Source organism: Fistularia commersonii, chromosome 3, assembly GCF_037954325.1.
Source record: "Fistularia commersonii isolate RoL2024-O1a breed Wild chromosome 3, RoL_Fcom_v1.0, whole genome shotgun sequence".
Taxonomy (NCBI): Eukaryota; Metazoa; Chordata; class Actinopteri; order Syngnathiformes; family Fistulariidae; genus Fistularia; species Fistularia commersonii.
Window position 1 is genome coordinate 13,599,563 of NC_141286.1, and position 112,480 is coordinate 13,712,042.

The 112,480-nt window shown below is 39.7% G+C and overlaps 8 protein-coding genes and 1 pseudogene across 11 annotated transcripts; 2 read left to right on the forward strand and 7 right to left on the reverse strand.

Moving 5' to 3' along the window:
* Positions 1 to 4,092: 4,092 nt before the first annotated feature.
* mtfmt (mitochondrial methionyl-tRNA formyltransferase) lies at positions 4,093 to 9,070 on the reverse strand. Of its 2 annotated transcripts, none has more exons than XM_086143702.1 (9): positions 8,701 to 9,070; positions 7,692 to 7,880; positions 6,966 to 7,088; positions 6,765 to 6,867; positions 6,203 to 6,278; positions 6,034 to 6,125; positions 5,878 to 5,956; positions 5,435 to 5,508; positions 4,093 to 4,442 (listed from the first exon to the last, which is right to left on the reverse strand). In XM_086143702.1, exons 1-9 carry the CDS (start codon positions 8,886 to 8,888, stop codon positions 4,242 to 4,244), a joined length of 1,125 nt encoding a protein of 374 aa, XP_085999828.1. In that variant the 5' UTR covers positions 8,889 to 9,070; the 3' UTR covers positions 4,093 to 4,241. The 2 variants fall into 2 exon arrangements, with proteins under 2 accessions (XP_085999828.1, XP_085999827.1); XM_086143701.1 differs by having other exon boundaries at positions 4,098 to 4,442; positions 7,692 to 7,889.
* Positions 9,071 to 10,949: 1,879 nt separating this feature from the next.
* LOC147235586 (uncharacterized) lies at positions 10,950 to 15,051 on the reverse strand. Its single transcript, XM_086143704.1, has 6 exons — positions 14,991 to 15,051; positions 14,440 to 14,481; positions 13,971 to 14,348; positions 12,956 to 13,069; positions 12,781 to 12,871; positions 10,950 to 11,909 (listed from the first exon to the last, which is right to left on the reverse strand). The coding sequence occupies exons 2-6, from the start codon at positions 14,477 to 14,479 to the stop codon at positions 11,474 to 11,476; spliced, it is 1,059 nt and encodes a 352-aa protein (XP_085999830.1). The 5' UTR covers positions 14,480 to 14,481; positions 14,991 to 15,051; the 3' UTR covers positions 10,950 to 11,473.
* A 1,061-nt stretch (positions 15,052 to 16,112) lies between these two features.
* gpt2 (glutamic pyruvate transaminase (alanine aminotransferase) 2) lies at positions 16,113 to 23,109 on the reverse strand. Its single transcript, XM_086143705.1, has 11 exons — positions 22,716 to 23,109; positions 21,979 to 22,068; positions 21,701 to 21,809; positions 21,457 to 21,590; positions 20,654 to 20,897; positions 20,115 to 20,194; positions 19,768 to 19,904; positions 19,465 to 19,639; positions 17,951 to 18,106; positions 17,332 to 17,444; positions 16,113 to 16,739 (listed from the first exon to the last, which is right to left on the reverse strand). Exons 1-11 carry the CDS (start codon positions 22,965 to 22,967, stop codon positions 16,604 to 16,606), a joined length of 1,626 nt encoding a protein of 541 aa, XP_085999831.1. The 5' UTR covers positions 22,968 to 23,109; the 3' UTR covers positions 16,113 to 16,603.
* A 3,775-nt stretch (positions 23,110 to 26,884) lies between these two features.
* hdip1 (HDAC and MIER1 interacting protein 1) lies at positions 26,885 to 32,857 on the reverse strand. The gene is made up of 4 exons (XM_086143706.1): positions 32,594 to 32,857; positions 30,565 to 30,664; positions 29,275 to 29,454; positions 26,885 to 27,278 (listed from the first exon to the last, which is right to left on the reverse strand). The coding sequence occupies exons 1-4, from the start codon at positions 32,720 to 32,722 to the stop codon at positions 27,160 to 27,162; spliced, it is 528 nt and encodes a 175-aa protein (XP_085999832.1). The 5' UTR covers positions 32,723 to 32,857; the 3' UTR covers positions 26,885 to 27,159.
* A 3,379-nt stretch (positions 32,858 to 36,236) lies between these two features.
* vps35 (VPS35 retromer complex component) lies at positions 36,237 to 59,632 on the reverse strand. The gene is made up of 17 exons (XM_086143695.1): positions 59,517 to 59,632; positions 56,570 to 56,668; positions 53,590 to 53,686; positions 51,846 to 51,969; positions 51,098 to 51,280; positions 50,502 to 50,721; positions 50,330 to 50,413; positions 48,746 to 48,855; positions 48,330 to 48,426; positions 47,824 to 47,972; positions 46,994 to 47,201; positions 43,737 to 43,892; positions 43,035 to 43,157; positions 42,782 to 42,961; positions 42,092 to 42,331; positions 41,879 to 42,022; positions 36,237 to 38,796 (listed from the first exon to the last, which is right to left on the reverse strand). The coding sequence occupies exons 1-17, from the start codon at positions 59,517 to 59,519 to the stop codon at positions 38,617 to 38,619; spliced, it is 2,397 nt and encodes a 798-aa protein (XP_085999821.1). The 5' UTR covers positions 59,520 to 59,632; the 3' UTR covers positions 36,237 to 38,616.
* Positions 44,508 to 44,628, reverse strand: LOC147235590 (U2 spliceosomal RNA; annotated as a pseudogene).
* Positions 59,633 to 61,284: 1,652 nt separating the features above from the next.
* celf1 (cugbp, Elav-like family member 1) lies at positions 61,285 to 89,959 on the forward strand. Of its 3 annotated transcripts, none has more exons than XM_086143698.1 (14): positions 61,285 to 61,471; positions 73,393 to 73,580; positions 74,968 to 75,050; positions 76,170 to 76,218; positions 78,915 to 79,049; positions 79,684 to 79,763; positions 79,849 to 80,010; positions 80,151 to 80,220; positions 80,613 to 80,732; positions 81,124 to 81,237; positions 81,808 to 81,993; positions 82,423 to 82,566; positions 84,727 to 84,899; positions 89,119 to 89,959. In XM_086143698.1, exons 2-13 carry the CDS (start codon positions 73,403 to 73,405, stop codon positions 84,852 to 84,854), a joined length of 1,449 nt encoding a protein of 482 aa, XP_085999824.1. In that variant the 5' UTR covers positions 61,285 to 61,471; positions 73,393 to 73,402; the 3' UTR covers positions 84,855 to 84,899; positions 89,119 to 89,959. The 3 variants fall into 3 exon arrangements, with proteins under 3 accessions (XP_085999824.1, XP_085999823.1, XP_085999822.1); XM_086143697.1 differs by lacking the exon at positions 61,285 to 61,471 and adding an exon at positions 66,864 to 67,199 and having other exon boundaries at positions 80,163 to 80,220; XM_086143696.1 differs by lacking the exon at positions 61,285 to 61,471 and adding an exon at positions 66,867 to 67,199.
* Positions 89,960 to 91,524: 1,565 nt separating this feature from the next.
* On the forward strand, positions 91,525 to 100,283 carry tollip (toll interacting protein). The gene is made up of 6 exons (XM_086143709.1): positions 91,525 to 91,710; positions 96,794 to 96,943; positions 97,385 to 97,567; positions 97,845 to 97,997; positions 98,564 to 98,651; positions 99,080 to 100,283. Exons 1-6 carry the CDS (start codon positions 91,678 to 91,680, stop codon positions 99,304 to 99,306), a joined length of 834 nt encoding a protein of 277 aa, XP_085999835.1. The 5' UTR covers positions 91,525 to 91,677; the 3' UTR covers positions 99,307 to 100,283.
* Positions 100,284 to 100,946: 663 nt separating this feature from the next.
* Positions 100,947 to 112,053, reverse strand: LOC147235593 (intestinal mucin-like protein). Its single transcript, XM_086143707.1, has 19 exons — positions 111,610 to 112,053; positions 111,198 to 111,448; positions 110,572 to 110,743; positions 110,092 to 110,339; positions 109,109 to 109,289; positions 107,657 to 107,873; positions 106,712 to 106,884; positions 106,548 to 106,617; positions 105,466 to 105,569; positions 105,225 to 105,256; positions 104,795 to 104,948; positions 104,459 to 104,554; positions 103,772 to 103,812; positions 102,983 to 103,234; positions 102,566 to 102,664; positions 102,220 to 102,348; positions 101,909 to 101,948; positions 101,694 to 101,814; positions 100,947 to 101,412 (listed from the first exon to the last, which is right to left on the reverse strand). The coding sequence occupies exons 1-19, from the start codon at positions 112,037 to 112,039 to the stop codon at positions 101,244 to 101,246; spliced, it is 2,979 nt and encodes a 992-aa protein (XP_085999833.1). The 5' UTR covers positions 112,040 to 112,053; the 3' UTR covers positions 100,947 to 101,243.
* Positions 112,054 to 112,480: the final 427 nt, after the last annotated feature.

The following is a 112,480-nucleotide window of genomic DNA, read 5'->3' on the forward strand; positions in this document are numbered from 1 at the left end:
TTAGGTTTAAATATTTTAACATACGTACTGTGTGTGTGTTTATAAATATATATAGATATATATGTATAGTGGGGCAAAAAAGTGTTTAGTCAGCCACCAATTGAGCAAATTCTCCCACTTACAAAGATTTGAGAGGCCTGTAATTTTCATCATAGGTACACTTCAACTATTAGAGTCAGAATGTGAAAAAAAAAAATCCAGAAAATCACATTGTCTGATTTTTAAAGAATTTATTTGTAAATTATTGTGGAAAATAAGCATTTGGTCAGCTTCAAACAAGAAAGTGTTCTGGCTCTCACAGACCTGTATTAATGGCACCTGTTTGAACTGGTTATCAGAATAAAAGGCACCTGTCCACAACCTCAAACAGTCAAACTCCAAACTCCACTATGGGCAAGACCAAAGAGCTGTCAAAAGACACCAGAAACAAAAGTGTAGACCTGCACCAGGCTGTTAAGACTGAATCTGCAAAAGGTAAGCAGCTTGGTGTGAAGAAATCAACTGGCGAAATAAATTATTAGAAAATGGAGGACATACTAGACCACTGATAATCTCCCTCGATCTGGAGCTCCACGCAAGAACTCACCCTGTGGGGTCAAAATTATTTCAAGAAAGGTGAGGCCATGGGGCCATGTATCATGAGATTTTGAGTGAAAACCTCCTTCCATCAGCAAGGGCATTGAAGATGAATCGTGGCAGGGTCTTTCAGCATGACAATGATCACAAACACACACTACAATGAAGGAGTGGCTTTGTAAGAGACATTTCAAGGTCCAAGGGTGGCCTAGCCAGTCTCCCGATCTCAACCCCATTGAAAATCTTTGGCGAGTTGAAAATCCGTGTTGCCCAGCGACAGCCCCAAAACATCACTGCTCTAGAGGAATGGGCCAAAATACCAGCAACAGTGAATGGAAACCTTGTGAAGACTTACAGAAAACATTTGACCTCTGTCATTGCCAACAAAGGGTGTATAAAAAAGTAGAGATGAACGTTTGTTCTTGACCAAATACTTATTTTCCACCATAATTTGCAAATACATCTTTTAAAAATCAGACTGTGATTTTTCTGAATTTCTTTTTTTTCCGCATTCTGTCTCATATTTGAAGTGTAGAAAATTACAGGCCTCTCTCATCTTTTTAAATGGGAGAACTTGCACAATTGGCGGCTGAGTGAATACTCTTTTGCCCCATTGTATATATATATTCAAGCTTAGATGTTGACTTTTGATCTCAGAGGGATGGCAGAATGTTTATGACTCATATCACAAGAAATATAAATACATGCATTTCACAAAGTTCCTTCTACACCATAATCACCTTTCACCTTCAGGGTATTTGCTGCTTCCTTGACCGTCAAAGTCAACATCCAGTATGAGGGCAAAAAGCAGCACACGCTGACAGAGGGGGAAATGTTCTCCGCGGTAAAATAGGAACAAAGGCTGTTATTTAAGAAAACCCCGGGTGATAATCTCACTCCACCCTCCAGCAAACTTCAGTCGAGTAAAAAGAGAACCTCCTCGACGCAAATGGTGGGTGGAGTGATGTGTTGGGTGGGGGGTAACAGCAGTGGGGAGTGTCAGGCGATTGGGTGGGATATAACACAGGACTTCTCTGGAAGGATGTGGGAGGGGAAACACTGTGACCTTCAGAGTTCGACTGTGCTAGGACGATGTAGTACCTCCCAGAAACAGGCACACAGACGTGATGCACACACACACACACACACACACACACACACACACTTTGATGTGTGTGTTCTTTTCTGCCTCAAATGAGGGTTCACAGTAACAGATAGAATGACAGATAGTTTATAAAATTTCTCCGTAAACCAGAATGATAGAAATTGATAAAAGCTAATCACCCATGATGTTTTTTTTTTGAGCAGCTTTTGGGCTTGTTTATTCCGACAATTTCAGAAACAGAACCAGAATTAGAACCAGAAAACATTCTGATCCCCAAGGGGGAAATTGCTCTTTGTTGAAGCAGCTCCTTGTCACAGAGTACAAATAAAAATATAAGCATCCATATGAAAGAGCCAAAAATAATCCTCAATAAAAAATAAAAATGCATACAGTATATACAGTATATACAACGTTTATACACGTATATTTACAGGTATATGTGTGAAATTTAAATTTACAACTTCATATTTAAGTTACATTCATATTTATTAGTATTTACATTAGGCATTTTGACATTCATTTAAGCAATCACTATACTTTAATACACTGCAAATTGCTTGAGGAATACAGAAAAGGCCCTGAATTGACGGTGAAATCTATTTTATGCAGTGAGAAAGTGAAATAGTCATATTGGGGAGGCACTTTAACAAGGTTTTCACTTACAACTGCTCTCACTTACAGCTGCCTGTCTACACCAGAAGTATTCTTCCAAATCCAATACATATTCTTTTGAATAATGCAGTTTGGAAAAAATGCCACTAATTTGATGACAAAAATCTACTTAAACTTCATGAAATGAATCCAAAACAAGGAAGAAATAACCCTTGAAGAGGGTAATTATCTTTAAAAACCAAAAGGAATATCTGAAACCAATATGCGGATACCCCGTCTGTGAGCTGCCACCTTACCGTGGTGGAGGGGTTGCATGTCCCGGGGGCTTTATGCCCCTGGAAGGGTAACCCAAGGCAAAACAGGTCCCACGTGAGGGACCAGAGAAAGTGGGGCTCAGAAGACCTCCCATGAAGAAGAAAATCATTGGACTTCTTGGGGTCCCTAGAGGGGCTGCTAGAGAGTGTTCCAACTGGGGACTCACCCGTGATGCTGGGAGACTTCAACACTCACATGGGCAATGACAGTGCAATGTGGAAGGGCGTGATTGGGAGGAATGGCCCCCCTGATCTGAACCCGAGCGGTATTTTGTTATTGGACTACTGAGTTTGTCACGGATTGTCCATAACAAACACCATATTCAGGCATAAAGGTGCCCATATGTGCACTTGTCACCAACACACCTTAGGCCACAGTTCTTTGATTGATCTTGTGGTCGAATCGTCGGACTTGCAGCCGCATGTCCTGGTCACTCAGGTGAAGAGAGGGGCGGAACTGTCGACTGATCACCGCCTGGTGGTGAGCTGGCTCCGATGGTGGGGGAGGATGTCGGTCTGACCTGGCAGAACAAAACATAATGTGAGGCTCTGCTGTGAACGTCTAGCAGAGTCCACTGTCAGAAGGAGTTTCAACTCATTCAGACATTGAGTATGAATGGGCCTTGTTCCAGGCTTCCATTGTTGAGGCAGGAGACTGGGGCTGCAGCGATAAGGCGGTCAGTGCCTGTTGGGGCGGCAACCCTCGAACCCACTGGTGGACTCCAGCGGTGAGGGATGTCGTTAAACTGAAGAAGGAGTCCTATTGGGTCTTTCTGGCCTGTGAGGTTGCAGAGGCAGCTGAGATGTACTACCAGGCTAAGCATCATGTGACTTCGGTGGTTGCCGAGGCAAAAACTCAGGCATGGGAGGAGCTTGGGGAGACCACGGAGAAGGACTTCCAGTGGGCATTGAGGAGATTCTGGTCCACCATCCAACAGCTTGGAAGGGGTTAGCAGGCCAGAAATACTTCAGAGACCATCTCAACCCTGTTGAAACACCCTCCAATGAGGAAGAAGAGTCGGGGGACTCTGGAGCAGCACACCTATTTTGGGCACGGAAGTTGCTGAAGCAGTCAAAAACCTCTTCAGTAGCAGGGCCCCAGGGATGGATGAGCTGCTATTGTCAGGGACAGTGCCGCTGGACTGGCAGACCATCTGGAGAAGAGGATCCACCGGGTCGTTGGACCTCGGTTCCAGCAAGAGCAGTGTGGTTTTCATCCTGGTCGTGAAACAGAGGACCAGCTCTATACCCTCGGCAGGGTCCTCGAGGGGGCATGGGAGTTTGCCCAACCAGTCTACATGTGTTTTGTGGACCTGGAGAAGGCATGAAGCAGGAGATGGACAGGCAGATCGGTGCGGTGTCTGCAGCGATGCAGACTCAGTACCGGTCTGTCGTGGTGAAGAGGGAGCTGAGCCAAGAGGCGATGGTCTCAATTTACCGGTCGATCTACATGATCAACATGATCAGCGGATACCAAGTACCAAAACATTACTTCTTATTTGAAAAATCATTTGTTTATGGTGCTGAGTCAGAGACATAAATTCTTTTTAATAAATTCATTAAATACAGAAAATAAAAGTCTACGATTCAAACCAGGAACATTCAGAGTGCACCATGACATCTGCCTGCTTCCCTCAGGATAAATAGTTCGTCTTCTTTCCTCTTAGCGTCAGATTCTCATGAGGCTCAGTCTCCGCTGTCCGGCAGACAAACATGGAGGCTGGGTCACGATGTGGCGTCCTCATCCGCAGCGCCTGGTGCAGGTAGCCATTATAGAAGTCAGCGGCTGTCAGACGCTTCTTCAGAACCACGGCCTTGAAGCCCACCCAGCCGTCCTGGAGTAAAGAAGATAACTGAATTCTGATTGTGCTTGGAAACCCAGGCCTTATCTTTGTTTATCTCCATCTCACTGGGTGGAACAATTGCAGAAAATGTTGTTAAACAAAGAAAAAAAAATTATGTAGTACTGACCAATATGATAAAAGTTCTTCTCCTTTCGGCTTTTCCCTTCAGGGCTCACGACAGTGAGTTAACCTTCTCCATCTGAGCCTATTCTCTGTATTTTCCCCTCTCACACAGACTACCTTCATATCCTCTCTCTCCGTGTCCATAAATCTTCTCTTTGGTGTTCCTCGAGACCTTCCTGCAGCTCCAATTCAAATATGATAAAACTATGCTTTATGAGAATGTGTCAATGTGTGTAAACGGATTGTTGGTTCTTGAAAAAAAACAGTTTCCTCGGGTCTAATAATAAAAACACTGTCAAACGCTGCCCCTTAGCGGCGAAAGGTGTAACTAAAGCGGCACAAATAAAGTCGACGTGATTTTGACTGGGTTCACTTCATACATGCAATTCATCTTTATACTTTGAGGCATTTCCTTGGTTTTTATGATTACCCTGCTTCCAAATAACTTTATAGGCTTGAAACTGAAAGAAAACTCTCTTCTTTATGGCTGCAAAAGTACTGCTGACAATTATTATGATCGGAATATTACAAAATATATCCTGAAAATTTGATTAAAAATAAACTAATAATTAGAGAGAAACATTTGTGTAAAAAATCCTCAGACTTATTATTATGAATACTTTACCATAACAATAAACATTCTGTCTTAAAGTAGGACGACTAAAGATGCCTAATCTTTGTGAGAAGTAACCTGAGAGGGTTGATATCATAAATAGGGATATTTGGCACCTGGAGTCAATTATTCTGACATAAACAAGTCAGTTAAAATCTGTTTATGCTTTGTGAAGGGGGTTTTGATACCTGTGTGTGTGAAGGAGATCTAAGTTTCAGTAGAAAAACTTTCAACTCCAGAGACTGACCTTGCAACAAACAGCTAACGTGTTTGATTCCTTCAGGAAAGTCACAGATCCTGGAACTGCTTTCTCCTGTTCGTCTGCAAACAAGTCACACAGTTTTGTTCACCTTCAAAAGCGCCAGAAAAAAATTCAGCCCCTGCTGGAGGGTTGTAAGTTGAGAAAGCTGTATAAAAAATGTCTGAAAACAATCGATTGTTTTCAGACATTTTTTATTCAAAATTGCTTGTTTTCAAAGCAATTTTAGCTTATTTTACTTTAAACTCTTGTACTTCCTGCTGAAATTTCTTGCAATTTATAATTCAATTTCTTGAAAGTGTTTCTTTCTCATTTGGGCCTCGTCACACTTCATTTGTAAAAGCATATTTTCAGCTACAAATCTGAAAATATGACACTGGAAGTCTGAAACAGAAAGAAAGAAATCAACAGAAAGAAGAGCTGATGCTGACCTGCTAAAGAGATGTGACACCGTCCTGTGAAGTCCAGCAGTTTTAGAGTCCGGCCCATCCAGCTTGTCCTCAAAGGGATCTGAAGCATAGGAGTGGCGGTGTTAAGAGACCCTGTACTGGACCTGGACTGACCTGACCTGAGATGAGTTCAGTTACCCGAGATGCAATGGCTCTGTGCAGCCTGTTGATTTGGTCGCAGGTCTGCTCCTCCCATCTAAGCCAGCTCATCCCTGTGCTGATCTTTGGGGCTACAGGGTGAGACGGAGATGAGTTGCTGCCCTGCCGAAGGGTCGGGCAGATATTGATGGGGCTCGAACCTACGTACCGAAAGTGGCGCCTGTCTGACTCTGTTCCCGCTTTTGAGCCAACTTCACCGGCAGTGTCTTCAGTGTGCTGATCAGCTGCAGAAGAAAACACACATCAGCTTGCGAAGTCACATTGCAAAAGTATCCCAATCTAACCATCATGCAGTCATTAAAACTGGCTTCAAACATAAGAGGAGGCTGTAGAGCTGATCTACTGGCACTAGGGTTTAGTCACTCAACAGAATTACCAGGAAATCCATTTCACAACTACCTAAGAATTAATTTAATAATATATGTACACTTATAAAAATATAAATAAATTTCCTGAGAATCAGTTAAAACAACTTAGGTCATTTTAAAAGTTTTATGTTGACCTAAATAATGTGAGGATTTGCACTAAATTTCCTGAAAGAAAGAAGAAGAGGAAAAATGCCTGAAAAATTGGAGAAAAATAAATGCAAAGAAATTTGCATTGGAGTTATCTTCCTGAACAAAGAGGGTTTGGGACTTGTGAAATGCAGGAGCTGTTTTGTTTTGTTTTGGTTTTTTTTTGTATTGTTTTAGATTCAGGAGGAAACTGACCAGCCGAGCTCCGCTGGTGGCGAGGGTATTGGCAAGCTGGTCAGCCGTGCAGAATTCAGGGACATGATGCAGTTCCTGGCTGAGAATGGGACCCACGTCGAACCTTGAATCACATTTTCCAGAGGTGACATGAGATGAAGGTTAAACTGTCAAAATGAAGGAAAAAAAAAAAAAAAAAAAAACCAGAGGGTTAGTTGGTACCTGTGGGGGCGGATCTGCATGATGGTGACGCCCGTAACTGTATCGCCCTGCAGGATGGTGTGGAAGATGGGCGCTGGGCCTCGCCAGCGCGGCAGGAGGCTCGGGTGGACATTCAGGATACCACTGCAAATGACCATTACCAATCAATACCAGGACTCAGCTTTTTTCGCCAAAGTAAAAGCTTTAACATTTGAAAAGTTCACACAAAAAATTGCTCTTTCCATGGACAGGCTGCAAAAATTTGCGACACACAATGAATTTGAATAAACAAATCCAAGCCAGCATTTTGCTTGCTGGCTACACCTGATTGGATGAATACTATTGATGCTTTTTGGACACTGATTCCAAATCAGAACCAAAATGGCAGCGTGTCTGTCAACTCTCTGCCATATCAGGCAAAAAAATTTGATGAAATGTATTTTGGAGGATTAACGCGGTGCGTGTTAAAAAACCAGATTGAATATTTCATGGTTCGTTTTGATGAATGTTTCTGCTTCCAAACACATACAGGATATTCCGGATAGGTTTCTGTGCCCTCTGATTTATTTATTTTTGGAAATTTCAAATGTTTTCCAGGGCACAGCGTAAAACTGACATCAACCACCTTCTCCCTCACTTATTTCAACTAAACCTAATAGTGTCACAGCGAAGAGTTAAAGTGATTGATGTAGTTTTTTGCAGTTTGTTTGTGGTCAGACAGGTGACCACAGGTAAGATGCAACTCACTATGGAAACCTGTTGATCAGCGCTTCCTTCAGCAAACATCCAAAGGAAACCACCACGCCAACATCAAACTGCCACTCCAGGTCTCCGATGGGCCAGCTGTGCACCTTAAGCTGCTGCTGCTGGGCAAATCTCTTTACTGGGACGTCGCCGCTCAGGGTCACGACCTCTAGGGACTTCACCACCCCACCACTGGAGTTCCTGCCAGTCAGAGCCAACTTTATGAGAAGACTGAGAAGAACCCAAACCTCCTGAACACAGTTACTACAACCGTAAGCACAGCAATGGCAGAAACAACAGGGAGTAAATTATAAAATAAAACAACTTTAAAGGCCCATCCTAACACAAGAAAGAAATGTAGTAAATACACAATAAGCATTTAATTATATTTTTCATTGGCAACTTTTAGCTCACAGAAATAACAAAAACCTCTTCCTCCTCACACGGTCAGAGTGACTTTGTATTGAATCATTTACAGGGAGTTATGGATCATTTTATTTTACATCAATACCTGCCCTCCCTTTCATGTGATGCTAAGTACTTGTTAAGTAAGAACAAGTTCTTACTATAAACATCAAGTACATTCTATTTTTTCCAGGTTACTTCTCATAAATGTAACACTTAAAAGTTCAAATTAGTTTATTTTCATCCCTACTGTTATCACTAGTTGTCAGAGCAGAGATAGTAAAGAATGTCAGACAGGCAGGAGGGACTTATCTTGATACAGCATCATTTTAAAGCTTTGTTTAAAAAAGAAATTGGTGTGAATAATTCTTCTTGAGTACAGAGTGGTTTCAGAATACAAGCAAGAATGTCATCAGCAGAATTCAGAAGTGATTATTGATCTTCGATCGATGACAACAGGTCCAAGTCGAGATGCAACTTCGCGACGCATAAGGAAAAAAAACAACAAACGTTGTGGGCTAATTTAGTCACGTTTGCTCCTGATTTCCGATTACGTCAAACAATTATTGTTTAATGGATTAAATGTGAACAGATTTCTCCCTCTGACCTCTCGGATGCGAGGGCCTTCAGGGATTCCACAGCAAAGTTGTCCGATCCGAAGAACATGAGCCTCCACGGGGGTCCCGGTATCGCCGGGAGTCCCTGCGGGGACGGAGGCACAGATACTGACAGCGGTCTCCTCGTACCGCCGTGGGCGCAGCACCGCCCGAGCAGCTGGAGGACGTCCCTCCTCATCCTCACATCGGGTCACCGCTGTAAGACCGACTATCCGTGCCACACGGCCTAGTCTGGCTCAGACTTACTCGGCAAAATACTCAGGCGACACATATAATAAATGTCGTGTGAGATTCACGACATCACCATACCTGCTTACACTGTGAAGGAGAGCGCCATGTTTACTATTACACTTCCGGGTTTTCTTCTTTCCGCCTCATAGTGACAAGTATCAACCAGCTTTTTCAGATCATCACTGCCACCTATCAGCCGGGAGGTGGAACAGTCCGCTTCAATAAATGAGAAAACGGCAATTTTTTGTGTGTGTGTGTGTGTGTGTGTGTGTGTGTGTGTGTGTGTGTGTGTGTGTGTGTGTGTGTGTGTGTGTGTGTGTGTGTATGTGTGTGTGTGTGTGTGTGTGTGTGTGTGTTTGTATCCTCTAGAATAGCTTACATTTTCAAGTTCTGATTTTTTTTTTTTGGCAAAATTTTAGCTTTTTTAACTATTTACTTGGTTTATTTGAAAACATGGGAAATCTGGTTCATTAGAGACAAATTTGATACATGACTGGCAGGGGTGGGCAAACTTTTTAGCTCAGGGGCTGCATTGACTTTCAAAATTTGACAGACAGGCCGGGTCACCACAAGATATGATACATATTTGTCAGACATTTGTCTGAACATTGTCTGACAAATCACCTTGGTTTGGTTTTGAAGGCTCTGATGTTTGCTTGCATTTCATGCACAAACCAGTTTTTCTCTTGTAGCTCCACGTCTAGCTCATTCATGTGTCAGTATGTCCACAGCAACGGCTAATTCACTAAGCCATTCTGTGTCATTCAGCTCAGGAAAATTCTCAAGTAGCTCCAAAAATGAAATAATCTCCTGTTTGAGCTCCCACATTCATTGACCCAATCATTCAATCATTCACATCAAGTATGAATTCTGTACCAATCTTTGGCGGGCCAGATTAAAAGATCAACTGGCCAGATGTGGCCCGCGGGCCGTAGTTTGCCCTCCCCTGATGTAAGGGAAGTCTCTCTTTCAGCTTTTCCCTTCACGGGTCACTACAACAAATCACCTTCCTTGTGGCTGACGCTGTGGCTTCTCACCCCATGAGACTAAGGCAGGGGTGGGCAATTATTTTGGCTGGCGGGCAACATTACTTATTTAATTTTTACGCATGGGCTAACTAGGTGAACAAAATGAAAATTGCAATTCAATATTTCAATTTTTTGGCATTTTATTTCAATTTTAAAATCATTAATAATAACATAAATGTACCGACCAACGTTATTTTGGAAAAAAAATTACAAAAGGAAAAATTACGTTTTATAAATTCAATATTGATTGAAAATACTTGTTGAAATATTCAAAGAAAATTGTTTGGCGGGCGGGATAAAAATGCAAAACGGGCCAGATGTGGCACGCGAGCCTTAAAATGCCCAGATCTGGACTGATGGCTGGGAGGCGTGGTTAAGCTGGGTAGATACTGGGTAGATATGGGCAATCCCACACGTTCAAGGTTATTGTTGTGTGTTGGTGTCTCTGTGTTGAAGTATTAAACTCCTCCACATCTCCGCCATCGTTTCCTCGTCGAAACACACATCCTCCATTTAGTCCTAATCTCTGTTAAATTTCCTCCATCTAGTCCCAATTACTGAATTTGTGTAAAGTTGTAGTGAAAAAACAGCAAATTGTATCATGGCTTTACACATGCTAAAAAGCATAGTAACAAAATTGTTCTGCCACAAAAACCTGGAAAACACAGAAGTATTATATTTTTAATAGTTATGTTACCCCCTTGATCTTAGGTCAAACATTTGCCTCCTGTTTGGAGACTAGCACACTGTTTATGGCCTTAAGACATCACAAGTAACATCCTGAAAGTATGGTTTGAAAAAGTTAATCATAAAATGTCATTTTGTCATAAATCAGAGGTTAAAAAAATGCCATTTAACTGATGCCAAAAACAAGTTACAATGAAATAAATGAATGGAAAGGACAAACACCGAACCAATTATATAAACACCATCTTGTTGGAGTTTTGTGATAATCAATACATTTTTATGTCAAAACCATTTGGTTTCCTCCTCCATTTTGTGGCGAGTTTATTGCTGATTTTACCATTTTTTTCACAGAGATTCATTACATTTTCAATTATATGAAAAAAAGAGGACATGGAAAATACATTATCTGTGAAATCATCATAGTTTTTGCCTCTCCTTTTTGCCGATTATTTCAAATAGATTTTTTTTTTTCTTTTGTCGAGAGTTGTTAAATTTCCCAACAAGTGAATTTTCATTTTTCTCAAAATTTAATCAAGTCATGAGGAAGATACAGGACAATACTGCTGTACAAACAACTTAATAACCTTCTTGTGAAATCATGTAATTTCTACCCATCATACAATACATGCGGTTATATTTGAAAGGATTATAATCTGATCTTAATCTGGTCAGGCAAGCCCTGATCATGAAACACTTTTTAGGACACAGATATTTGCCAGCAAGCAGACAGATCATTAGACGGAGGATGTAAACAATTTTGCCAGTGTTGAGACAACTTGGAGCAGTGATCTGTAATCTGCAATTTCTATGAACCCCATCACTCCCCTCCTTGGTGTTCCCCCACCTCTTTCATCTTCTCTTGATTCTCCCAAACTTCGCATTTCACCTCTTCCTGGACCTCTTCCTCGACCTCTACCAAATCCTCTGTCATCTGCTCTGCATCCTGCTCCAACCTAAACTGTTCCTCCAGCTCCTGCTCCCTGGACACCTGTTCCACCTCTTGCTCAGGTGCGATCACAGCTGCACCATCAGAGAAAGCGCAGGAGGTGTTTCCATCCTTCATTGTGACTAGGATGCTCCCTGGCTGCACTGGGGTTACGTCCCCATTAGTTGGGGGAGTTTTGACCTCCTGCTGCCTCTGTAGTGACGGTGAGGAGGCGTCATCCTGGAGCACTGAAATGACCTGCAGCTCCTGCTGGTTCCTGTGAGCCAGAGCTGCTGCAGCCTTGTACTTTGCGATCTGTCTCCGGTTTCTGCAGGCAGACAAATTGTCAGAACAGTAAATCAGAATCAAGAACAAAATATTTCATCAATTTTCTTCATTAAGAACTCAATACAAACACCAAAAGAACAAGATTCAATGAATTATAGATCTAATAGAATTAGAATAAATCAAAATCACAAAGTTCATGGCAGAATCACCAATGCTTGTAATTTCTTGCATTTACTGTACATGCAAGACTTGTTTGAAGATGTCCTCCTCCATTTACACAAAAGCGTTAGAGCAGGGGAGGGCAAACTAAGGCCCGCGGGCCACATCTGGCCCGTTGGTCTTTTTAATCGGTCCCACAAAAGATTGGTACAGAATTCATACTTGATGTGAATGATTGAATGATTGGGTCAATGAATGTGGGAGCTCAAACAGGAGATTATTTCATTTTTGGAGCTACTTGAGAATTTTCCTGAGCTGAATGACACAGAATGGCTTAGTGATTTAGCCTTTGCTGTGGACATAGTGACACATGAATGAGCTAGACGTGGAGCTACAAGGGAAAAACTGGTTTGTGCATGAAATGCAAGTAAATGTCAGAGCCTTCAAAACCAAACCAAGGTGATTTGTCAGACAATGTTCAGACAAATGTCTGACAAATACATATTGGATCTTGTGGTGACCCGGCCCGTCTGTCAAATTTTAATAGTCAATGCGGCCCCTGAGTCAAAAAGTTTGCCCACCCCTGTGTTAGAGTATTAATGGAATTAATTTAGCTGTTTTAATTAATTGTTTTAATTTAGATAGTATTGAGTATTGGGACAATCTGGGGCCTCAACTCAGGGTACTTCGGTGGCTCCCAGTGGTCATAGGTCGATTCTTATACAAATCTTATGTATTACTATTATTATTACCTGCTGGCCATGGCTCCCATTCCAAGCAGGAGAAAGCCTATGAGAAGGCAAACAAAGGCCAGACCGAGCAGCACGAAGGTCCACAGGGACGCTGAAAAAGGCAGACGAAACACCCACAGCTCAGTCATTGTGACATATGAGAAGGGTGAGTATGACAATGAAGATCAGAACTCACAGTCCTCAGTGCGGTAGTACCATTGCAGGAACTTCCTCTGCTCTTCTGTCATGGTGACCTCCTTGTCCATCTCTACCACTTCAAACTGCTCCAACTCAGACGCCCTCCTGAATCCTGTGGAAAAAAAGGAAAAAAAAAAGAAAATCAACAAATTATTATTCTATAATAATGCTAAATACATTGCCTGAGAAGTATCAAATGAAATACATAAAAATACTTTGGTGTGATAAAATGATTTGCCCAAAATGTATGGAATAGATTACCCAAACAATAAATGCCTGAATACTGACATGAAAATATGTCAAAAATAGGTCAGCATTTTTTACCAGCCATTATTTAGTTGTCTATGGTGATGGTGAAACCTACTAGCAGACGTGTGTACCTCTGTGGCACACCAGGGGTTAAATGGGCAAGCCTTTATACACATAAAGATCAGCTAGAGTTGAATATGTTTGGAGATGCCAGCAGTTAAATGGTATTTCAATTGATTAATTGATTGATCGATTTTTTTTTTTATTTTTTGGAAACTTTAAGTTAATACAGAGTTTCATTCATGATTTTGTTTGAAGGAGTTTTGACAAATTATTTTAGCTAACTTTGAAAGCACTTAAGGAATAAAGGACCTTTCTTGGAATCTATTGAAACCTCTGAGGCGTCTAGATGAAGTGCCTTATTGGAGGGCACTACAGTATTACTCTAAAATCAGTAAATTACTGAGGGCTCGGAATCATGTCGCCAATTTATTAATTGAACTCTAAAGAATTATAATGTTGTGTAAAAGGTAAGAAAATTATTTTTATTATTACCGGTATTTACAGATCAGAGATGGATTGGCTGTCATTAATGATATAGCTGAGGATAGTCACCTCAATTACTTTGGAGATAGTGATAATATTGTCTGATAGTGACTTTTATGGAAGGGACTTCAACTGTCTCTAATAGAGGTTATATAAACATCAGGACTCTATCTGCTTGTGAGAACATGTTTGATGCTTCCAGACTTTACAGGACTTACTGAGTGGGTCCAGGCAGATGTCTCCTCTGTCTACAGACCTCCATGTAGCCTCCCTGGCCTCCTTGGAGAGAGTCAGATGGTGTCTATCCGAGGACAGGAGCATGGAAGAGTTCCTGCTGATCAGTCGGTCCCGATCACAATCCCACCTCAGTCCTGAGGGGTCAACCCCGGGACCCTCGCAGGACTGGGTCCGGACAGGGTCTGTGTGCCAGGCAGACAGACACCTAGAGGTGGACAAGCACATCAGCATGTCTTGCTGGAACCAGACCCACTGCTGGGCCTCAGACTCCAAGTTGCACCTCCTCAGCAGAACCTCTGGCCCAGAGTCCTCCAGACATAGGCTACCATGTTTGTTGTGGATCATGAAGGCCAGTGACCCTACAGAGCCAGAAAGATAATTTCATATAAGATAAAATTCATTCAACCTGCTCTAATGCCTAGTCAACTTCCATAGAACAGTTGATTTTACCCTGCAGGAGGAGGAACACCACCACCCAGGTTTCAGACATCTCTGGAAGAAAGCAAATAGTTTTCATTTGAATGGTTTCACACATGTCTGTTTAAAAAATATCCCTTTTTTACCCATTAGCAACTAATGTTCTCCTTATTTTAATATTTAATCCATTATAATTCTTTTTTCATATGCATAGAAATACACATACGGGATTCACGGGATCTGCAGCAGCACTGAAACACTGCAATACTGTCATAAATAGGAGAGATTGAATATGTATAGACACATATTTAAAACTGTTCGCCGAGTTTGATTTTTTTTCTATTTCATTCTTTTCTAATTGTCTTGGAAGAAGATAGGTTTTATGAGTAATTAATGCATTTAATCAGTTTATTACTGGTCTAATCTCTTTTAGTTAGACATTGTAAATAATTGTCTTCAGAATGATGGATTTCACAAATTATTTACTATTAATCAGTGCTTCCTATTTGCAATTGTTTAACTTCATTGTAAAGCATTAAACTGTGTATTTTGAGGGGAAAAAAGATTAAATGAATCCTCCTCACCTGCCTGACGCTCAGTCTCTCCACATGAAGAAGAGGGATAAACCTTTGGCAGGAAAAATCAAGCTTTCCAAAGTTCAGGAGGAGGAGCCAGCCAACAACTTTATTCCTTACTCTGAATTCTATGCTTTTATCGGACAGTGTTAAAAGTAAATATGAAAATCTATTCAGTGCTCCTTATTTGCGGGAAAATATTTTGAAGTCGGTAACAGATCGGGGTGACAGCAGAGAAAATGTACATCTGCATGATTAGCAGTGGTTAATGTGTTTACAGGTTGCAATCTGTGATCATACAGTTGACAGGCTGAGAGTTTGGAGTTAAAGTTCAGGTTGTTAAATTTAAGGTCATAGACCTGGTTGCCTGGTAACTGTTTAGACAGCCTCGTTGTAACCTTGCTTTTGCTGTTTATGACTCATCGGTCAAACGCCTGTCAGCGTAACGAATGTTTTACATCCAGAGTGGGGGATGGCCCCAATTCTAATTTTTAACTATTTCAGGAATGTTATTAACTCAAAAACCTTTATTTTTTTACGATTAAAAAATGTATCATGATAGTTTGAACAAAAAGAGCCAGGATGGGTATTTCACAGAATTCTCATGACATCTTAAATCATTTTAAGACATTGGACATTGTCTTAATTCAGAAAAATGAAGGAACTCCCTTTTCAATTCAGAATAGTGATATACATGTCTCTAATTCGAGAACAAAAATCTATAAATGATTACCTTTGATTATCATTACTTATTTAGGACAAGATTTTCAGTATACACATTTGGATTAAAATGAAAACCTAATATTTCTAAAATGTACTAATTGTGAGATACAATAGGATTAAGAACATTTCAAAGTGACTTTGTCCACTGATTCATTGAGTCAGTGCGTTACACTTTGGAACGTGAGCAGAAGGGAGTCACATGTTTTGATCACAAGGAAACCAGCGTCTGAAGTTGAAATTTCATCTTTAAAACTATAGAGAATCTTTCAATGTCTCCTATCAAAAATCCCCTTTTGGGATTCCCTATCTGTCTGTTGCCACAAAACCGTGATTCTTTCGGTCACATTTCCAAGAAGTGTAAGAAAAGAAACTGAAAACTCTTTTGTGAATGAAAAACTCTGCCACTGCTTTCATTGCCAGACATGAAATTTAATAAAGCACCATTATCAAAACAACCACGCATTTGAAAAGCACTTTTAGACAGAGATATACGACTCCTCATTCACTGTGCATCTCAGATATGGAGTGTCAGGTTATTGAGAATTAACGGTGATGTGTAAGAATATGTCACAAAGTGGGGTGAAATCTAGGATTATTTGGTTTGGGGGGGTGAAAGGGACATGTGGAACAGGAGCATTGGGGTCTCAGATATGAAGCAGGAAAATGAATCCTTGGCCAGAGACGTTTTTTTTTGGCACTTTGGCGCAGTTTGGTGATGATTTGGAGAAACAATTTGGATGCTGTGCTTGGCAGGATGCTGACAGATCCTGAAGAACAGAGGGAAGAGACTATCCTGGATGTCACCTGAGAAGGCACTTTTACTCTGTAACACAAATCCTAAAATCTACTTTGGCAAAAGTGGTGCTATGGTTGGGAGAGGGGAAAGATGGCCTGAGCTGTCAATGCAGCTGCTCGGAGCTAGTCTGGCTGATCTGAGGCTCCTCTGTGGAGTACTCTTCCAGGAACCGGAGGTGGAACTCCTTCAGCTTCTCCAGTAGGACTTTCAGCTTCTCCACAGGGGGAAGGATGGTCATTCTGAAAGGCAGGCAAGAGGTTAGCAAAACCTGTCCGGTTCTGACCTGCACTAAGATCTGCAGGCACGTTGGCCCCAGCCAACACCATAGTGGTTATAAACCAGAAATACACACTGTGGTTTGAGTTTTATCTTGTGGTGTACAGGTAGTTCATGTTGCTACAGAGCAAGTAATGAAACCTACACCCTGCAGCATGATCAATAAAAAAAAGTTTTGGAAGGACCAAAATTCCAAATTTAAGGTAATTTCATAATCTACTTCGCAATAAAGGCAAGAAGTGGGAAAACTGAAAAATGGGGCAACACATCAATTAGAAGAAAAAATAAAAACAATTATCTAAACATATCAACTTTGAAAATCTTTATAATTTGGAAAAATAAAAATGGGGCAAAAGAGATACACAAAAGAAAATGTTGAAATAATTCCCTTTTCCCTCAAAATGGAAGATAATGAGTATTTTGTTACTTTGATATTTTCTAGAAATTCTGGAGGCCCTGAAGTTTATAGTGTTCCTGTGCAGTAATGTTCCAATCAAACCTGATCCAAATAGCTTTGTCAGAAGGGAGAAAAGGAAGGAGTAGTGTGTAACAAACCTGAAGTGGTAGGTTCCCTCCTTCTGGCCAAATCCACTACCTGGAACCACGCAGATGCCAGTGTTCTCCAGCAGTTTCAGACAGTAGAGCATGTCTGGAGCCATGGACAAGGACTGGAAAAGTCACATGCTTGAGTATATGGAGTCAGTGGGTTGACTGGCATCACCACCATTAACATTTCAAAGTTTCATGACAAAAGAATGAAAACAAAACAAAGACCTTGGAGGTTGGAGAAATAAATAAACTGTTGCAGTTGTGAAATTAAAGTAATTTGGAACCATTTATTTTATCTTATTTCTAATGAACTTTTTCTGGAATTTGTAAACACTTTTTTGGTAATTTCATCAAAGTTTCATGGTAGTTTGTAAAAATGTATCTCAAAAGGCTTTCAAATAAATATTCGAACATTACTGTTTATTTTCCATTCAGAAAGGTGATCGAAGTGTTTTGAGGGCATAACCTCACGACCCTGTGAGGTGGCCCTTATCCTGATGTTATCATGCAAGAGGTATTGAACGGATTCTTTTTTTTTTTTTTAATTTTCTTAAATTCAGGGAAAGCTAGTAATATCTTCCTTCTATGATACTCCATATGAAACATTTCCAAGAGCGGGACAGACCTGGGCCTCTTGAACGGCACGTGGTGGGATGAAGATCTGGGGGAAGGCATACATGGCTCCCTGCACTGGGTTGCACTGGATCCCAGGGACCGAGTTGAGAATCTGCTCAGTGATGGAAGCCTTGTGAGACAAAGCATCCAGTATGGCGTTTTTCTCCTGTGGACAGATGATGGACAGGTCAAAGAGCAGGCGAGAAACACTAGTTGTATTAGTTTAATTTGGACAAACAAGAAAAAAATACCGTCCACCTTGCAGCAAGTAAAGCCTTTAACAAATTAATTTAAAAATCAATTTTTATTTTCATTTAATATCTGATTTTCAGCTTGGGACTTGAAACGCTCTTGCATTTTCTGAATCGGATTTTACATTGTTTAAAATCCAAATCTTGATACTTGAATTTGCATTTAAATATCATCCACTGCACAGCGGGTACTTCATTTAAACATCCATTTATTCATTCATTCATTATCGATAGCTCAACTATCATTGGGCGAGAGGCAGGCTACACCCCGGATCGGTCTCAAGTCAATCCCAGGGCCACGTACAGACATACTGTACAACCATTCTTGTCAAAATCTTCTTCCTGTTTGGAACTGAAGTTTGGAATTGAAGTTTGGAACTGAAGAAACCTCTTGGATGAGAGGTGAAATGTCTTCAAAGGGAGGAAAATCAAGTCCAGTTGCTACGAGAAGAAGATTTTGACAAGTATCAACCATGACCTGGATGACTCAATCATTCTCACACACAACCATTCACCCTCATTTGTGCATGTGGGCAATTTAGAGCCTCCACTTCATTTTCTTAATGTTTCTGAACTGTGGGAGGAAACTGGAGAAAAGCCACACAGACAAGAAGAGAAGAAATAAGAAATGCCTTTATTGGCAGCTAAGGCAGCGAAGGAACAGCGCCAGAGGAGCAGTTGGGGGTTCAGTGTTGCTCAACAACATGTCAACAGGCTAGGAGGAACCGGGAATCGAACCAGGAATGTTCGGTTCAATTACCCCACCTCAAATTAACCATGCAATGTCAATGCATGGTAATCAGTCATCTCTGCGCAGTGTATATTCACCACTTATGTGAACAGACTGCTTTTAGAGAGGCACACTGTGTTAAACACTACACCACTGTATCGCCCATTTCTAAAAATTCAATCATCTTTAAAAGAATACTCAACCTCAATGACTAGGAAAATATAAAATATAATATAAAATATATATGGAACAAAAATGTACTGCTTTCATTTCAGTGAAAGCTGATCAGTGTCACGTTACTTCAGCAGTAGATGGACATCAGGGTTCTATTGAGAAGAGCACCAGCGACTACTCCCGAACATCCCATATATATCTTGACTACCTAAATTGAGATGAATTGACCGAACCCTGTGGCTTCCCTGGACTTTAAAAAAGTTATCAGACCAAAATGGATAAAATGGGGGAATTTAAGTATGTCAGATAATTTGTGGGAGGCGGGGAACGTGACAGTTGAATGATGCTTGTTGCGCTTTCAACACTCACCTTGGTGAACTGGGTGAACGAGGCCTCATGCTCTGTGGGCGGATTCACAATGACGTTCATGGCTGCCTGTCCAGAGACGGGAGGGCAGAGGCGAACCGACAGCAGCTTGATCAGCTGGGCATTGACCTCCTGATCCATGTTCAGCACCTCCATGTAGCCTCCTCGGAACCCACACCTGGAGAGGAGGAGGCCGACACTCTGAGAGTCAAAAATGAGTCACTTGCTGGTTTCAGAAAAATCAATTACCCAATGCTGGGTAAAATTCTATCTTCTAGATGACCGGGGTGGATGAGGTGTACTCACTCTCCAGTGTAACCCTTTGAGGTAGAGTGGAAGGACACCAGCTCCACGTTGTTGTAGTACTGCGGACCCATGTCATATAGAACCTTCTTGAAGGAGTGGAACTCACAGCCTGAGGAGTAGACATTGTCCTGGTACACCTGAAGACAAAAAAAAAGAAAAAAGAAAAAGAAAATAAAACACACCCTAACAGGTCAGAGAGGAGATGCACTCTGCACTTGCACCTGCTCTGAGCTCAAGTTTAGAGCTAAGAACAGTGTATTAAAAGACATGTTTTTTTCTTACGTCATCATCATTCTCTAAATGCTTCTGTGCAGTAAAAGTGTTAAAAACATTACTGTTCTGCTTACCTCATCGGCCATCACAAAGAGGTTCTCCTCGTAGGCAAACTGAAGAACCTCTTCGATGCACTTTTTACTTTGCACCTGACCTGCAGAACCCAGGACAAATGAAACGATGCTAAGGTTGGGAGGCAAGAAAAATCCAGTGACGGTGCAGTGCAGCAAAAATGACAAAAAAAATGAAAACATGGAATACTGTCCGAGGGTCTGAGGCTGAATGAGGGTCCCACTGGGATCAAGAACATGAGGAAAGTGGAGGTGATATGAACTGAGGACCATAATGAAGAGGGAGAATGAATTTAGAGTTATGTAATTCGTGCTGACTACTTTGTTAAAACTTAAAATTGAATTAATAACTTAGAATTGTATAAATAAAGAACAACAACATTGCCTACAACGAAAAAGACATCGCATTGAATCGGTAATAAATTACATTAAAATTAATGGCGAAATTACAAAACAATCTAATAAGGCAATAATCTTAGGGGACTAGAGTGGGGATGATTGGTAACATCCATTAATTCCACAAATGAGAGGGCAGCATGTACCAGTGGGGTTCCCGGGGTTGATAATGCAGAGTACACGGGGTTGGCAGTGCTGCCTGGCGGCGGTGTGCGCCCGCTGCAGCTCCTCCACATCCAGTGCCCAGCAGTTAGCCTCGTCCAGGTAGTAGTTGATCTGCACAGCCTCCAGCTCGGTGATGGCGGCTGAATACAGCGGGTACTGAGGGATGGGGATCATCACGCCCGTCCTGGATGCCCCCTGACCTGAGACCAGCAACTTCAGCATGCTCTGCAGCGAGGAGGATGTGTCATTCAGTGAGATTCACTCTTGATAATGGATAGAATAGATTGAAACTATCAATCCATCCTAAAAATTTTTTCCCCAATCTGCAGCTTTTTCTTATCTAATGTATTAATTGATCAAAAGCCCAAAGGTAAGTGTTTCTTAATGAATTCAGTCAAATAAAATCCCATAAACAATTGGATGGTCAAAAAACCCTTATCAGGATAGTTAACTAAATTCAAGTTCTGTATAAAAACAACACTTTCACCTGACAATCTATTACATTAACTCATCAAACTGGAAAAACAGGATTGTTTTTATTGTAATTCTCAAATAATTTTGAGTTGATTTTTTTAACCAGATAATCAGCAAATAAATTGAGAAACAGTGCCAACATTTTTTTGTCAGATGATTATTGTGAATTTCTAGTTTATTCAATTTCTCAACACGTTGTGCAAAGAGCATTGAGGACTACTGTATGTAAAGCTGATATTTACAACAATATCTGGTCCATATGGTCCAAACATGTCGGCTTCTCATTCTGTTACTCGAGGTTTGTGATTACCATGATGCCGTCGCTGGCCCCGGTGGTCAGGTAGATGTTGTTCCAGTCTGCCGGGATGCCCTGGTCTCTCCGGGAAATGTAGTCCGCAATATCCCGTCGAATGCACTCCACCCCCTGGCTGGGGCTGTACGAGCCTGAGGCACGGACACAACAGACACAAACCGGCGATGGGATTTACGGGTTTAAATAGCTGAAATGCACTGGCTTGTGCAGCAGCGGCGTGGGGATGCTGGACCACGCCCACCTAGACTCTGCCCCCCACAGTCCCGCAGGATCCTCCGGGCTCGCTGCTTTGCGTCATCAGGGAACGATGGACTGTCCAGCAAATCGGGAAAACAACACAGAGCCACCACCTGCATATACACACAGCAGATGAACATTTCTTGATGGAGGCACGCGTGCATTCAACGCCAGTGAAATCTGCGGAGTATCAGTTAGAAATGGGGAAACGGTGGGAATCATCAATGTTTGAATGTGTGGAAGCATCTGAGCAGTTGAACAGAGGATCAATCTGAGGTTCACCTGACGGAGGAAGGTGATGGGCTGCTGACCCATGGCGTGGGCATCCCCAATGTTGGCTTTGATGACCTCAGTGAAAGGCCGTTTAACTCCCTGAGACAAAACAAACAACCAAGTCCAAGTTTAGGATGGAGACCAGAATATCAAGGAGGGGGGTTTATTTGAATCATCTGCCAAATATGATGTTTTTTCATGATAATATTTTCCTTTTTATAGCCTTTTTCATAAATGGTTACGGCTTTACTTTTCCGACACAAAATCGTGACACTTCAATCACTTCGAGATAAAATGTATTCTTCATTGGGACATTTCAAATTTATTTGGACATTAATGATATTCACATTAAATCATAACTTTTTACCGTAATATTTTACAAGTATTCTTAATCTAATTAGAGCTTTATTGTTAAATATTCCATCTTTTTCTTGAAATGTCATCATTCAATGCTCACTTCATCGGCAGGTTGTTAAAGCGTCTTCAAATATGAAGACGAGCAGACAACAACACGTCTTTTTTTTTCTTGAAGTATGAAGTATGACGCTTGCTATTTGTCGCTCGATATAATGTATACCATCATTGTCATGACTGAAATTTGGAGTCTTAAAACATCGTGGAATTTTCTGGTATTCCCGCAACATCGACCTTCGGTAGTTTGGCATAAGCTCACGCATCTGATCCGCGGCTACCACCGGCTCCGGCGACACCGGGCATGTAGCGGAGACCGAATCCGGACCACCGACCTGCCGCAATTGCCTCTCGATGTCCCCCGCTTTGAGAACGATGGGCCCGCGAACTGCGTATTCCACCGCTTTCACCTGCGGGTTCAGGGTCTCCATGTTCAGGCTCCGCTCCCTCATCACGGCTGGGTTCCGAGGCTCCGCGGTGGCCTCCGCCGTGCCGAACCGTTTCGGACCGTGCTGAATGGATCGCAATTGCGTCCGACCGGAAGCGCGCGGCCCCAGGTGGCGGAGAGCGGAAAAGCCACGGAGCATTTTTCCTCCGAACACGCAGGAGTGTTCATCAAGCGGTAGCGTGGACGTGGAACGGGACGGACCGGGCGGCCATTAAAGCTTGCAGCTTCCGCTACCCAGACAGACAGCATCCGATCCAAATGCAGCGCGTGCCATTGTCACCTCTTTTTTTCTTCTGAAACTTTATTGTCCTCGTCACACTTACACCAGCCTCAGCTGCAGGGCCGCTGAACGGGATGACGAGGGCCGGAGGGAGGTTCTTCGTTATTTTTAACAATATTAATAAAAATAAATACAAAGGCATACCAACATAGCAGAATGATGCACCTGTTTTATTGGCATGATAATTACGTTGCACATAAAACATTTAGATCATGCTATATTTTGGGACCTGGGTCGCCTCCATCCACGATTAATGCCTTTGGTCTTCATCGAGGCCTCCTGACTGATGAATACACAGATAGGAAAATACATCAAAAATTAAAAAACATAATTAAACATTAAAAAAAAATCAGTGATTTTGTGAGTCAGTGATGCTGAATTAGCATGCTTCTTCTTTGACCCTTTTCAAAATTATTACCATTTGAGATAAGACAATTGATTTTAAAAGAAATCCAGTGAATTTCCTGGACAACAAACTGCTTTTTCATGGGTGTTTTTGCATTTATGATCTTAATGGCCTGCATTCAGCACAAACACAGAGTACCCTGAGTAGTGAAATTTAAATGCTATTTGTGATTTTTTATTTTTACCTTTTACCTTCCATGGTCTTCTTGATAGTGTGTCATATTTTCTACTATTTTATTGTGTCATATTTTCAACTATTTTTCTCCATTCTTACAAAATAAAATGATATAAAAAGTGAATGAAGGAACCTGTGTTAATACTGTTGCATTAGTGAATGTATAATGTTTTTCTTGTGTCCCCAGTCCTTCCAAAGCAGCTGTTTGGAATAATGATGAACACTGATGTCTGGCTTAGGCCGGTCACTTGCACCATGACAACAAGGACGAAACTGTGTAAACACTAGGAGGTCAGATCCTGTGATGTCATGATGACAATGACACAGGAATTTTATGTTGAACTGCATTTCTGTTGCAACTTTTACATTATCGTCAGGGGACTTTTCATAAGAATGACTTGTTTGTGGTGGATATAAAAGTTCACTCCTGGAATCAATGCAGCACTTTTCGACATCCTGACCAAGAGGTAAGATTGACATCAATGGCTTAAACATTATAGACATACTGAAATGAGATGAGATATACTTGAATGATCCCATGCTTGGGAAACTGTTTTGCAGCAGCAGCAAGACATACAAGACAAACTAAAACTAGGCATAAAGAATAAATAAACCCTGATGTTTAAAAATTTTAAGAATAATCTAAAAAAAAAAGTCTCATATTTCACAATATACAGGAATAAATAATGAGCAAAGTGACAATGTGAGGTAGCACAGTAACTGATTAGAGTGAGTTATTGTATAGGGTTATGGCATGAGGTAAGAAAGATTCCCTGTTTCTTTCCATTTGACAGCAGAGCTGTAAGTCTGCTGGAAAGCTGCTCCGTTGTCTTTCCAGTGTGAGGTAGAAGGGTTGGTCAGGGTTGTCGACAGTTTCTTAAGCATCCCCCTTTACGCCACGGTCTCCAAAGTTCTCCATCCTGCTGCCAGCTCTCCTCATGACCCTGTTTAGTCTGTGGGAGTCTCTGGCTACGATGGTGCTCCCACAACACACAGCTGCTGAGAAGATGACACTGGAGACAACAGACTGATAAAAGATCTCCAACATCATGCTGCATACATTAAATGATCTGAGCTTCCTGAGGAAGTACAATCTACTCATACCTTTCCTGTACACAGACTGTTTTGGATCTTCAGTCCAGTCTGTTGTCAATCACGACACCCAGGAATCTGTAGTTCTTAACCATCTCTACCACCTCACCCCTGATCTGTAAAGGCTGTGACAGCGTGTCCATCTTCCTCCTGAAGTCAATCGCCTTCTCCATGGTCTTGCCGACATTCAGCCTCAAGTGGTTCTGTTCAGTCCAGTTTACAATTCTACCAGCGTACCAGCCTCCTGTACTCCCCCTCCTCTCCCCCTCTTATACACCCTACAACAGCCTACAAGAAGAACAAAAATGAAGATAATGAGATTATTCTTGAACTGAAAGGACCCAAAATCAGTTGTGTGGTCTTGGGTTCAATTTTAAGTGATGAGCCAGAGACTTCCTCAGCTAATATCTAGTTTAGTCCTTATCTACTTAAACAGAGATGAAAGAATTTAACCTCTTGAATTCTATCAGATAATGTGGATCCTTTCTGGATAGTTACAAGGGTCAGTTCACAGGCTTTGGTTAAAATAAAAAGGTGCCTCTATCCTAGAGTTAGCCAATTACACCACATTCATTTTCATTGCTAGGACATGGACATTTCCATCAGCACCCTGTTCTTGCTGTATTCAGTGGTCTCTTTATGTCTAAAGAGGCAAAATCAAAACATTTTGAGAAAAGTCCAACAATGTTTCACATCGTATGTGTGGCATCAATTGCACTCGCCTCTGAAGCTCCCTTCATTGCCACAAAGAAATGAGACGAATAAAAATACTTTGCAATAATGAAGCACCATTTATTTTGTCACTCTCGAACGAGTATAATTGCAATCAGGGGGCCACATACGTGTGTGTTTTAACACACACAGAAATTCATCCATCCATAACAATTTTAGATATTCATGCTAAGGGCAGTTTTCCTTCATTAACACTTTAATTCTCAGCAAAGACCAACTTTTGGAGACGGGTTGTTGTTTTTGTTTAAAGCTGCCAGGGTCTTTTGGCAGTTAAGTTACAATCAAAAACTTGTCAATGGGAAAACACACAATCTGCTCTATAATTGTTAAGACCTAATCATTTGATATTGTTGACGAGGGAAAAATTATGCTGCTTATCCTCCCTTTTCATCTTTAATGATCCTAATGCTGATTTGGAATCTCACTGATCCTTAAAAACGGACACTGAAAAGGAATATTTCAAGCCAAGGCCTATCTCTCCATCAGGCTGGTTTAGAATGCTTGATACGTAACGTAATGGGACAAACATAATGGACAAATAGCACAAAAAACAACCGTTGAAGGACCATTCAACAAAAGTGTGTAAAAGATTTTTGCTAAAAACTACCTTCAGTTGAGCTTGTTATTTGATGTCAACTCAAAAGACCCTAACAGGCTGCATTTACATGTTTGTTGCCAACAGCTGTTTTTACTTTACTTCTTTTGAAGAGCCTTGAAGAGGAAAAGAAGAATCTTACAGGAAAACTGCATAATAGTTGAGCTATTTATTTCTGAAGCATATTTGGGTGAGTGGCGTCTCAGTTGTATGTTGAGGCAGAGAAAGACAGAGAAGGGTTATTTTTGCAGACTGTGAAAGTCACATCTTATAACCGTTGGAAGTGTTCTACCATGTGCTTACAATGAGAGCCACAGCTGATCGTTCACTCAGGATAATAGATACTGTCAGATGTAACACATATTTGATTCATTTCCATATAACGAGGCGTGAACAGTGCATGTTTGTTTTCATGCTTTGTAATGACTGACATACGATTGCACAAATGCAAAGAGTTATTTTCTAAAAATGAAAAGTGAGAAATAGTAAGTCATCACCACGAATTTGCTAGAAACTTACATTAAAAATGACAACAAAAAAATAATTGAAACAAAATCTGGAAATGATAAACAAAATGTAGAAGTGATAATGAGTTAACTTAAACAGATGGAAAGTGAAAACAAAGGGCACCTCAATCTGTGATTCAGTTCGCTTTCTTGCGTCACTGAAATGTGTAACGTCATCTTTCCAGCTGGTCAAAATTGTGATGCTCAGGAAGCCAGCGATGTGAGAGTGAAATCAATCAGCTAGCTAAGTAACTGATATAAAACGCAACCATGACAGAGTCATAACAAACCTTTATTGACTTAAACAACAGGCTCTCTGCAGCTTGATGAAAGTAGGAAAGGCCTCAGCAATTCATATGTCACTGAAAAAACACGGTACCTTCATGGAGTTCGAGTGAGTGAGCCTAACACACACACAAACACGCATACACCGTGTGCATTTCTTCAGTCTGTCAGTCCATCCAGCTATTCAGAAAAACACTGTCCAGGTCCAGCTCTTTGGTCGATATTTTCCAATGACGGTGCTCCATCGCTTAGTCTATTAGTCTATAGGATGAGGGTTTGACCCAGGATTTTACGGTTAATCTCAGCCAAGGCCACAGAAAAGACAAAGGCCCGCTCATCTGACAGGTTAGCATAAATATCCACTTCCTTCTCCTGTTTCTCTGCAGGAAAATAATTCTGTTTTAGTTGAATCATGGGAAAACAGCATTTGAAAAATTACAGTGTTCAATAAATGTAAAGAAACACTTTGAAAACAAAGGGAAAAGGAATCATGCATGATCTCTATATTGATATAGACATGTTATGAGTTAGGGACCAAAGGATGCCACAACATTTGATGGAAAATCAACATTATCAACCTGGACAGGGCTGAGTTCACAGACTCGGAAAATGAAGACACAAAAAATGATGCAGCAAGCTTGTCCATTTTGCTGAAATTTTATTGCAGCAACTAAACATTGATACTCGGTACTCTTACCAACATACCCTTTCCATGACTTTCTATTTTTACAAACACTTTGTACTTCTAACAACTTCCCTGTCACTGTTGCACTTCACAATACTTTGCTGCTATTTATTTCTGATATACTCTATATCTAATTCTGTGCTGAGGCACTTGTGATTAAATTTCATTTTGTGTACACTTGTTCACTGAATGTTAATAAACCCCAAGTCTACGTATTTTGTCCCCCACATGCTCTTATGCATGCCTGACAAGGTCAGAGCATGCTCCTAAAGAGACAAATATGGCGTCCTGAGGTATCTTCCCCCAAGACCTGGACCAGGCCATCACTGAGCTCCTGGACAGTCTGAGGTGCAACCTGGCAGCATCAGATGGACCAAAACATAATGTCCTAGGGGTGTTTGACTGGATTTAGACCAGGCAAGTGGGGTGCCTGTCGACGTTATCAATTACTTCATCCTCAAGGAACTCCCTACGTACTCCCATGACCTGAGGAGTTCATGCTGAACTGAAATGTTAGGGGCAGCATGAACTCTTCTCCAGTCTTTCAGATCTGACACATGGTCTGAGGGTAAACCTGCTCTTATCCGTGAAAAGCCCAGAGCACCAGTGGCGGACCTGTCTATTTCGGTGTTCCATAATGACGACCAGTTGAGCTCAGGATCTACTCGAGGAGGCTGGGCCCTCAGACCACTCATGAAGTCTGTTTCTGATTGTTTGGTCAAAGACATTCATAACCATGGGTTGCTGGAGCTTACTGCTCATTTTGTTCCTTTTGGCATAAAGGAACAGGTACTGGTCCTACTCATGGATTTAGAACCTTTAAACGGCTCTAATCAGCTCTCCTCAACTGTCTCCTGGAATTTCCGCCGGGCTCTCAAGACTGTGCTGGGAGACACAGCAAACCCTCTAATGATGGCACAGATTGATGTGTCATCCTGGAGGAGCTGGATTGTGTGTGCAACTTTTCTCAGGTCTAGATATCACCTGATCCGGATAGTGTGTCATTTTTGTACTAAAAGTTCCCGGTTCAATTCCCAAGCTCCTCCTTGCCTGTCAGAGTGTTGTTGGGTAAGACATTGAACCCCTAAGTGTTCCCTGGGAGTCACTCAGTGACTGCCAACTGCTCATGGTTCATCCATGACGAGTTAAATGCATTGATAACTATTTCCTGCAAGGAATTAATAATGAATTAAAATATGAGTTAAGAAGTGTTCCTTTAATTTTTTGACAAGTGCCCATAACTAAAATCCATCATTCTGACAGTTTTCAATCTAAGGACAGTGTGAGTAAAATAAATACTGTACGTAAAAATATCTAAATATTTTTTTTTTCAACTGCTTTCCAGAGTGTATACTAATTTCCTGAAAATGTTGTTGTTTCTTGTTTGCAACTTTTTATAGATTTTTTTAGTATCATTTTTATTGATATTTACAACTTTTTAAAACTTAATTTCAAGAAGACTTTTTGGGCATTCGTTTGCTACATTCTAAATTATGTTTAGGCAGATGTTTAAATTAAGTGTGATGATCACAAACATGAAAACAGGGCTTTTGAGTTATTTCGCAGTGTCGCATTATCAGCAAATAAAATGTATCATGTATCATTTCTCGGGTGTAAGCTGGGGGATGATCACTATTGTTTTAAAAAAAAATTAGTCAAATTTCAACCCCTCATAAAGACAGTTCTTTTACCTTTGTCGTCTTCGTGTTTCTTCAGGCCCACGGTCTTAGGTCGGCCCCGTCCCCTGCGGATGGGATCTGACTGACTGTTGGTGCGAGGTCGCCTCCTGTTTTCCATGTCGCTCGACAGAGACGAGTCGATACGGTCTCTGCGAATCCTTTCCGTCCGCCTGCGCTTCGACTCCATTTTTTCTATAACAAACAATGAGTCGTTTCCATTGTGGGTTTGTCAAGTTCTAAAGCTCAGAATGATTCAGAAAATAGGCTGATGCCCAATCAGAACATGGTGTTATCCTTTATAATTATCTCTTCAAACTCAAAATCCTCACAGATGTCAAAAGAGAAGGAGAAGATCTGGTGTCTCAAAACCACAAATTAAATAACATTTATTAAGCCATTTTAAAGTAATCTGATGTCAACTGACAAAAAGAGCCTGTAGATACAATTAGCCTGTCACAATGATAAAAAGGAGAGTACGGTTATCCAACACCAACAGAGCGAAAACTACCGCACATTTCTCCTACTCCTCAAGGTTTACATTTGTATGTCAAGAGTCACCAACCTGGCAAAATCGAGAACATTAAAATCTTTTAAAATTCAGATAACCTAAATAAATAAAATGCCTACATCACAATGTCACACTCAAACCTAACTCAGATAAGCAGCATTTCATTTACTTGTCTTCCTGCACACCCCCAACATAGTCATGTTATTATCAGGTCTCCTGTGATACACAGCACTTTATAACCATTTATAAGCATGTGTGAACATGCATCAAAAACGTTCCCTTGAATGAGTACAAAAATGTGTGCAATTTTTTCAAATTATCACAAAATAAACAAAAAGGAACAAAACACAAATTCAGCAAAAAAATCAAAACAAAAGGCAGAAATTCAGACCATAAAATTAGACCAATAAATGTAGGAACTTTGCTTAAAAACAGCAATACATTTATTAATATTAAATGACAAGTGAACTGGAAATCATGAGGAAATTCTTACAAAAACAGCAAAAACAAAGAGCAACAAAAAAAAGGCACAAAATTACAAATTAGCAATTAATTGAAGGTCAAAAGACCAAAGACAAAATACATAATCTTGCTTAAGAAACAACCTTAAAACAATCATCATGAAATCACTTAAAAGTGAATTATCTTTGCAAAATAATTTACAGTAGTAAGTTTGCCAGGAAAAAAAAAACAATTTGCTGCTCAGGTTGGGTAAAAAGTGAAAGTTTAAGGTAAAGGTTGAGGGTTCAGACTCTCATAATGAGCTTACTGACCAGGTGGTGTTCGGGACATACCTGCAAGATTTGAGGAGGAGCACTCGCTAAGCTTGGCATTCAGCAGTTTCCTGCTAATGAACACGAAGCCACAGGGACACGATTTACAGGCCACTGGAATCTACAGACGACAAACACCTTGTTGGAATGTTGGGCAGGAAAGATACTTTTGACTTGAGAAAGAAATGAAAGACAACTAGGACATTCTGTTAACATGAATTTAAATGCTTGACTAAACTGCTGAATGAAGAGTTTTGCACAACAGTAATATTCTAAACTTTACATATATAATACACACAATATGTATTTGTTATGATTATATATTGATACTCACTTTTTTTGGATTTTTTCTGTACTACATGGTGGTAGCTAGGGATTGAGCTGTCATGTACTATATATTTCCTGACAATTTATTGAATTTCTTGCTGAATAGTTTTATATATTTTCACATTGCTATTGTGTCATTTATTCTGATTTGTTGTCTGTTTTTAAAACAGAAATTTTCTGATGATTTACAAAACTTGAGGAAATAAGCTAAAACAAACTAAAAAGAATCAGCTTACTTAGTTTTTTTTCCTCAAGAAGGGATTAAAAAAGGGAAATTAAAATAAGCAAGGAATCAAGTAAAATAATCGAAAATTACATGAATAAAAGGACAGGAAAAGTGACCGAAAGGATAAGGTATTTAGAGGAGGCAAATTTCTAATAACAGGACTATAAATGAAGGCCAGATTAGTAATTCTGGGGTAGATGACAATATTTCCCAAAATACAAACTCAATAAAACTATTCATATCGTGTTTATTTATTGCAGTTAAAGAGGTTAATTTTACTGATGTATTTTTGGATTAAAACATTTTTGACAAGAGTGATTTCTTGTGGATTTGCTTGTAATTTCGTCATAATTATTGAAGCAATATTTGGCTATGTTTAATATTTGATATGTTTAATACTGATTTCCAGATGATCTCTTTTAGGTTGTGTCTTGCTGATTCTCTTAATGTCTTTTAAGTATGATTTTAACTTATTCATTGAATTTCAAATAATTTATTGACAACTTCAAAATAAATGGAAAAAATATTGTTACATATTAGGTATGTCTTGGATATTGATTGCGATGATCATTTGCCCAGATGTTGGAAATTTCCTGCAGCTATTTTAGTACATTTTCCTGTTTTGGTAGGCAATTTCTTGTTATTTTTTTGATAATTCCTGTATTATATTATGGGAATTTTAGCTAATCTTAAATTTTGTTTGATTTAAAGAGAATCGCAATGATTTTCAGACTTCTCCAAAGTTTACCGGTAATTTCCCCTATGGGGATCGATAAAGTTTATCTTATCTTTATTTCCTGGTTATATTTTCGTCATTTTTTGATGTGATTCCATGTCACCTCAAGGGAAAGGAGGTAATAAATTATTACTATTATGAATATTAATGATAATGATAATAAGCATAGAGGACACCCGCAGTGAACAAATAAAAATGTTTTAATCGAAACATTTTCATCAGAGAAGTGAGCCCGTGTCTGAAGGCCTAGTACACTCGTTGGTACTATAAATACAATATATTGTTAATTTTCAATAAAATAAACATAACTAATAAAATAAAGCAAATCTTCTTTCTCTGCCTCTTACTTCCTTATTTGATTTTCAGGACATTTTTTTAAAACTTTAAAGATGACACGTTTCTCTTCATTTTTTTATTTTTTAAAGGACGACGACGACAATAATGGTCAAAATATAAAGCCCAGCAGGGAATTTATAGTGTTTTTAAAAACTGTCACATGACGGCAAGAGGCTTGAATTAGGTGTCACCGGATAAATATTCCAGAGCACAGACGTAATATTTTAGCATTCGTTGTTACAGATGGTTGGCTCCGTTTTTCGGTGCCGCTCCGGGGGTTTTAACGTGTGCAGCCATTGTGGCTCTAATGAGCTAGCAGCTGCCCGTGGGAGCTAACACTTATAATAGCAATAACAAAACAAGTTTACCAAAAACCTCAAAAATTGACCAAAAAATTAAGTGTTGGCGAATTAATATTTCCTCACCTGTTGGTCGCATTCGGGACAAGATTTCGTGGCCATTTTGACTTTCTTTGTTTTATTAGACGACATAGTCAGTTCCTGGGGCCGTTGTGGCGAAACACTACGGGGGATCGAACTTGTCTCGTCTTTCATGGACGACGGCGTCTCCTCACCGCTCCAACACAGACTGACACACAAATACAGGGAGAAAAAAATACAAATACACACACGCAAGCACACACTAGCGGCGCTACATGACTACACGACCGTTTCTGGACGTTAGTTCAAGCCACGCGCATGCGCACACGGAATCGTCCTCTAACTGATGTGTTCGTCGATTTCAGGAAGAGACAACAATTGACGAAAACTATTGGTTTTCCTAATTTAGTTTACTATTTCACTTTAAAGTGTAAAACATATACTAAACATATACTAAATCAGCGCTGTGCCAAATTGAGATGATTCATTATTAAGACCTTATTAAGACCATTGTTAAGACCTTAAAACAGTTAAGACAATTTTTATTTCATTGTATTTCTTATTCCTCCTCCTTCCTACTATTATCTATTACTGTTATGTTTTGCTTGAAACTCTGGCACAACAATTTCCTTCGAAATAAATAAAGTTGTTCTCATCTCATCTCATCTCATCTCATCTCATTAAACTTTCAGAACTGTGTTTATCAGCAACCTCTGCTGTGCTGATTTAAGGTAATGTACTACCTAGTCCTATAAGCTCAACTAATATTCCTTCTTGCGAAATCTGGCATCTTTTATTTGGAAACATTTGTATGCAGATTCATTAGTTTATCAGACAGTTATCACGTAAATTCAGAAACATCTTATTGAAAATGATATTCCAATTTTCTGAAGTGTCATCATCACCGTTGTCCCCATTGCCTGTCAGGGGCCACGTCTGGCAGCAGACCCAGAAAGTCAATGCAGGTCTCTTGGGTCTTCCTGAGGGACTCAAAAGGTATTCCCAGACTAGAGAGGATATCAAGTCCATCTGGCATGTTATGGGTCAACCACAGGGCCTCCGACCAGCTGGAGGTGCATTGAACACAACCAATGGGCAGCTCCTGGGAAGCAAACTTATCAGGCGCCTGAACTACCTCAACTGACCCCATTTGACATGAGGCTGCAGCAGTTCTTCTTTGGCATCTTGCTTTCTAACCTTTCCAAGCTGTGACACTCTGTGGAAGAAAGCTATCTCAGACCATTGTGACCACGACTTTGATATTTTTAGTCACGACTCACAGTTCAGGACCATCTCTGAGAGATGGGACATGAAAGAACAGGTAAATTAAAAACGTTCTCCGTGTTAACACTTAACTACATCAGAATTTGGGCTTTGCATGCCACCACACTGGATTTGAAATGAAACTACAACAGAATGGAAGTGCAGACTTAAAGGTTTAATTCAAGGAGTTGAACAAAAATATGATTAAACATGTAGGAATTGTAGCTATTTTTATACAAATGCTCCTGATTTCAGGGGCTCAAAAGTAATTGGACAAATAAATATAACCAAGTAAAATGTTACTTTGCAATATTTTGTTGGGAATCCTTTGCAGGTAATGACTGCCTGATGTCTGGAACCCATGGGCGTCACCAAACGCTAGGTTTCCCCCTTTGTGATGCTTTGCCAAGCCTTTACTACAAATGTCTTCAATTGTTGCTTGTTTGTGCATCTTTGAGCCTAAAGTTTTGTCTTGAGCAAGTGAAATGGATGCTTGATTGGGAGGCGATCTCATTACTGACTTGGCCATTGCAGAATATTCCACTTCTTTAAAAAACTCCTGGGTTGCTTTTGCATTATTTTTTTGGATCATTGTCCATCTGTACTGTGAAGCACCGTTCAATTAACTTCGCTGCATTTGGCTGAATCAGAGCAGCAAGTTACACTTTGTTACTTTCGAGTTACTACTCTATACACTACTCTATACACTTCAGAATTCATACAACTGCCTCTGCTTTTTGTCACATCATCAATAAACAAAAATGACCCAAAGCCATTGGAAGCCAAGCATGCCCGTGCCATCACACTGCCTTCACCATGTTTAACAGAAGATCTGGTGTGCTTTGGATCATGAGCTGTTCCAATTCTACTCCAAACTTTCTTCTTTCCATCATTCTGGTACAGGTGATTTTAGTCTTATCTGTCCAAATAATGCTGTTCCAGAACTGGGCTGGCTTCTTCAGGTGTTTTTTGGCAAAGTCAATTCTGGCCTTTCCATTTTTGAGATTGATCAATGGTTTGCACCTTGTTGTGAATCCTGTGTATTTACTCTCCATAAATATTATGGTAGACTTAGATACTGATACACCTACTTCCTGGAGAGTGTTCATCACTTGAGTGGATGTTGTGAAGGGTTTTTCTTCACCATGGAAAGGATTCAGCGGATTCTGTGGCATCCACCACTGTTGTTGTCTCTGGACATATAGGCCTTTTTGCATTCCAAAGCTCACCAGTGCACCCTTTTTTTCCACAGAATGAAGCAAACTGTTGATTTGGCCACTCCTAACATTTCTACTATCTCTCTGATGGATTTCTTCTTTTTTTCAGCCTCAGGACGGTCTGTTTCACCTCCATTGAGAGCTCCTTTAACTGCATGTAGTGTGTTCACAGCAACAGCTTCCAAATGCAAACATCACACCTGGAATCAACTCCGGAACTTTTAACTACTGAACTGATGACAGATTACCGCCAAGAGCTCATGCAGCCTTGCCATTTTTTTGCAGCCTTCTGAGTCAATTGTCCAATTACTTTTGGTCCCTTGAAAAAGAGTCACCTCTGTCTTAAAAAGCTGTAATTTCTAAACCCTTGCTCCAATTTGGATATGAATACTCTCAAATCACAACCGAGAGTCTGCACTTTATGTCCTTTAAGTTATGTTTTTGTAAACGGCTAATATAACAAAACTTGTGTCACTGTCCAAATATTTCTAGGCCTAACTGTAAATGAGCTGTTTACCAATTAATGAGACTCCAGATACTGTCCATGAAGACAGGCAGGACCGTGACCAAGGGCAGCCCTGGCAGGACCCAGCCCCCACCCAAATCTGTGGACATTGTGCCAAGAATGTGGATAACAGCTCTGGCAGGTTCTGAACAGGGACAAGTAATAAAGACCCACAGGAGTGTGAAACCCCTGTATTTGGAAGACATCCTCCGGTCTAAAGTGTTGTGGTACCATGCACAGCTTTGAACAACCACATATTCAAACATGGTGTTGTGGTAGCTAATCCATGCCAAACACTGTCATAATTACATATTATTTTTTAAGTTTCAAAAAATATGTGGGTTTATTAATTGTTCAAGGTTTTGGTTTTCTTCAGTACGGTTGGATATATTTTTGTAAATATAGTTGCCTGGTTTGAAAGACATATATGGCTCTTGTAGCTCAAAACCTTACAAGAGGCACATTTAACATTTTTTCTCATTCCATTACCAAAGTTAGTCCCTAATCGACAGTGATTTTATCTTTTGAAGGACTGAAATAAATTATGCTCGATGTGACGGATTTAACTTCTCATTATTCCAGGATTCGGATAATGAGATGAATTAATCCATTAAAACCAATTGGCAGTAATACTTGAAATGTGAAGCAAAATGAACACATAGAGAACATAATGTGTGCAAGGCAGCACAAGACAGTCACTCAATTTATTAATGATAATTCTTTATTATACTGATATACTGTATATGCAAAATTAACAAAAAAGCAAATACGTTCTGTTAAAGAATTTCTGTTTTATTTCAGCAAATGAACATGATAATCGCTATTTAATCAATTAATTTTTTTTCTTCATGTGATTTACAAGTGGGTTCACAGATTAAAATAGGAAGAGACTGCCAACAGATAGACCGTTAACAGGCGTGGCGCGTCTGTTGCCCGACACCCAAACATCTACATTGTGACAAACCTGTCCTGTCCTAGTTACGGCTTTAGTATCACAGCTATTTTTCTGCCCCAACCTAGTGACCTGACCATTTTCCCTTAAGTTTGCTCTTCTAAAATAACATAGCGAAGAGGCTTCACATAGTTTAAGAGGATATGGACGTTACTTTCTGGTATGTGCTGCAGCAGTGGATAAGAGTTCCAATCATTCATTCTTCCTACATTGCGTTTTTCTATGACGAGCCTGGTTGTTTGTTGAAAATCTACTGCCGGCCTCTATCACATTGATATAAGGATGAGCCATATGATGAGTCTGTCAAGGTTTATTTTAGTACAAGACACTATGCTACTCTTTTGTCTTCCTTGTGTTCTTGTGAGTGACTTCCTGCCCCACTTGACTGACATGGTGTTCTTATATTTCCAGATATCTATATATTATCGATCTGTTTAACATTGAGAGCAGTGATACTTCTATGAATGTTTCGGACAGACTTATGAATACAAATTATGTAATTTTAATACGAATTTCTTATATTGAAACGAAAAAAATCCAATTTCCCACCTCCCTTTTTGAGGTAATGTCTAGCAATGTTTGTGTAATCTCTTGCCTATTTGCTGTGACTTTGTTGCTCATTTTGATGTTTTTTCTGTGACAGTTTATTATCATTTAACTTTCAGGAATTTCTGATTTTCCAGTGAAATATTACAAAATCGATAGTGAGAATAATTTTGGCATTGGATGACTGTAGCATGAGGGAAATTAGGAATGCTGTGTGAAATAAAAATACAATTTTTTTCCAGGTTTGACAGCTGTCTGACAAGCTCCCAGAATGGCATTATGGCATCTACCGACACCTTTTGACACATCAGTCTACAAACCAATTGCTTTGTAGGAATGGGAATCAAGAAAAAAAACCCATCGGAATCTTATACCTCCAAACTTCTCAATGTCTCTTGTTGATGAAAATCAGTGGCTGTGTTATGAGGTTGACAAAGTGGAATCACTTGCTACAGCTTGTTTGACTCAACAATGTGTTCAGACTAGGACAATGGAAATCATGAATTTTAACATTTCTTACTTCCCATCCCAACTGAAAATATATTCACAGGAAACATGACCGCTCTGCCTCTTACCACCTACTTGCTTTGCCTACATGGAATGTTTTTGCAGCAGGAGACAAGAGAGGGGACTCAAGAGCTTCATGCAAATGAACTGAGCTGCACAAGTTCAGACACTGCGGCACATCATCAGGTTCTTTCACAGGGGTCAAAGTTGGTCTGGTCCTCAGATCGCTAGGAGCCTGACATGCTGAAAACGTAAAGCCATTTCAGAAAGAAAAAACTCTAGAGTGGAGGCTTTAACGCCTCGACTCAGTTCACACACGATGGAATATGAGGTGTAAATGATTCAGGACACAGCCATGACAGCTAGTTAGTCACTATTGATAATTACATGATGTAAGTAAGAGACAAACTAGTTGAGTAGCAATTTAGGAAGAAACCATGCTTTTCAGTGTGTTCAGGGTAAATGCAGAGGGGTTATTCCACATAAATTTTGCCAAGGAGAAGAAAATATGTAAATTATAGAGCATTTGCCTGTTACAAAAGATGTGTGTGCAATGTTTGTGTTCAAAGCCTTACAACTGTGTTAGGATTTTCCAGATGTCACTGATATTCAAGCAGACCTTCCTTAATGTTAAGTGAAGAATATAACCATCATGTTCTTATTTCTGTGATTTTGATCGAGTTCTTGAGATTAAATAGCTGGATAATCCATGTTGAAAGTAACATTCATGCAGATTAGGCTTGTTAATTGTCTCCCAATTACATGATTGAGAAACAAACACAAAGGTATTTGCCAAATTTATTATTGTTGTCAGTGATTTCAAAAGGTCTGAACACATGTGAAGCAAAGCCCTGCCTACTTGCTATTTAAATCTTCAAACAAGTTGTAGAGAAGATTCTGCTAGTGATGATCAGTTTGTGTGGGGGGGAGGGTAATAATAATAATAATATAATAACAATAATAATAATGGGGACATCATGACATTCCTCTGTACTCCTGCCTACGAGATGGGATGGTGTTTGTTCTCGTGGTCGGTCGTAAACTTGGGTTATAATCACGTCTAATAATGGTCATCGTTTTAAAGGACCAGGCCCTCGTAGACGGGACCCTCCGACTCAGGCGACTCTCTCTGCAGGCGGAGATGCTCCAGTGTGTTGTGGAAGTGTTTGTTGATCTGCTCAGTCTCCTCACTTGCCTCCAGGCTTGGCAGGTCCTCCCTGATTTTCAGGATCAGCTGGTTTAATACCTGGACAGTCACCTAGAAGGGTGATGTACACAGATGTGTTTTATCAGTTTCTCTGGTCATGATATTCTAATAGAATTTTTATAAATATTCTACAATCTGGCACACGTTAAAACAAACAAGTACAAAGCGCTCTAACTATTCAATTAAGCTGCCGAAACTACAGGTCATTTACTCTGTAATAAATTATAGATTACAACAAGTGCTATAGGATAAGATCTGGCAATGTAATAGTAGGATGAAAAAAGTGTATACAATGTTTAGTGTCTATGTGGAGGATGTACAGCAGTTTGAGTCTGCATTTATTAATGCAAAATTTTATGTAGAAATGTTATGGACAACTTTAGTGTGACTTCTAGCGCAGGATGTTTTGCTCTTTTTGTAACCACCGCCAGACCTGTAAAAAGTTTTTGTCTGTGCACAGACACGTCCTATAAAACATTGTATCCCACTTCTATAGATTCAGATTATAGATGTAGATTACAGAGCAGAGACATATCATAGACTTTAATGCTTTCCAACTTTAAAGACTTTCATGTATGCCGTGACATCGGTCTTCCTGTACAAAAGACAATCCCTGCAGAGGATCGGGAAGAGACTGTAGCAAGAGGTTGAGCAGGAATAGAAAGATGCGATAAAAGAAGTGGAGCAAGAGGAGGGTGTGGAAGAGGCAGTGTCGCCGTCAACTGATATCAACACTGCTATTATGGCAATTAGAGCTGGCCATCTGCGATACCAGTGTGATAAAATGTACCGGATGACCCAAACGCCTATTTCATGTGCAGGGAACCTGACCATTGGCGGGCCCAGTGCCCGATGGGAAACACCATAGGCTGGCTGGCTAGGACAGGAGGACAGCGGAGTGTCCACTCCAAAAGATCTGACGGACACGAATGACGTATGTACTTGCTCTGCCACACGCAAAGAAGAACCTCTTGTTGAAATTTGTGACAAAGATACAAAAACTTCCCTGAACTAACCCATACAGTAGCAATAGATAGCATTGTTTTTCTTGTGGGGTCCCGGCAAGGAACTCAGTAATAAGAACAAGCACCTTTGGCAGACCTCCAAAGCTGAGGGACCGGATCATGTACTCTGTAGGAGCATCAGGGCACACAGTAAGAGAAAGATTGATGGCTCCACTCATATGGCAAACAGAAGTGGGTGAGAAACTCAATTCATTTCTACTATCAGACCTCTGTCCAATAAATTTACTGGGTCGTGACCTCATGTGTAAATTTTGAAACAGTCCAATCTCTACCCCAGATAAACTCAAAAGTATCAATGACCAATCAAGTGATTTTATTTTAGGAGATGTCAAGTCTCGAGCACTCAAAAAAACTCACTCCCCTCATACCAATGGCAATTGCGTGAAGAAAAACAGACCTCCTTTTTAGCCTGTTGAGCAACCAATCTAGTCAATCACAATTACACAGACTTTATGTCTATATCTGAACTCCAGTGTTCCTCTCATATGACCATGGGACATGATGTTCCTTATGAGAAAATATGGTTTCAGATAATGAAAGATACCACGGAATCTATAATAATGTTCTGGGATAACCACAGGGTGGTATTGGCTATTTCTCTGAATCATGGTTAATATTCATTGTTTGATGTGACCATGTCTGCAAGACATATTTCATTATTTAAACATAATAAGGATAAATGGGAGGAAATGGGGGTGAGGAAACTGTAAAGCGCTGCATTACAGTTGAAAGCTGGAAAGAGACCCTGATGCTATGTTCTCACTGTCCCTCCGCATATACAAAAAAAAACAGTTCAGCAAATTCTCTCTGTGATATGATCAGCTAGAATAGCATCACAACTAACACCGATCCACAATATGTAAATGTCAACAGATGTCCTGTTCAATTCCCTTTGCTAAAGGAAGTTGGCAAGTCCTCAAGTTCCCTGTGGTCAAAACACAAATATTATGTGGGATTAACTGAGGGGTGTGAGCCAGTTAAAATCATGCCCAAATATTACAATCGACCCTGTAAGCAACAGTATCCACTGAAAGAGGAAGTGGTGTAATGGCATTACACCATTGTTTAATTCCCTCCTTGCGACAGGAGTGATTCTGTTGATATTGAGTGGTACAAACTCCATTATTTCCAGTGAAGAAAACACTGGACAGCACAGAGTGTAGATTTGTCCAGGACATCAAAGTGATAAATGTTGCCATGAAACAAAGGGCACCTTATGCCTTCTTCAGTGGTCCAGTTCATTCGGACAGCCAATTCTGGTTCACTTTCGAATTTAACGGCAAATGTTATACCTTTACTAGACTGTGTCAAGGATATTATAAAGTATTTCAAAAGAATAATGCATAATGAATACAGAACTCTTATTAAGCACCTCCAGAAAAGGGGCACAATGCTAGTCTATCAAAACTTCAGTTTGCCGAACCTAGGGTTGTTTTCCTTTACCGTGCTTCTCACCATGTAACATTATCAAAAAAGGTGGAAATGTAATGGAAAATGTACAGTATGTACCTATGTAATGGACAATTTTAATGTGCTATTACTTCTTGCGGAGCATGTTTTGCTGTTTCTGTAACCAGCTTCTGATCTGTGAAACAGTTATAGTGCTTACAAAGAGGTGTCCCAGACACATCCTTTAAAACATTTTATCCCACTTCTTACCAGAGATTTGGATTATAGATCATAGATAGATCATTGACTTCAATGTTTTCTTACTTTATAGACTTTCCTGCTTTCTTATGTTATACTCATACCAAATGACGCATGCCGTGACACAGGTCTTCCTGTATAAAAAACAAACCCTGCAGAGGATTAGGAAGACACTATGTTGCAATTCATGTTGTGAGTATTCTCCCTTTGTTCAAAGTTATTTAATACTTTGGTGAGAAGTCAACTGCACACTAATTCTTGCTCAGATAAATTGCAACAACACATTAATTAGCTATATTTATTAGCACTGATGTATTGAATTTTATTTGTACCTGAATCCATAGTTGCTTGTTTTACAAATATTTTTCAGTGTAATTTAAGTTTTGAATACGACTCAGCAATGTTTGGGATCTTAACATGATGTACAATTTCTGCTGAAATTGATTTGAACTGAGTCCTACCGCATCATTCTCCCTCTCGTAGAAGCAGATGTATCTGTTGAGGATTTCGATGAAGAGTTGGACCTGCAGTGACGGGTCCATGCACTGGTTGGCAATCTTCAGAGCTTTCTTTAGACACTCCATCACCCGCTTACCGTCGCGGATCTTCAGAGAAACGGAAAATATGAGCACCATTTTATGTGTGCCTCGGCAACCAAGACCAAAATAACTCACCTCCTCGCCGTTCTTGTCTGTGCTGCGTCCAGACCAGAATAGGTGGGCACAGATGCTCACAGCTCGGCACTGGTCGGGTTTCTTCAGTAGCTTGGAAGCAGCGAGTGCACACTGAGTTCTCAGAGGCTCGTGGTTCTCCTCGCTGAAACATCGCATCCGCTCAAATGTACCGATGATCAGTGTGATGGCTGCCAGCTGAGCTTTGGAGTCACTGATCTCGTCCTCATACAAGGAGAAGGCCTGGAAACAAAGACACTTAGGATGAGTTTCAGTTTGAGTCAGGCTGCATTGTTTACTGAACTAATGTTACACGTTTACTGGTCATTGTTTAGCATTATCCATCAATAATGCAGCTAATTTGACCAAGTGGGGTGACTCTCGGCTTTTTTTAATGAAAGCATTCAATTTGTGAGGATTAAAACTTAAGGGAATCTAGTGCAACAAATTCCCAAGGACAGCTGAATTTGAATACACTGTAGTGACTTTATTTACTCTCCACCACTGCAAACATACACATATAACAAAAAGGGCAGTTTGCTTAAGATCTAGCTGGATCTAAAGATACAGTCATGCCAGCATAAACAACATATTTTTTCTTTCATTTATAAAAAACTGAATAACTTGAACAACAGTTCACTAGGAAAACATGTAAAACATTCATAAAACACTGTAGACTATATGGAAAAATACCTGTGACATGAATTCGTAAGCTACAGTCTCGTGGTTCTCAAAACCAATCTCGCCTGCTGCCAGCGCCCCCTGCAAGAAGAGTCTCAGAGGCAGTTCAGCAAGCTCAGCCTTGATGAGCGCACTGATGGTCTGGTGGGCAAACGAAAAGATCTTCTGACATTTTTTCTCCCACTTGTCGTCCTGTGGAGAGAGAAATGTCATTGGGAGAGCAGACAATTGGTGTCAAAGGTTTGTGAGGATGAGGAGACCCCACCAGTGATGAGTTCTCCTTGTATCTGAAGGCCAGCTGGTAAGCGGCAAACACCAGTGGGGGCAACGTATAGCGGATCCGCTGGTTCCCTCCTGCCCCAAAGTGTTTACGTGCTGTGTTCAGGATCTGATCACAAACACAAATGAATTAATCAAGAAAGGCCAGAGTAGTAATACCTGCCTGAGTTAGTTCAAAGTTCAATAGATTTTTTTATGATCACCCAGGATTAGTTGAAAACAGTCTTTTGAAATATCTGAAAATTAAGACCATTACCAGGAAATTACACACACATTTTGAAATTACCTTACCTTAAGTTATACACAATCAGAAAATTACAATTGAATAATGTGCTATGTGTAAACGAGGGTCATAAGTAGCACATAGAATCTACAATAAATATATATGAGAATATAAAGAATCACAACAATCATCCAGTATGAAGCATAATTGTGTCATTGTGACAGTATTATCTATTTCAATGTCACTGTTTTAAAAAAAGCGAAAAGGAAAAACTAATTTCATTAGCAAAAAAAGACCCTCTTGATGCTGAATTCTTACGCTCTTTTCAAATATCACTCCTTTAAAGAATTTAATGGCTCATCAAACAATAGAACAGAGCTGGAGTGACACACTGGGTACTCTGACGTGCTTGCATATATAATGCTTAAAATCCCAATGGGCTTCTTCACTGAGGGGTGAACCAACCAGGTATTGCTGGTCAGGGTCTTCGGAGTGCAGCAGGTGAATGAAGCGACCCACGAGGCTCTGCTCCTCTGCAAAGTCCTCGGGGTCGGGGTCATCAGCTGGCTGATCTGGCTGGTCCTGAATCAATGTGGAGACCAGGCTCAAGATGGAGTCCACCTACAGTGACCAGGGAGAGCAGAGAATTGAGTGGCATAGTTTATTTAGGATAATCCTTCTAAGATAGTAGTAGTAGGTTAGTTTTATTTATAATTTAGAGAAAATAGGGCACCTAAACCTGACATCATGAGATCAAACAGATCATTCTGAAATACGATATGGAATAAACAATTATAAAAAGCTATGAAGATGCTAATTGGGATTAGGAATGGACTCTAGGGCTTTATCATTATCAGCTCTCAGCAGATCAGATGTGATGCTGCTGTGAGCTTGTAAAAGACATGGAGAAGCACTTCAGTACTTCAATGTTACAGTTATAAAGTCAAAATCAACAATGCCCAGTCAACTAATAAATCATTTAGTGCAATTAAAAATCGATAAAGAACAAAGATCTTGGTATTGGGACAATTAGGGGTAATTAATTGGAAAAAATAATAATTTATACTTTATTAATCCCTCGTGGGGAAATTCATTCTCTGCAATTAACCCATCATTGATGAACCATGAGCAGTAGGTTGACCTCCATCAGCGCCAGGTGAGAAGTTAGGGGTTCAGTGTCGTGTTCAACAACATTTAACACACTAGAAGGAATCAAACCAGGAATGTTTGTTCCAAAGACGATTGCTTGACCTCCTGTGCCACGCCGCCCCCTAAAGCCCCCACTCGGGACATATCAGATATTGAAATGATAAGCATAGATACTACACTTGAGCTTAGCGAAAGGCCGAGAAGTGATGTAAACGAATGTAAAACGAAAAAAGAAATGATGAAAAACAAGACAATGCTTTGAACTTATTTGAATGGTATAGTTCAGTATTTAATGCATAATCAATGGAGGAGTCTTGTCCTATAATGACTCTTCTGCGTATGTGTGTGTGTGTGCATGAGCATTTCTATTTTTCCAACACTGCAATCTTGGACTGCATTTTTGTATTGATTGTATTTTTTAAAAATAAAAACAGTTTTCCTTTGCAGCTTCTTCTGTAACTTATCTTGTCTAAGAGTAAAAGTTAAAGTATAAAATCAATATCACATCTCAAATTGCTTGGAATTCCATTTTTGACTTTTTATGTAGTTTTTTGTGTATCCATTTTCTTCTTCTCCTTTTGGCTTTTCCTTTCAGAGGTTGCCACATCAAGTCACTCTTCTCCATCTAACACTATTCTTTGCATCCTCCACTCTCACACCAACTAACTTCATATCCTCTCTCACTACGTCCCTAAATCTTCTCTTTGGTCTTCCTCTAGACCAGGCTGGCTTTTTACTTGTACAATCACATGCCACTCCAGCGTTCTACGCACACCGCAAAAATAAAAAAACACACAAACACAAAAATCGACATGAACGCAACAGTCGCATGCAGCTTGAGAGCCACAAGTTGGCCAGGCCTACTCTAGACCTCCTGCCTGGCAGCTCAGATTCCAGTATACGTCTACCAGTACATTCATTATCCCTCCCCTGTACATGAATCTCAGTCTTGGTTCTCTGACCTTCTCCCCAAAACATTTAACATGTGCTGTCCCTCTGATGGACACATTCCTGATCCTATCCATCCTGGTTACTCCCAAAGAGAACTATAGCATCTTCATCTCGGAAACCTCTAGCTCTGCCTCCTGTCTTTTCGTCATTGTAACTGTTTCTAGGCCATACAGGATCACTGGTCTCACCACTGTCTTGCACACCTTTCCTTTTATTCTGGCTGATAGTCTTCTATCATGCTGTAACCCTGACACTTTTCTCCACCAATTCCAACCAGCCTGAACCCGTTTCTCTACCTCTTTTCCATACTTTCCATTGCTCTGGACTGTTGACCCTAAGTACTTGAAATTCTCCAACTTCTTGATCTTCACTCCCTGTAGCCTCACCATTCCACCTGGGTTCCTCTCATTCACACACATATATTGTCTTTCTGGGACTAACCTTCATTCCTCTCCTTTCCAGAGCATACCTGCACCGTGCTAGATTTTCCTCAACCTGTTCCCTGTCTCACCGCAGATCACAATGTCATCTGCAGACATCATGGTCCATGGAGATTCTCTACATGTCCTGCACCAGTTTAACATACCGTATTTTTCGGACTATAAGTCACACTTTTTTTCACGGTCTGGCTGGTCCTGGACTTATACTTAGGTGCAAATAATATATTGAAAAATTATACAGTAATTTCACATTTGCTATCTTAACACAGACAGCCGCGAAAGTGCGCTCTAGGCTTGTGTGGCAGTATCTGCTACTCCTATTACTCCCGGAAAATGTAACACGGAAAACGTAAAATGTAAACATCAACTTATAAATATAACTGAGAAAGACTGATCACAAATGCCCCCAAAAGGAAAATCATATTCTGCAGATTACAAGCTCCAAGTAGCAAAATATGCAGCTGAAAACGGTGAACAAGCAGCAGAAGGAAAGCTTGGAGTGAGCAAGAAACTAGTGAGAGACTGGCAAAAAGCAGCGGATACTCTTAACCGCAATGAAGAAAACAAAAAAAGCTAATCGCTGGCTAAAAGCTAGATGGGCACAGCTAGATGGGTGCTTCAACAATGTGCTGCTAGGAGAGGCTTGTCAATGGTACAGTTATGTCTCCATGACTGGATAGTTGCCCATTACTTCTTCATCCCCTCTATTGCCTACACCAACATGCCAATTGAAGTCTGCAACAATTACCACTGTCTCATCTCTGGGGACAATTTGCATTAATTCATCTAACTCATTCCAGAACTTCTCCTCTAAACTTACATCTCACCTGAGGGGCATAGCCACTAATAACATTGAGTATCATACCTTCAATTTCCAGTTTCAGACTCATAAGTCTATCTGACATTCTTTTCCCCTCCAGAACATTCCTCACAAACTGCTCCTTCAAGATAACTCCTGCTGCATTTATCTTTCTGTCAGTACAATGATAGTACTACTTAAAACCTGCTCCTAAGCCTCTAGCCCTACTACCTTTCCACATGGTCTCCTGGACACACAGTATATCCACCTAATAAAACCCCTTTAACCCAAGTTACAAAGAGTGACTGTAGAAAGTATGGCGTGAATGGCATAAAAATGGGGGTATGGATGCATGTGTGTGCATGAGGAGTGTGTGTCAAGACCTGTTCCTGGGCCACAATGGTGGTGTTATAGTCCAGTGTGTTGCTTAGCACATAGCAGCTCATGGTCTTGCGTGACTCGTAGTCGAAGTACTCGAACAGGGGCGGGAAGTGTTTGAGTTGAAGTACTGTCAGGATGTTGTTGTACATGTCGACAGGGATCTTTAGCAGCCGCATCAGCTCCTTGGACACAGCGCTGCTAGTTGCTATGCTGCAGATGGAAAGCATGAAGGGATGTTACAGATGATAGCAGGGAAGTGTAAAGATGAATTCATTTGTCAGTCTGTTGGCAAGATTTTTTTCTTGAATAAATTTAATTTTTACTGAAAACAACATTATGTGACATCTATATCTATATGTACTGTGTTATAATCTTAAGAAAATGGGATTGATAACATTTCCTACGAAATACTGGATTTGACAAACTCAATAATAAATTTGCCCAAAACCATTCATACATTACTTAGAGGAAAGTGCTTTAGATGTCAGGAAAACACATACATTTAAAAATAAAAACTGCCTGACATTAACAGCAAAATGAAGTAGGTAGTAAAACCAAGTACAAAACTCTTAATATACTCTTAATTCTTGCTCCAGCTATTTTTTATTTTAATTTACAAACCACCATATACTATCAGCTCTATTAATAACGGTCTTATACCAGCAATAGTACTGTTAAAAAAAGACATTAGGCCTTAAGGGGATTGCTTTAAATTTTTCATTGAGGCTTACATATTACATTCAATTATTTAATGCCCTTGACTTGAAAGATTCACTGTGGTATGTGGTATGTTTCAAACTCCAGGCACCCCTGGAGGTGTTTATGGACTTACTGTTCCAGGTTGAGCTTATTGAAAATCTCCACTGTACTCTCTAGAACCTTGTCCACATAGTCTACGCGGTCTGGGTAGCACTTCATGGCCAGGTTGATGAGGGACACCTGCAGAGAGACCACATCCTCCGAGGGCATGTCCTGGCGAGACTGGATGGGGGGGTGGGGGGGGGAGGTGGTGGGGGGGCAAAAATAAACATCTGGTCAGGCTAAAAGTTTTGTCTTGTAAGCATTGTTCAGCTAATCATATCATATTCTGTTGTCAATGTTCTATTTTTGGCAACAGGAACAAAAGCGTTGACAGTTGAATGACTAAAAACATTTATGAGATTACAACCATCCCATTGGCTGCAGTATCTATGGCATTACTCCTTCAATATGGCCTCAGTAAAACATGATTGGTAGTAATTGCTATAGATCAACTGGACCAGGAGATGGGATCCATTCTTTATGGTCAGAAGTATTTCAAAAGTGTGTACAGAAGCATAGAAAATATTTGTAGCCTACCTGAATAACAGTGGCCACCTGCTGAGAGAAGATGTCGAACAATTTGATCTCGGCTGGGATACCAGGGCCGTCTTCTCGATGGGCAAACAGGGCGAGTCTGAGACACATTACACATGGCAGGGACGTTACCTTGCAAGGGACTTAGACTTTTTCCTCATTCCTCCTGAAAAAAATCTGCAGACTCAAGACAACAACTGTCTTTTGAGGGGTATGAAGCAAACATTTATCATTTTATTATTATTTTTCAGTAGATTTCTAAAGGTAAATTATCATCCGATATGTCCATATATGTAGTTTGTAAAAAGCAAAAAAAAAAATCTGACAGAATTTTGTCTTCATGAGTTTCATTACGCTATCCTTTCTTTTGACTTGCAGATTCAAATGCTGACATTTAGAAAGAGTGAATGAAATACCACCTGTCTATGAGGGCGATGATAATGTTTTTGACGTTGACGTGTTGATGGAGCTCAGCACAGGAACGCAGGAACGGGTTCAGCGTCTGGAGGTGGAACTCATCGGGGAAAACCTATTAAAATGCAGAACAGCATAAAGTATTTCTCTGGTCATTTGGTTTTGAGATTTGATCAAAATAAAAAATGAGCCAGGGGTGTCAAACTAAGAGGGCTGGACTAGTTTCATGTTTAGTGGAAAGTTAATGAAATTACCTTATTGGACATATTGAACATAGAACTAACAAAGCCTATAAAACACCATGGATTATCAAATACATGATACAAAAAAAGAAAAGAAAAATTCTAATAGCTCTATCTGCAGCTTTTCCAGAGAAAATTCAAGTGAAAACATTTTTCTACAGGCAAACAACAGCCGCCCCCCAAAAAAATCCTTGAAGGAAAAATAAAATGTCCAGTAGTGGTAAGAGAAAAAAAACAAAAATGAAACTGAATTAAACACTGAAAATGCAATAAAGCTCAGTTTGCTGCTCTGTGATGCTCTCTAGTCTAAGATAGTAATCATTCTTTCATTACAGCAACATGCTCCACAGAGGACTCTGAGCTTTGTAGTTTTTATATCCGCGGACATATTGTCTGCCTCCCACCTGCCTTGAAAACACCTGTTCTCAAAGTCCACCTTTCATTTAGTAATTTTCTGGGGAGAGGGGGGTAGTTGAAGCTGACACAGCTGAGTAGCTCCATAAGGCAGCTGATGAACTTGAAGTTGTGTGCCTGTGATTGACGAGCCAATGTACTTGTAGTGCATTGTGGGAATTGCAGAGCTATGGTGGCATGTGCAATATTACAGTGGACCAGCACTAATACAAACTAGATTTAATATTATTATGGGGCCCGAAGGAAATTCACGTAAATGTGGGCCGCAGGCCTTGAGTTGTATATGTGCCTTAAATGCTTACGTTTTTGTACTCATGTATTAACCCTACTACTTTCTAAAACAAATTAATGAGGATAATGATTTTTACGCTATGCAGAGATGAAGATACTAAGGTTCTCTTTGGGAGTGACCAGGATGGATAGGATCAGGAATGAGTATCAGGGGAACAGCACATATAAGATGTTTTGGAGAGAAAGTCAGAGAAGCCAGACTGAGATGGTTTGGTCATGTACAGAGGAGGGATTGAATATATTGGTAGATGGATGCTACAATTGGAGCTGCCAGGCAGGAGGTCTAGCAGAAGACAAAAGAGAAGATTTATGGACGTAGTGAGAGAGTATATGAAGGTAGTTGGTGTGAGAGAGGAGGATACATAGAATAGGGTTAGACGGAGAAGGTTGATTCGCTGTGGCGACCCCTGAAGGGAAAAGCCAAAACAAGAAGAAGTCATCGTCTTCTTTTTTTTTTTTTATGCTATGACTATTTTTGTTTGTGTTCATATTAGGCTATTTTCGTTAATTGATATTATCTAATATGATGAAATCATATGATTATATTAAATTCAGTCTAATTGATATATGTAATAACTTTTGTGATCCCCAGATTTGACTGTCCTGCTGTGATTCAGGGTGATAGTTACAGCAGTATCAGACCTGAATAATACACTCCATCAGATACTCCTGTGCCAGTGAGTCTCTGCAGTTCACCACCTGCTCCAACACTCCAGGAAGGACAATCTGTAGAGGAAAAAAAAAACTGTTTCACAAGCAGAAACAGAATTATGAGACAAAAATTCATAATGTTACACACAAATCATTTCCACACCTGTTTGTACTTGTCCACATTGACACCTTCCAGCTGGCTGAGACGCACAAGGTTGGTTCCCACCAGGATCCGGAGCTCCTGACGCTCCTTCTCCCGCTTCTCCCGGTCCCGACTGTGACCCTGGTGCTGCATTCGGACCCACAGCTTGTTCATCTCCGCAAAGTTCAGCAGCACAAAGTCGATGGAGTCGTTGATGTCACCTGTCATCTCTTCAGTCCCTCTGGTGAGAGAAAAGCACTTTGTTTTCATTTTTAATATGGATAAGCAAACATTAGGTTCAACATCAAATCACCCTGACAATGTTTATATCAAGCAAAATAAAGCTTTCAACTTGACACACATTAGGGTTACATATTTCTAAATAACCCTGAAAAACAGTTTAGAATTACTGGAAAATCCAATTATAAGATATTCCTTAAAATGACTCAATTGCTTCTCCTAAGGCTCACAAGTTTGCATTAAAAACATGACATTTGGTATTTTGCACTAGAATTAAGTTGCAGATCAAGGAAACTAAGAAACTAAGAAAAACAAACAATAGTCCCAAAGTGTTACATTCAGAAAAGGAAAGCGGTGAATCGACGTAGGCATCTTACTCTGCCTGCTCGCCGTCATCAGGAAGGATGTTGCGGGTGCACTGTAGAAGATAGTTTCGGAGAAAGAGACCCCGGAGTGGGTGCTGGACCCCCCGGCACATCTCCACCAGGTCCTTCAGGATGTCCTTACGAGACTGGGGGAAGGAGCGCACGTAGACCACGCCAACTGTTATCAGCAGGTAGCTGTGGACAGAGCGGCTCATATTTACATTTGAAATAAGAAACACAAAAGAAGCCTGAGATCCTGCTGAGCTGACTGTCAAAAAAAATGGCATTGATAATAGAAACACCAAAAAAATCTGGAAAGTTTTTGTAGTTCAGACCTCCCTGTGATTAATTGATTCAATCATTTAAATGTCGCTTTTATTTTAGAACAGTGAAATTAAATCATCAAAGTGTATAGCTTTTTAAAACTTTTGTTTGGGGGGACCTCACTGACGTATTGTAACCCTGTGGAAACATCAGCAGTTAGTTAGGAGACAAATAAAAAAATAAAAGGAGTCTGATTTATTCAAAAATGTATTAAAAACATCGGAACGTGTCAACAATATTGAAGAATGTATCACTTAATTACTGATAATTACAGCTCCTTCAACTAATCATTTACAACCTGGAGATGACTTCCACTGCATATTTGTGACATGATAGGACTGAGTTTATCGTGGATTCACATGTCTAGAGGAATCAGTAACACTTTGATTAATCCTTTAATTTTCTAACTCCATAGCGGTTAGAGATTGATACTTACAGCCGGGGGATGATGTTGCCAGCGTACTGGACAAGCTCATACAGATCTGCCACCTTGCGTCCTTTCGCAAACTCATCAGTCAGATAAACTTCCAGGTAGTGGAGCTCATCGGAGATAGCCATGTCTGATGCTCTGTCAAGGACTAATTTAGCACGAGTATCTTTTACAAGTAAGATATGTGATGCATTCAGAGCACAGACACAGTCATGGTGTTTACATATATGAAACCTGGCCATTAAGACTGTAATTAGATTGATAAAGACAGATTTAAATAAGACACATAAAAAAGACACCATGTCAGGAATGAATAGGAAAAAAAGGAAAATGAAAGCTATAATATACCACCCATCCATCCATGCTCGACAGCTTTTTCCACACAGGGTCACTGGGATGCTGGAGCTTATTTCAGCAGTCATTGGACAGGCAGCCCAATGCAACCCTGGTCCATGTGCCAGTTGAATGCATGGCCACATATTGAGACAACCAGTCACTCTCTCATTCCCACATTTGGGATTTTTTTCCAAATCATTCCAATGAACCTCCTGCATGTTTCTGGCTTTAGGGAGGAAACCAGAGGAAACCCACATAGACACAGGGAGAACATGTACACTCCACACAGGAAGGCCCCCAGTGGGAAAAGAACCAGAGCCCTTTGTGCTGAGGAAACAAATGCTATGATACAAATCAAAATCAAGTAATTAATAGAGTAATGAAAAATAAAAGTTCTTAAATAAGATATACATTATGAGTATATACAAATTAAAACCAATGTGCAAACTGCACAACCTTTTTGACACATCCTCTGCAATGTTGAACAGTCTGAGAGGAAACATATTTCACCTTCTTTTCTTGTTTGTCCTTCCTGAATGACTATTAATAATAATAAAAAAAAAATCTGTTTAACATAGTCAATGGGAGAGATGTAATCATATTTGGTGCACTAAGCGGAGGATAAAAGAATTAGATACATTGTAATGAGACCATCTTTTTCTTTTATTTGAATCAGCAAGCCAATAAACATAAAAATAAAAATAAGCCAATAAACAAGTCCTCTTGGTGTAAATTTGGCAATGAAAAGAAGATTGCGCCATCACATTACATAATTACCAATCCCTTGTAGAATGTATTTTTATGCTTACTTAACTTTTATTTTATTCAAAAAAAAGGTTTAGTTTTGATGTAGTCCCTTTAACACTTATTCCTGCTATTGTATTAATAAGAAATATTATGAAATAACACAGATTGGTATATTTTAGACCCAATAATAATTGACCTTTACTGCTTCTAGATCAGTGGTCCCCAACACCTAGGCCGCGGACTGGGGGTTGGGGACCGCCAATTGATCCAACGGTCCATGGATCAATTGGTATCGGGCCGCACAAGAAATAATCAATTATTTCCGTTGGATATATTGTCTGAGTCCGACCAATCTTTATTTTGAAAAATCTTTTATTTTGAAAAATGACCGGAATCTTTTGGTTACATCTCGGTCACTTAGGTGCCAAAAATGTGACCCACAAGCTAGTAAAATGAGTAAAAAACAGACGTCAGACAGAAAGTTTCTTTTCGAAGGGGTAAAGGTGTCTCTATTCCTTTGTGATTCATCAAGGATCTTTATTATCAGACTTGGTCAGTAAAGCAACTGCACAGCCTTTGTTCCGAATGTGCAGATGGTTAGTTTTTTATTTCATCACATCCTTTTTACCAAACTTCCAGCCAATAAGTTAAACTCAGTAAAGGATACAGAGCTCATAGTAGCTCTTTGGGGAGAGCATGGAGGTCCTGAGCTCCCCCAGCATGTTGGAGGCATGTTTCAGAGCATCCATCAGCTTGTTCTTGTCCTGTAGATGCAGTAAACTTTAAAACTAAAACTTCAGGGCTTCATATACACAGCTATTCAAATTATTATCAATTACAAACAAATAGAGGCCTGTTCAGGATATTTGACGAGACTTGCCAAAGTGCCTTATTATGGAAACCATACAACTGGTCAGCTCACATTTCAGCGATGCACTGTGAAACTGCTAGCTGTTTCCATAGCAACATGGCTTGTTCACAATTATAGTAACAAGAGCAGCTTGATCTAAAATGCTAGATTCAAGAGAGAATATCTGAGCTAGTTTGGTCTTTTTTTATTTTCCTCTGCAACTTATTTTTACTGCCTTCTTCACCCTTATGTTCAAGAACAGACATGAGTTGTAACTGAAATATGTGTGTGTTCGGGGAGCAGCTCCACTCAAAAAAAACTTGAAAACTGCAGCTCATCAGTGTTTGGTATTCATTCAACTGGCTGTGTATATGTTGATAACTGTATCATGAGGGTGAAATTAAACCATACAATGAATATGAAACATAATTTGTGCTGGAGTTAAATATATATTGTGTTCTCATTGGCCATTGGCAGCCTATGACTGAGTCTGATTTTCAACCCGTGTGTCAGGTCTGATGGTCGACAGCCACACACTGATACTAATGTGATTTTTCTCTGATCAAGAATGGCTCCAACTACTGTGGTGACCGTTTTCAGTGACATACCAAGTGCTTACCTTATATGACATCACACCTTCCTCTGTGTTGTGTGCCCATAAAACATTATCTATCCACAGATGATAGATAATGATGCAAACTGAGTCAGAGAAGATTGTAATAGGGTGTGAAATTTGCATATCAACCCAGAATAAAAGGAAATATCTTGTGAAGATGATGACTGACACTGTTAAGACAGTGTCATTATCCACTATCCACATTATCCACATTATCAGAGTACTGACATGGCTTGAAAGGCCACTCAGCAAGGAGAAGGCCAGATTCCAATTAGCAAATGCACACAGGACCTTAATTTATGAAGACATATGTGTAGCTTGATCACACTAGAATGGAACTTTTTGGCCAGAATGATCATCATTACATTAGGACATTGCTTCTCAAATAGTGGGGCGCACCCCCGCATCCCCCTGTGATGCAGAGGCGGGGGGGTGATCCCAGGGAACATGCATATTTTCGCATTACTAGAATAGAGGGTAATTGCTCCTCCACAGTAGGTGGCAGTGGGGCTCTCATTGTCAGAATGTGTGCAGAGTATTAGCTCAATGGTGCAGGTATTTTTTGCAGAGTATGCGCACACGCAGCACAGAGTAGGATATATGAAGTGCAATGAACGAACCCTCAAGAGACATGGAAAATATTTAACAGGGATGATAAGAAAGGTGGTGAGAAACAGAGAAAATGCAACAAATGAAAGTCATCCAAAAGCTAAGATGTGGAAATATGACAAAGCGTATGTAGTGCTTGGCTTAACTGTGACTATGGAGGGAGATGAGGAAAGACCTGTATGTTGCTGTGAGTTGCAGTATCATGCTTCAAACCCCTCTTCGAAAAGCTGTGCACTGCAAAATGTGCTCACCATATCCATTGATCCTGACTTCCTCATTTTAATTTGAAAAAAAGAAAAAAAATCTGAACAAATTGTTTTATTTATTTTTGTTTTGTAGGCTAAGTTTTATATATTGTGCTCCTGGGTTAATGCTGCTGATCAATTTGAATTTATTACTATTTATTGATGTTCTTTCATTTTATTTTTCAATATCAAATGGTTCAGTAGATCAAAAAATGTTTATAGTTTAAATAAGGATTGTTTGATGCACTTTAAATCATTTCTGCTATAGACTAAAAAACAATGTTAATATAGCTATTCTTTGTTGCAAGTTGATCTATATTTTGGGGGGGGGGGTGAAATCATCTTCTTCATGGGGGGGGGGACATATCAGAAAATAACTGAGCACTGCATTCTGAGGAAAAAGGGAGAAAGTTGCAAGCGTAGAAACACCATCCCAAATGTTAGGTAAGTGGGGACTGTATTATGATGTGGGGTGTTTGGCTGCAGGAAGGACTGGTGAACTCCACAAAATAAATGTCATCCAGAAAGAACATTATGAAGCAGTATTGAAGCAGCATCTCAAGATATCAGCCAGAAATTCAAATGGATGATGGCCAAAGGATAATGCCAAATAAGTAACAGTTGCTTGAAGACAACAGTCAATGTGTTGAAGGGACCATCACAAGGCCCTGATCTCAGTCCTATAGACATTTTTTGGAAAGGCCTGAAGATGTATCTGCAAGCAGGGTTACGAGCGATGGGCAATACCAGCAAACATGTGTCAGAAGCTTGTGGAAGAATATGATATTGACCCAATTCATACAGTTTAAAGGAAAAGCTAACAAACTAAAATGTTCATCTAGCTAATAGAATAATTTTGGAAACCCTTACTGACCTCAAACTGAAAAAGCTCAGTTTGATATAATGTCAGACTGTGAAAAAAAGATTATGCACCTTCATACAGTGTATGTAAACTTCTGGCTTCAACTGTGTTTTAGTATTCACTGATATTGAACTTAATTAAATAAATGCCCCAAACAAGTGTTTTTTTTTAATTTTCTGTCTAAAAGTCTGAGAAAATGTTGTATATGTAAATATCGAAATTAACTATTGAACTTATTGTTAAGCTGTTGTCTTTGGTAGCAGAAACATAGAGTGATGTACCTGTGGCCATCTGGAGCTCCAATAATTCATAGCCATTTAATGTGACACATTACTGAACTGTCACCAGTACGATCAAGACCATATGACAGCCATGTTTTAGTTGTTGTAGTTGTTGATTCAATAAGTCACACATCAAATACATTTTCAGACTCAGGATCATTGTTAATGATATTTATCATCCTACCAGGCATCGCTTCATCTGAAAGGACTGGACCTTGACTGCTTGCACAGCTTCATCTAGAAGCTTCTCCTGCTCGTCCTGAGGAGATTGCTGCGTGGTTGGCTAGAGGAGGCACAGATTTCATGAATGAGTCTCATTTCCACTTTGTGTTGCTAAGGTATCCTGGTCAACATGCAACAGTAAATACTGAATATATTCTAACTGATATTAAAAACTGTAGTACATATTTTAATGCAGGACTGGGCAATGTGAAAAAATATCAATACAATTTTTTGATCTTCATTTACATCACAATATCTCATTAGGAATGCATGATGGAAGCGTTAATATATTCAGCAGAATTGAGTGTAGGCGTTCCACTTTCAATGAAAATGAAATGCTTTTGCAGCCTTTTAAAAACATGTAACTTACTGATATAGTAACACAGAATAAACCTTTAAAATGTATGATTTGATAAATAACAAAAAAATTATTTTTTTTTGCCTGACTGTTTTTTGCTTAAACTGTGATGTAGATTCTAGCTCAGTGCAATTTTCTTGCTGAATAATACAGAATTTCTTGGAGTTTTTTTTCCAACCAAATAACTATCACAAAAAAATAAAAAAGAATTGGCAATGAATTGTCAAAATAAAAACTGAGGTTTTCACCAGACAATAAGCAATGTCTGAATGCATAAAGTTAAATATTTTCACAAAAGTTTTACAATAAAATCACAAAACACGGGCACTATTTGATGTGTATCTATTTGTTGCCCAACCAAACAATACTCTCTATATGCAGGCAATTATCAGCGTCTGGTACACCTTGGTAACACTTAACTGTCCTTTGGTAACTCAATCACTAAAGACATTCAATCACTTATGACACTCTGTTTTCAGAAGATGAACATCCCTGGTACAGTATATACCATACTGCCTTTACTGTCAGCTCAAATAGTGGAAAACACAACTGCCAAGTGATAAATTTCAAAGTCCATTTTTACGTTGGCCTACAGTTTATCTGATACCAAGACTGTATTTCTGTTTCAACCTGTAATAACGTGTGACCCCAAACTGAATGGACTGTTCCGTTGCAAATGGTTGCATGGGTTCAAAACAACAAGACAAAATTATGAGACACCCAAAATGCTCTCTCATTCAGTACAAGGGAGGGACTTGCACATTCTCTGAAACATATTAGCTAGCTGATAATAATGCATCAATTTGCAGTCTCCTGTAACACCTGGGTTTCCACAGATTTAAGTGGAAAAAAATAATCTGCTGCCACCATAGCTGTGTTCAGCGCGTTTCTGTCAAGGGAAATATTATGGCAGGGACTCAATTCAGATTGATCAGAGATTATATTTTTTAAGTGACAGGCTGCTGAATTTAGTAAGCTGCTGTAAGCATTTCTTCCACACAAGTTGTTTGTTTGCGTTCCATGTGGTTAGACTGAGGTGGTTTGACAAGGCAAAATTAGTGATGGGAATAAAGAATTCCTCATATGAATTTAAATTTTCCACCCTTCTCCTGACAAAGTTTCCTTAATAATGTGACTGTGCCATTTAGACATTGTATATGAACAATAACATAATATTGGAGTGCTGGCTCTACTATAAACAAGAAGCAACAAAGAATCAAAAGATATTGATGATAAATTAATTTGATTAAAAAATATTTCTCAATGAGCAACTTATCCTTGCAGACAGATTATTATTTGGCGGCAAGACTATCAGATTTTTATTTGAAAAAACATGATAAACATGATAAAACAAAAGCAAAACATTCACAAGTTACTGAAATCCTACTTCGTCTACTTAAAATTGACCAGAACTGTGTTGAATACAAAAATATAATCAATAAACAGAATAATTACTTCCAAAAACATTGCTGTCAAATTCTATCCCCAATCAAATAATCATCCATTCTGAAGAATTTCACCTGCATTTGCATCTCACTGTTCACACATTCAAACACTCGATATCTCAATCAGATATCCAGTATCTTTTCATGTTTAATTTTATTGCCTAATACACACATTAGGCATTGAACATTTGGAATGTCTGTTTGGTTGGTTTATACTACGGTGATCTGGAAGAAAGCTTTAAAATGAAGTTAAGTTGCAATTCATAAGTACATGCTGACAATCTGTTCAAGAAAATAAATGACATCTATTTTGAATTTAAAAACTCCAACGGTATTTTCAGTATTTGTGATTTCCCTCTCCTCATCAGAACCAGAAACAAATTCTTGCCACTTGACCTTTGACACTAAACGAATGGATCCAAGGTTGGATAAGGCAACACTACAGCAGTCTGTAGACAGTTATGCACTCCAATTCAGTGTTTCAAAATCAACAGAGTTAATTCATTCCAACATCGTTTTCCCAAAACGGCTTTGGTGGCCATTATCTTGAGTCAGCCGCTGGAACTTCCTCATCTTACAGCAACCTCCAGGCGATTTGCTAGAACTGACATTAATATGCAGGAAGTATGAGTATATTGCATGAAATACGCTAAATTGTGGTGGCGAACAGCCTCCAATGCTACTTAGCATGAGATGCTCAGTGCCAGCCATCATATATTCCTCCTTGTTTACGGAGAAATTAGTTCAGACGTTTTGACTCATGACAGCAGAACAAGCTAACAACAAACAGCCAGCTGCTCCCGTCGGGCCATTACGGTCTTCCTACATCCACATCACAGCCAACAAAACGTGTAAAATAAGAGCAAAGCAAGTGTCTTAGACGTAACGTTCATAATATGCCAAGAAAAAACCTTCTACGAGCTTGCAACTAGTTGGTAGCTTGTTAGCATAGTTAGCTAACCAGCGAGTGTAAGACGGAAGGCCACATTAGCGCCAAACCTACGTCTGATTTTACATTAGACGTATATAGGAACGTCAGATTAGTTGCTCCATTCAAGGATTTTTTTTTCACAATCACGGATTTTTTTTTTTTTAGATCTGCTTACCATGATTATTAAATGGGTGTCAGATCAGTCGAAGAGCTTCGCATGTCATGTGACTCCCAGCGGCGCTGCCTTCAGGATCCGCACCGGCTACATCACAGACAGGCGGGGCCAGCGTACGGGAAACGTTGTACTAACTTTGCCATTGAAACCTCATATTTAAATAATTCAAATTGTACAACTGTGTTTTTTTGGCCGCAAAATGACCAAGCTTGCATATAGTATGAGACTATGCAACGAATGGAGATCACAAAATCACACCTTAGGTAAAAATCATATTCATGTAGACATGGCTGAGGTCTATGTCATAGATGTCTGAATCCAGATCAAAATAATTTACATCAGGGCTCCCAAATACACCCTTATCAAAATAAAATTGCAGTAGATGAAAAGAAAAGGCATGTCATTGAATCATTATCTACTGTGAGTAAGAAGGCATTTAACAAATTCTAGAACTCATCTGTCACATTGGGATGATCCCAGTCTATGATACACTTATCAATGTTCCCCTACATTAGTGAAATGCCCTTAAATGATAAAAACGAGCTTCAGAATTCCTACATTGATTATTATGGATAGATTATAGATGAAGCAAAAAGCTGGATACAAGATGAGATGGGTGGTGGCCTCATCAATAATAGTTTCCAAACTGAGATAATTAAATAAAGCAGGTAAACATGGCGATTGTGATGGGTGTACTCAATGTTTTTGCTCTCCGGACCAGTTATGTTGTAGAATGAATCATAGAATCAAAAGATTTCATCTTACACCACCAAGCAAACAGTGTCTGAGATCCCACCTCTGACACTTGCATCTTGTTCACTGACAACAACAATGTTACAGGACAGGAGGGAACTGAAGTTAATCCCAGGTGACGTCGGGGAAGGGAGGGGTTACTTGTAGGTAGTATGGCTGATACATAGACAGACATACTTTAGAAGTAATTTTGAATGCAATTCTGACTAATTTCTAGACATTATCTTTCTATCTATGTGTCCATCTATTTATCTATGGTATCGATAAAAAAAAAACCAACTCTAACCTATGTTTACACTTCTTTTGGAAGATTTTGTGGTTGTCTGTATCTATAGGGTTATATGCTCCGTACAATTAATCAAGTACAATATATGTTTTTTAGGCGTTGTGGGAAACAGCAGGTATGATATATATATATTAAACCAGAGCTCGACTTCAAAATGTTTGCGATATCACGAATCCTACCTCAATATCAGGAATTCAGATAACAATGCGAAAATGGACAACATGATTGCTGGTTGTCAGAACCGCATTCTGATCTCAATGTCAACGAGCTGCGCGTTCTAATGAAGAAGTAAGAAAAACACATTTTTAACAGGAAGTTGACTGTAAGAGGATGCAATGTTGCAATAAAAGTTAAACAAATACAAGGAAGATTTTAATCGAAAGCGAAGAATGTTCAGCACTTCTTTAAATTAAAAAAGAACTGTCGCGTAAATGTTAAAAATAAAAGGTAAACTTCAAAAAGAGCTCGTGAGAAATTAAGGACAAGACAGCTCTTCTCTGTGGATCGTACCACGTCACATTTCAACCTAGGGAACTGTCACGTGCACTTTCACCCAAGCTCCAAACAGCACCATTCACCAGATATTGCAATAGAAGCAATCGACTCAATCTTCTGAACGAGAATAAAATCCATAGGAACGCATTTCACACGATATTAACGCAAAATTCCTGCACAATAGCAGCTCGAACCAGTTCTCCCCCCTGGAGAAGCGATTTGATGGTACCGGTCCAACTGCCATTTTAGCACGCTGACTGCTAGCAAAACCTGAAAGTGATAGAGTAGTATTTTCCTCTTCTGTTGACAAGTAGTTTTTCCTCAAGATATAGCACTAACAGTTGTAAGTAACTATCAAGCACATCACTTTGTTTGGGAAACGTGCTAAACAAGTTCAATTAACGGTGGCGTAGGAACACGGGTAAGTTGGTCTATTAAGTTTGACAAACGCTATTAGCTAGCTAACGTCATCGTAAAAGACCCGGCTGTGTTGGAGCTTTCTGCGGACTTGCTCTGCTAGAGAGCCCTGCCGGCTGTCAGGACCTGGATGTAGTATACGGCTGTCTCGTCTTATGACTATGTGACTGGAGTGAAATGGCATCGTGATGATGCAACTGGTCCAGTTTTCGTATGATATTGGGAGTCTCTATCCAATTCACGGTGTTCTGTTACAATTGTGTAAATATGTTTGTTGTTAACATACGCTTCACTCTATTTATATCCCAAAGTAGGTATGCATATGATGTCACTCAACGCGGAAGTGGCATTTGTCACTCCTCCTGATTAGTCAGTGGGCATAAATAGGGAAAAACCTGGCGGGGGTTCTGTTCCCCGTTGTAATTTTTTTCATAATTAACACATTTCAGAAAGAGTGTCAAGTTCATTAAACTTGTAAAAGTCACCCATTTAGGAGTGTGATGATACTGTAGAATCTCCAATGAGATACGAGGTTCGCCCTTCGAGACTCACCACTTATTTCATGACAAGACAGAAAGTCACAATTTGGAAACAAGTTCTCATGTCCTCACCGTTTCTTATTACTTAAGCTACTTCACTGATCTCAAAATTTATTTCTGAATAGGCTCATAGAAATTCGAATGTATATTTGTGGGTTTGTATGAATCATTGGTACTATTGATGGACATGGGGGCGGGGAAAGACATTTTGGAAGACCTCAATTTGAGCATTTGTCCTGTATAAAGATGAGTGAATTCCAGGGAAATCTTCTATTTACGATTGTAATCATAGCTTAGGCTCATCGATAGAATGTAGCTTGATCCTATGTAGTTGATAATTAACACCGGACGAACTACCCCTCGCACAATGAAATTATGTCTCATAATATAAACGGTACATCTATATCATCCAGCACTTGTATACCATGTTTATGTAGCTGATTTCCACTTGTTAACATTCACGTTGTGAGGCTAGTTGTAGTTTTAGCATTAACTGTAACTTTTGACTAGTTTTCTGCACTAACTGTTAGCTATGTGAAGATATTTTTTCATTGCGGCACAGACAGTATCCAAATAAGTAGTTTGACAAAACAAACATATCAATACAGAAGTCATGCCAGAACCACTTGTTTTTGTTGTCCTAAAGCAAATTTGCATGCCCAACATCCATATACTCAACACCATATTCTCACACTTCTAACTGATGTAAAATACTTTTTATTCCATTACACAAATTCTATTAAAATTGAAATAACAGTTTCAAGGCAGACTAGCAAATTAAATCAATTGTAAAATCTAATAAATGTTAGGTTTTTTTCAAGTGTCCTGTTTTTTTTTAATATTGTTGGAGACTTAAACTTTTAATTTTTATTTTCGTATTTTCTAGCATGACAATTTTCAAGTATCAAAATATTTCCTAGTCATTGAGGTCAATTTATATGTCAGGATAAATAAATATCCCTCTGCAAAGCAAAAAAGAAAAGATTCTTTGTCCAAAGGTTTTTTGTGTGGAGGTTATTGTAAAATTGACTTAACATTTTTATGAATTTTTTAAGGATCATTATATAGGTTTCCAAAAAGGTATATTGTTCCATAGCATTCTGCTGCTCCCCCCTGCCTACATCCACAATGCTTAGGATTTTATGTGAAGTGCTCTAATGAACATTTGAAAGAGCTAGACAGAAAGTTCTCCGGAAAATGATTGCATAATATCAAGAAGTGGTGGCACAGTGATTAGAGCTTTGGCATCAGAGCATGAAGGACCCTGGTTGGATTCCGGCAAGAGAGACATTTTGTGTAGACTTGCATCTTCTCCGGGTTCTTTGGTTTCTTCGAACAGTCCAAAAACATGCAGCAAAGGAAAAATTAGGAAAAATGGTTCTTTATTAATATATGTGGCCCTACTATTGATCAGTCCAGGGTGTACCCCGTCTCTCGCCCGAAGACAGCTGGGATAGGCTCCAGCATTCCCTGTAACCCTGAGTGCAGGATAAGAAGCAGAAGATGGATGGATGGGTGGATATCAGGAAATTGTCTTGTATTTGTAAAAGAGAAATGCTAAATCTCAAGAAAACAAACTAATCAAATCTAAAAACAGTCAAAACCTTGTGTGTAAACGTGTGTATATATATATATATATATATTAAACTGCCTTCTGGCATCTTTATTTAGATGAACCTTTTAAATTGTTAAGAGATTCTAATATTTAAAGGAGGCATACAAAGGTTTGAATAATATGCCAATTAGGTTTAAATTGTTGTTCAGTCCATCAGTCTGCGACATAACACTAACACTAGTGGGGCATTTTTCACTTAGATGTTGTTTGGCAGATCCAGGCAGTGCTATTTTTGTTGTCTTACTTTATTTCCTAGACATTAAATATTTCAGAGAACCTTTGTATAAAAATAACCTGACATTTATGGACAAAAATCTCAACTAGTATGATGTAGTCAGTTGTGCATATACATGTTATACTAGAATGGGCTTTTGGCCTTGGGGGAAATGTGCTCTGAGTGTCCTTAGTTGTTGTCTGTTTTTGTTCTATGAGAGTGGCAATGCGAGAGCTGCATATTTTTGAAATGAGGCAAGCTTAAGCAGCCCTTGTACTTGTGAAAGAAATATAGAGATATAGTAATATATAGAACCAGCAGGATAAAATTAAACAGTTTGGCCACATTAGTACTTTAATGAGCAAGAGTATTGAAACCGAACAGTTTTTCAGGGTACAGACACTACAGCATAATTAAATTTCCAACCCAAATGAATGCAAGCATTTCATGCAAACTATGCCATTCAGTGATTACATTTAAATATGAAAGTGATCATACAAATATTGTAGAGGGTTTCAAGGACAAAAATGTAAAGGGGCATGATCTGTGTACAGCACTCTGCGCAACAAGGCATGACAACCTCAGTGTCATTGATCTTGCTGAACAATTACAAGCTGAATGTAACATAATGCAAATACAGTAATAAAAATAAAGAGTTTAGGCACTTTGTGGTTTTTATAGGCATAACAGATGTAAACAAATCTTAGGATATTATGGTATAAGTTTGTAGCACTGGCCCCTAAGGAATAAATGATGCATCTGATTAATGGACCACACCAGTGAGTTTGATTCATGGTATGCAATGCAGGTGTCAAGCCCTGCAGTTTCTCTACATATCGAACCATAACAAATCCACAGAATACAGGCCAGGGCTTGTTGGTATTAAAGTGTGTCAGCTCTTTGAGACATGTATTCGGGGTGATGAAAGATCAAATTTTCATCCCTAGTCACCTTTAACATAGTATCTAAATTAATTAATGTCATTTTTCTATCAGTTTATAATTGACCTATGTATTTATGCCACCAGTTTTGGAAAAAGATTCAAAACATGACATGTTTCAACTGTCTCAGATTTTCCCTTCCTCTAGTCAAACCTTTTGTTTGTAGTGGTTGCAGTCAAATATGTTAAAATGAACTTTTTTTTCTTAGGAACAACCTGCTCTGCCTCAGGCATATTTGCCAAGTTTGTCAACTCATGCAACTGAAAAGTATTATTAATTATATTGTCTCTCATCTGCAAAATTTAGAAGTCATGGGTTCCTAGTATTAGACAAAATATTTTAATACATTTGGTATTCAATGTCCTGCTCTGCTCATGATTAATACCGTATTTTTCGCGCACTTAAAATCCTTAAATTTTCTAGAAATCAGCCGGTGCGCCTTATGTATGAATTCTTGTTGTGCTTACAGACTCGAACCAATTTTATGGGGTACACTGTGCTCAAAAATCTGTCAAAATGTTTTAGTGCAACTTTGGTAAGTGAGAAAGCCACTCCACTTGATTGATTGTCGGACCATTCCCACCTGACACAGGGACGCTGCGTATTAAAGTCGGTCCTTGGTTGAATATGGGTTGCAATGTCAGACGACGTTAGATAACTACTTATGTAATGCTGGAATACAACGTTGTTCCAACCTCACACTAACTTTAAGTGTCCGCTTTCGCTGGCAACGATAAACCAATCAGAAAACATTATGCACCTCCACCAATTTTTGTAATACTGGTACATACTATGCTTGAACATAATATTAATGTACATTTGTGTGTAGGAGAAGCCCAAAAAATGGCCCCTGTTAAGAGACCTGCTTGTGAAGCAGAATTCAAACTCAAGGCTGTCGGTCAAGCAGTAGATCATGAAAATAGAGCAGCTGCGAAAGAATTCAACATTAATGAATCAATGGCATGGAAATGGAGGAAGCAAGCAGATGAACTGCATCAAGTAAAGACGACCAAACAGTATTGGAGGGAACAAAGCAAATGGCCACAGTTAGAGGACCAAATTGAACAGTGGGTTATTGAACGAGTGAATGAGGAATAAAGTTCGACTAAACTGACTATTTTATTTTACTTTATATACTGTACATTTTATCATGTGCCAGATAACACAATGCGCCCAACCTATGAAAATAGATTCATTTATCATAGATTCCGTTCATTGATTATTTCGCCTTATGGTCTGCAAAATATGGTATACAATATAAATAACTCTATTGCAAGTGATTTGTGTAGATGGGGTTGAATCCAACCATCAATGGACTGTTAAAACAGATGCGGACATTTTGAGTCGACCCTATAGTAATTGCAAAAGCATAAAGTGAACTTGATTTTTTTGCTGTATAGCAGCAATTGGTATTACCTAAAGCTGAGTAATCAGTCCAGCACATCAAGTGATTTTTGTTTTGCTTCACTTTGCATGTTATCTACTGTATTATTTCTAGTCATTATCATGTGAAATACATCATGATGGTAGAATTTCAGTTTTGTTTGAGGTCTGCTCCAACTTCTTTTCACTCCAACTAGGTGTTGGTCTGTTTGTATGTGCAATGGAGTGCATGAGACCACCGCCCTTGTCATATGACATTGGCTCCCTTCCGTTTACACGCACGCACACACACACACACACACACACACACACACACTGCACACACACACACTGCACACAAACCAGTGCAGCTTGCAGCACAACAGGGCAAACACAGCCCCCCTCGGGCCGGAACCTAATTGTTAGCCCCTGGTGTGGCTAGTCCAGGGATTAGCTACTGGCTGGCCAGCACTATTCACTCCCTCTTTCATTCCCGCTGCCCACTGGGCCTTATCACCATCAATCTGACACCCTGTTTATCTGACGCTGCAGCCAGATCTGCTGGCCTAGGAGAAATGTTCACAAAGGCCATTGGTCATCAGCAATTTGATTGTGGGACCTGAAATGACCAATACTCCCTTTGGCCCCAGTGATCCCAGCAGTCCTCTATTTCCATGATATCCATGCATGGGTCGGTCCCAGTCCCAGATCCTGGAAAGCACCTCTACGGTCTGTCACTTTGTGTCGCCTTCTTTCCATCTCAGACGAAGGTGGTTCCTGGGTCCAGTTGTTGTCTTTGTGTTCCCTGCAAAGGGTTCTCCATGTGGATTGACTTGTTGCAGCTCACTGTTTGTCTCTGGCTTTTGTGCACCATCAACTACGTGATTAGACCAGTCACCCAGGACCTACCCAGAAGCATATGATCTGGAGTTTACCACCTACATCTGATTTCCATTTAACCTCTAAAAGAAAGAAGAATCAGGAAAAGTCATGGCTTCTTTCAAACTGGATTTTCTTCCAGAGATGATGGTGGATCACTGCTCTTTGAATTCTAGTCCTGTGTAAGTAACACCACCACCATCCCAGGGCTGTCATAAATGATATGGGGTCTATTTTAAAGTCTTAATTAGTATAAAGATAGGGATAACAACACAACTGTATAGTTGTATGACACTATTGTAACAGGCACAGAATCAATTCTGCAGTTTCCCATAGTTTCATTGTATTTTTTGATAAATATCGTCCTGCTACAATGTTCTTTCGGGATGAATTGGAGTTGATTATGACATTTTTTCAAGCGACATTCTAACCTTGTGCTTGCTGTAAACTACAGATTTGGGACATATAATCATGAAAAAGAAAAATGTTTTGTCAACTTTTTTTTTTTTTTTTACCACAAAAGTATTCACGGTTACAAATACTGCTACTTTTCAAAATGTGGCATTCCAGATTCAAGATGAATTCCAGCAAAGGAAGAAAAAGAAAAAAAAAAATCTGCATCTCCACCTATACAAACCGCTGGACTGTTCCTAAAGGAAACTTTATAAAATCAGTTCTGTTTAATGTTAGTGAATGCAGGAACATAGCTGCTTTTCTGTCCGATTAGCTGTGGCTTGAACTTTTAAGCAGTTGCTCATTAGTGAACAGGTTCAATGTTGGATCAGCATATATTTGTCATTTGTTTTCAAAGTTAAAAAACTGCAGTCTTGTGAACACAAATCCTCCCCTCTAGCAGATTTTCCAGGAATGATTGTGTATTTGTTGGTTGTTATTTGAACAATTGTAGTCAGCCTGTTGTTTTTATTCATATATTAGACTCACTATAAAGCTTTTACTCTAATTAGTCAGATTTGCCTGAAAGCTGATAAGGTTCATCAACTTACTCACTGGTGTCCATCCAAAGATGAAAAACTGATGTATACATCAGTCAACTTTCAATGCCCTTTTTATGACACTTGTGTTAAAACTTTTAGTTCTATAGCTATTTTTTCTTCTCCTTTTGCCATTGAAGTATTGCTTGTCTTTTGATCACATCATGTATTTTGTCCACACAGCAAATTTGAAGTATACAGGACATGACTTTTTCTTCTCCTTTCGTCTTTTCCCTTCAGGGGTCCCCACAGCGAATCAACTTTCTCGATCTAACCCTATTCTCTGTATCCTCCTCTCTCACACCAACTACCTTCATATACTCTCACTGCGTCCATGCAGTAGTTATTTATTTTTGACTAATTGATTAATAGCCTCCCGCACAAGCATCCTGCCCCTGCTGTGACAGACACCTCCTTGTGGTGATGAGCCTTTGGTGGACCAATAAAGTTGCCATATCAGGCGTTCCTTTCGAGCTGGGACACAGAGTTCCATGGCACGTCCAGCTAAACTGATTAATCTATCTGAGGGCCTGGAGGGGAGTGTCTCCTCACTGTTGTACTAGTATGTCTTGTTATAGCAGTTGTCTTGGAATTATACCTGGAGTTCGCTTCCTATATCATGGAGGCTGCACTGCTGGACCCACTTGACAGACAGAAATCTGTTGTCTGATTAAAGAGCTGTTATTTCTCACTCACGTTTGGCATGGTGAAGGACAGCTCTGCCTGTGAACCCAACTGCTCATGCTAAGATTATTTGAAGAAAATAAACCTGACACGTAACAGCTAATATTGATCACTCAGGGCAAAAGATCGTGAGAAATGTGAAGTATTATTGGACTGTGAACTGCAGATTTGAACTGACACAACAGCTGAAAAACAACATACCCCCAACGACATAACGGAGGACTGATGCCTCAATCCTCTTTTTACATGTTGCAGTGTTGAGCATAGTGTTTTCTGTTATTACAATAATGTAAAAATGTATTTTTTTTCCGTCAGGCTTCCAAATCCACCGGTTTGCTCGAAGCATATTCATCATACTATAGTCAGAACAATTTATGGACGTATATTCAGTGCAGCTTCTTATAGTAGGGTTCATGTGTTAAAGTACTGAAAAATAGAGTAGACTTGAGTTTTTTTGCTTTATATTTCTTCTAGAAAACTGTAGCTGGTTACTGCTAACTGTCGTAAGTAAAAACCCACTCTATTCCAGTGATGTAACATGTTAGTCATGTGCAAAGCAGCTGCATCTTCACAAGAGTTAAATATATGATCCCCAGTGTGGACTCTTCATCTTGTCAGATGAAAGAAGCATAGAAGTGGATTTTCCCCAGTATCAGCTGGGGTTGGGTCTACCCATGCAGCAGAAGCAGAACAGAACAGAAAATGAAAGGATCACAGGTCGAAGGGTTCACAATGGGGTTGGAGGCTATGCCACTGTGTTATTTAATTGAAGGATCTACAAGTCAAGTGTGTATGAGGGGACTGCAGTGGAGATTGAAGCGTTGGAGTGGACACCATGGGATTACAGGATTGTTCTGAGGATTTATTGTATGAATGGCCCTTACACATGTGAACCATCTCTTACAGGGTAAGGTTATTTGTGCAGTCTGCGTTCTGACTTGTTACTGTTGCAGTAAATGTTCACATACCAGGTTCAAGATGGTGGAATGCTTGTTTTTACTGCTGTCACACCAAAGTGAATTCTTATTTTCAGTTATTTGAAAAGTGAACCTCCTGCTTGTAGAAAGTTATTTTTGTTTCTTGGGCATTTGCCACACAATAATTTATCCATCCAAATAACTACTTTTAACTATGTTATTTAACAGTTAATAAGTGGCAAGCATAAAATATTATTCCAAATATTAAGTGTGCTTCATTGAAAGTAGGATTATCTTTTGTCTCTTGCAAGACCATATCTCATGACCATTAATTTAGGTCATAAGTATGGCAAAATTAACATTAAGAATTTTCTGTTCTCAAAATGAAAAAAAATACATTGTCATATACGGTCAAAACAAATATATTTTGGCCATTGGTTCACCTGGATGTTGAGCTTTGTGCAGTTCTCTTATGGACTATTTACACAGTCATTCAGTGGTAGAGAGGGTTTCTCAGAGGTTCTCAATGTTAGTAAGTAGCACAAATTCCTGCAATCCTAGACTTGTGTTACCAATGGAAGTGTTATGGCTCGTATGAGGGTATAGAAGGCCATTACTGTTATAACAAGACTTGATGCACATAAGCAAAGTTAACACTGTGCATATGTTTTGAATCAACTGCAAAAACCAGTGTGGAGGTCTGACTTTGTTGATTTATAAAATAATTAGGACCTGGTGGCTGGATTATGATATTGTTTATCTACCAGTAACCCAAGAGATGTTGACATAGGGTAATGAGTGTTGTTCAGGTAGTTGTGATAAGCGTTCCCGCGATTGATACGTATAATGGAAAATGCTGAAAACTGAGACTACTAATGAGCTACACGGCTGCACAACAGTTTGTTGACCTTGCTGAGCACAATTCACCTCAAGTCCCAAGTTTAATATCAGTGCTAAATTGCTTCACTATTGGGGGTGAGGCAAAGCTGTCTATATGGCTATGGTAGTAAAGAGGAAAGCTAATGTGGAAGATGCTTTTTCTATGTCATCGACAAAGTCAGTGTCCGAACTTTGTGTCAAGAACAACTTTCAGCACAGTAAAATGACTATGGTGAGATTTAGGCTACACCAACTTTATTGGCTGTCTTTGCTGTTGTGACAAATTGATTAAAATGAAAGGACAGAAGAATACATATTACCAAGAAGATGTCATCAGACTATAAAATGAAAACATTCCAGGGCCCAATAGTTGAATTCTACCAGAGCACTTCCCACAAACTCTTGACAGATGGAGAACATGGATAAGATTTCCATGTCGTCTGATCTACAGCTTCCTTATACCATCATTAAAAAGAGAAATGGGTTCAGATTAATACTTACCTTCTGCAGATGACATATCAACTGCAGACATTTGTCATCTTCTAAAGAAACAATTGACATTGTTTCCTCTGATAACCTAGTTGTTTTTCTAAACTGGACAATCCCAAAATAAAGTGTGATTTTTGACTGATATTCTGACATTCACGCCAAGTTGTGGCTTACACATTTTCTAATGAGCACTGACAAGCAACTCTCAATTTGGTTTTTACAAGATTGGATGGAAAAACAGGTAAAAGGGTATATTTCCTTATGTTCTGCTTACATCATTGCATTTACATAAGTAATAACCTTAAACTTTAGCGGTTTCATTTCTTTGCATATTAATCAATAGAAACTTGAACCTTTAAACAGCTGAACTAGTGGTTTGACAGGCTTTGCCTTGCTGTATTCATTATCCTTCACTCCTTCAAAACTCAACAAGCTGGGGAACCTGAGCTAATGACACACTGAAACAACTGTCTGCCATTGTTGTGACACCAGTATATGCAGTGTGTCTTGATCATTGGGACAAGTTGGCCTTTGTTATTATCCTCATCTGAGGGATTGGCCGTGTTGAATCAGTGGCACAAATCTTGATTGGTCAGTTGTAGCTCAGGAATTACAAAAACAATTTGCTGATTAGTGAAATGATATCTTAACCTGCACATCCACTGTTACTCACACAATTTGAGTGGACTCATGAGAAAAATATCAATATCTCCAGTTTCTCACCATTTTTCTTGGGAATTTCTGTAAAATGATGTGAACAATGAATTGGCTCAATAGATGTGAGTACATCGGAAAAACATTTATTTCAGTAATTACAATCTATTTAATGGTTTACTAAAAGCCAACTGAATATGAAAGGCTAGCATCTACAGCAGTTGTGAATATCACGACCAAGAGCAGTCACACCATTCATTCATAGGATCTGTGGGGGGTTGCTTTTTGTGATTCCTTTCCTGTATTTTAATAAGGACCACGATCACCGAAGTCCTGTTAGTTTTATCTATCTATCCATCCATCCATCCATAAGTACGTTTAGGCTCTTTCATGGTGAGGCAACTATTGTGTTTCTGAAGCCTTCACTGGCCTTCATTGATGTCCCTATGAAAGCTTGCATGTGAATGGATGATGAGAGGTTTTTACCTTGTGGAAGCAGTGATTTGAATGCCTTTTAAATTAATCAGGATGTAATATTTGTAAGCAGTCACACATCGACACAAGTCTGTATTTTTGGTTTATACATGACAATGTAACATGCTTCTATAAATAAATACAGATTAGCTTTCAGCTGTTATGAGCTGTTTTGCTAACCTTAAACATGTTGGTTCAACGGAAGTATTGTCATTTTTGTGCATTCTGAAGTTTTCATTTTTGAGTTGGTACATATGGGCCTTAAACCACACTTTCTTGGTGACTTGAGATTATATATCTTGTCCAGCTGCCAATTGTGATTTGTTAATGTTTTTCTGGTCGATAGAAACAGTCTTTGCCAATTGTCTACCTGTCAGTAAATATATTAGTAATTCACTCTAAATCAGTGGTTCTTAACCTGGATTTGATCGAACCTTAGGGGTTCGGTGGAGGTCAAGACACACACCTGACTCATATAATTCGTGATGACATGCCCTGCTTGGCCATCACTGACTGCAGGTGATCACGCTACATAGCTTGGCCTACCTGTGCTTGAGGGATTTTGATGCGCTCAGTAGTCAACTAGTGACAGTTGTGATGGTACGTCGTGTGATTGCTTTCTGAATATTTTAATCCCTTCATACTAATTAAGTCGAGCAAAAAAAGGAAGTGGTCGGATGAATATTTGCAATATGGATTCACATGTATAACGGAACGTGATTGTCAATGTCCTAACTGCATCATTTGCAATGCCAAGTTGAGCAATTCTAGTCTAGCACCATGAATGTCAAACTATTATCTAGGACCTTAATAGATAAGCTTGACATTCCTGCTACAGAAATGATAAATGTTACTATTCTGTATTTAAATGGTAATGAAATCCTGAGAATGACATGATGTTTTTCTGCTCATTTGGCTATAAATGGGTAAGTTGAACTATGAAACATCTGGTATAAATTTTTATTGTTGAATATAGTTTTTTTCATTTTGAACAGACATTTTTATTTAGATTTCCATATAAATACTGGCATGTTGGAAGTAATGTCTTGAAAATTTGGCTCGAGGACATAGAAACGTACAAATTTATAAAATGTCTGTTGCCTCTCTTTATTAATGTTTTGTAAGGCTGAAAAACTGGTGATTAATGAAGGACTGTAATCAGAACTACTGTTTCTCTTGAAAATGTGCTTTCATTGGAAGCTCTGCAACATGGTAGTTGGCAATTGTAATGGATCTTTGTGATGTTTCCTATTCATTCCACCATCAAACACTGTGTGTCTTTGCAGTGGGAAGAAGATGAACGGGTCTCTGGACCACCCTGACCAACCAGATGTGGACGCCATCAAGATGTTTGTGGGCCAGATTCCTCGCTCCTGGTCTGAGGAACAGCTCCGGGATCTCTTCGAGCCTTTTGGGGCTGTCTATGAGATCAACGTTCTCCGCGACCGCAGCCAGAACCCCCCACAGAGCAAAGGTCTGCTTGAAGTCACACATATTAACATAATCATAAAACTGGTGATTTGTGACTATTGATAATCAAAAAATCCAACATGCTTTCTCTAAATCAACCCAGCCTGTTTGTGTGATGCACAAATACCTTTTAACATATTACACAGTTGACAGTGGTCAATGAACATCAACACTGTATAGACCAGTCTGTATGGGTTTAATTTTTCAAGTTTTTTTATATTGTTTTTTATATATATATATGTATATATATATATATGTAGTTGTCTTTTTAGTGATTCACTGTTAATATTTCACATGAATGAATATCCCTCTCCCTGCATATACATAGAAACACAGTTGTAAAGGTAAAAGTCTCTAGGGTGAGGAAGCAAGACAACAATAAGTGTTCTGAGTTTATTGGAATTTATTACAGAAACAATGCCTTGAATTTCAGTGAACAATGAGCAATAGTCAGCAACGGTTGAAATGATCAGCAGTTATCAGCAGTCATCTGCAACCAAACCAGAGCTCAATCCTCTCTATTCGGCCGAATAGGGTGCAGTCTCCTTACAGGCTGGACACCGATTGATATTATAGACAAGCTTTTATTGAGAGACAAGGAGACTAAGATCATGTACACATATTTGTCAACAGGTTAATAATTCCTTCTTAGATACACTTATATGTCATGTCAATAACACATAATCGATTTACTTCAAAACAGTCTGGATGATAAGACAGGTAAAGTACATGTTTGTCATACAACACAGGCAAAGTGCTTGTGCCATGACAAGGATAACCTGTTTTTCCCCCACAGTAAATAGGGAGAATGCTGTCACTCTTAATTATATGGCATTATAATTCTTGATTTGATGCATGAAAGAATTCATCGTTGTCAAAACTCTTAATATTCAACAAACAAAAATTATTTTCCACTTAACTATTTAACCTATATTAGAAAAACAGCTGCGATTTTTGTAACTTATGTGAAAAGGCATTGTCAGCTGAATTTACCCACAACAGTTCAGAGCAATTACTGCAAATTTTTTCGTCAAGCCTTCCTCTCAGCTGAGTCAGACATAACTTTGCAGGTCACTGAATGTAACACTGTTATTGATATAAATTAAGTTTAATTTTATCATTTCTTTTAAAGGCTCTTGCTTTTGCGATTCATGTTGGACATTTCCAATGAGACTGCTGTTTCAACAACAATTTTTAGCCTAATTAAGTGTGTAATTAGTTATTTGGTAGTTTACTTCAAACACAATTAAAAAGTTCAAAATCTTGTTTTCCAAGCCCCTACATATCATTAAATATGAAATAAGTCACATCTGGGGTTTCGAAATATAATGCTTATAACTTGCCTTTTTTCACATTAAATTGTGTGACGTGCTGACTTTTCCCTTATACAGGCTGCTGTTTTATAACATACTACACTCGTAAATCAGCCCTGGAAGCACAGAATGCTTTGCACAACATGAAGATCCTACCGGGGGTAGGTCAACTCACTGTCATCTTCTATTTTACATGTTACCTCTGCCAATTTGAATGGGCCTGGGCACTGACCCATTTAACACATTTTAAATTCTAAGATTAAAGTCTTCATCTCACCTTGATTAACCTCTTAGCAAACTGGCATCAGGTAGTCCGAAAATGAAGTGCCCATTTTGTTATGTGCGCAGTTGCCAAGCGTCTTCTTATATCTTTATGATATAAGATGACATATATCAAAACTATAATCTTCCCATATTAACTATGAGGAGATTATACTTTTGACAAGAAATAAGAGATGTATTTTGTTATAGTTCAGACAGTTTTCTAACCAGACGGAATGGATGTTGCTTTGTACCTTGTCCTTCAGTTCAACGTGGTTTTATTTGGATCTTTCAGACAAAGTTGGTGAAGCTATACATTATGCACAGGGTTTCGTTTTGTTAAGCTTTTCGAAGCTATTTTCTGCCTCTGAGCTTGTGACACTAGCTGTTAGACGCGGTCTATTTCCGGTGTGTTAGTGATGTGTCAGGATGAGAGAGCTTTTTTCATCTACACACACTCAACAGCAGTATTTCACTTTATGGACCCTTTACATTTTGCCTGCTTGAAGACTTTCTTATTAATCATAACTAAGCAAGGCATCATGGAACCTAGTATGAATTAAGTCCTGCGTTGATTTGACCACAATCAAGGAGCTGCAATCCACAGGAACCTCAACTCTGTGTTCCACTTGTTGATTCACACCGTCGTCTTTTTTGATTTATGTGTTGAATATTTGGATTTCTCAGTAAAAATGGGAACAATTGATCATTTTTTAATGGAACTATCAAATTTCCAGTTGTTTAAAAAAAGGGTGAGTAATTACTAGTTTAAATAATGTCCTATAGATTGCTGATTGACATGATACATCTCATCAAAATGTATCATGTCAGTTACTTTATTTTCAGAGGTAAGGAGTTACTAAAAACAATTACAAAAAAAAGTACAATTTTCCTTCTCTGAAAGCCATATTGCCATATTTTTCAAGGCTTTGAGTCATTCATGCTGAACTCCAACCTCAACATTAATAATATTTTGAACAAAAGTAGTTATGTCTGATGCATTTATTGTTCTTATATAGATGCACCACCCGATCCAGATGAAGCCTGCTGACAGTGAGAAGAATAATGGTAAGGAATCGTTTATACATGCTTTGTCTTTTTAGTTATAACAGCATACACTATTATGTTTATTTCATAAAAATGATAATATGCCTAATACGGATTCTTTTTTATTTCTTCTGTATTAACAATTTAAAGCAATTATTGCTATAGTTTTCTAATGGTGCCTCCACATGAGAGAGTAAAAAACAGGTGAAATTGTTCTAATTTTGGACCCAACATTTGGGGTTGTGTGAGGCGTTGTCTTGAATAGAGATATACAATGCAGTTCATAGACCATCTTGATACCTTACCTTGTTTGGTAATTGAATACCATCCATTCATCCTGCCCCGCTTATCCGGAGTTGGGGCATGGGGGCAGCAGCGCGAGCAGTGAGACCCAGACATCCCTCTCCCCCTTGCCACGTGGCCTGGCTCCTCTGGGGGGACCCCAAGGCGCTCCAAAGCCACCCTGGAGACATAGTCTCTCCAGTGTGTCCTGGGTCTTCCCTGTGGTCTCCTTCCAGATTGACATGCTGGGAATACTTCCCGCGGGAGGGTTCCAGGAGGCATCCTGACCAGATGCCTGAGCAACCTCATCTGGGTCTTCTCTATGCGGAGGAGCAGCAGCTCTACTCCAAGCTCTCCCCAGATGACCGAACTTCTCACCGTATCTCTAAAGGACAGTCTGGTCACTCAATGGAGGAAACTCATTTCGGCCGCTTGTATCCGCTTTGTTGTTTTTTCGGTCACTACCCACAGCTTGTGACCATAGGTAAGGGTCGGAACCAAGATTGACACGTAACTTGAGAGCTTCACCTTTTGGCTCAGCTCCCTCTTCACCACGACTGACCGGTACAGAGTTCACATCGCTGCAGACACCACCCCGATTCCACTCCATCCTTCCCTCACTCGTGAATAAGACCCTGAGATACTTTAACTCCTCCATTTGAGGCAGAACCTCTCCCTCGACTTGGAGTGGGCATTCCACCCGTTTCCGGTTGAGCACCGTGGTCTCGGATTTAGAGGCGCTGATCCTCATCCTGGCCACTTCATACTCAGTTGCAAACCGTTCCAGCGAGAGCTGGAGATCATGGCCTGATGAAGCCAACAAAACCACATCCTTTGCAAAAAGCAGAGACTGGATTCTGTAGCCACCAAACCAGATCACCTCGACACCCTGGCTGCGCCTAGAAATTCCGTCCATAAAAGTTATGAACAGAATCGGTGACATAGGGCAGCTCTGGTGCAGTCCAACTCTCCTCGGAAACGGGTCTGACTTACAACCGTCAATGTTGACCCAGCGCCAACACCGGGACCAAACAGCCCGAATGACGAGGTTCAGTACCCCATACTCCCGGAGCACCCACCACAGGATTGCCCGCAGGACACGGTCGAATGCCTTTTTCAGGTCCACAAATCACATGTTGACTGGGCAAACTCCCATGCCCACTCGAGGACCCTGCTGAGGGTATAGAGCTGGTCTGTTGTTCCATGACCAGTACAAAAACCACACTGCTCCTCCTGGATCCGAGGTTCAACGACTGAGCAGACCCTCTTCTCCAGCACCGCTGAATAGACCGTACCAGGGAAGCTGGGGAGTGTGATTTCCCCCTGTAGTTGGAGCACACCCTCTGATCCCCCTTTTTAAAAAGTGGGGACCACCCCGGTCTGCCAGTCCAGCGGCCCTCTCTGACATCCACACAATGCGGCCAAGGCAGCCAGGACAGCCCCCCAGCATCCAGAGCCTTGAGGAATCCAGGGTGGACCTCACCTACCCCCGGGGCCCCGGTACTGAAGAGGTTTTTGACTGCTTCAGCAACTTTGGCCTTGGAAATAGGTGTGTCCGCTCCAGATTCCCCCAGCTCTGCTTTCTCATTGGAAGGCATTTCAACAGGGTTGAGAAAGTTTTGGAAGTATTCCTGCAACTGCTCTACAACATCTCGAGTTGAGGTCAGCAGCGCCCTGCTCCGGCTATACACAGTGTTGATGGAGCACTGCTTCCCCCTCCTGAGCCGTCGGATGGTGGACCACAGTCTCCTCGACGCCCAACGGTCTTCCATTCCGGCTACCGCCCGGCTCAAACTGCGCCTGACCCCATTGGCCCTTCCTATCGATGGTGAACCCAGGGGAAGAGGGACCCTTGTCATTCCTTTGGGCTGTGGCCGGCCGAGGCCCATGGGCAAAGACCACCAGGCCACCAGGCCACCAGGCACTGGCCACTGAGCATCATCCCCGGGCCCGGCTCCAGGGGTGGCCCTGGTGACCTGGGTCCGGGCATGGGAATACTGGGTCCAATGTTTGTCTTCTTCATGGGAGGTCTTCCAAGCCACACTTTGTCTGGTCCCTCACCTGGGACCATTTGCCTTGGGTGACCCTTCCATAGGCATAAAACCCCTGACAACATAGCTGCCAGGATCACTGGGACACCTTTTTAAAACCTTATTAAGATTTAAAAGCCATCTTTGCACCAGCCTTTGTTTATCAGTCTATTTCCTCTAGGGCATCTGTTGAGTGACACTGTGTCCTGCCAAAATGCCTGTTGAGCCTGCGATTTAATCTAATGAATACAGTTTGAATGTTATGACTTGCTGTTGGAACTTCCTTTCACTCAGACAGGCCAACTTTCAGTGACTTTGAGAGACAATGTGGCATTTATTCATGTTTGATGTTGTAATGCTCACGTTGACACTCAGCAGATTTGTTAAATGTTGCGCTGACTACAGCAGTGGAGGACAGGAAGCTGTTCATCGGAATGATCTCCAAGAAGTGCAACGAGAACGACATAAGATTGATGTTCTCCCCGTACGGACAGATAGAGGAGTGCCGGATACTTCGAGGCCCTGATGGACTGAGCCGAGGTGAGACACACAAACACCAGACAGGTCAGTAATCAGTCTGAGCCTGTCTGGCACTTAGGGGGACTCTTGTCTGGTAGGATTACTTTGCAGCTGTTTTATGGCCCATGAGATCTAAGGTCTGTATTGGGCAAATTTATCCCTATTTATTAGTTAGATGGCAAAAGGTTGTAATAATATCCAGGTTTTAAAAAAACCTTTTGTAATCAATCTGTCTTAGATTCTGTCTAATCTGTGTGTATTCAAATGTATTCAAATAGAGTAATATTTAGTTTGACTGATGCTTTTGGAAGCTGTTGCCAGTATCAGTGAACGGATAAATTTGGTGCAAATTGTTGTACAAGGTTATTGCAATGACTGAAGTCATGGGCTGAAAACAATTTTACTAACCTCTTTTCTATTTGGGGTATTACTTCAGTGAATAGAGGATAAGAAAATTGCATCAGAAAATCTTTTTAAAAAACATATCTTTAATAATTATGGGCTATTAATAGAGCAAGGTCTCAAAAACAATTCTTCATGGCAGTCAAATAAAAGGTGAGCATTCTGTAGAAACGTTACACATGCAGGTATGAATCACTTCAGCATCTGTAATAATGAAAGCAATCAATGACCTGTAGTTTGTTTTTCATTTTAGGATGTGCATTTGTGACATTCACGGCCCGACAGATGGCCCAGTCAGCCATCAAGTCCATGCACCAGTCCCAGACCATGGAGGTGACCTTGATACTCACAAGAACACCTACACTACAACACTTGATAATGCCATAACTTACTGTACATTGTGTGGTTCTTGTTGTAGGGCTGCTCATCACCCATTGTGGTGAAGTTTGCTGACACTCAGAAGGACAAGGAGCAGAAGCGCATGGCCCTGCAACTGCAACAGCAGATGCAGCAGCTAAGTGCTGCCTCCATGTGGGGAAACCTGACAGGGCTCAGCAGCCTTGGGCCACAGTACCTAGCAGTGAGTTTGTCTTCATCAGAGGTCGCCTCTAACCCAGCAATTTATCCTCATTTTCCATCTTTCGTGCATGTAATTTCTCATCATCCATCCTGGAATTTCCACTGACTGTGGGATCATCTGTGTTCGGTGTAAATGTGTAGCTTTACTTACAGTTGCTGCAGCAATCAGCCTCTGCAGGGAACGCTCTCAACAACCTGCACCCAGTATCAGGTAGGACTATCCTTTTAAACTGCCTTCATTCATGAAAACTACCACTCAGGCCAATCAGTGTTCTAGTTCTGAATAAGACTGACAAAATCTTCAGGTCATTTTTTTTTTTTTTTTCATCTGGTTTTCTCATGAATTTCTTTTTAGGTTCTCTATGTTATTGAAGAACACTGATCTGTTATTTAGAAATATGGTATTGCATATATTATAGCTTTTGTCGATTATCCTTGTAGGGAGGATATATTTTTAGATATATTTTTATCTTAAAATGGCTTCTGATCAGTTTTTTTTTTAATTGGTTGGATGATAAATACTTCTCCATTTATTTTAATCATTATCTTTTTTCCCCTCCAAACTTAAATGCTGAAATGTGTAAATGTGTTTGTATATGCCAGGTCTTAATGCAATGCAGAATCTGGCCGCTTTAGCAGCAGCAACAGCCACACAGGCTTCAGCCACTGGCTCCAGTGCCATGACGACATCTAGCAGCCCGCTCAGTGCACTAACAAGCTCAGGTAATGGTTAGTCTAGGAAAATAAACTGTAAATGGGTGTAGAAATGAATTCCGTATAGAGTAGAACAAAGAGTCACTGAACAGTTTCATGAAAATTACTAGATTTTAAGCCACCTGTGATCTGGTATTCAAATTGTACAAAGATAAGAAAACTGACAAGAAAAGAATAGTTCAATCCGGTGCCTCTTAATTTGGGATATTTGAATTGTCTCAAAATTAAAAAGGAAAATGCAAGTGCAATGCATAGAGAGATTATGTCGGGATTTATTCACTACATCGCTCTTTATTTTCTCCAACAGGGGACATTTAAAAATTCCACCAGTGTGAAAGCATCAGATAACAGCGATTTGGTTTTATTACTTTACCATGACTAGTAAATGTTCTCCTGGCAGGCTCCTCCCCCACCTCCAGCAGCAATTCCTCTGTAAACCCCATTGCCTCTCTGGGGACCCTGCAGTCTCTGGCTGCTGGAACCGGAGCTGGTCTCAATATGGGTTCACTGGCAGGTACTGATCCCACAGTGCGTTTGTCCTTGTTGACAGCATGTTAGTAATTGTTAGTAATATATAGATTTTTTTTTTTTTTGAATTTCTGTATGGCTGGCTGCTACTTTCCAGGAGCACCTGTAGAATAATACAACAAAAGAATTGATAAGCTCAATATAAACACGTAATATATGACACAACTGTTGAGAGACAAAGCTAAAACAAAATAATTAAATGTAAACTTGTATACATGGAGTTTTCTATTACTGTGAGGAAATTGGACATGAATCATACACAAGGTGGTGAGGCTGCAACGGCCACAGAATCTCAGATCTGGGAAATTCATGTACAGTGTAAAAACAGAAGTCATGCCTGTCTTAAACATCACGTTTGTCTAAAAGAAAACATACTTGACTGACTCAATTTTGTTTGTCTTTCTGATTTTTCAGTTTGATTTGCTTTGCTTCTATTAAGTAATTCTTTACTTTGCTTTCATTTCGATATTTTCACTTTTGTGTTTTCATATTTTTTAGAACTTTTAAGAATATTTGTAGGTAATTTTTTCATTTGTGTTTGCCCGCCTTGATGCAGGGATGGCAGCACTAAATGGCAGTCTGGGCTCCGGGGGTCTGTCTAATGGTTCAGGAAGCACCATGGAGGCGCTGAGCCAGGCCTACTCAGGCATCCAGCAGTATGCTGCTGCTGCCCTGCCCAGCCTCTATAACCAGAGCCTTCTGTCCCAGCAGAGCATCTCTGCTGCAGGCAGCCAGAAGGAAGGTAGGCTTTGTGGGCACCAGTGAGAAAAGGGGATGTGTAGACAAAACAAATGACAGTTTCGCAGAACAAGTTCATTGACAATTTCCAGTTCATTTTTCTTCAAAAATAAATTCTGTGTGCTTATGGACCAATACAGCAGGATTAGTGTTTTATGATGAATGCTTTTAAATCCAGTCGGTCATGTTGTCAAGGGTTTGCGTCCTACTTTCAGTATGTGCTAAAGTTTTCACTTTCTTTTAAATCTGCTGCATCAGCTAGCAGCAATCACATAGCTGGTATGATGTCACAACCCTGATCCTCAGATCAACAGCTGATCGGTAATCCCTGTATAAAGACTCTTAAGAGCCCCATTCCACCAGCTTGATGTAATATTTTTGGTTTGTTGTTAAGTCCAATTTCATTTAGTGAAACAGACACATTGTTTTGCAGGTCCAGAAGGCGCCAACTTGTTCATTTACCACCTGCCTCAAGAATTTGGAGACCAGGACCTGCTCCAGATGTTTATGCCCTTTGGAAATGTGATCTCTGCTAAAGTCTTCATTGACAAGCAGACCAATCTTAGCAAGTGCTTCGGTGGGTTGCTTTGCTGAAGAATTGCTAGACAAAAATTTAAATTCATACAATTTAATGTCATGGTAGATTTATTGGGAAGGATATAGTCATAAAATAATGTGGTTCACACCACAAATGCGGTGTGAACACAACATTAATCCACATGGAGATACTTCTTGCCAACCACCATCAATCGATAATCAATACTGATTCAATTTTGATGAGCCCGGCCCGAAAGGAATCTAAAAAAACCTAGCCCTAAACCTCAAAGATGTGTAATGTATCTTTCTGGAAAGCCTTTGGGAGTGGTTTAGAGTCCACTGGCCACAAGCCAAGTCATGGACCGGTTCCTTTCTGTCAGTTCCTCTTGTATCAGAAAGCCTCTGAAGAGGTACAGTGTCTATCATAAGTATTCATCCCCTTGGATGTTTTACCCTTTTAGTGCTTAATAAGTCAATCATGGTCAATAAAATTTGGCTTTTTTAACACAAAAATTTATTGGAAAAAACTGTTTAATGTCAAAGTGAGAACAGATTTCTACAAAGTTATGTCAATTATATAAAAATATATAAAGAAATATAATTGTTTGCATAATTAATCACCCCCTTCCAGTCAGTATTTTGTAGATGCACCTTTGGATGCAATCACAGCAGTGAGTCTGTGTGGATAAGTCTCGATAAGTCTTGTACATCTGCCCACAGCAATTTTGCTCCATTCTTCCTTGCATAACCGCTCAAGCTCTGTTAGGTTGCGTGGATATTGGGCTTGAACAGCCCTTTTTAAGTCCAGCCACAAATTCTCTGTAGGATTGAGGTCTGGGCTTTGACTTCCAGGTCCAGCCGCTGAGAAACATCCCCACAGCATGATGCTACCACCACCATGCTTAACAATGGGGATGCTGTGTTTTTGGTGATGTGTAGTGTTCGGTTTCGGCCAAACATGACGTCTTGTCTGATGGCCAAAAAGCTTGATTTTGGTCTCATCAGACCAAAGAGTCTTCTTCCACTTGACCATGGAGTCTTCCAGGTGTTTTTTTGGCAAACTCTAGTTGAGATCTAAATGACTTTTCTTCAACAGTGGCTTTCTCATTACCACTCTCCCAGAAAGCTTTGACAGGTGAAGAACCCGGGCAGTGGTTACTATATGCAACTCTCCCATCTCAGCAGCTGAAGCTTGTAACTCCTTCAGAGTAGTTGTAGGGGTCTTGGTTGCTTCTCTCACTAGTCTCCTACTTGCACGGTCATGAGGGCGGCCTGATCTAAGCTGATTCACACAAGTGCCATATTCCTTCCATTTCTTGATAATGGATTTTACTGAACCCCGGGGGATAGTCAATGCCCTGGAATTTTTTTTGAGCCATCCCCTGAATTGTATATCTCAATCACCCTTTCCCTGAGTTGCTTGGAGTGTTCTTCTGTCTTCATGTATTAACTTAAAAAGGGGGTGATTAATTATGCAAACAATTATATTCCTTTATATATTTTTATTTCATTGATATCACTTTGTAGAAATCTGTTTTCACTTTGACATTAAAGAGTATTTTCCAATATTTTTTTATGTTAAAAAAGCCAAATTTTATTGACCATGATTGACTTATGAAAGCACTAAAAGGGTAAAACATCCAAGGGGGTGAATACTTATCATAGACACTGTTTGACAATATGCTCAGCTGTAACACAAGAGATGCAACACCTCTGTGGGCACCTTGTCAGGAGATTGATGGTTTAAAGGTTCTATGGAAGTTCAAAGATTGGAATTTCCAAATAATTTTTCGTTTTGTTTGTTTTTATAAATCACAGGTCACAGGAAGTTCAGTGAGAAGTGACTTCAAATAAGGGAGGTTTTACTGAGAAGGACTTCAGTGTTATTCCAGTGTTCAATTGTTCATTTGTTCATAACTGTTTTACAAATGCTGTTTGAACTTTTTCCCAAGGTTGATGGATCAGAATTTGTAAAAAGTGTCCATTCTGATTTCGAAATTGTCACCTCAAAATGTGGTTGATCGTTGATGCCAAGAGTTACAGGTTTTCAGAATAATGTGCATCAATTACATAATCCTGTTTATTGCCCATTATTTTAATTAGATCAGAATCAGAATACTTTATTGATCCCCCAGGGGGGAAATTGCTTTTCGTTGAAAGCATTAATACTACATAATACCTGTTTGTGTCTGCCTTGCAGGCTTTGTGAGCTATGACAACCCAGTGTCATCACAGGCAGCAATCCAGTCGATGAATGGTTTCCAAATTGGCATGAAGAGGCTGAAGGTGCAGCTGAAGCGCTCAAAAAATGACAGCAAGCCTTATTGAAGGTGCTCTGGCACCACACACTTAGTTAGGAAGGGTGTTGTTATGGTAAGTGGAGTAAGAATGACCAACTCAGACTGGTCCGCTCAGAATCGTGTCGTGCTTTACAGGATCAGTGGAACGCGTCCAGCCTCAGAGACATGTGACACTAGACTGGATTCTTCCTGTGTTCTGTTGTGATTGATGCACCCTGCTTCCCCTCAGTGAGCGAAACAGGCGTGTTTCATTTAAGTTGAAATGTTTGCTGTGGTAAATTTATACACATATAAGTTGATTGTAAGGATGTGTTGCACTTTGAAAGTTTGGTGCCGAAATTCATTTGTTTTCTCATTTATATATATTTATATATATATATATATATTTTTTAAACTTCTGGTTCACCTTGCCTTCACCAAACCAAGCATGAGAGTTTGCTATCCAATTTGACTAAAATTGTTAGTTTTCCACTTGTGTATCTGTCACATGTTGAAATGGAAACAGACTGCAGATTAGTTTCTATTATGGAATTACAGATTGTTGAGGAGGAGGAGCCTCAAAATGGGCGGGTTGGATTTGTCCTTGTCTCTGTAAAGAGTGTGATCAGTTTAGCTCCCTGTTTAATGCTGTGAAGTTATAGTTTTCAAAAGACATTTGACTATGGGCCCTATTTTTCCAATTTTTGGGGTGGTTTCAATAATGGAAAAAAATCAACCGATTGGGTCTGGTTCTGAGTGAGAACACCATAGACTGCTTCTGTTATAAGGCTCCTCAAGCGCTTTTGTCCACATTGAAAGTTGATTGATTTCCCTGACGTTTGCTTAGACATGAAAATGAGCTTTATATTTTTAAGTTTAAAAGTTGTCGCTGCAAAGTTGATACAATGAAGTCAATTTCCTTATTGTTTTCCATCATGTCCTGCATGATGAAAATCCTCTGGTTGCAGAGTTTTCCACCACCAGCCATTATCATATGATGTGACAGTCTATAAAGTATTTCATTTTGAAAATCCATTGCATGTCATATTTTGCAACCTTTTGAAACTTTCTTTGTGCATCATTTAATGTGCAAACTCAATTTTTGTTCAGGCAAAAGTAGGTTAGGTTTTTAAAGAAAAAAATCAGTATTTGACGCTTTTGCTGTTGCTCTGAGTGTTCTCGCACAGTACTGCACTATTCCAATGACCATTGTCTCCATTAATCTTGTAAACCCAAAAGATCGGAAAATAGGGTCCAAGTTTTGAATACAGGAATTATCCTTTAACCTCCTAAAGTGTACAACAAACCACAATACATCCTATTGAAGTATTATATGGTTTTGTTGAACCAAAGATTAGTGAAACATATTTTGACCACCTGTCCAGTGTTTTCCAAAAAGCCTATTTTGGTGGTTCTCCTCCTGAGACGCTGCACTTGGACCGACATGGTCCGGCTGACGGAGCTGCAAAGCCCGTCTGGAACTAGCAATACTGTGAAGTTTGACTATGAAACCAAACACCAAGGACTTATTCCTCTCCATATGTGTGTCCATTAACGTCCCGCAGCCAGAGTTATTATCAGCCAGTTAGCAGTGACTTTCTTGTCAACAGCCGGTCAGCAACTAGCCTGACTGTGTAGGGCTCCATCACTGTCTCATTAACTCTCTTCTGTGATCTGAGAATTCATATCAGTGTCAAATTGCTTCAGACAAACCTGTTAGTTGCTTATAATTTTGAAGAAATGTTTTTTTTAAATAAAACTAGGAAGTGAGGCAACTGTGGAGATGTATATTGAAAACTATTCTGCCTCTTCTATTTTTATATAGGTTTTATACTTCTCCTGTGTGTTGGGGAACTATTTATTGCCTAAATTATTTATCTGAATTGAGATTATTATAAGACAGATTTGTCCAACAATTCAAATGGAACTCCTGGTGTGTGTCCTCCCCTCTTCAGTGTTGGTCATGTGTTGGTGTGTCTGATGACATCATAGAAGCGCCTGTCTGTCACATATTTAAGCCGTTTCACACCAACCCCAAAGTATCACCAAAGTAACAACCTTTCAAGGATATTCATTATGGTTTCTTGGGAATCCACATATTCTGGAGCTCTGAAGGCCCTAAGCAATACACATTTTAATTACAATAAAATGTCATCTAAATGCTTGATTTTTGCCTGTTTTTTTTTTTTTTGTAATTCCTTAGCAAAGATTGAGGTCAAGTCTATTTTTCTAGGTAATTTCCTATACCTTAGATAATTTACAATTTGTCCGGTATTTTGGAAAGATATCGTGTGAATTTGCTGGGTAAAATCAGAAGCAAAATAACTGGTGGAAAAAAAGAAATTAAGATGCCAAAAACAAGATTTAGGAGGGACTTAAACAAAAACATGAACATATTACCATAGTTGATGTAGTGGACTCTAACCAAATCATGAAAGAGAATGAATGTATTTAAAAATTTTGCGAGAGATTGGACAACCTCTTGTGGCCTCAGAACCAAATGCTGTAATGTGGTTTGCACACAGTGGGTCAACTGGCTCTGGAAACGGGGAAATAATAGCTGAAAGAATGTCAGTTTTAGTGAATTTCCACAAGATGAATCTGTCTGATGAAATCCTTTGTTTACAACTGATGTCACCCTTTCAGGTCATTGCTCGCCACAGTCTGAGGAAATAAAAACAACACCATGACTTCATCAAAAAAACAATTTTTCACAATGGTGTGAAACGGCTTCTCATCTGAATACATTTCCTATTTATAAAAACACCCAGGGAGCACAGCTTGTACTGAAAGTATTTTATTATGGGCCTGCCACTCCCAGTGTCACTCTTTTCAGATGCTTTAATTGTCCTAGTTTTAAAACTAAATCTAAAGAGTTTGCAGCAGGACATACAGAGATAAATGAAGGTTTGCTGAGTATCTACAATGTACTTGAGATTAAAGAACTGCAAATGCACCATAGTATTGTGTGTCCTGGTAGACAGAAGACAATAGTATCACTGATGCACAATGAGTACCTGATAAAAGTCAAGGACTGATCAACAACTCATTTACTACACACTCGTAGCTTAAACACCGGGGACGTATGCCAGGGATATGTATTTTTCTGTGCTATTGCACACGTCCATTAATTAAAGGATATGTGTGTGTATATATATATATATATATATATATATATATATATATATATACACAACAGACTGCATTAGTGTCTGTTCAAGCCAATGCTGCTAGATTCACTTGGACACAACTATTACGTTTGATTTCCACATACTGGACCAATGAAAACATCCAGTTCATTGTGAACTTGTGAGAAATTCTATTGTTCTACAAGACATCGTGCACCACCCCTGAACATTATTGAACGGCCCCTGTTGGCCAGCATTCTGTAAAAAGTTGACAGGCAGAGTTGAAATTACCCTTTAGGAGTACAGTAATAAACTATTTCAGTTTAAATGTAAGTTTAGTGCAAGCCTCTTCAGGTAGACGTGCTTCTAATCCAAAACATTTGATTAGCACCTGTCCTCTTACTGTGGTAGTTGTTACACATTTAGGTCAACAGCTTTGTAAAGATGAAGTCTCTCGTCGCTATCAGAAAGAAACAATTCCTCAGTCAGTCTAGCCATTTATCAGGGACAACATGAGATTTCAAGACATTAAATACCTCCTATTATACCAGTCTCATCTTTTTAGTTCTTCACTGCCAAATAGAGGCTTGTGTTCCATCTTTCAGGGTAACGTTTAGCCAAGAACAATAAGTTCAGTTGCCCGCTAAATATACTTCCATTACAGATGCAGCAAGATTGTTAGATGTTTGATACGGAGGAAAAAATCTAACCAATAGACGCATAACAAATGTTTTCTCAACACTGAAACCCTTTTCGTGATGGGGAATTGACTGACGTTGGTATAAATATGTCATTCCCAGTTTTCGAGACTTTTTTAATCAAAGCAGGCTTATTTTTGCCCCTTCTGAAGTTGTCAGAGAAATGCTGAATCCACAGTAATTCTGTCCGAAGTGTTTTGACAAACACGCCATCTCTTCAAATGCATGAGTGGAGGACTTTTTTTTTTTTTTTTTTTTTAAGGATTCTTAGCACTTGCAGCAGTAAAACTGTATGTTTCAGCCCTGTGAGAACTGTTTTCATACGCTGAGGCTTTTACAAGCATAGTTCTAGGAAATTGTGGCACACCTGCTCCTGAGTGTTTTACTACAACCAAATCGTCATTGTATGTCTTTTCTCTCCCGTCTGTTCCACAGTCCTTTTAACCCCGGTTTGTCTCCCTTTTGTGTTTTTCTTTGTTATTTCTAGATCTCTTCCTGTTTGCCCTAGCATGTTGATGTGGCGTCACAGTTCATCGCCCAGTCCTTGTACCTCTGCGCTTCTCTGATGCTTCCACTTTCACCTTGTGTTTGATCACCAGGAGGTTTTGTTTTGTTGTTTCCCATTAGTCGTTATACTGCCAACAGGGGCACTAGAAAGACTGCCACGTTAGAATTATTACAAGCAAAAAGAGACTCTATTTTTATAGAACTGACTGACGTTTAGTAACTGCTAGATTTTTTGCAAAGTCAGTTAAACTTTGTTTTTATCTCTTGTGTTGTAGTGCAGTCCTCCCAGTGCCCCGTCCTCTGGTTTTGTTGTGGTTTTGCGTGAACGCAGCTCATCTGTCTCTAGACAATGTTGTGTTTGAGGGCTGACGTGTGTGTCCGGAAAAAGAAAAGAAAAAAAAATCATTTTTGAGCAAATGAGTGATCATGTTTTGTTGGACATGTGTAATTTAATCCTAGGCTAGCGTAGGTTCATCCTTGGGAGTTCTTATTCTAATTTGACTGCTGGTAACATTTCAATAATCAGTTTGTTAATTTCAGCCACACGCATACGATGCTGTGTTTGCTTTTTTTGTGTGTGGAGAATCATCCAGGAAATCCACAGAACATGCTTGTTTTGTCACAGTATTTTTAGTATGCATGTTTTTTTTTTTATATATATCTGCACTGAACTTCTTGGCAAAATGTGATATAGTTTGTATTAAGTTAAAAATCACAAATAAACCGGTGCCAAATGTTTTGCTCAGTTGGTATTTTCCCCTTCACTGGTTCTTCTTGGACATGTTGACTGTTGTGAAAAATAAAATATTCTGCATTGCGTCTTGAGGACTAGAACTGCAATCGATTTGAATGCATTGAATTAAAACATTGAGGATTAACTATTTCTGTAAATATACTGTAGGTTAACATGTTATGTGCAGAAGTCTTTATCATCTAGGCTAAATGTGTCATTGTTACACAAACTAATGACTTAGAAAACAAAAACATTACTAGACCAAATATTCGGAAAAAATACCTGTCAACTAATACTTTTGGTATTAGTATTAAATTTAGGTTAATTTGAGGTCTAAAAAGATATAGTAATCAAAACCGATATTTATGATTAGTTAGTTTTGTACTTTATCAATTCATGATTTCTTGGCATTATGTTTTGTACTTCATATTGTATTTTTCAAGCCAGTGTCACAAATGAAGTTCACAACAGGAGATGGATGGTTACTAATGCTGTTACTAAATAACTTTCTTTAATAGTAGAACAACAGAAACAAGTGAAACAAACAAACTCAAAAATTTGTTTTTTAATCTCAAAAAATAATCTATTCACATATTCTGATTTATCTTCCAATTTCTTTTGTATTTATCGTACACAACCGCTGCACACAACTTTTAAAAGTAACTAACCAGACATTTTGATAAACAGTGTTATTCACAGAAAAATGCTAGTGATCTTGTAAAGGTTTGATTGAACATCGAGCCTGCAAAGCAGAGATGAAGACTCACCAATGGCTGCACTGGGTTAATCTCAGCAAGTGAGGACGATAGAACTTCACCAACATCCTTCTGCAAACACTGGTATCAGTCATAGTGGAACAAACCGAGACTCATGGCTGTCAATTGCAGATTGTAATTAAAACCTAAGGGATATAACCGCATTTAAAACGTTTTTCTTTTTGCAATGCAGCCACAGCAGTCATGCAATCAGATGCAAATAACTGCTTCATTATTACAGAGAAGTAATTGACTCGGAATATTAGGTCTCAAAAAAGTGATATATATATATATATATATATATATATATATATATATATACAGGGGTTATAAAAAAACACCATATTATTACACATAGGCTTTTCAGGAATTATTCAAATACCAAAAAATACACATAAAAGAGTAAAGGTTGTTGCGCTTCTTTTTGTCTCGGGGGCGTATTGCCTCGTAGTGGGCTTATGTAGAAATGCATGTATTTGTTTCAAATCATAACCTATTGCAACGGGGAGGGGGCTTCTGATCAATTATTATCTTCCTTAAGAAGAAAGGACTACTCCGTGGAAAATTAAGACGCCCAGGAATATGTAATTTTACATGAAGGCATCCGTAAATCAAAAATGATTATCTTCTTAGAAGAAAAAAAAACTATATACACAACAGGCTCTCGTAGCCTTTCTCCAACACATATAATAATATGATCATTTCTAGATATAAAATAATAGGCGTGAATGTTCTGAAATTTTGTGATGTTTTGTTTCGCTGATTTTTTTTCTGCTTTTTTCTTTATTACAGTAATATTACTTATTTCGCTTGTGCCTCTGGTTTTGACATTTCTCCCTGCACTCCCTGCCTCGCATTGTCAATTTGGTTGTGCTCAATAAAGTTGTGAAAAAAAACGCGTTTCCTCGATCGTCCGGCTATTTCCGGGTCAATTCTAATCTGAACGAGGAGAGTCAGTGCTGTCATTTAATGGGTCTAAACATTTGGGACTAAAACGGCAACCTCTGGGATTAAAAGAAGATTCGAGAATCCACTCCGTTCCAGGGGTAACATGGCGACCACCGTCAGTACGCAACGGGGGCAGGTACGAACAGTTCGGTCGCTGTGTGTTGTTGTTATTGTCGGCAGGCGGAACTAAGTTAGTAACCTCTGCCCTGTCAAAAGCAGCACTGTTTTTAACCCGAGACGTTACGTCACAATTTACAAGAACCTATATAATTAACGTATACTTACGAGTTATATAACCACATCCATATATATATATATATAGTACGTAAACTAGCATGACGTGCGAAGTCATTCGGCGCAAACCATCTCCCTAATCGAAAGAGGAAACTAGCCATTCTCTGTTTGCAAGACGCTACAGGAGATTGCGAGTTATGGACACATCTGAGCAAAAGAGAGATTTTGGAGGGAACGTGTTCGTGTTTCGGTCAGACACGGCTGCGTGTCCGTTATATCACGGAGTTGTCACGAACATCGTGTAATTTTTCGACTCAGTGCGCAGTTATGTTGCGTTACGTCCTCCAGCTTGAAGCTGCAACGCCCAACATGGAAAATCTGATTATTCCTTATAGAACGCAGACCAGTGAACCTTAATCGACCTCTAGGTTTAACTGTAAAGTGACAAATTATGGAGTAATATTTGTCTATTTTTATCTTCTAAATGTTGTTCATTTTGTTGGCAAATTCTTATTAACCGTTAGGAGCTTTTTTTTTAACTACTTTCCTAGTTTAATCATTTCCCAACAGTTAAACTGCTCATTTATTTATTCGTTAATTTACCTACTCATCCACTTCCCCTGGCCCACGTAAATAACGATTTTATTGAATTCTTAGTAATTTGTGTAAAAATTGATCATCGGGTCGTTTCCTCTTTTTTTACACCATTCAAAGCGTATAGTAAAATAATCGCGCGGCTACGTGCAAGCGCACTCAAACGCACACGTCGTAGTGTAGATTTGATTTTTTTTTAACTTATCCTTAGCTACTATCCTATATCTTTTGACGTTGTTTTCAATGTTTACGGCCATTTTCAAGCAGTCTTTCATTAGGCACATGCGTTACATTTATTACAAATCCCTACACAATGATGTGTTAATAATTTGGTGATTTGTAGCTTTTGAATTATTGATATTTACAGTATTGCTTAAGAAATGAGTGCCTATGGAGCATGTCCTATTAAATGTGCACTTTTAATGCCCACAATAAATTGTTTTACATTGCAACATTTGCAATGAAGCAAGCCTCAACAGACCTTAAATGATACATGTTCATTTATAGAAATAAAAACATTGTTATGAGTTTAATATTTGGACCTTTGTCAAGTGCCTCTAAGAAATTCATAAAGAAATTAATAAATATACTGTGACTTTCTTGTAATTGTTTAGGACATTGCAAACTCAAAACATTTAGTTTTATTTTGTAAATGCTGAAGCCATGCTATTTTTTAATAAATCATGTTTACTATGCGCTTTTTAACAGTGAACTGTTCACATTAAAAGCTAAGATTAATCAGACAGCTAATGCCAGCAGCTTTTGCTCCTGTGGAATCGCCCTGTCACACTTCAGTCAGTGCGTTGGATTGTAGATCACGTGCACATGACAATCATAACAGGCCCACTGGATCATTGTGAAGGCGTGACCTTAATCACATGACTCCCTCAAGATTTTCAGAAGTGGATGTAAATACATGTGTCATGTGTGGGCCCTAGCGATGTGTTTGATAGAGTTCTCTTGATTTTCAAATTGTATGATGATAAAAGATATTTGAGAAGCATCTCACCCACGTACAGAATATGAAAAACCAGTGAGAGAAGAATAAAGTTCGAGATACTTCTGAGTATTTTAAGCAGGCAATACAATTGAGGCAACATATCCTTCAAACTCTCAGTTTAAAGATTTGAGAGAAACTCATCACATCTCTGCAGCTCAAGCTCAAGTATTGTTAGAGGATACATATCTCTACAAACTAGATCATCTAAATGATCAGATCTTATTCTTTTCCTTTTGCTGTTTCCCTTCAGGGTTGCCACAGCGAATCAGCCTTCACCATCTAACCCTATTCACTGTGTTCTCTCACATGAACTAAATCCACATCCTCTCTCACTATGTCCATAAATCTTCTCTTCCTCTAGACCTGCCTGGCAGCTCCAATTCCAGCATCCGTCTATCAATATAGTCACCATTCCTCCCCCTGTACATGACCGAACAATCTCAGTTTGGCCTCTCTGACTTTCTCTCCAAAACATCTAAGATGCGCTGTCCCTCTGATAGACTTATTCCTGATCCTATCCATTTTGGTCACTCCCAAAGAGAACCTCAACATCTTCATCTCTCCAAACTCTAGCTCTGCCTCTTGTCTTTTCATCATTGTCACTGTTACTAGTCCACACAGCATCGCTGGTCTCATCACTGTCTTGTACACCTTTCCTTTCACTGTGGCCGATCGTCTTCTATCGCATATTACCCATAGCACTTTTCTCCACCTATTCCAACCTGCTTGAACCCGTCTCTTCACCTCTTTTCCACGCTCTCCATTGCTCTGGACTATTGACCCAAAGTTCCTGAAATCCTCAAACTTCTCAATCTCTGTTCCTCCTTGCCTCAAGGTTCCACCCGGGTTCCTCTTATTCACACACATATACTCTGTCTTGCTGCAACTAACCTTCATTCCAGCACATACCTCCACCACTCTACATTTTCCTCAACCTGTTCCCTGCTCTCACTACAGATCACAATGTCATCTGCAAACATCATGGTCCATGGAGATTCCTGTCTAACCTCATCTGTCAGCCTGTCCATCACCACTGCAAACAAGAAGGGGCTCAGACCTGATCCCAGATGGAGTCCCACCTCCACCTTGAACTTCTCTGTTACCCCTACCGCACACTGCACCACTGCCTCACAGCTAGCATACATGTCCAGTCCAACATCTTTCCAGATTTCCTCATACAATACCAGAGCTCCTCTCTTGGCACCGTGTCAATGCAGCTCCCTCTGGCCTTCTCTGTACTTCTCAGTTAGCATTCTCAAAGCAAATACTGCATCTGTGTACTCTTTCTCGGCATGTTGTTCACAAACGCTGACTTCTGCTCTCAGTCTAGTTTCCACTACTCTTTCTCATAACCTCTTTGTATGGCTCATCAACTTTTTCCCTCTATAGTTGTCGCAATTTTGCACATACCTTTATTCTTAAAAATGGGCACCATCACACTTCGTCTCCATTCTTCAGTTATCTTCTCACTCTCTAAGATCCTATTGAATAATTGGGTCAGAAACTCTAACGCCGCCTCTCCCAGACACTTCTGCACCTGCGCAGGTATATCATCAGGACCAACTGCCTTTCCACTCTTCATCCTCTTCAATGCCTTCCTCATTTCACCTTCACTCATCTCCACTACTTTGTGGTCTACAATAGTCACCTCTTCTACCTTTGCCTCTTTCATTTTCCACATTCATCAGCTCTCAAAAGTACTCTTTTCATCTTCCCATCACTCTTTTAGCATCTGTCAATACATTTCACTCTCTATCCTTAATCATCTGAACCTGTACATCCTTTCCATCTTTATCTCTCTGTTTCGCCAACCTGTACAGATCATTTTCTCCCTCCTTACTGTCCAACCGAGCATACAAGCCCTTTGTTTTGCCTCTGCTACCTTTTTCTTTACCTTATGTTGTATCTCCTTGCACTCCTGTCTGCTCTCTTCAGTCCTCTCAGTGTCCCACTTCTTTGTAACTGCTTTCTCTTTATATTTTCCTGCACTTCCTCATTCCACCACTATGTAGCGTAGTAATGAACAACACTCTGTCTGATAGATTTCCTGTACAATCAGGTGTCCATCATGGCAGTGTAATATCTCCTCTATAATTCCTATTTATGATTGACTTGATATTGAGGCCAGCAACAGCTGATAAGCCAAGAGGAATACAGTGGACCCAAACGGCACAACTGGAAGACCTTGAGTTTGCAGATGATTTGGCCCTGTGTTGCAAAATCAATATGACCTACAGGACAAGACTGAGAGACATGACAGATCAACCAAACAGATGGGCCTATAGATCAATTCCACCAAGACTAATGTCACGTTCAGCCCATATTATCAACCTTCCGAAACCAGCTGCGATCACATACAACATCAACAGCTTTAGGAAGTGGATAACATTGTCTACCTTTGTAGCATCAAAAGCTAAGACCGGCATGACAGCAAATACATTAGAGGCAGACAGTCCAAAGTCCAGAAAGCCTGATGTCCTCAAAATGAATCACTATCGCTTTCCACGAATACCTCTCCACTGGAAACTACAAGGGAAGAGCAGACCTGAAGGCCCAAGAATAACATGCCGTAGGACTGTTACCTGACAGCTAAAGGTTATTCATGGCCACAGGTTCAAAGGATGGCAGATGACCAGGAGAGGTGTAGAAGTAACATTGTAGCCTCATATGACAGGGATCTATAGAGGATAAAGCGATACTTGCCAGGAATCTTTCGAGGATATTTTATACACAATATATATACTGCTCAAAAAAATAAAGGGAAAACTTGAACAACACAATGTAACTCCAAGGCAATCACACTTCTGTGAAATCATAGTGTCCACTCAGGAAGCAACACAGATTCATTTTGACTTGTTTTAAGGACATTACATCAAAGTTGGATCAGTCTGGAGTTTGTTTTTACACTTTAATTTTGAGTGTGATTCCTAATCAGACCTCCATGGGTTGATACAATTGATTTCCATTGATCATTTTTGTGTGATTGTCAGCACATTCAACTGTGTAAAGAGCAAAGTATTTCATTAGAATATTTCATTCATTTAGATCTAGGATGTGTTTTTTAAGTGTTCCCTTTTTTTTTTTGAGCAGTGTATATATATATATATATATACACACACACACACACACACACAGTGGGGAGAACAAGTATTAGATATGTGTAATAAAAAGTAAATTAACCACTTAAAAATCATACAATGTGTTTTTGTGGATTTTTATTTTAGATTCCGTTGCTCACAGTTGAAGAGTACCTATGATAAAAATGACAGACCTCTATATGCAAAAATCAGCAGTGTATCAAATACTTGTTCTCCCCACTGCATGTGTGTACGCTTATATCTATACATACACACACCGATCTGTGTGTATGTGTGTGTTTGTCCTTGTCCAGGTGTACATTGGGGAGCTTCCGCAGGACTTCCTGAGGATCACACCAACTCAGCAACAACAGCAAGTTCAAATGGATGCGCAGGCTGCGCGGCAACTTCAGTACGGAGGCTCCATTGGGACTGTGGGCCGCCTCAGCATCACTGTGGTCCAGGTGATAACAAACCACAGTCCATTTAATAACAAACTTTGGTCCAGCTCATCACAAATTGTGGTCCAGGTAGTAACATACCATAATCCGTGTGATAACAGACCGAAATGCAGGTAATAACAAACTATGGTCCAGGTAACTTTTTTCGTTGAGAAGGAAGTTATGAGATTAAAAAGGTAATTTATTGTTTTGTTTGTTAATGTTTTGGAATTTTTGAATATGAAAAACATTTACATGAAAGTAATCAGAAGTAAGAAAAAAACAATAAAAAGGGATTGAAAAGAGGCTATATCCAATCCATTTTGGAAACGTGAAGATCATGGTACGGGTGCCCCTTGACTTGGGGTGATGGACAGCTGTCATCACTGCGAATGATTCTTTGTCGTAGTTCATTCTGTCCTCACCAAAGTGGAAACTGAGCCGCCCTTGTTTGTGGCTCTGCAGGCCAAGCTGGCCAAGAACTACGGAATGACCCGAATGGATCCGTACTGCCGTATCCGCCTGGGCTACGCAGTGTACGAGACACCCACCGCCCACAACGGAGCCAAAAACCCCCGCTGGAACAAGGTTATCCAGTGTACAGTCCCACCCGGTGTGGACTCCTTCTACCTGGAGATCTTTGATGAGGTGAGAAGTGTAGGATCCTGTCCCGTTCTACCTCGACACTATGTGTGGCTGCATCCTGCATGCTCGTTGATGAAACAATAGGAGAAGATATCCAGATTTCAATCAGTATTTAATTCAGCAGTCAAAATAAAATACACAAAGCTCAGACCTCAAACATTCTCCTATTTCCCTCGTGGAACATTCTGACATATATCACCATTGGCATCGTGCACTATTTGAGGCAGTGACTTGGGTGTTTAATATTTCAGTGTATTGATCTGTGTATTGCCCCTTGCAGAGGGCCTTTTCTATGGATGACAGAATAGCCTGGACCCACGTGAAAATCCCTGAGGGTCTGAGGGAGGGCAGTGTGGCGGATGAGTGGTTCAGCCTCAGCGGCCGGCAGGGAGACGACAAGGAGGGGATGATCAACCTGGTCATTTCCTTTGCCGTGAGTCTCTTCCTCTTGCTTTTTTCAATCTCTAAGTGCTGGCGAGATCATAGGGAGACGGACAAGGCAAGGATTGTCTAGAGCGCCGCCATCATCGCGCACATACTCACTGATAAATCCTATCCTCGCAACTGGACTTGTTTGATTTCATTGCTCAAAAAGCTCTCGCAAATATTTGATTCACAAATTCTTTGTTAATGTTCAGCTAATTTTAGGTCATGTCTACCACTTTTATTTATGTATTTATTTATCTATTCATTTATTTGTGTGATTTTCAAGTGATTTATTACAGATACCTAAATATCTTCTGGATTTTTCTTTGTTGTTATTCTATAAGTTTCTGTTTTTTAGCTTTTGTAATGATTTAAAATATATTTTAGAAGCCAGATGACTGCTGGGGGAAGCTTCTTTATGTCTTCTGTTTCTCTCACATGTTTGGAGAGTTTCTATTCACTTGAGATAAGCTCATATTTGACCTGTGTATTTATGTATACATAACATATACATATACAGTATTAGCATAGTACTGTAACTCTTGTCTGAATCCCTCTGTATATTTGTGTCAGTCTATTCCAGCTGGGATGATGACAACGCAGCCCTTCGTCCTGATGCCCTCAGTGTATCAGCCAGGTGTGGGATATGTGCCCATTGCAGGTTTGACACACACACACACACACACACACATTTTCCCTGTTTCTCATGTCCGCCTTATCTTTTTCTATCCATTCATTATCTAACGCTTTTCCTGCAGTTATGGTAGCAGGGATGCTAGAGCCTATGCCCAGCTGTTGGGTCAAAGAGGCTGGGTACACCCAAGACCGGTTCCCAGCCGGTCGCAGGACCACATATAAAAATCCTCCTGTTATTTCATGTTGATTTGAAGGCCATGTTTTTCTGTCAGGTTATTTGATAATTTTCATAACAACTTGTGTTATTTTGTATGAGGATGCCTTACCCCATTTAGTTTTGGTGGAATTTCTGGCACATTTTCTGACAGCTATTACAGAGCAACTGACTGACTTGTATGGTATGTATCCATAAGTTGTCTATATCTTTGGTCACTTGTGTCTGTGTGTCACTAGGCACCCCTGCAGTCTATAATCAGGGCATGGTGCCCATGGCAGTGCCGGCCACCATGCCGGCAGTTGGGGGGCCGGGGCCAGTCCAGTGCAGCGAGGAGGACCTGAAGGCACTGCAGGATATGTTCCCGAACCTGGACAAGGAGGTGGTTCGCACCGTGCTGGATGCCCAGCAGGGCAACAAGGACGCTGCCATCAACTCCTTGCTTCAGATGGCTGAGGAGCTCTAACCCCACACACACACACACACACACACACACACACACACACACACACACACACACACACACACACACACACACACACACACACACACACACACACGTCACATGTTGACATATGCCCCATATAGTCCTAACACTCAGCTGCCCATCAGTATGGATCCACATAAACCAGTGGCGCCACCTGCTGGACATCGAGGCCTACTTGGTAAAGATAAAGTGTTTTCTTTTGAAGTAAATAGCCATATGTAGGCTGCATGCTTTATCCCAAGAAAGCCAGCATTATTTTTATTTTTGCTCCTGATCGCTACTTCCACAAAACACCAGCGCCACCGATCTGACCTGAAAACACTCCAGCGAATTTCATGGGAATGTAAAGAATTACTTGATTTACGAACAATAACTGATCAATTGAGAATAGTTAAAATTATTTACCGACAAAAAACTCCAAAAAATGACAAAAATGGGTTCAATTTATCTGTTTTGATGTATATATGGTCAAATAAGTGGTGTTGGATCTGTTAAAGAAAAACAACCCTTAAACCAAAATATCATTGAAACTCCCTTCAGTTCTCACGCTGAAAATGCCTCCAATCGTGTTTTAAAGCCACCATTGCCATAGATGTACTGGACGTGGCCCAATTGTCCAGCTGATCGCGTGACGTTCTGACATACCTAGTGGAAAACGAGGGTGACGCAATTTCCATCCCTCTGAGATCAGAGCAGTTTGAAGAGACCAAAACATTCGCATCCAAATGTTGTCAGAGATGTTATTATCCTGCAGATCCGCCTGGATTCAGATTAGCTCAATTGAGAGAACCCTGGTGGTCGGGACAAACCGGTAGAAAAGGTGCCGTTGTAGCCGACAGCCTCCACTTGATGTCTGACTTCAGCTACAGCCAGTGTCATCCATGTTTTTACCATGTTCCGTGTGTGGAATCTGTGACGCAGCATGTAAAATACAGTATATAAATGAATGAAATTTTCTTCTGTGCCACTGAGTATTTCTTATATCTTTAAACGCCAGAAATTAGTATTCTTCAGTGTCATAGCAAGAAGGTCCCCTGTTTATTTCCCACATGGGGCCTTTCTGCACATTCTGCCTGTGACTTTGTGGGTTTCCTCCGGTTTCATCCTTAGTCACCCTAAATTGCCCGAATGTGTGAATGAGAGTGAATTGTTGGACGTCTCCATATGTGACTTTGTGGTCGACCAGTGACCAGGTTCCAGCATCCCCCTTCCCTAGACCATCCCTGACCGTAGAATAAGCTATACAGAGAATAAATTAATACAAAATACAGTGAATGCGTAATAAAAGATATTTTCGCACCACCAAGTTAATTATCATACATAATGTTTTGGTTAAAAAAATCTCCATTCCTCTTCTTTTTAAATCTCATTCATTTGTCCTCAGATTTGCTTGTAACCATGTTTGTCATGTGGAAAATTAAATTTGTGAAACATTTTATCAAGCTAAATAGTCAATAATCCAATTGACAGAGGTGAACTAAATAATTAAGGAATTGATGAATGAACAGTTTTTTGCCAAATTAGAACTTATTTTTTATTGTATTTTGAGTGTGAAATTAATGCAGATAAATGTGAAATGAGACCCCTTCCCCTCATATCATTGTATATGATGTATAAGATGAAACGGAACTTAACAAAAGTACGTTTACTACAAAATCTTAGAAAAACTAATTCAGAAGATTCATAGAACCTGTATTTTTGACTTGAAATCATTGCAATGTTTAATGTATGCGTGTGGAATGTGGATGGGGGTCAAGTGACAGGGAAATGACAATAAAAAGGTTGAAGCAGATTAATGTTGCAAAAAAGACCTTTAATAATAATTCATGAAAATTGATCAGGCGGAAGGAGTCACCGGTTCAGAAAAAAAAGCCAAGGTCATCCAGTGAACTTCTGGGTTTCCCAAGGGGCGGGGTTTACTTAAGTTTACAGTCAGAGGGTGAGCATTCACACATCTCTGCCTGCACCACGTTCTGGCGTCGCTCTGATCCGTCGGGGCAGATCAGCTTCACCTCTTTCTGGCTCGTCTTTACCGCCTTGCAACAGCTGCACTCATTTACCAGGGAATTGTCAGCGGCAGAATACCTGTAGAAACACCATCAATGGTTCCTTTAACTGATCTTCAACCTCCAAGCCCCAAACAAACAGTTACACTGTAAATTTGGAAATCACAGTATTGATGTGAACCTTTTTTTCATGTGATTAAAACAACAAAGGGCTGATATTCAGGTGGTAGACGTTTCATGAAACTTGTCGTTGACTTAAGGTTCATTCTTCCAAGTGTCCCCGGGTAATACTTGACTGTATTGCTTATATTTGTGTCATATTGTACATTCAACTAAAGGATATTTTACAGGGGGACTCACTTGGAGGAGCTTCCACATTGTCCGCTGCAGGATGTAATTTTTATAGGCTGACTGCTTTTACATCCATTTGCATCGATCACCTGCTCCTCAGTTGTCATCTCACAGATGTTTTTCCGCTTGCCTAAAAAACACATACCACACAGTAAGACTTCAATTTCAGCAGCATGATATTTTCTTAGCATCAAATCTCAAAGGTTTGTGACTTGGGAACTCACAGGACTTGCAGCAGCCATCAGCGTCGGTTGTCTCGGTTCCCTGAGGAAGGAGATGTGACAAGTTGAGCAACAGACATGCAGGTCTGGAGACCACCTGACAACACTGACCACTGATGTATGATTTAACAGCTCCTTGTTGACTTTCTAAGCAATTTCTTTCTGCTTTGGCTGTAGGATTTCAGAAACCAACATATGAAAACAGTTTGTGCAGTAAGCATGAATGTGTGAAAAACAAGAAATGCATTTTCAAGTACAAAAAGAACTTCCCTTAATTGTAGTGCAGGAGCTTATTAATTCTGAGAGCCACTCACAGGTTCACAGTCTTTAGGGTCAAAGGCGGGGCACGACTTCTCGATTTTCTCGGTAACGTGGGCCCCCTCGATCAGGTTGCAAGCATATTTCACGCACTTGTCTTGGGGTGATGCAAATGTGGTGTTGACCTGCAGGAGATTGTCCGTCACACAACTCATGCAGTACATCTTTGTCCCTGAGCCAAAATAATTTCTGAATACCTTATTATTAAATGCGACTTCAATGAATTCATATTTGAGTTGGTGTTTTAGGGGTGGTCTTTCACTTTGGGTGAAACACTGCTTTGACATGGGGGCTTTTCTAATGGAAGCTTTTATTGACTCCTGATGTTGCTGCAATACTGACCTCCACAGCATGTGTCACACCGTCATCTGTGGTAACGACGCATTTTTTCTGGACACACTTCCCGCAGCACGACCCCTCCTCAGTCTCGTATTCGTAACCCTGCAAACACAGACGCAGTCAATGCAGGTCTAGGCAACGCTGTGAATTGACTGGAGGACGTGTTTGAACCATATTCTGTCCCAGTGGTTGATTAGAGCAACTTCAAAATAGCAGAAGCAGTTTGACCTTGACTGAATGAAAAGCGAGCATGTTTGAGGAGGTGTTTGCTCTTCCAGGATTGGTGCGGCTGCTACTGCAACTTTTAATAAATGTGTGATTTGGAGGTGAGCCTAAGCTCATCAAACCATGGCTCTATGATGTCACAGGAGAAAAAGGTTGGTGACATATCTGAGTGTGTCGCATTTGCTCGGGTCTCACTGTTTGGCATTTTGTGTCGCAGACAATGGGGCTGCACTTAAGTTGGTGCAGCCCAGTGCTGGGGTCCACGATCGCGTCACACAGACACTTTTGACAGGGCCCAGGTTCCATAGTTCCTGAGGGTCCAAATGGGGACACTGTGATTCCAGACTGTCCTGATGAGGTCACTATGGTTCCAGGCTGTCCTGATTGAGGCGATGTGGCTCTATATTGCCGCCGAGGTGCCGGTGGGGTAAGGACAAGGTCTCCAGGCTGTCGGACAAAAATAGATGCAAATAAAATTACCTGATTTGACTTGATCACAGGGGATTGGTAGCTACTAAATGAAGATCATTTGGTGTACCTTAGATAGATATAAACTAATTTGAAATTGAAAAAACACAGAAAAAACTGATTTTGAATGAGACGCGTGAATTAATTATTTCAAGACCGTAAAGGATTAAGAGGAAGAAACAACTCTTTTACCTACACTTAAATGAGACAATACTTTCTCTAAACTCCAAGAGTTTCCTAAATTTTATGAATCAGGCTTAAAAATGGTCAGCGCTGTCATTTAAACCAAAACAGAAAAACACAGAGGAAAAAAACATTGTAATTCCTTGAAAAAAATAAAGAATGCGTTGTTTGGACTTTGCACAGGTTAACTTGAACTAAATGACTACTTTTTTCCCCCCAAATATCTTTACTGAGTCTCCAACAATTGAAACTATAATAATAAATGTATAATAAATACGAGACGATTTGTCATATGGTCAGGCAGGGGGTGTGTTGCCAGCTCTCTGGACTCACCTGGTACTCGGTGTTATTATAAACACAAACACCTTTAGGTTCTGAACAGACAAAGAGACATAAAACAAATGATTAGACAGGAATATTTGTAGACTCATTGCATTTTAAAAATGTCTTTTGCATATGTTTATTTCTATATGTAATACAAGTTACATCTAAACAAGCCCGTGTAATTACATAAACAGACACATTTATATAAAATTGATATATAATGCATTTTACTTCATTACATAAATATTATCCATAAATATATTTATTACATACATAATTATAAATTACAAACATTAAACATTATATACAACATTTCCTCTGGGATCAATAGTGTTTCTGATTCAGATATATCTTTTATGAAATAAACAAACAAATAAATAAATATCCCTTTGAGAAGGGATCAATAGTAATTACACTTTTAATATTTAGCATGATTTATTTTATGTTACTAAAAAAGATTTATTATTTAATATTTACCTACTTATCTGGTCCTTGTTATGATTTCAGTTTTTTTTCTGGTTTTCGTTCAGATTCTTTTTAAAATGTCACTCATACAAGCTTGCATACGAAAATGATCCCAGAGGAATTAAACAGGCATTTTTGTGTCGCTGCGATGGTGTGACAGTGGCCCAGCACACCAGTTCTCAAGCTAATATTAAGTAAATTGTTTGGACAAGTGTTTGGATTTGCACTCACCACACTTGCTACTCTGGCAGCAGATCCCTGAAGTGACATTGAGTTTGAAGCCCAGTTGGCAGGAGGGAGGTACAGGACACAGGTCACCTTTACATTCTGTCGGGAAAGAATTGGAGATTATCAGCATGAAATTTACTAACAGCTAACTTTATGTACTTCCTCTTGCTCTTTTTGAAAGGGTTTCCTTTTTTATTTTCAAACAATATTCCATGACTATCTACAGGTTCTTTTTATAAATTTACAAGTGATAATTCGCCAATCTATTCTCTCAAGAAAATTCTCCAGAGCTACCTGTCTACTGTCTACCTAAGCAATGAATGAACAACCTCAACTAACCACATGTCATGCAGCAGCTATCGCTCCTGTTGACCAGCTGCTGTCCGATGCCACTGCAGTTAAGCGGTGGACACTCAAGAGGCTCACAGACAGCGTTCATGCTCTCTTCGTCGCACACACATGAGTAGCAACCACTTGTCCACTTCTCACCCGGCTTTTGACAAGGGCACAAGTCAAGTACAATGTTAATATAATGTAAAGATATAGATCATACATGTATTTCATACAGACAGCTCACAGTAAACACTTGGTTTTCACACGCATACAAACACAAATCACAGTTTAAAAGGACAGGTCTCATAATAACAGACAAATACAGCTTCCATAAAAACACATCACATCACACCACATCACATAAAAAGCACACGCATCAAATAATTCGCACACGTTAGGTTCACACACACATATACAATTCACATATGCATCAAACCTGTTTGCCTTTTCCATCTGGTCCGACACAATCTGGAATGCAAACAGAAACAAGTGTTTAAACCTTTACAGTAGAGGCATTCATGTTTCAACTTTAGCTGCTCCCAAGCGAGTCCAGAATTATTCAGTTGTCTCACGGAAAATAAGGAAGTCTATTCTATCTTGTTTGTTTACACGTTTTCACCATATTTATAGTGCGTGAATACACAGCATCAAAGAGGGTTTGTCGGAAAATGTCTTACCACAGGAGGTCACACAAGTGCTGGAGATGGTGTTGAACAGGGTGGTATCTGGAGGACAGAAGCAGCCCTCCTTGGTGCTGTTTGTCTGAAACTTCTTATTGTATCTTAAAACACAGGGAAAATATCAACAATGTAATTAATTTCCTTCATTTCCTTTCCCATATATCCCAAACACAGTGTATATATATATATATATATATATATATATATATATATACTTCTTCTTTCAGCTTTTCGCTTCAAGGATCGCCAAAGCGAATCAACTTTCTCCATCTAACCCTATTTCCTGTATCCTCCTCTCTCACACCAACTACCTTCGTATCCTCTCTCTATACATCCATAAATCTTCTCTATGGTTTTCCTCGAGACCTCTTGCCTGGCAGCTCCAATCTCAGCATCCGTCTGCCAGAATATTCTCTGTTCCTCCTTTGTACATGACCGTACCCATCTCAGTCTGGCCTCTCTGACCCCAAGTACCTGAAATCCTCCAGCTTCTTTATCTCCACTCCCTGTAGCCTCGCCGTTCCACCCGAGTTCCTCTCATTCACACACATATATTCTGTCTCTGGTTACTAAATTTCATTCCCCTCCTTTCCAGAGCATACCTCCACTTCTCTACATTTTCCTCAACCTGTTCCCTGCTCTCACTACAGATCACAATGTCATCTGCAAATATCATAGTCCATGGAGATTCCTGTCTAATCTCATCTGTCAGCCTGTCCATCACCACTGCGAACAAGAAGGGGCTCAAAACTGATCCCTGATGGAGTCCCACCTCCACCTTGAACTTCTCTGTTATCCCTCCAGCACACCGAACCACTGTCTCACAGCTAGCATACATGTCCTGCACCAGTTTAACATACTTCTCTGCCACTCCAGACTTCCTCATACAATACCAGAGCTCCTCTCCCCCCTGTCATATGCTTTTTCTACGACTACAAAAACACAACGCAGCTCCCTCTGGCCTTCTCTATACTCACCTATTAGCAGAGGTGAACACAGGTGAAACACAGGTGAAAAGAATGACAGATAGATAGAGCTATATGATGTCGGACACTACTCAAGTTGATGTTCTTCATTACCTGTCGCTGCAGGTTTTCTCCACAGCTGGACCACAGGCCATGTACACTTTGTCACTTGGACACTCAAGTCCTGACAGAGAAAAAGGTCTTTATCTTGCAGAACACAGAGAAACTTCACACAAATTGCACAAGTCCAGCTCTCATCACAGAATGACAGATCTTACCACACAACCCATTGGTGTGTTTCCTCCAGTCAACACACACTCCAGCACTGGCACAGTCAGAGGCATAGGCTTCCAGGCTGGAGCAGCTGTTGTTGCTGCCCTCGCAAACATCTGATACACAGGATTTCTCATACTGCGATGGGGGGACAGCACTGTGACACGAGGCAAATACTCTGCGGGAGGAAAGAAAAGTGCGTGACAAATTATCAAAAAGTTATTGACATACATATGTGATAAAGATGTTTGAAGGACTTTTGAATTAAATTATCTCAGCCAAATGTTCAAAACTACGGTTGATCCAACTTATATATACCTGCAGTGATTTAAAACTGAATTAGGCTGAGGCTACATATTACAAAACATATCTAACATTACTTCACTGACTTTTGAAACAGCATATATTTCCTGGATTTTTTTTCATTCTTCCTTTTTTTATCTAATAAATAGTCATGGCATTGTCCCCATATTTCTGAAAGTAATCCTGTGAATGTAATGATGAATGAGCAGGGCTTCAGGAGAAAAACTAACTGTTTTACAAGAAAAATAATGTTGAGGAAAATATTATTAAATATTGGTCATGTAATACTATTTTGATAATAAAATATTTTGTGTCCAACATTAACATAATTGTTTTATAAAGAATGAATTGCTCAATTGCTCCTAAAGTTACTTCTCATGGCAACATAAAAAAAACTAACACAACACATAAACATTTTCATTTAGAATAAAAAGTATAAATGGGTTCAAGAACATGAAAAACTATGGTCCCTGTGTTAGAAAGTAAATACAATGTAGGCATCACAATGTACTTTAAGGCAATATTAACAACTTGCATATAAAAATATATGAATGCATATGTATATGAATGTATCATAGTATATAAACTCCCACGACATCAGCTAAATGTTTTGCTTATTACAAACAAACTGCAGTATCTAGGTTCACCTGCTGCTAATGAGGTCACAGATAGCTGCTGTACAAGGCTTTTCTGTTCCAGTCGTGGGTGCGAAAGTACTACTGGAAACGGGTGTGGTGGGTGGGGATGTTGTGGGCTCGATGCATTCTGTATCAGGGACAAGCCACTCTTTGGCCACAGCAGTACATTTTTCCACCTGGCCATTGGGAGCACGGCAGTCGTTGTCCATGGAGTTGTCACATGTGCCTGGGAAAAGGAAGGATATTAGGTCATTGTTTGTCTTTGGTACAATTCAAACCCCTGAACCGCTGCAGGTTTTTAACCACAAAATCTGCTTAGTAATTAGGTTCAATGACAGCTGAAAAGATATGGTTTCACACTTCCTCACAAAAATGTAGTCCTTTAAAAAGAAAATAATAAAAACACAGCAACAAAGGCCCAACCCTAAAACTTGATTCTGTTTGTCATCATACATTAAAATGCTTTGGACACATTTCAAGAAAGTGATATTGTTAAAATTTCTGTGAACTTTGACTTCTATATTTAGGCAAAGCTTCAGCTCCTTTTTTTAACATCATCTCAAGGGAGACAGGTTACATATAACCTCTTTTCAGAGTATTTACCTCTTTTCTTTGGGTGTTATCAAAAGCAATAACTGCACAATAGGAATTTACAGCATTGGTGTAGGTAAATAAATAAAGAAAGCACTTTATTGTCACATTCAGTTATACATACAGTGCAACATAAGTTAAATTTGACCACTGCATTTACCCCATCATGGATGAATCATGAGCAGTAGGCAGCCACTTAGCAGTGCCAATGGGAACCGTTAGGGGTTCAGTGACTTGCTAAACCACACATGAACAGGCTAGGAAGAGTATGGGAATAAAACCAGGAATGTTTAATTCCAAGATAACTGCTCCAACCCCCTGAGCTACACTGCCCATAAAATAGTTGTGATCACAAGTATCTTTCTGGGTGTGAAATACTACCTGGTTCTTGCTTTGCTAACTCTATTGAAAACAATGTATGATATTTGTTATTTGTACTAGCTATGACAACCAGTAAACAGTCACGTTTTGATAGGGAGCGTTCTGACATTGCTTTCTGACTTTTTACTTTTTGTCTTTTCTGTTAAAAAATATATTTCAAAAATCAAAATATTCTCCATCTGATAATACTTTACTGTCAGCACAACATTTTATACAACTCAATTTCTAAATTTTGTAGGGCATTTCCAAAAAGGAAAGAGGGTGAATCCCATTTTTTCCCTTTCCAAATGAAGCAAGACAAGTGAATTCTCCTTGTCTTTATTGCGTGATTTAGCTACCAGTCAAAATTCATTTTATCTGCTCCTGTTTCTGACCACTTAGACATCTTTGAATAACCCTCTAAAAATTCTGCTATGTATTCTGGCTTGCTACATTAGATGTCTCTTGGCAAACAAAAATTGAGGATTTTTACATGTTCTAGTCACTCACCACACTGTCCCTCAGTGTTTCCATTGAAGAGGGAATAAGGCAAGTCAATGGCGATTGACTTCCCATAAATCACAACTGCGTTGATCTTTGGTATCTCCAAAGTAATCGTCAGATCTGTGCTGGTGAGTTGCAACACAGCATTACTATAGGCAGGATAGATGCGTTTGCCATTAAGGAACACCTGCAAGACAAGAGACGCACTGTGTCAAAGAAGAACCAGCAGAAGAAAAACATAAGTATTAATTAAGTATTGATTATTCATTGGTGTAAGTGGTCTCTGGGTGTACTTTAGGACATTTACAAAATTAATCCGGAAAAAAAAATCGGTCTCACAGAATCATCTGAACACACTCCACAAAATACGGAAGTACTGACACTGACATTTGCTAAAACCATAGCACCCATCCTCCCCTGTTATAGGGTTTGCTTTTGACTTTTCAAAGAGGTAGGAAATGTTTTCTGCATTGACACTGTTTGTTTATGAACGTTTAATAACATTGAAAATAATATTACTCCTATTTCTACAAAGAACAAATGTAGTCCTTTACTCAGATTGACAGTGGGTTTGTGCAATTATCTGAACAGCAGTATTTAGTTTGGGCCAGCTGTAAACTGGTTAATAGAAAGTTAAAATTCACTGAGAGACCAGCACTTATCTGATGTCAAGGCAGTAACATCAGGCGAACACAAAAACTACAATTTATGAGAATAAACTTACCATTTTACAATTATTAAGTTACAGGGAGAATCTTGGGAAAAAACAACAGTAAATCTCTAACAACCAGCCTATTTTTTAGAAAACAAGAATGAAATAAAATGCTCTTTTAATGTCATACTGTCTTCTTGTAATTGAAAAAACATCACCAAATGTGGCCATAATATTATCTTGTACAGAGCACCACCGCACTCATGACGAGGTTTTTAAAAATGTGCACACATAAAAAAATATTTAGAACAAACAGACATCATGAATTTTTGCTCACCACATTAATAGTTTTTCCTGAAATCTTTCTCTGAGTCAGTAACACTGTGTCAGACCCATATATAACAGTGAGAGCCTGGCCAGAGAATGTGCTGTCTGATGGATCACTGTCTTTGTTATTCAAAATTATGGTCAATTTATGATTTGGATTAATCTCTTTGACAAGGTAGTAAGAGCACTCCTTTTTAAAACTGTAAGATTTTCCATCAAATGTCTTATAGTGCGATCCACCCCAGTGGACACATCGACCTGTGGAGATAAAAAAGGCAGTCAGAAAACCAGCATCACCACCTTTTCCACGCTTAACTATGAGATGCAATGAGATTAATACTTGAGGAATAGAACTTTGTATTATTGTGACTTTTTTCTTGTATTATTTTGAGAGAGAATATTTCCTTACTAACACATATTGCATTAATTATGTATGATAGATAAATAGATAAAAAGAAAATTGTGTCGAAATATTACAGTTCAAACTTACATTGACATTCGGGTTGGAAGCAGCATCCATCACTGTCAGAGACATTGACAGCAGTGCGTCCATTGACACAGATCAGTGGCTTTTGTGTGGGACATGAAATCATTGTTTCGCTCACTGTACCATTGATACAGGTAGCCATAGTACAGTTGTTAACCTTCCAGGAATCTCCATTCTGAATGGTATTCAAAAGGAACAGGTTACCATTAGTTGGTGACACAATGTTGTGTTTCAGAAATGGCATCACATTTAAACTCTCGTTAAGTTTGCTCCTTCTTAGATGGCACCAGAAATCATTGCAATGCCAAAGAAAAATGTATCTTCAGTTGGATATTATATTTAGCTTGACATGAATGTGCAAATTAGGATCTGACAAATCATCATAAATCTAACATTTTGTGGACTTTTAAATTGTGATACTCATAAATTAATAAACTATAAATGATATATAATAGCCAAACTATTTCAACTGCTGCATGTCCCTGCATCACACTGATGCAAGTACAAATGCGGCTGGCATTTAATATCCAATGTTGTAAATTGCAAGCTATAGTAGCTACGAATAAATATTGTAGAATATACGCACCTGTGAAAAAATTGAAAAATAAGAAATAGTTTGTGATTTTTACCTGCTTTGGTGGAGACAAGTCATTGCAGTGCACTATAGGTGGAGATGTGGATGTTGAAGTCTGAATTGCTGAAGTGGGTGGAGCTGAGCTTGATATTGAAGGCTTTGATGTACTGAAACTTGTGGCTGTAATTGCGCTTGGTGATGGTGTGGTGGAACATTGACTGCCACGAAACTCCAATTTGCAAGAGGCGTTACAATAGTAAACATAACACCAGTCCAAACCATCAGTAACATTGTAAATAGTGTCCCCTGAAAACATAAGGGTGTAAATTAAATTTAGTGCACACAATGACATAAGTAGTAAAAGATACAAAGAAAAAATGTTTAAGCAACAAACTTATATAAGGACACGATGGCATCAAATATTGCACAATAAATGATGAAAATAGTGAAACATGGAAACTATTCACCTGGATGATATGAGGTTCCATTGACAAAGCAAATACAGGTAGTTGTTTGAACAACTGCAGATGTTAGAGTGGTAGCTGGAATTTTCTGAGATACTGGTTCTAAAACTGTGGTGCCTGTACTGAATGTTGACACCAACTCTGGTGTAGTACTCCGATACAAAGGTTTTGAAATGATGGTTGTTGTTGTTATTGATTCTGTAAAAACGCTCTCAGGGGTTGTTGATTTAACTCTAGGTGTAGATGTGAAAAATGGTTCTTCAGGGACCTTTGAAGTGACTCCCCCAATTGAAGCGGTTGCTTCAATTACGGCTGTGGTAGACTTTGTTACAGGACCACTGATAATTTCTTCACCAGCTTTGGTCTGCCCAGCTGTTACTCCTGTTCCTTCAGAAGCAAATGGTCCTACTGTTGTTAGTGCAAGTCCTCCCATGGCAGTTGCTTCCACTCCAGTGCTCTTGGTAGAGACTGAAGGTCTTGATGTAACAAACGTAGCTTCAGGGATCTTTCCTGTGACCCCTGAAATGGCAGCGCCTGTTTCAACTACAGCTGTGGTAGACTTTGTTACAGGACCACTGATAATTTCTTCACCAGCTTTGGTCTGCCCAGCTGTTACTCCTGTTCCTTCAGGAGCAAATGGTCCGACTGTTGTTAGTGCAAGTCCTCCCAGGGCAGTTGCTTCCACTCCAGTGCTCTTGGTAGAGACTGAAGGTCTTGATGTAACAAACGTAGCTTCAGGGATCTTTCCTGTGACCCCTGAAATGGCAGCGCCTGTTTCAACTACAGCTGTGGTAGACTTTGTTACAGGACCACTGATAATTTCTTCACCAGCTTTGGTCTGCCCAGCTGTTACTCCTGTTCCTTCAGGAGCAAA

Coding starts and splice junctions, on each gene's coding strand:
- mtfmt (XM_086143701.1), bottom strand. CDS start 8,888: ATGAGGAGGGACGTCCTCCAGCTGCTCGGGCGGTGCTGCGCCCACGGC. Junction 7,890..8,700: donor AAGGCCCTCGCATCCGAGAG/GTCAGAGGGAGA, acceptor TCTGACTGGCAG/GAACTCCAGTGGTGGGGTGG. Junction 5,957..6,033: donor ACAGAGCCATTGCATCTCGG/GTAACTGAACTC, acceptor CCTATGCTTCAG/ATCCCTTTGAGGACAAGCTG.
- LOC147235586 (XM_086143704.1), bottom strand. CDS start 14,479: ATGTCTGAAACCTGGGTGGTGGTGTTCCTCCTCCTGCAGG. Junction 13,070..13,970: donor CATCTGCCTGGACCCACTCA/GTAAGTCCTGTA, acceptor TTTTTTCCACAG/GATTCAGGAGGGCGTCTGAG. Junction 12,872..12,955: donor GTACTACCGCACTGAGGACT/GTGAGTTCTGAT, acceptor TGCCTTTTTCAG/CGTCCCTGTGGACCTTCGTG.
- gpt2 (XM_086143705.1), bottom strand. CDS start 22,967: ATGCTCCGTGGCTTTTCCGCTCTCCGCCACCTGGGGCCGCGCGCTTCC. Junction 20,898..21,456: donor GGGCCAGCGACGGCATCATG/GTAATCACAAAC, acceptor TCCTCGCTGCAG/AGCATGCTGAAGTTGCTGGT. Junction 17,445..17,950: donor GTGCCGTTCAAGAGGCCCAG/GTCTGTCCCGCT, acceptor TGACTTTTCCAG/TCCTTGTCCATGGCTCCAGA.
- hdip1 (XM_086143706.1), bottom strand. CDS start 32,722: ATGAAAGACGAGACAAGTTCGATCCCCCGTAGTGTTTCGCCACAACGG. Junction 30,665..32,593: donor GTCCCGAATGCGACCAACAG/GTGAGGAAATAT, acceptor TGTCGTCTGTAG/ATTCCAGTGGCCTGTAAATC. Junction 29,455..30,564: donor CTCCTCCTCAAATCTTGCAG/GTATGTCCCGAA, acceptor TGTTTGTTATAG/AAAAAATGGAGTCGAAGCGC.
- vps35 (XM_086143695.1), bottom strand. Junction 53,687..56,569: donor TTCAGATGAAGCGATGCCTG/GTAGGATGATAA, acceptor CTGCATCTACAG/GACAAGAACAAGCTGATGGA. Junction 48,427..48,745: donor ATCATCGCCCTCATAGACAG/GTGGTATTTCAT, acceptor AATGTGTCTCAG/ACTCGCCCTGTTTGCCCATC.
- celf1 (XM_086143696.1), top strand. CDS start 67,129: ATGGCTTCTTTCAAACTGGATTTTCTTCCAGAGATGATGGTGGATCAC. Junction 75,051..76,169: donor ACATGAAGATCCTACCGGGG/GTAGGTCAACTC, acceptor GTTCTTATATAG/ATGCACCACCCGATCCAGAT. Junction 81,994..82,422: donor TGCAGGCAGCCAGAAGGAAG/GTAGGCTTTGTG, acceptor ATTGTTTTGCAG/GTCCAGAAGGCGCCAACTTG.
- tollip (XM_086143709.1), top strand. CDS start 91,678: ATGGCGACCACCGTCAGTACGCAACGGGGGCAG. Junction 91,711..96,793: donor TCAGTACGCAACGGGGGCAG/GTACGAACAGTT, acceptor GTCCTTGTCCAG/GTGTACATTGGGGAGCTTCC. Junction 97,568..97,844: donor ACCTGGAGATCTTTGATGAG/GTGAGAAGTGTA, acceptor TGCCCCTTGCAG/AGGGCCTTTTCTATGGATGA.
- LOC147235593 (XM_086143707.1), bottom strand. CDS start 112,039: ATGGGAGGACTTGCACTAACAACAGTAGGACCATTTGCTTCTGAAGGA. Junction 103,235..103,771: donor ATAATAACACCGAGTACCAG/GTGAGTCCAGAG, acceptor TTTGTCCGACAG/CCTGGAGACCTTGTCCTTAC. Junction 102,349..102,565: donor GTGTGACACATGCTGTGGAG/GTCAGTATTGCA, acceptor AATCTCCTGCAG/GTCAACACCACATTTGCATC.